Consider the following 144,179-nt stretch of genomic DNA (forward strand, 5'->3'; position numbering starts at 1 on the left):
GCAAGTTTTGATTCCCTGGAAGATAAACTGCCCATGGGATTATTTGATTGCTGATGCACCAATTCATAGACTGACCATTTCTGCACATGGGAAAGGGGGGATCAATGTCACTCACCCTCTTTGTTGACGTAAAAGACAGTCATCATATTGTCTGACATTATGAGGATATGGAGACCTTGAATTAATGGGAACAAGACTTTTGAAAGCATCTGAGTGCTTACAGTACCAAAATATTGATGTACATCCTGAACTCTCTGGATGTTCAAGTGCCCTACACTGTTAGGTTGAGTAGCTCACATAGACAACCACAAAGAGAGGCATCTTTAATGATCATCCTGTCTGGTGACAGGGAAAACAAATAAAACACCCATGGCTACCTGGTGGGAATTCTCCCACCAAAGCAGAAATTATGTTACTTTGGTGGGAACAGATACCATAGTCGTGTTCATGGACTGTTGGCTTGGTGAGTACACTGTTTGAATCCATGCTTGCAGGGAACAAAGATAGAGTCTGGCAAACAGTATGACATATGCATGAGGCCATATGTCCCAGGAGGGAAAGATTCTGATTGGTGCTCTAGAGTTCCTCATGACTTGATCTATGAGGCTGTTCTCTTCTGTCCTCTCCTGTCCTGGCAACGTGGTGCCAAGATTTCCAAGGTAGGTGCTGATGTAGATGCTGGTTCCAAACTGGTCCAAGTCCTTTGTCTGGGAAGCCAGGCTAGGAGGTTCATAGGGTGGTTCAGAGTCTCATAATGAAGAAAAAGCAGATTCTGGATCCATCGGCAGCACTAACAGTTCCACTGAATTTCCCAAGATCCATGAGTTCTTATGGTGGATCCTGTTTCTTCTATGGAGTTTTGATTTCATGAGGGGAAATTCCCAGTTTTCTATCCTGTTGCTCCTCTTCCTGAGTTTTCTGGTTTTCTTTGTTTAATGCTAGCCCACTCCATATTCACACAACTATGTATTTAATGTTTAAATTCAACTTCATATATTTTGAGATCTTTCTGGATTTCTCAGGAGGAATTTAGCACTTCACAGGTTGAAGCCCCTATGCAGTGGAATAATTACACCAAGAACAACATGGGTGAAATTGAGTCCCCATTAATGTCAATTGCAAAAGTCCCATTCACTTCAGTGCAGCTGGGATTTCACCCCATACATTTTAGAGGTACACTCAGTGGCAATAAAGGTGAGAATATATTGTTTGTCCCCCACATTAAATATCGTATCAGGTTACTGTTTGTTTCCTTCTCTTTATCTCCCATGATCACCTGAACTTTTCAACTGTTGATGATCTTTCCATTTCATTTCATTTATATTACATGGAGCATTTAATCTGTTCTGATCTTCAAAATAACTCCCAGGAGCTTTGAGACCCATAATAGGTATTTTGCTGTGAGTCTAATTCTATTTCATATAGCTGTTTCAGTTGCATTGTATTTTTTTCCCCAGGAAGTGAATGAATAGTTCAATTTATACAATCTGAATTCAAGAGAAATATGTTTTAAATATTCACAAGTTTCTGGCTTAAGAAAATTCAGGTCCTCAACCTTTTTTAAAAAGAACTCTTTGTCATTTATAATTATTAGTAAGCTATGAAATTGAAATTTTCTGCTTTGCTTCTCATGTAGAAAATACTAAGATTAAGAGAACATGAATGATTTTCCACAGAAAAGTCTGTTGCTTTTCTTATATTTTATACAATTAGTTAATTTTATTGCTTTAATTTCAACTTTCCCTTCCCCCCTCATTTGCATATGTGTGTTTCTTAGGAATGGTCCAGCCTCCTGATGAACATGTATCAGAGTCTCATATCAAGTCTCCCAAAATCCTGGTGGAAAGAGGATTCAGTGGATAGGGGTCAAGACGAGGTCTCAGAAGATCTGCATTCAATTCTAGTTGAGACACAAACTTCCCATGGGTCCTTGAACAAGCCACTTGATCTACTCCAGGGGTCTCAAACTCAAATGACCATGAGGGCCATATGAGGACTAGTATATTGGCCCGAGGGCTGCACCACTGACCACCCCCCGACCTGCTGTCCCAGCCCCGCCCCCCACTCCACCCATTTCATGAGGCCCCGCCCCTGCCCCACCTCTTCCCACCCCTTCCCTGCCCCCATTCCAACCTCTTCCCCAAAATCTCCACCCCAACTCTGCCCCCTCCCTGCCCTTGGAGGTGCAGGAGGGGTGCAGAGTGCAGCAGGGGGCTCAGGGCATGGGGTTCAGGGTGCAGGGTGCAGCAGGGGGTCAGGGTGCGGGGTGCAGCAGCAGGATCAGGGCAGGGGGTCAGGGTGCGGGGTGCAGCAGGGGGATCAGGGCAGGGGGTCAGGGTGCGGGGTGCAGCAGGGGGTCAGGGTGCGGGGTGCAGCAGGGGGATCAGGGCAGGGGGTCAGGGTGCGGGGTGCAGCAGGGGGATCAGGGCAGGGGGTCAGGGTGCGGGGTGCAGCAGGGGGTCAGGGTGCGGGGTGCAGCAGGGGGATCAGGGCAGGGGGTCAGGGTGCAGGAGAGGTGTGGGGTGCGGCAGGGGGCTCAGGGCAGGTGGTCAGGGTGCTGGGTGCAGCAGGGGGATCAAGGCAGGGGGTCGGGGTGCTCCGGGAAGCAGCTGGGACCTGAGGGGAGGAGGCACAGGGGTCTGTGTTGCCCTGGCCGCGCCTCCAGGTACCTCCCCCGAAGCCCCATTGGCTGGGAATGAGGAACTGCGGCCAATGGGAGCTTTGGGGGAGGTACCTAGAGGAGTGGCCGGGGCAACACACAGACCCCTGTGCCCCCCACCCCAGGTCCCGGCCGCTTCCCGGAGTGGCGCTGAGGCAGGGCAGGCAGGCAGGGAGGGAGCCTGCCCTGCCCCCAGTGCATGCCGGGCCAGAGCCACTCAAGGTAAACACTGCGGGAGCGGGAGGGAGGGCACGGGGAGCTGGTGGGCTGCAGAAAATAACTCTGTGGGCCACATGCAGCCCTCAGGCTGCGTGTTTGAGATCCCTGATCTACTCTGTGCCTCATTTCCCCATCTATAAAATGGGGATAATATTTCCTGATATCACAGCTGTGTTGTGGGGTATAAAATCAATTAATGATGTCTTCAGATACTATGGTGATAAGGACCATAAAGTTCCCAGACACAGCACTCCCAACAGTCTCAGGTTTCACAGGATTTCCCCACTTTGCCCTTCAAAATCCCTGTCCCAGCTAAAGCATCTTCTGTACTGAGGGGCTGGCTCAGCTCAACTTCTGACATTGCAACCTGCTCCTCCTTTGTGGCCACTGCTCTCCAATTCACTCCTCTCTCTCAGCCCCGCCCCTTGCACCTCTGTAGGCCTTTCCCAGCCCCTCCCTGAGCCAGAACATTGGAGTTGAGCCCAGTCAGCTACATGGGACAGGAGCTGCCACTGTGAGGTGAGTGCTGGGCAGGGTCACTCTGCAATTCTTCCCATCACCCTGGCAGTCTCCCACCCATCAGGGCAGTACTTGACACCTACCCAGTCTGAGGCAGGACCAATCCGGCTTTAGCCACTAGGAATATTGTGACATATGCAAATAGATGGAAATGCTATATAAAAATCCATAAGATTTACTGAAGACATTGTGCATTTATAAATATGACTAGAAACTTATGCCCTGATCTTGCAGAGAATTATAGCAACAATTTAAGCTCGAGTGGACAGTCATTCCTGTGTAGATTCTCACTGACTGCAGCAAGACTGCATGTAGGAGTAATTGTATGTTCCAGCATAACCCTTTGTAGATCAGGACCTTAAGCTGTGGTAAATAGTGATGAGGACAGATCACTGATAATGGAGATATCTGGATTGCTTGGGAAGCAGGGCACAAACAAGGCTGCCCCTACTTAATGGGGCTAATGTAAATGTACACATCTAGGAACAAAGAATGTAGGTCATACTTACCAAGTGAGGGACTCTGTCCTGAGAATCAGTGATTCTGAAAAAAAGATTTGGGTCATGGATAAACAACTGAGCATGAGATCCCAATGTGACCCTGTGGCCAAAAGAGCTCATGAAATCCTTGGATGCATAAACAGAGAAATCTTGGGTAGGAGTTCAGAGGTTATTTTACTTCTGTATTTGGTACTGGTGTGAATGCTGCTAGAGAATTTTGTTCACTTCTGGTGTATACAGTTCAACAAGGAGGTTGATAAATTGGAGAGGGTTCCAAGAAGAGCCACAAGAGTAGTTAAAAGTTTAGAAAACATGCCTTATAGTGAAAGACACAAGGTCCTCAATCTGTTTACCTTCACAAAGAGAAGAGTAAGTGGTGACTTAATTACAGACTATAACAAAAAATCATTAACAAATGTTTAATAAATGGCTGTTCACTCTAGCAGTGAAAGGTATAACAGGAACCAATGGCTGGAAGTTGAAGCTAGACAAATTCAGACTGGAAATAAGGCCTGGATTTTTAACCGTGAGAGTAATTAACCATTGGAACAACTTAGCACTGGTTGCGGTAGATTCTCCTCCACTGACATTCTCCCCCCACCCCAGCAAAAAATGATACAAAGGGGAATTATTTTGGTGAAGTTCTATGGCCTGTGTTATACAGGAGGTCAAACTAGATTATCACAATTGTCCCTTTTGGCCTTGGAGTCTATGAAGCTGTGAAACTGAATTTCTCTATCATATATATTATATTGTATTAAAGTAGTTAATAATAATCCACAGTTCAACGATCACACCAAGGACCTGACCAAAAGACCACTGAAGTCAGTGGGTGTTTTGCCATTTATTTGAATGGGCTCTGGGTAGGAGGCTATCAGGGACAGAGAATGAAGTGGGGAAGGGAAGCATCCTTCTCTGACAAGGACAACCAATGATGGAGGAAGCAAAAGTATTGCACTATTTTGGCTATTTCTGTCAAATGTGATAAAGGCTTCAAGTTTGAGTTTTCCACCCACTGTTACTTTTTTATACTTATTCCCTAAGCTGATTCTATTAAACCACTAAATACATTTTAACTTTTTCCACCAGAAGTTACTATATTTGTGAATTTAGATATTTTATTCCCTTTCCCCACACCCTCCTCCCATTTGGCCATTTTAGAGTTATTTGACAGGAACATAAAGCAATAAACACTTGCAAGATTCTCCAGGGACACATTTTACCCAGCTTGAGTTTAGTCCAGTATCCAATCACTCACTCAATCAGCCTTTATTTTATGTACAGTAACACAGTTCATGGAGAATGAATCTTAAAGTGCCGTACTTAAAAGCTGTTAGTTAACAAGAGAAAGCTGATCTTGACTGACAAGTTTCCACCTTTGTTTTAACATCTACCTAAAAAGTTTCTAATATCCTCAGGGACTAAGTTTCATGGCTACAGGGCGTATGCTTGAAACCTTAGTCACTTTGTATTTTGTGCAGCTGCTTCCCTAATCATTAAGGAGTAAAGTGAACTTGGTGTTAAAATAAAATGATAGAATTAACAGCTGAATTTATAAGTTACATAATAGAATACCAACTAATTAATGTTTTGCTACCTAGAAATTGCCATAGTCTTTTCACCAACAAACCAAACTGTAACACAGTGCATCAGCACTGTATTACTGAAACAGTGCCCATAAGACCTAAATAATTACAACTATTTTATTTTGCTGATAACAGAGAGATGAAGGGGATATGCCAAGGAGAGAATAGGGTGTTCTTATGCAAAGCTCAAATTCCCTTTATCTCTTAACAGAATTACTATAGGGCAAATCTTGCCCCTGATTCTACTGTCATAAAGGGTCATTTGACAGAGCATCTCCTGGGGTCTGTCAACTTTGTATTTCCATTAATGTTAATGTGCCTTGTGGCCCTGTATGTGTTTGTGTGTCTATATTATCATCATCATCCTTAATATTAGTAATTTCCACAACATTCAATCTTTTTACAGAATAATGCAAAATTTCAAGGTATCAACCCCAAAAGAGCTTACAATCGTATGTTTCAGCATTCAAGGCCATAAGGGACCATTAGATCATCTAGTCTGACCTGTATATCAGAGGCCATTAAATTCCACCCAGCTACCCATTTATTGTGCTCAATAACTTCAGTTAGAATAAAGCTTTTCAGTACTCAGAAGACTACCCTGTTGTGTACCAAAGGCAGAGAATAGGGGAGATGAAGGTGCCACCCGAGGCCCTGCAATGTCACATATAATAGGGTCCACCACTCACCACTAGGGCACCTCCTCCTTGCTGATTAAGGGATTAGCTCTATCCAGTTCTGACACCCCCTTCCATCATTTTCACTTGTTGTAGCCCCTCTCTCTTTCTGTATGCTCTGTCTTTGTGACTTGGTTGCTACCTCTTCATGACTTGGCCCTCCGTCCAGGTCACTGTGTGTTTTCCCCCTTTCAGGGTATCAAAGTCCCACAGGACAAACCATCCTGGACCTAGACAAATTGGAGGATTGGGCCAAAAGAAATCTGATGAGGTTCAATAAGGATAAGTGCAGGGTCCTGCACTTAGGACGGAAGAACCCAATGCACAGCTACAGACTAGGGACCAAATGGCTAGGCAGCAGTTCTGCGGAAAAGGACCTAGGGGTGACAGTGGACGAGAAGCTGGATATGAGTCAGCAGTGTGCCCTTGTTGCCAAGAAGGCCAATGGCATTTTGGGATGTATAAGTAGGGGCATAGCGAGCAGATCGAGGGACGTGATCGTTCCCCTCTATTCGACATTGGTGAGGCCTCATCTGGAGTACTGTGTCCAGTTTTGGGCCCCACACTTCAAGAAGGATGTGGATAAATTGGAGAGAGTCCAGCGAAGGGCAACAAAAATGATTAGGGGACTGGAACGCATGACTTATGAGGAGAGGCTGAGGGAGCTGGGATTGTTTAGCCTGCAGAAGAGAAGAATGAGGGGGGATTTGATAGCTGCTTTCAACTACCTGAAAGGGGGTTCCAAGCAAAGAGGATGGCTCTAGACTGTTCTCAATGGTAGCAGATGACAGAACGAGGAGTAATGGTCTCAAGTTGCAGTGGGGGAGGTTTAGATTGGATATTAGGAAAAACTTTTTCACTAAGAGGGTGGTGAAACACTGGAATGCGTTACCTAGGGAGGTGGTAGAATCTCCTTCCTTAGAGGTTTTTAAGGTCAGGCTTGACAAAGTCCTGGCTGGGATGATTTAACTGGGAATTGGTCCTGCTTCGAGCAGGGGGTTGGACTAGATGACCTTCTGGGGTCCCTTCCAACCCTGATATTCTATGATTCTATGATCCCAGGCAGTCTTCAAATCTACTGCCCTGACTGTGATAATTCCCCAGTGGCCGCTAGGCGAAACCAGGCCCCTTAACTCCACACACCCCTACTCAGGAACTCTTTAATCAGCAGCCAAGGTCTGCAGTGTTCCACCTTGCTGCTGCTTCTCTGAACCTTTTCCTATTCTGCCTCTCTCAAGCTGCAGCTCCACCACCCTTCTGAGTAAACCCTTCCTCCAGGCCTGGATCCCCAGAGTTTCTACTCTTCCCCTGGGCTTCCCTAGTCCCTCACAGACACCCAGAGATTGATTGCAGCCCTTTTCTGCTGCCAACTTCTTAGTTTTATATTACCCTCGCCTATTATTTCTCAGCTGGGCTCCATCATCAATCTGGGGTAATTTAGGCCACCTGATTCCCCTCAGGTGTGGCCTATCCAGTTAATTGGCTCCTCCTCAGCCTCATTAAGTCTGTCCAGGCTAGTGTGGGGTGAATACCCCAACTCAGAAGATTAGCTATGCCCAGATCATGCTAGCAAATTATCCATTCTCCATGCAGCAAAGGAAGGGAAAAAAAACCCATAAGAACATAAGAATGGCCATACTGGGTCAGACCAAAGGTCCATCTAGCCCAGTATCCTGTCTTCTGACAATGGCCAATGGCAGGTGCCCCACAGGGAATGAACAGAACAGGTAATCATCAAATGATCCATCCCCTGTCACCCATTCCCAGCTTCTGGCAAACAGAGCTTAGGGACACAATCCCTGCACATCCTGGCTAATAGCCATTGATGGACATATCCTCCATGAATTTATCTAGTTTTTTTTTGGACCCTGTTATAGTCTTGGCATTCACAACATCCTCTGGCAAGGAGTTCCACAAGTTGACTGTGCGTTGTGTGCAAAAAAATACTTCCTGTTGTTTGTTTTAAGCTTGTTTCCTATTTCATTTGGTTACTCCTAGTTCTTGTATTGTGAGAAGGAGTAAGTAACACTTCCTTATTTACTTTCTCCACACCAGTCATGATTTTATAGACCTGTATCATATCCCGCTTCAGTCGTCTCTTTTTCAAACTGAAAAGTCCCAGTCTTATTAATCTCTCCTCATACGATAGCTGTTCCATACCCCTAATGATTTTTGTTGCCCTTTTCTGAACCTTTTCCAAGCGCAATATATTTTTTTGAGATGGGGCAACCACATCTGCGTGCAGTATTCAAGGTGAAGGCGTACCATGGATTTATATAGAGGTAATATGATATTTTCTGTCTTATTATCTATCTCTTTCTTAATGATTCCCAACATTCTGTTTGTTTTTTGACTGCCACTGCACATTGAGTGGATGTTTTCAGAGAACTATCCACAATGACTCCAAGATCTCTTTCTTGAGTAGTAACAGCTAATTTAGACCTCACACATTTTATATGTATAGTTGGGATTATGTTTTCTAATGTTCATTACTTTGCATTTGTCAACATTGAATTTCATCCTCCATTTTGTTGACAAGTCACCTAGTTTTGAGAGATCCTCTTGTAGCTCTTTGCTGTTTGCCTGGGACTTAACTATCTTGAGTAGTTTTGTGTCATCTGCAAATCTTGACACCTCACTGTTTACCTCTTTTTCCAGATCATTTATGAATATGTTAAATAGGAGTGTGCCCAGTACAGTACGTTATTTAGCTCTTTCCATTCTGAAAACTGACCAGTTATTCCTACCCTTTGTTTCCTATCTTGTACCCAGTTATCAATCCATGAGAGGACCTTTCCTCTTATCCCATGACAGCTTACTTTGCGTAAGAGCCTTTGGTGAGGGATCTTGTCAAAGGCTTTCTGAAAATCTAAATACACTATATCCACTGGATCCCCCTGTCAATCAGATAGTCCATTTAAGAAAAAGAATTCTCTGTACCAACCCAGAGTACTGGCCCACCCCATCTGATGTCCTAGCTACATCAGTGGCCAATCACTGGTGTTTCAGAGGAATGCAAAACACAAACAAAGAGAAAACCCCACACATTTGACCAAGGAGGAGTAGGGGTGAGAATGGGTATAATGAAAGCATTTCAATAGGGTCTGTTAAGATTTGGCAAGTGTCTCATACTTGCAGAAGGTTTCTTTTTTTTTAAGTATGTTATATTTATATATTTATATACACACACATACACACATGTGTGTGGTTGTGATGAATGGTTAACTGCTAATGGTTAACAATAGTTACCAGTCAATACAGGCATCAACTCTGAAATTGACAGCGTGTCTTTTTCAGTGTAAATGTGGCACATGATGTCTATCATTCCTTGGATGTATTTGAGCCAGTTGTGGCCTGGGTTGGTTTTCTGATATAAATCTGGTGACATGCTCATTAATATTGTCATTATTAATCATTAGGATGAAGTAAAAGCATTACTGCAGGTAGGTGTTCTATATTATTGTTCTACTACATTAATTTCAGTTTGCTTCCAGTGGTACTGCTATAAAAAATCCAAGAGCCAGATTGTATTCGCATAGTTTGCACATGAGCAGGCCCACACTGTATGAGAATGAGCCAGTGTTACAAACTGCACACATTGTCCCCAACAGTCCCAGTGCAAATTGCAGAATAGAAGGTAATGCAGACTTGGGCTATATTACTTTTAATATAAGGGCCCCTTCTGCAGTGCAGAACCTCTACTTTAAGGTAGAACTTAGTTGTCTGTGGCAGGCAGGGGTTGCCCTCGTAGTATTTCTCCATCACTTTCTCTGAGAGGGAGCAGGGGGCAGGACTTTTGGGAGTAATGGCTTAGTGCAGAGGCATACTGTTTGGATGATTCTGTTGGCCTTCAGCCCATAAAGGTTCCATGGGTTTTGTGGGCCATATGCCAGACCTGCACTTAGTCCACGGGAGAGGCAAACCCTGCCTCCATGACTTAAAAATCTGAGAAAATCTTTTCGAAGGTTCTATTCTAGGAGTGGCTGAGTTAGTTTCCATTGTTTATTGTTATGTTCAAGAGGCACTGGCAATATTTGTAGGGAGATCCTGGGAAAAGGGTTAATACTTCATCAAACCACTTGCAAAGAGGTGTTTTAAAGCTGGGTTGATGTTGTCCCCCAAGAGAAAATATTTATAATTAGATACCAAATTAATTCAAACATAACTAACAAAGCATATTTGGTTGAAGCAGGTAATTATTTGCAGAACTGCAGTTAAACACTTGGAAAGAGTAGGTATGTCAATCCTGATTCACCTCCTATTTTCTTAAAGTTATAATGAGTATTAGCACATGCCAATTAATGAACAGCACACTTAGTCCAATTGGCACTTAACTTTCAATTAGATTGTTCATTGTTAGTTAATGAAATGTAATGTGATTCTGCCTGTTAAAGCTATATAAAAAAGCATGCCATGGTCACCTTCCTTACCTCATTTGCTACCTATTACAGCAGGTTTGACAACTGTAAAAACAAATGATAATACTTCTTAGGTTGTTTCATGCACTTTGGACATTCAGCGGCATATGGCCCATTTTTACTCTTTGATAAAACTCATGCAGCTTTTATTTCTAATGTTAGCATCTGGCCATCCATTTTTTCTAGGCAAATGGTTTCTTTTCATTTGAATCTCTGCACAGTGACAGTCAACATACCATTTGCATCACGTTTGTTAAACAAATTAAATCTGGCCACAACATAAGTGAGCTTTAAATAGGGATCCCTGTCATTTCCGATACCAAAGTGGTACCAAACTTTTTACTGCTGTTGCCATTGCTGTTGTTAAGAACTTCTGAACTCTCTTCAGCTGTAATTAAACAATAGTCACAAATCTTGGAAGCACTGGGATCAGGGCTAGCTGATCTTTGCCAGTAATCACTATTTCTTGTGTGAGAAGTTCTAGTGCTCCGGGAAACAAACCTGCTCACATGAAGCACTGTGTCCAATCCCTAAGGCAGAACACATAATAAGATGAGTGCCCAGTAAATAATCCTAACAGCCAGCTGAGGCTTTGTGCCTGTCATTTTCTGCTGGGAATTAACTCACTTCAGTTTCACTGGAAAAATAAAATTAATAAAATGCTCTGTGTTTCCAGCTGTATAGACGCACTATATTTTGTGATACTACATTGAGCAATAGCAGTGCTCCATTGCAAGGCAGTCCTAATTAAAGCCTGAGTCACTCTCTCTGCCGTTGCTGGCAGCGAGCTTTAAAATATGTTTGGTCCCCTAGTCTGATGACAGTGAAAGAAATGGCTTCTAAGGAATCTATTATTTTTTCATTCTGATTGTACTGAAGCAGTGGTCTGAAAGAATTGTAGCTACTGGTAGGCACTAACAGTCCAAATATGAAAAGAATGATCTGAATGACTACACCTAGTGTCTAGACGGGAATCAAATTACCTTTGAGGAGATAACATCGAAGTTTTATAAATCAAGACAAAATACCAATTTTCTGATTAAAGCAGTGTAATGACTGCACAATACCAGTATAGTTAAAAAAAAAGCAGGGGGAGGGGAGTACTTAAGGTAATTTCTTTTGAAATAACATGAAGAAGGTTTAATAGACTCTTAATACAACCCAGGATGGGTGGACCATGTGTATAGCTCATATTTAGAATTGCCTTCTGCCAAGAAATGGAGATAAAAGCACCTCCATTTCTCACAAGGACCAGTAAGGTTATCCTCACCCTCTATATCAAACATGATTCTCATCATGGAAGATACTTGACGTATACTTGTTGTATTGTATAGAGATGACATATAGGAATGGGTTGAATGATATATTGATATATCAGTAGACACACTGTTCTACATTTTTTGGTAGATTGGGCAAACAGAACACTACAGTGACAATTGAATGAACAGATTTGGAAAATTTAAAATTCCTTCTACAATCATTATGTTCATTTGGCAGAATGAGTGCTTTGCTGCCTGCCAACCTTTCCGATAGTGCAGCTACTACCACAGTACTCAGACATACTGCCATGGTAAAAGTATGCCATTCCCAAGATAACTGCTGACAAGAGTGGTACTTCCTGGAATATCATTCAAGCATCAGAAAACGTGCTTCCAAGCTCAGTCCTAGAAAACACTGAGCATATTTAATTCCCATTGAGGTCCACGGGAGATGAGGGTGTTCAACTTCTTGCAGGATTGAACCCTCTGTGATTCCATAAAAAGGAAACCACTTGGAAAAGCCATGGTTTATGGCTGCATGAGTTATATTCATTAAGAGTCCAATCCCAAGGGACAGATAAACACCTCTTAGAATCATAGAATCAGAGAATCAGAGAATATCAGGGTTGGAAGGGACCCCAGAAGGTCATCTAGTTCAACCCTCTGCTCGAAGCAGGACTAATTCCCAGTTAATTCATCACAGCCAGGGCTTTGTCAAGCCTGACCTTAAAAACCTCTAAGGAAGGAGATTCTACCACCTCCCTAGGTAACACATTCCAGTGTTTCACCACCCTCATAGTGAAAAAGTTTTTCCTAATATCCAATCTAAACCTCCCCCACTGCAACTTGAGACCATTACTCCTCATTCTGTCATCTGCTACCATTGAGAACAGTCTAGAGCTATCCTCTTTGGAACCCCCTTTCAGGTAGTTGAAAGCAGCTATCAAATCCGCCCTCATTCTTCTCTTCTGCAGACTAAACAATCCCAGCTCCCTCAGCCTCTCCTCATAAGTCATGTGTTCTAGACCCCTAATCATTTTTGTTGCCCTTCACTGGACTCTCTCCAATTTATCCACATCCTTCTTGTAGTGTGGGGCCCAAAACTGGACACAGTACTCCAGATGAGGCCTCACCAATGTTGAATAGAGGGGGACGATCACGTCCCTCGATCTGCTCGCTATGCACCTACTTATACTCTTCAAAGGAGTCCTCATAGTTTACAATAAAACTTGGGCCCTAACTGCCTTTAAGCCCCCAGAGGATGTAGATGCCTGAGCCACATGTGTAACAGACTGTTTTGCAACTTGAACTATATTAGTCACGAGTAAGTTTCCCCCAGTACTAAGAAAAATAATAATATAAATAGAAAAAGTATAAAAAGGAATAATACTGGAAAAGAGCCATGTAAGATACCTGTAGTTTTGAACTGCATGATCATATAATCTCCTTTTAATTATAGAGTTAGAGGTTTTTCCCCAGTTAGTCAATATAAGATATATTTTTGTGTGAATGACTCTTGATGGGAGAGAAGAAGAGGTTTCTCATCCTGTGCAGTAACTGTATTTCTTTGAGATGTGCCCCCCATTGGGTGCTCCACTTCAGGTGCATAGGTGCCAATGTGCTTTTGACTAGAAATTTTTGTTAGCAATGTCCATTTTGCCCACACATGCACCCGCTACATATCTCTGTGCCCCGCATCAAGGCTATATAAGGTTGCACAGGTAAACCACCCTCAGTTACTTCTCTACCGCTAAGTCCACCAAGGAAACTCCCAATCAGAGGGGAAGGAGGGTGAGTAGTGGAGCATCCGTAGAGACACACATCTCAACAAACTAAAGTTACTGCACAGGGGTGAGTAGCCTCTTCTTCTTCAAGTAGTATCCCCCTGGGTGTTCCACTACAGGTGGCTTCCAAGCCATATTCCCAGAAGGAGGAGCTTCGAAATAAAGTCCAGTACTGAGGAAAGAACTGCACTACCAACTGCTGCATCAGATCTAGAAGCATGGACCAAGGCATAGTGTTTGGTGAAAGCAGGTATTGAAGACCACATTGCAGCTCTGTAGATTTCAGTTACTGGAATGTCCTTAAGTAGGACCACAGACTTTGAGCGTGATCTTCTAAAATGGAACAATACCCTAACAGGAGGTTGGGTATACTAAGCATTATAGAAAGTGATAATACACCCCAAAATCCATTTTGGTAGTCTCTGGATAGAAATAGTGGATACCTTAGATCTTTCTGAATTGGAGATAAATATCTAGGAAACTTCCAAAGGGGTTTGGCCCTATCTAGATAGAAGGCCAATGCTCTTCTGATATCAAAGGCATGGAAAGAAACCTCCTGTCCTAAACTATGTGGTTTCAGGGTGGGGGTGGGAGGAATGATAAATGGATAGTCTTTTTCAGATGAAATCTGTATGATGCCCTAGGTAGAAATTTATGGTGTGATTGTAGGGATACCAAGTACTTGAAGAATACCATAAAGGGAGGATCTGCCACCAACGGCCTGATTTCTCTAACTCTTCAAGTTGATGTAATGTCTATTAAAAAGGTCATCTTCATGGACAGGTTCAGTAAGGAATAGGCTGCCATAGGTTCAAATGGGGTTCTAAGAGACCTCTGAGAACTAGATTAAGATCCCAAATCAGGGTGAGGGTTTTTAAGAGGTTCCCCAATGAACCTTACCATTATAGGGTGAAAAAACACTGCCCTTCCACTGAAGAATTAAAGACTGTTGTTGCAGCCAAATGAACCTTGATCGAGCTACTTGATAAACCCATTTTATTCAATTGAAGCAGTGAAGGTGAAGAAGATTCAGGTGTAAGTTGCTGATGTTCATACCAATAGCCAAATCATTTCCATTTCTTCAGGTAAGTATTATGGGTAGATACTTTCCTGCTGTTTAATAATACCTGCTATACCTTCTCAGAAAAAGGTAGATTCTATCCCTGCAGACCATCAAGGAGGCATGCCTTGAGTATAGGTCTTCCAGATTGGGATGAAGTACTCAGTCCACATATGGTGCAAGGAAATGAGGAATGCAAAGAAGGTTGACTGCTTGACCATGAGACAATCAAAATAAGTAAGAGAACCATGCTTGTCTTAGCTGCTCTGATTTTGTTCATCACCCTGAGAATTAGAGGTGTTGTCTGTAATACAGGCCTTTCATCCAAAATGAGAGGATGGTAACTCCTAGGGAATGTAGGCTTAACCCCCTCATAAGCAGAACAAACCACACCTCTTGTTTGTGACAGTGTTGAAGCCCACTTCCAGGCAGCCCCACATTCAAAATGTACTGTCTAAGATTTGTGGATCCAATTCCCATTTGTAGTCCTAGAATAAATGCCTACTGAGTACATCGGCCATTGTGTTTTACATGATAAGCACATACACTGCTGAAATATGAATGCAGTGAACTATGCACCAATTCCATAACTTTATTGCTGCAGCACACAGTGAGGGGGAATCTCACTTTGCTTTGCCAGTTGGTAGAAAACATTCAGGCTACATTGTTCATCATGACCTTGATGGATTTTCCTCTGATATGAGGCAAAAAATGGAGATAGGCATTCCCAGCTGCCCTTAATTCCAACAGGTTCATGTGGAGACTGGCCTTTTGAGGCAGCCATCTGTCCTGGATTGAATGAGCATCAAGATGTGCCCCCCATACCCAGCAGTGGTGCATCCACCATTACAGTGACTGTTGGTGCCAACTGGAGAAATGGAATGTCAGCACTAATGTTGTGGTGATATTTCCCACTAGGGAATCTTTCACTTGGCGGGAAAAAGGAATTTGTTTGTCTAAGTTGTGTCTGTTTGGTGAGTAGATTGTGCGTAGTCACTTTTGAAAACAGTGAAGGCATAACCATACATGAAATAAGTGCAAGTCACCAGGTGACACAGGCACTGGAGGTAGTTCTCACTGAGGTTTGAGAGCTCACTTAAATAGTTCTGATTAAATTTGATAGGGTAAAATATCTGTCCACAGGAAGACAGGCCCTGACAGCCAGTGAATACAGAGAGGCCCCTATGATGTGTATTTTCTGTATGGATGTCGGCGTGGACTTCTCAAAATTGAACTGGAGGCTTAACTGTAGAAACAAAGATAGGGCCTACTGCATGGCTTACATCACTTCTTAAGACAGTCCTTTGAACAGTCAATTATTGAGGTACACGACTATCACAAATGCCTCCTGACAAAGTGGTCACCACTGCTAGAACTTTTGAGAACACTCTCGGAGCAGAGTAGCATCTGAAGGGAAGCACATATACTGGAAGTGATCCTGGCCTATCATAAAAGGCAAATATCTTCTGTGAGGTATGTGTATTTCAATATGGAAATATGTGTCTTGTAGGTTGAGGGCTGAAGAGCAATCCCCTGGGTCTAATGAAGTAATTCATGCTGCCAGAGTCACCATCCTGAATCTTAGATACATTACAAATTTGCTTAGGAGCCTTAGGTCTAAAACTGGTCTCCACCATCCATTTTTCTTTGGTATGAGGAACTATCTAAAATAGAAATGCTTCCCATTCTGCTGAGCAGTGACATGCTCTATTGCTTCTAGATGATGAAGGGAGTCTCAGTAGGAGATTGTGAGAGAGATTCCTGAAGAGAAAGGGATGTGGGGAGGAGGATGGAGTGTAGAGTGGATAGGGGTAATCCAATATAACAATCTCCAAAACCATCTTCTGAAGTAATTTGGTCTCATGCTGATTGAAAGTGTGTCGGTTTCCAAATGGGGGAGGTTGACAAAGGGCTGCAGCTGGTAGGCTAAAGAGTGGGGAGGATTTGAACCCTTGATCATCACAACAAAATGTGATCCCACGATACAATCATAGAATCATAGACTATAAGGGTTGGAAAGGACCTTAGGAGGTCATCTAGTCCAACCCCCTGCTCAAAGCAGGACCAATCCCCAACTAAATCATCCCAGTCAGGGCTTTGTCAAGCCTGACCTTAAAAACTTCTAAGGAAGGAGATTCCACCACCTCCCTAGGTAACGCATTCCAGTGTTTCACCACCCTCCTAGTGAAAAAGTTTTTTTCTAATATCCAACCTAAACCTTCCCCACTGCAACTTGAGACCATTACTCCTCGTTCTGTCATCCGCTACCACTGAGAACAGTCTAGATCCATCCTCTTTGGAACCCACTTTCAGGTAGTTGAAAGCAGATATCAAATCCCTCACTCATTCTTGTCTTCCGCAGACTAAATAATCCCAGTTCCCTCAGCCTCTCCTCATAAGTCATGTGTTCCCGTCCCCTAATCATTTTTGTTGCCCTCTGCTGGACTTTTTCCAATTTTTTCACATCCTTCTTGTAGTGTGGGGCCCAAAACTGGACACAGTACTCCAGATGAGGCCTCACCAATCTCGACTAGAGAGGAACGATCACGTCCCTCAATCTGCTGGCAATGCCCCTACTTATACATCCCAAAATGCCATTGGCCTTCTTGGCAACAAGGGCACACTGTTGACTCATATCCAGCTTCTCATCCACTGTACCCCTAGGTCCTTTTCTGTAGAACTGCTGCTGAGCCATTCAGTCCCTAGTCTGTAGCGGTCCATGGGATTCTTCTGTCCTAAGTGCAGGACTCTGCACTTCTCCTTGTTGAACCTCATCAGATTTCTTTTGGCCCCATCCTCTAATTTGTCTAGGGCCCTCTGTATCCTATCCCTACCCTCCAGTGTATCTATCTCTCCTCCCAGTTTAGTGTCAGCTGCAAACTTGCTGAGGGTGCAATCCACACCATCCTTCAGATCATTTATGAAAATATTGAACAAAACCGGCCCGAGGACCGACCCTTGGGGCACTCCACTTGATACCAGCTGCCAACTATACATGGAGCCATTGATCACTACCCGTTGAGCCCGACAATCTAGCCAACTTTCTATCCACCTTATAGTCCATTCATCCAGCCCATACTTCTTTAATTTACTGGCAAGAATACTGTGGGAGACCGTGTCAAAAGCTTTGCTAAAGTCAAGGAACAACACGTCCACTGCTTCCCCCTCATCCACAGAACCAGTTATCTTGTCATAGAAGGCAATTAGATTAGTCAGGCATGAATTAGATTAGTCAGGACTAAGGGTCAGAGCAGGGACAAGCCTGAGGCTGGGAACAGCAGATGATTTCATATTCAGGTTCAGGCCAGGGTCGATACCAAGGATCAGAGTCTAAGTCAGGTTTCAAGGCCCAAGTCACAAGATCAAGTCCAAATCAAGCCAGGGTCAAGCCAGGAATTCAAAAGGAAGGAGCAGGGATGGTCTTGGCAACTACAGAAGATCCATGTTGTTGCCTGGACACTTCCTGGAATGTCTCTTGAGTTTATAGAGGGCAGGGAGGTAATCAGGAGCCATAGGGCTGCTATCTGTCAAACACCTGAGGTGGAACTTCCCATGGTCGGTGACCACAGAGGGTCATAGGAAGTGGAGTGCAAGTTGGTTACAGCTGCCACTGGGTGGCATCCTGGAGCTGGCAACTGCTTAGTAGTTCTATTGGCCTGGGTTCTAGACCCATTGAGCTTTAGAGGGGGCTTCTCTTCCTGGGAACTCTGTAGGTCTCTGAAGCCTTCCCTTTTCTCAGGGAATGCTGAGCTGATGTCAACAGGGTACTGGATGTGCCTAGAGATGGATGTACAGGGGCCTTCTCCTCACCTGGCTCTGAAGCAGAACTAAAGAGAGCTCCATCATAAGAAGCCTCCACTTGATCTCATGGTTCTTCCTCATCCTGGATTTCAGGGTTAAACAGAAGTTATACTTCTGTGGGTTGTGTGACTATCCCAGGCAGCAAACACAGTTGGAGTGTCTGTTGCTAATCAGGATGGTGTCCCAGCAAGTGAGGCAGCATTTGAAGCTCAGAAAGCTGGGCATGCCCTCCCAAGGAAGACAAGCCTCCCCAAAGGGAGGAGGGAGGGAAAAAGTGTAAAACTAAATTAATTAGCAACTATACAAAGAATAAAATTTTAATAGACAAGGCATGTTCAAGGCAGACATACTAGAGCTCCGTCTCAGGCCGTGGTGGTTGAGAAGGAGCTGAGGGCAGTTTATCTGCTTAGACCTATACAGCCTCGGTGTGGTGTATAAGGATGTGTAGGATATGTGGGTGACAAAGATTCTGCTAACAAAAATATCCTATTGAAGGTGCATGGGGAACATGCACATCTGAAGTGGAGCACCCATAGGGGCACTGATCAAAGAAGAATCTAATTTGTTAACAGATAGAATTACCTCCACCTCAGGACAATGAAATTTGGTTAGGAGTTAGGACAACAGAGGAGAAACAGCAAGGCTATTGAAATGAGAGAAACTATTTGTGGACTTGACTTGAGAATAATAGGACACCATGCTACAAAGAGTAATTGACACATAATGAAGATGGATAGGCCTTCAAGGATACTGCATTTTACCAATTATGCCAAAGAGAGGGAACAAACAGAGATTAGAAAAGAAATAGAACAAAGAAGTGTGTCCACAAACTTGACTAGCTGAAGAGTACACTGCTGACTTAAAGTGAAGCAATTTGTATTTTGGAGATAGGATGCACAGTAGTGAGGAGCACATTCCTCTGAGCCTGGCTGGGGCCAGCCTGGGCCCAGGGATACTCACAGCACCAGCGTCTCCCCAAAGCTTGTGGACACCTCAGCAGGGGAGGTGTGGGATGTGAGCAATGCCCTTACCTCCAGCTGAACAGAGGCTAGAGAACCTGCTCCCAGTGCCTTCCCCAGTGACACCCCACATAGCACCCAGCCCAGGGTTGCCACACTTTCCCCGCACCACCACAGTTATCGGCACATGGCTCTGTCCTTCTCCCAGTGCACCTCCTCCCCTGCATGCGTGGCCACTCTCCCTGGAATGCAGACCCAGGTGGAGAGCGGGAGGGAGCCGCTTCTCATGCCGGCTGAAAGTGGTCACTCCAGGTCACTGACTTTGTGCAGTGTGGCAGCTGTCTCAGAGAGATCCTGGCTAGGGAGGCATTGGTGGCCCACACCCTGTGCTCCCCATCCCGGTCCAGCTGCCGGGGATAGGGGCCGAGTGAGCTGGAAATGTGCCAGGAGGGGAGTGGGGCTCCAGCTAGCTTGGCCCATGTTCCCAGCAACTGGGCCCAGACAGGGAGTGGAGTGGGTGGGCCATCGCTGCATCCCCAGTCAGGTTGTCGCAGGCAGCTGCCACGCTGCACAGAGCAGTGACTTGGAGTGGAAGGGGTGGGTCTGGGCCTGGTTGCCATGGACAGGGGCCAAACGTTCCAGGGAGCAGGTGTGGCGGGAGAAGGACAGAGCCTCTCACTGCCCCCTGCAGGCTGAGCAGATATCTGGGAGGGGGAGGGGCACTTGACACCCGCATGCCCTTTTTACACATTGCCTATGCCAAGAAGTCTTTCTTTCCTTTGTGTATCCTTGGAAGGGGCAAGCAAAAATTGCATTTGCAACTATCACTTCCTGGGGCACAAAACATCCTGAAAGTAGTGGGATGGCCCATGTCTCCACCTCCACCCCACAATGGGCCAAGTTAGCCATCCAGATGCAGAAGGGAACACACACTGTATACTATGAGGCAGGTGCAATGGGTATTCTCCCCTTGCACACCTGGAATCTCTCAGATTTTGTTCCTCTAAAGATTGAATGCCTCCTGTAATCACCATGGAGTGGTGCCTCTTAATAACGCCCCTCACACATATTTGTGCCATAATGGAACAAAACTATGCAGGAGCACAGCACACAATCAACAGTAAGATGTGTAGTTCTTATAATTGTAACACAACAGTGTCTCCAAGTGGGAAGGACCTTGGTGGAGTACCTAGTGTTCTTTCATCCCTATAATTCTCTGTGTTTCCTGGGAACATCTTTCATGTTTCCTTTGATATCCACAGAACTGCATGCTTTTGGATATCACGAAGTCTCTAATTGCAAACAAACTCAGTGTCCTGTTATATGAAATATAATGCAAAATAGTAGATAGTATATTATTGTGCAATTATGGAGAGGATTCAAACAAAATGATAAAGTATATCTTTACAGTTAATCCATGAAATAAATAAGAATAAAACTTGAACACACAGAGAGATGAGTCTGATCCATTTATTCAGGTTGATTAGCATCGTATTTCATGACTAGCCTAAGGACTTCAGTTGGACTACTGTGCATGGTAAGATATGATTCTGCATGAGAGTGTCAGTATCTGGCCCACAGATAGAAGGAGATTCTTTGAAAGATGGAGAGGGAGGATGTAATGTAATGCAAAGATGCTGGAGTGAAATTCTGACCCCATTAAAGCAAATAGAAAAACTCCCAATAACTTCAGTGGGCTCAGTATTTCATCACAGGTCATTAAAAAATTAGGAGTTCTAATCAAAAGATCCCCCAAATATCCTTGCTAAATATTTAGGGCTAAATGTAGGCATCTAAATGCCCAAAGTGATTTGCAATATGTGGTAAATGTACACGCACATTTTTCATGATGTGGATACTATTTTTTTTTTTGCATGCAAGGAGTCCCTTATTAAAAACTGGAATAAGAATGTCAAAAGAGCAAATGAATAATAAATTACCTGCTTATGTTTAGTTTAAATATAAGAAACACCATTTGGAAATCAAGATATACGTACAGTGCACCAACCACAGCACAAAACAAAATGTGATAATCAGTTTTAGCTTAAACAAAAACATGGGGTAATTTTTTAAAAAGCACCTAAGTCTCATTAAATGGAACGTAAGTGCCTATATCACTTTTGAGTATTAGATGTAGGCTCTAAGTCACTTAGCCGCTTTGTAAAATGTCATGCACTAGCGGTCACTTTCTGGACATATAGAGGTGGTGATAAAGCAAGCAATAGAAGAGCTGCCTAGAGATCTTCAAAGTAACTAAATCTGCTTGAAGTAATAGCAGAATAGATCTAAAATATATCAGACAAAGAAAATATGATTTCCCCTAAATATTTTTAAAATTTAATACAACTCTTAAGGTAATAGAAATGCTATCTTGTCTGAACACGTGACATTGTGAGCCAGACTAAGAAAATTATCCCAGGGTTCCTTCAAAATATAATCAGAATTCAAAAGATCTATCTCACTGAACTGCAGCCAAAGAAACTCAGACGTCTACAGTAGCACTTTGTATAAACAGAAAACAATTTAGGTTAGCTCCGCTTAAAACAAAGTTTATTTTCGCCTAGCCTATATTTTAAATTTATTCTGACAATTAAAGAACATGGAAACATGCCTTGATCTGGGGGAAAAGATAAATAACTAAGAAACAAGAAACGCTTCTAAAAGATACATGTGTCCACTGCCATGAATACAGCGAAAAGAGACCAGGACACCCTTCTAAGAAAATTGGTATTGAAGTGTATAGGAATTGATTAATATATTTTTAATTGATTGGGAGCCCTAGAGTGGGCCTTCCTGTCTTCTCTTGCAGAAGCCACTAGAACCCTGCCTGAGCAGCAGTGTATATAGGTAGCTAGTCCTTGTATATTTATATAGAGTTAATAAACAGGGTTATTTGGAATCCACCTATGGCAATGTGGTTTCTCCATATTCATAATGTTGTGGGGACAGCAAGGGCACAACAGGTACAAAGACAACAACCTTATTAAAACAAGTCAGGTAACACAACAATGAATATGAATAGTCCTCATGGAACCCACTACTGAGTTTGTGTCTTATAGCTCCCCTCTGTGCCTGATCCACAGGGTGTATGAGTCTGAGCTTTGGCCATTTAGCTCTTATAGAAGCTCATACTTGTAGCGCTGGAGAGCTCCAATTCATTTTCCGGTGTGTAGGCCAAGATGATAGTTGTTCAACTTTCAGAACACAGAAGGAGTGACTGCTCAACCAATCAAGGGGAATCTTCTGAAATGTATCAGGCAGGAATCTGGTCTACAAGGTAACCTGTATGGACCCAGGATCATTTGGCCATCATCACTCAGGTCTGGCAATCTAACCTGACTATGAGATAATGCTCTGCTCCTGTAGAAACAGTCATAGCTCCAGTCATGACAACTCATGGTATTGCTTATCTGTTCCTTGGCATAATAATACCCTATCTCCTAATGAACCAGTTTTGAAGGCATAGATTACCTTCCCTCTCCTCAATTTTGCTCTAATTTTGTTTAATAATTTGACTTTCTTCCGTCACTAGATCCTCTTAGCAACTGCTTGGTTAGCACCTCACTAACCACATAACAGCTACCTATCCCTTGAGCCAGGCTGACAATGTCCCAAATGAGGTAAAAATATGCAGCACCCTCTGTAAAACCAATGCACAAAATAAAACAATTGTTTTCTGACTTCTCTGAACTATCAGCCAAAGAAAGAGTCACTTTCTGCAAAGGGATCACTTATGGGAATTTGAAGAAATCTAGGCTCCATTTTTAGAAATATGTGTTTAGGGAATGCTCAAGGGCCCAAGGGTCAGTCCAGACCTCTTTCTCCCTTCCCCAACCTCTCCCTCTTGACTCTTCCTCCACCTTCTTTTTCCTCTGCTTTCGTACTTTTGCTCCCAGCCTTATCTGTGTTGTTCCCCCATTAGTCCATAGTATTGATTTATTTGATTTTATAGCTTAAGATTAAGATTGCTATAATGCTTTTTGCATATGTATGTTAACATTATGCTATATGTCACAGATGGTAATTCTAAGTTTATAATGTTCAATTTATTTGTTTTCTTTTCATATTATGATGTTTGTGTGTGATGTTGAAAAGTGAAAAATGAGTGCAAACTTTAATATAGATAAAAAAGTGCTACATCTGGAGAAAAGGACTGTGGGCAAAAAGAATACCTTTATGAAGCTTTTTTCAGAAATTACTAATATTTCATACTATCTGCATTTCATTTCTGGGCATCTTAACTTTCAGGAACTTAAATTATGGCCCTCTTGTCCATCTGTTAAACATCCTTTATAGTAATTATTTCTCTGTTTAGCTATATCTCTCTTTCCTGGGTGTGAACTGTTTGTGATCACCCTGAACATTGGACAGTTTTCTGACCAGCAGTTCATTTCTGCTTTAGGTGGCAAAGGGTTTGGGCTCAGTTCAGTATAGTAATTCTGATTGAAGTATAGTAATTCTGCTGCAAAGTTGGTTAAAGATATCTCCTGGAAGCAACATAACAATAAAAGGAATAAAATATTATTTAATTTGGAATTCAATAATGTACTGCTCTTTGGGACTGATCGGCCACTCAGTAAAGTCAGTGAAAGATTCCTATTGACTTCACTGGAACTGAATCATGCTCTTTAACAAGGCGATGGCCTTCACTCAGAGAATGTAAGAACAACTCTATTACAGTGACCTTATATGCTTAAGTTGTGGCACAGGTCATATTCAACTTTCAAGATATATGTTGAATTAAGCAATATTGTTTATTCCTATCCATATTTTGGGAGATTTTATTCTTACAGTACTAAATTAGACACCAATGATAGGTAGCATCCTAATGAATAAAAATTGAATGATAACATATCTGAGAATGAGGTAAATATGAAGTAACAGAAATTAATTATAACAGCCACCTCCCTCAAAGTCAGTCAAAAAGTTTGAGAACTTTTATTGGGCCTATACTCTTCTCCTCTTACTACTTTAGTCCTCAGGGTCCTATCACTAAGGATTTTAGTACAAAGTCTCTTATAGTTCTTTTTCTCTTAGCAGTTCCCAGTAGATTCTGTCACTCTTATCTATATTTCTCAGTTGCGCCTTCCTCTTTGCTATTTCATATTTGTTCTTTAACTTCGAGGGTCTTTCATCATCATATGAAAATATTATTCTGAATGACTGTTCTCCAGTCACTCTGCCAAATGCACTCAGTTCACCCACAGTATTGTTCTTAAACTCCCCTCTCCACCTCTTTATATATGATATCCGCTTTTGGCAATACCTTTGTCCTCTCTACTATTCCAGGAAAAAGCAACAAGCTCAAAAACTTCCAAAGCCAAATAAGGATAGTCTAGATTTTAAAGCTAGATTTAAACAGCACTGGTGGCAGCAGTCTGGTGTGGAACACAACACTAAATATTAAATTAAATAAACTCAAGGCTCAAAACCAAAACTGAATTAAAAATAAATTGACTAGGAGTTTAAAATAAATTGGATAAACTAGATAAAACCTTGGCTAAAACCAGAACTAATCATGATACAGCTACAGATCAGTCACAACAAAGGAAGACAGACTGTCACAGTATTGGTCATAGTATCTAATGAAAAGCCCAATGAAGGAAATGAAAATCAATCTTCACTAAAAGATATATAGCTAAATAAAATGGTGCAATAAGCTATTTGACAATTTTTGTTCATGCATTTTGCGCTAACAAAACTTTCTGTTTTTTTCTAGACATGTATGATATAATTCTTGGATTGTTTTGAAAAGCTGTGCATTAGTTCATTCAGAGAAGAAAATATTTTCAAAGGAACGTGTAATGATGACATTCTGCCTAATTTTTTTTTTGAAGGTTTGCTCAGACCAACAAAACATAGCAGTGTTGGTACATAGCACAGATGTACAATGATTTTATTCTAAAATTCAGACAGTAACTTGGAAGTGCACTTGCTTTCTAAGGTACTCTTAATTATGTGCATTGCATCTAACTAATCTTATTTAAGTCCATGTGACTCTTACCTTGCTTTCTTCTATTTCCAATATTATCCCTCCTCCACCCCCCACATTCAGCTACCACCATCACGTTATCAAACATCCTGACAGTGTAATTGAACAGGAGTATCTGGAAAGACAGGGAGTGTATAGGGGAAAGCTGTATGTCATTTGAGTCTTTCTTCACAACTTCTCTGTTCAAAGGTCATACTTGTACAATCAGACTGAACAAGCATGTTCATCTGTTTCAACAACTCTGTCAGATGTTTTGCCAGTTTCTTTTCTTGAAAACTGGATCTATTCCCTTGCCTAATATCACCTTGAGTGATTTGTTTCTCTTTTGAAACAGTAGAAGATTCATATTTTAATTTAAAATGTCTTCTTGTGACCAGATGACATACAAAGATTACCACTGACTATCAGCTGATCAGTAAAAATCTATGCAGCAAACTGTCATGAGCGTAAGTGTTCCACAGATCATGTTTATACTTGATTCATTTCCAAGTCACTTGGAACAATTAAGCCATGCCTTACAGTGCAGCACTGAAGAATCTGAGCGGGGGAGAGTTCTTTTGCTGTTTATTCTTTCATCTTTCAATTTTAGCAGTGCCACGGTGCACGAAATCAGCTTTCTGGTCTACGCACATTTTTATTTCCAAAATGGACTTACAATATTTACATCTTATTTTAGCATTTGTGTTTGTCTCCGTTTTAACTGCAGTTTTCATTTAATTTTAATTTTTGTACATATTTTTTTCTTTTTTCCCCACACAGACTTGGGGTTTTTTGTCCTGTAATTACACTCACTTTTTTTTCTTTTTGTATCTGAGTTCAAGCATTTGTCTTGTTTAAATGTTAGTGTTATTATCCTGTTGTAATTTTTGAGTGTCAGATGAGCAAATGGTATCTCAACACAAAACTTAAAAGTTATTTACACCGAAGTGAGCCCATATACTGTGCCATCTGGAGTCAGTGTCATGAGTAAAGAAAATATGTTTAAAGACACTAAAGTATTGTCATCAAATAAACCGAGCCCCAACCATTATTGTCATACCCAATGAAAAATGCCTAGAGTAATCCACTGTATTTAGAAATAAATACATCCAGCTCGGAGATTTAATTTAAATAGGGATTGTACAACAGTTTCTGTAGTGTCGAAAAATCCTTCCCAAAAACTTTCCCAGGTGAATGTGACCAAAGCCATCAACTCCTGCAGGTTTTTTTTTATTATTATTATTTGTGTAAGTAAATTTCTAACCCTAATGCTTTTGATGAAAACCTTCAGAAAATGCACTAAGTAGTAGTGATCTTTTCCAGGCCATGCATGATCAACGGCTGTTGTTTGTTATATAGATAGGCCTATAGAGGGAGTTCCACACACTCTGCCTCAGTTCACCCAGGCAGAGTCTATGCAGGAGCAGATGAAACACCCTTCGTTAGCATTAGTAGTTTCCCAGGGCTTCCTCTCCCTTGAACCTGCCCTTCCCTCCTGACTAAATTGGCCTGATTTATTAAAATGAAGAAACAGGGCACCCGTGACTCCTTACACAGCAGACAGCCCTTCCCCTGCAGTCATCCACTGTCCTCACCTCCTGGCTGATCCTATTGCTGTTTGGGCCCCACTGCTGGTGGCCTGGATGATGCTGGTGCTGCCATTCCTGCCAGTCAAGTTCCACATCAACTAGCCTAGTGGTGCTATTCTACCCACTGAGCCTTGGTGATGGTGCAGCCTTGGTATAGTAACTACCCTCTGCCTGGAAGCTCTGTGTTTCCTGGGGGGTTGGGGAAATGGCTTCCCAGAGCCCACAGCAGAAACTTGTGCTAGGTAAGAAGAAAGAGGGTAGGTGCTGAGCATAAAATGGGACACCAAGGTGTCTGACTGGGTTTTAATACTCAAAATGTCTGGGTCTGAACATTGAAAAATAGGACTCTCTTGGGAAAAAAACAAAAACCAAAACAATAAAATCTGGATAAACAGTCACTTTGCTCCTGACCCCATGGCTGGCTGAGTCCTGACCCATAGCATCCTGCAACCTCCTCCCATGGCCAGCTTCAGCTTCTCCTGTGGTCAGCTGTGGGGGTGCCCTAGGCCTAGGGAAGAAGAACAAAAGATATCCAGCCCCTTTTCCTTTACTCCTCCAGGGAGGGGCCACAGCTTCAGCAGGTCCAGTGGCCCTTTCTATGGACAAGCTGGAGTAGAACCCTTATCTCCTTGAGGACCAGGAATGGAATATGGAGCTGAAAGTCAAGCAACCCAGAGATGTGTGGTGTCAATCATGTTTTTTTAACATTATAGAGCCCTTCTGGTGGGACCCGTTGGCAGCAAAAAAGAGCCAGGTCCAATTTTCTAGGAGTTCCTTCTAAAAATGCAAATAACACTGGATTGAGCCACCACCCAGAAACCTGGGGAATATACATACCACCCTGGGCATGCTTGATGGGCAATACTTCCACACCTGCAAAGACTGAGTCCAGGGATTTAAAATAGACAATGTTATTAAGGGGGGGAGGGGCAAAAATGAGCTTGGGACAGCCAGCAATTAATAAATTAATATTGTTAATTTATCTATTAGGTAAGATTCCCCAGGATGTCTTTAACAACACCCAGTCCTCCTCTGGCAGTTGAGAGTGGCTGATGCATTCTAGCCACTGTCCGCCTGGCCAACTCCCTACTCACAGTAATCTGTCCTGGGTTGGCTGAGTTCTCAGATAGTCTACTCGTCTATGCAGCTTCTGCCCAGATTGCCTTAGCTCTGCACTCTCACCTCAATGCAACCTCAGCTCTTTAGGGAGGAATCATTGGTATGAAGAATCATTATCAAAGTCCTTACTACCAAATGAGCACTCCCACAAACAGACAAAAACCCTCTCATCTCTTTCTTCCCATTAGCCCTGGCCAGGCTCCCATACCCAAAAGTATCTGATTCTGGTCATGGTCATGGTAACCCAGTATCCCAGGGATATTTGATGTTGATCGCTTCTCCCTTCATGTCCCAACAGGGTCAGAAGCATTTTATTGCCCCCAAACACAAAACGTAGCTATATTTGAAATAAAATGCCCTAAACTGCTACATAACTGAAATGCAAACGAGGCCCGTCCCCTTCAAACATTACCCCTTGGTCAAATAACAAATGCCAGCAGAGAACTCCTTTTTCTGTGGAGCCTCTGTCCTCTGGAGTTCTCATCCAATTCTGAGCCACTCTTTTTTCTGCTTCACCAACAGGTGTCAAGAGTGAGTTCCCTACTTTCTGGTTTCTGGGCCACTGTGGTTGCAATTAAAAACAATTATATTGACATGATCAGAATTTTGAATGTGTTTTTATAACTACATAGCAGTTGGATTTCACAATGGGGAAAGGCATTATTGTATATTTATAACTATCAATATTAATACAAGTTTTAGTTATAATCTGGTTCGATTAACTAACACAAATGGACTCAGATTAATAGTGTTCTCTTCCACTTAAAAAATAAAGAATTAGCCACAGTCAAAAATCTTATAAATTGATTTAAAGATATGAGTCAGTGCTACGAACCTTTAAATTAAACACGTTGCAAGAAACACAAAAGAATTACAATGGATTGAAAACATCTATTGAATTTAAAGGTGGCTGCATGCCCTGCTGGTTCGCTTTGTAACAGTTTATCCGAGTTAACTGCATAAACTCTCCTTTGGTAGAGCATAGTATTGTAAAATGTATAATATATTGAACACTACACAAATCTGAATGGAAAAAATACTTTGCACAGAGAATGAATAATCATTCTCTTTAAAGGGGAAAATTGTTAATAATTCCCTACTGGATGACAGTACAAAAACAACAAGACCTTAGCAGAGAGTGTCAGAATAAAGTATTGTGCTATCATCCTGGATATGGTAGGTAGTGTGGCCTAGTAGATAAAGCACTAGATGGGGACTCAGGAGACCTGGGTTTAATTCTTGGCTCTGCCACTGGTTTGTTGGGTGAACTTGGGTAAGTTATGGCCCCTCTGTGTGCCTCAGTTTCTCTAGCTGAAAGCAGGTACCGACCTCCTTTGTAAACTGCTTTGAGGTCTACAAATAAAAAGTGCTATACTAATAACAATTAATAATGAATAGTAACAATAATAATAATTAATTGATACTTAGCTCTTATAGAGAGCTTTTCATAAATAGATATCAAATAACTTTACAAAGGTGGTCAGTATCATTATCCACATTTTACAGATGAGAAAACTGAGGCACAGAGGGGAGAAATGACTTGCCCAAGCTTATCCAGCAGGCCCGTGGCTGAGCTGAAAATAGCACCCGGGTCTCCTGATTCCCAGACCATTGCTCCATCCACTTAGCCAAACTTTTCTGAAGAGAAATCAGCCTATACAAGAGCTAGTTATTATTAGTAGTATCCTCTATATTGGTATCTTGTAATAATGAACCAATCACAGGACACATTTTTGGAGGCTAAAGATCAAATTCTGTTCTATTACACCAGTGCACCCTGTTGAACTGATAGACCCATGAACAAAATTTGCCTCTTCAAATTATTATTATATTGCAATTAGTTGCCTATATTTAAGGTTTCTATTTGAATATGATAGCTGTCATCCTCCAGTATATGTTACTTTATTTATCTGAGCAAAAACAAAGGAGGAACAATTCACTAAAAGTATGTTCTCACTGCAATTAAAAACCCGTGGCTGGCCTTTGCCAACTGACTCAGGTTCAGGGGCTCAGACTAATGATTTGTTTAATTGCCTTGTAGACTTTTGGACTTGGGCTGGATCCCGGGCTCTAGGACCCTGTGACGTGGGAATGTCCCAGAGCTCAGGCTGCAGCACAAGCCTGAACATCTGCACTCAAATTAAACAGCCCCACAGCCAAAGCTCCATGAGCCTGAGTCAGCTGGCCTGGGCCAGTGTGAGTGTCTAATTGTAGTTTAGACAGGCCCTAATTGAACCTGATCCTCCAGCTTATCTTCATGATTTCACTGTCACAAAAGCAGCAGGACAATCCTGAGTCCTTTCTTGGATTCTTGAGAATTCACTAGAGGTCAGTAGTGGAATTTATTCATTCGCCAGCATTAACTTTCTTTTGTCTTTCTTAGATTTAAAAATGAGTAAGGAGTTAGGGCAAGTTTCTTAATAAGCATAATCTTACAAATATGTAACACTTTTATAAAGGTTTAACATTTGGTACAGGGTACAAGCTATCAGCTGGGATAACTTCCATCGTCCAGTACGATGTTCAGCAGTGTAGCCATTTCTAAGGTGAAACTTGGCAATTGGTTAATACACTATGTGAATGTTTAGGATAGAAAATGAAAAAGAATAATTCACCCATCTGCAGGAAAAATGTAGGGATAGAAAATGTAATTGCAGAAGTTTGAGTTTAGACAGCTTGTTGCTTAACTGGCTCTCCTTTATGATGCTAGAATAGTAGCCCCAGAGTCCACCTGTCAGTTCCTAATTTCCCTTCTCTCACATCTACATGTCTCTTTCAATTATGCAGATCCTCAATGAACCTGGATCTAACTTGGCTACCCAGAGAAGGTCCCATCTGGACTTTTTTGGATTCCCTACCAGTTAGATTTTTTTTAATTCCTTTCTTCCTCTACCTATTCCTCTCCCATTCTGACCCATCCATTATACTTTCCACAATTCGTGGGGGGTGGGGGGAGCAGAGGGGAGCATTCTAATAGATGGCATCTTTCCAGAACAAAGATCCAAAATTTCTGTCATTAAGCTTCATCTTCATTTGCAAATGATACCCTAACCCTGTACTTCTAATGCCTTATATTAAGAATCTGATCATATCCCTGAGCTCTACAGAAGTATATTTTACTGCTACCATTGTTTTGCCTCTATCGGTATTCATTTGCTTGCCCATATTCTGCACTGAACTGCACTGAGTCCACTTTTTAACATAGTCATTCCTTCCTACAGTCACTTTGTCCCATCTACACTGCAACTGGAAACATGCTTCCCAATTCAGGGAGAGAGACCCATGCTAGCTTTGCTCATGCTAGAGCACGAAAAATAGCAGTGTAGTCAGGGCTAGCAACCTGAGTATGTACCCCTAGAGTCTGGGTGGGTTTGAAGGGAAGCACTCCACACTGAAGATAGCAAGGTCAGCACCGTATCACATTGGAGCTAGTAAACTTGTAAGTTGTAGGAAGATGGTAGAAATTTCCAACTTCTTTTTAAAATTGTTTCTCACAAGACATGGTGGTGTGTGTGGGGGAATGAAAGAGAAGAGGGGAATCTATCAGGACTCATGAGGGAGCCACCAGAGAGCTCATGGAGAAACAGGGATCATGAGGATACTGGGAGTTCAGCAATCAGGGGATCAAGAATTAGTATAGACTATAACTCAGACTCTACAATGAGTTGCATGCAGACAGACCCTTCTGCCTCTGAGGAACCATATCAAAGTATTTGGGGTTCCATATTGCTGCAGGGATCCACCTGAATAGAGCGCACTGCAGGAATTCCAAGTAGACAGCAGCAGATAAGGGTGAGAGGGAGGAGAGATTTATATTTTGAATCTAGTGAGTGGCAGCAACAGAAGACTAAGGATTAAATTATCACATGTCCACATATAAAAGATATGGATGATAACATGCAGACGATGAGTAGCCTATGCTATTAATTGAATTGTTTAATAAAAAAGTGTACCCCATGAGCTTTATACAACAGCATTTGAATTTGTGTAGCCCAAAGAAAGGGAGGGAAGCAGGAGGGAGGAGACACACGTTTTATGTGGAATGCTCTGTGTCTCTGTACACATGCAGAGAGCAGGGCAGGGCAGCTCAGCAAGAAGGACTCAGAAACATCCAGAACAGGCAATTACTAAACATATTCAGTAGCCTTTTTCTGAAGCTGTTCAGGAAATTTTCATTGCAGGTAATCAGTGCTATGATACCAGCTTTAGTTTTCATAGGGAAGTGTTGGAAGCTCCATTAGTTGAAACTATGAAATCTTGATTAGACAAAACACTAGAAAATTTACTGCAGGGAACAATCCTATCCTAGTAGGGAGATGGATTGCATGATTAATTAGTCACCATCTCCGCTGTCAATGATTCTCCATATTCTGATATAACTCTGTCTGTGTTTTCTGTATAGCCTGTCAAAGATGACAATTCAGGTGAGAGGAAAAAATAGCTCAAACTCCAAATTGTGATTTTCTGAGGATATTATTTGGGTTTGGAATTCACATTTGTTTTGAATGATGTACCTGTTAAGTGTTAAAAAGCAGAGGGAGACTTCTTTCTCACTTGGTGGGTTTTTTTTTTCTCTCTTGCTCCACTCTTTAATTTGTCTAGAGAATTCAAAATCTCCACTCTTTAATGAGGAAAATGATATGTTACTAGGAAGATCTAGAATAAGTTAAAAGGACAAGACAGAAATTAAACTTTTTTATGGTAAAGACATAAAATAGATCCTCTTGAGAGATGTCACTTAGGGGTGTGGGTGTGGATTTTTCACACCCCGAGTAATGTAGTTATACGAATCTAATTTTCTAGAGTAGACCAGGCCTTAAATTTTGTCTCTCTTTCACCAACAGAAATGATCCCAATAAAATATATTACCTCATCCACCTTGTCTCTCAAATATCCTGGGATCAGCACAGCTGCAACTACACTGCATATAGCTCTTTAATAGTGCTTTTCATCAGGAGATCTCAAAGCACTTCATAATCTTTTAATATATTTAACATCACAACTCTCCTGTGAAGTACAGAAGTATTATCGTGCCATTTCACATATGCGGAGTTGTGGCACAGAGAGGCTAACTTGCTGAAGGTCACATACGTAGTCTTCGGGTGAGCAGAACATTGAATCCACATCTCCCAAGGTTAGGCTAGGGTGTTAACCACTAAACCATCCTTCCTCTATGTGATGAGGCTCCACTCACCACACTAGCCTCCTGCTAGTCGTCTTGCAGATCGACTTCACAGGTCTGTACACAGGTTCCTGGTGGTGTCTCACCCACCATCACTTCTGCTCCAGGGAGTAACTGACCTTGCTCTGCCCTGCAGCTCTTCTTATATAGACCTGCCAGGCCCTGATTGGCTGCTTCTCTCAGCCCCTCTCCTATAAGCTGCTTTCTGTACAGCATCCCTACAGCTCCATTAACCTCTTACGGAGGCCCCATGTCAAGGTTCCTTCCCCACTCTGAACTCTAGGGTACAGATGTGGGACCTGCATGAAAGACCCCCTCAGCTTATTCTTACCAGCTTAGGATAACAACTTCCTCAAGGTACAAACTTTGCCTGTCCTTGAACCTTATGCTGCCACCACCAAGCGTGTTAAACAAAGAACAGGGAAAGAGCCAACTTGGAGATGTCTTTCCCCCAAAATATCCCCCCAAGCCCTACACCCCCTTTCCTGGGGAAGGCTTGATAAAAATCCTCACCAATTTGCATAGGTGAACACAGACCCAAACCCTTGGATCTTAAGAACAATGAAAAAGCAATCAGGATCTTAAAAGAAGAATTTTAAAGAAAAAGTAAAAGAATCACCTCTGTAAAATCAGGATGGTAAATACCTTACAGGGTAATCAGATTCAAAACATAGAGAATCCCTCTAGGCAAAACCTTAAGTTACAAAAAGACACAAAAAAAGGAATATACATTCCATTCAGCACAACCTATTTTACCAGCCATTAACAAAAGGAAATCTAACGCATTTCTAGCTAGATTACTTACTAACTTAACAGAAGTTCTGAAGAGCATTCCTGACCTTGTCCCGGCAAAAACATCACACAGACAGACAGACCCTTTGTTCCCACCCCCCGCTCCAGCTTTGAAAGTAACTTATCTCCTCATTGGTCATTTTGTTCAGGTGTCAGAGAGGTTATCTTAGCTTCGCATAGGGTTCAAGGACAAGGCAAAATTTGTACCTTGAGGAAGTTTTTAATCTAAGCTGGTAAGAATAAACTTAGAGGGTCTTTCATGCAGGTCCCAACATCTGTACCCTAGAGCTCAGAGTGGGGAAAGAACCTTGACATGGTGGTAGTGGTAGGATAATTTTAAGATTTTTTTTTGATCATTTTGAGATCATTTTGAAGCAGAAGCACAGTAGGATTTTAAAAGGACTTTTTTTTCCCTTTGGTTTGCTTGGAAACAGGTTTTAAACTGAAAGCAATTAGAGTTTTTCTGTCTCTGCCTGGGGGCCAAAGCAGCAAGCATAAAAAAGGGATTTGTATTTTCTGAGCTGGAGTTTTCTTTACCTCAAGGCAGGGTAGTTAACCTGCTGCAGGGAAATTCACAAGTTTTTCACAGACTTGAAGAGTTTTGGTTTTGGGGTTTTTTTTTAGCTAAGAGCAACTGGGCGGGAGGGAGGTTCTGTCTATTTGCCTGGAGACAAAGGATTTTTCTGTAGGCTGAGAATAGCTATCAGAGAACATAGGTATCACGTTACAGCACAAAAAATTTACAAGCCAGTTTTTTGGGTTTTTTTTAACTCTCGGGTGTAAAGTTTGTTAAAAACAGAGAAGCTAAGATGACAGAACTCAAAGCAGAAAAAGCCAAAGAGAGTGCTCACAGGAGAGAAATTGAGGTAAAGGAAAAAGAATGGAAGCATGCTGAGGAGGAAAAACAGGCTGCCCACAGGAAAGAAATGGAGGCAAAAGAAAAAGAAATGGAGGCAAAGGAAAAAGAGTGGAAGCATGCACTGGAGATGGAGAAGGCAAAGGCTCAGCAGAATAGCAATCCTTCTCCAGGTACCGCTTCACATCCCAGGAAGTTCCCTACCTACAAGGCAGATGATGATACTGAGGCCTTCTTAGAAAACTTTGAAAGGGCCTGCCTTGGGTACAGCATCTCTACAGACCAGTACGTGGTAGAGCTGAGGCTGCAGCTTAGTGGACCCTTAGCTGAGGTGGCAGCTGAAATGCCTAAGGAACACATGAACAAGTATGAACTGTTTAAAACCAAGGCGAGAGTCAGAATGAGGCTAACACCCAAGCATTTCCATCTGCAGTTCAGAGCCCTAAGGTGGAAACCAGATGTGTCATTTACACAACATGCCTACCACATTGTGTAACATCGGGATGCCTGGATATCAGGAGCAAGTGTTAAATCTCCAGAAGAGTTGCCCTTCCTAATGCAAATGGAGCAGTTCTTAGAGGGTGTTCCTGAGGAAATAGAAAGATAATCCTAGATGGGAAGCCCACATCTGTAATCAAGGTGGGGGAGATTGGAGCCAAATGGGTGGAGGTGGCAGAAAAGAAAAAAACTAGTAGCAGTTGGGGCAAATATCAGAAGGCGCAAACCAGAACAAAATGGGTGGAAGGAGGAAAGAGGAACAATCCTGGTCGCAGTTGGAGCGGAGACCAGAAGGGACAACCTCCGACCTCACCCTACTCCTGTTGACAACCCAAGGCCCCAATTACACACCAAGGAACACTCCAGACACCTTATTGTCCTGCCACAACATTCTCCAGCAACCCACCTCTCCCCAGTGACCTGACAGCTGGAAGATGTTTTAAATGTAATGAGCCGGGGCATGTAAAGGCCAACTACCCCCAAGACCCCCAACAGATTACAGTTCATTGCACCGGAATCACACCAGAGGTCCTCAGGCCCAGATGCCTCCCAGATACCCTCGGAGTGAAGAGAAACTGTGAGTGTGGGTGGGAAGAAGGTCACCACATGGAGGGACACCGGAGCGCAAGTGTCAGCTATCCATGCTTCCTTAGTGAACCCCATTTTAATCAACCCAGAGATCCAAGTAACAATTCAACCCTTCAAGTCCAACTCTTTCAATTTGCCTACAGCCAAGTTGCCTGTCCAGTACAAGAGCTGGTCAGGAACATGGACTTTTGCAGTCTATGATGATTATCCCATCCCTATGCTGTTGGGGGAAGACTTGGCCAATCATGTGAAGCTAGTCAAGAGGGTGGGAATGGTCACCCGCAGCCAGACTAAGCAAGCTGTCATGCCTAGCTCTGTTCTGGAAACTTTTACCAGGACCCGGTCAGAGGTAATGGAACCGGACCTCATGCCAATGTCTGCAACAGCAATAGTAGATCCAGTCCCAGAGACCCAGACAGAGCCAGTCTCAGAACCGGAACTGGCGGAACAACCAGCACCAGAACCATTGCCAGCACTGAATCCAGTACTTGCAACCCCAAAACCAGTGGGCCCAACGGAACCTGCACTGGCAGCAGCAGATAACCCTACACAAGAGGCTCAGCCAGAGCATGAACCCTAACAGTGCACCAGCGGAAAGCGGTTCACAGTCAATTAAAACAGCCCCATCACCTGCATCGCTTCCAGAGGGACCAAGTCCAGATCCACAATCCAATGAGGAACTGATGTCTCCAGCCTCAAGGGAACAGTTCCAGACCAAACAGGAAGCAGATGAAAGCCTCCAAAGAAATTGGACGGCAGCAGAGAGCAACCCACCGTCTCTCAGCTCTTCGAATCTATCCAGGTTTGTTGTAGAAAGAGGACTTTTATACAAGGAAACTCTTTCTGGTGGACACCAGGAAGACTGGCATCTTCAGAGACAGTTGGTAGTTCCAACTAAGTACCGGGTAAAGGTCTTGAGCTTAGCCCACGATCATCCGAGTGGCCATGCTGGGGTGAACAGGACCAAAGACCATTTGGGGAGGTCATTCCACTGGGAGGGAATGGGCAAGGATGTTTCTACCTATGTCCAGTCTTGTGAGGTATGCCAAAGAGTGGGAAAACCCCAAGACCAGGTCAAAGCCCCTCTCCAGCCACTCCCCATCATTGAGGTTCCATTTCAGCGAGTAGCTGTGGATATTCTGGGTCTTTTTCCAAAAAAGACACCCAGGGGAAAGCAGTAGATACTGACTTCCATGGATTTTGCCACCCAATGACCGGAAGCAGTAGCTCTAAGCAACACCAGGGCTAAAAGTGTGTGCCAGGCACTAGCAGGCATTTTTGCCAGGGTAGGTGGGCCCTCCGACATCCTCAAAGATGCAGGAACTAATTTCCTGGCAGGAACTATGGAAAGCCTTTGGGAAGCTCATGGGGTGAATCACTTGGTTGCCACTCCTTACCACCATCAAACAAATGGCATGGTGGAGAAGTTTAATGGAACTTTGGGGACCACAATATGAAAATTCGTAAATGAACACTCCAATGATTGGGACCTAGTGTTGCAGCAGTTGCTCTTTGCCTATAGAGCTGTACCACATCCCAGTTTAGGGTTTTCACCTTTTGAACTTGTATATGGCTGTGAGTTTAAGGGGCCATTACGGTTGGTGAAGCAGCAATGGGAGGGGTTTACACCTTCTCCAGAAACTAACATTCTGGACTTTGTAACCAACTAGAGAAGACCCTCCAAAACTCTTTAGCCCCTGCGAAAGAAAACCTACAGTATGCTCAAAAAGAGCAAAAAGCCTGGTATGAATAACATGCCAGAGAGCGTTTCTTCAAAGTAGGGGACCAGGTCATGGTCTTAAAGGCGCTCCAGGCCCATAAAATGGAAGTGTCATGGGAAGGGCCATTTACGGTACAAGAGTGCCTGGGAGTTGTTAATTATCTCATAGCCTTCCCCACCTCCAACCGAAAGCCTAAGGTGTACCATATGTGACAAAGTTCCTGCTCTACCTTGGTGGGTCTTGTGCTTATTGGCAGATTTGCTCGCCTTGGAGCTTCACGCAGCCCTCAGCTGGCCATTTTTCTGAACCCACAGTCCAGGTTGACTCCTCCTCTGTCTGACCAGGAGTTGGGAGGATTTGGGGGGAACCCGGGCCTGCCCTCTACTCTGGGTTCCAGCCCAAGGCCCTGTGGAATGCAGCTGTCTAGAGTGCCTCCTGGAACAGCTGTGCGACAGCTACAACTCCCTGGGCTACTTCCCCATAGCCTCCTCCCAACACCTTCTTTATCCTCACCATAGGACTTTCCTCCTGGTGTCTGTTAATGCTTGTACACCTCAGTCCTCCAACAGTCCGCGTTCTCACTCTCAGCTCCCAGTGCCTCTTGCTCCCAGCTCCTCACATACACACCACAAACTGAAGTGAGCTCCTTTTTAAAACCCAGGGGCCCTGATTAGCCTGCCTTAATTGATTCTAGCAGCTTCTTGATTGGCTGCAGGTGTTCTAATGAGCCTGTCTTAATTGTCTTCAGAAGGTTCCTGATTGTTCTGGAACCTTCCCTGTTACCTTACCCAGGGAAAAGGGACCTACTTAGTCTGGGGCTAATATATGTACCTTCTATTACTCTCTTATGGCCATCTGGCCCGACCCTGTCACACTAGCTACCGCCTGTCCTGGGTGTGGACTACCTACACTGAGGGAGAACTCCTCCCATTGGTATAAGTAGTATCTTTACTGAAGTACTACAGCAGCACAGATGCAGTAGTTTAGGTGTAGACAGGCCCTTACACATTGATATGGTGAACTGGCCTGTTGACCCCTCTCCAGTCATAGGGGGGAAAGGAAAAAAAAACATGAAGGGGTGTTTAAGTGGGTTATAGATCATTGTAGTAAGCCAGAAGCCCAGTGTCTCTGTTCAGTCCAGGATTTTTAGTATCTAGCAAACTTATGAATTTACACTGCCTGGCTTGTCTTTTGAAGGTGTTGTTCAGGTTTCCTTTAAGGATGTGGACAGTCATAGAATGATCACCTTCTGAAAAGTGTTCACCCACAGATGATGTGGTGTTTTTGTCTTTTATCATTTTTCTGTGTGAGTTCATTTAGGAGCATAATTATTGTCTCATTTCACCCACATAGAATCATAGAATCATAGAATATCAGGGTTGGAAGGGACCCCAGAAGGTCATCTAGTCCAACCCCCTGCTCGAAGCAGGACCAATTCCCAGTTAAATCATCCCAGCCAGGGCTTTGTCAAGCCTGACCTTAAAAACCTCTAAGGAAGGAGATTCTACCACCTCCCTAGGTAACGCATTCCAGTGTTTCACCACCCTCTTAGTGAAAAAGTTTTTCCTAATATCCAATCTAAACCTCCCCCACTGCAACTTGAGACCATTACTCCTCGTTCTGTCATCTGCTACCATTGAGAACAGTCTAGAGCCATCCTCTTTGGAACCCCCTTTCAGGTAGTTGAAAGCAGCTATCAAATCCCCCCTCATTTTTCTTTTCTGCAGGCTAAACAATCCCAGCTCCCTCAGCCTCTCCTCATAAGTCATGTGTTCTAGACCCCTAATCATTTTTGTTGCCCTTCGCTGGACTCTCTCCAATTTATCCACATCCTTCTTGAAGTGTGGGGCCCAAAACTGGACACAGTACTCCAGATGAGGCCTCACTAATGTCGAATAGAGGGGAACGATCACGTCCCTCGATCTGCTCGCTATGCCCCTACTTATACATCCCAAAATGCCATTGGCCTTCTTGGCAACAAGGGCACACTGCTGACTCATATCCAGCTTCTCGTCCACTGTCACCCCTAGGTCCTTTTCCACAGAATGGCTGCCTAGCCATTCGGTCCCTAGTCTGTAGCGGTGCATTGGATTCTTCCATCCTAAGTGCAGGACCCTGCACTTATCCTTATTGAACCTCATCAGATTTCTTTTGGCCCAATCCTCCAATTTGTCTAGGTCCTTCTGTATCCTATCCCTCCCCTCCAGCGTATCTACCACTCCTCCCAGTTTAGTATCATCCGCAAATTTGCTGAGAGTGCAATCCACACCATCCTCCAGATCATTTATGAAGATATTGAACAAAACCGGCCCCAGGACCGACCCTTGGGGCACTCCACTTGATACCAGCTGCCAACTAGACATGGAGCCATTGATCACTACCCGTTGAGCCCGACAATCTAGCCAGCTTTCTACCCACCTTATAGTGCATTCATCAAGCCCATACTTCCTTAACTTGCTGACAAGAATACTGTGGGAGACCGTGTCAAAAGCTTTGCTAAAGTCAAGAAACAATACATCCACTGCTTTCCCTTCATCCACAGAACCAGTAATCTCATCATAAAAGGCGATTAGATTAGTCAGGCATGACCTTCCCTTGGTGAATCCATGCTGGCTGTTCCTGATCACTTGCAAGTGCTTCAGGATTGATTCTTTGAGGACCTGCTCCATGATTTTTCCAGGGACTGAGGTGAGGCTGACTGGCCTGTAGTTCCCAGGATCCTCCTTCTTCCCTTTTTTAAAGATTGGCACTACATTAGCCTTTTTCCAGTCATCCGGGACTTCCCCCGTTCGCCACGAGTTTTCAAAGATAATGGCCAATGGCTCTGCAATCACAGCCGCCAATTCCTTCAGCACTCTCGGATGCAACTCGTCCGGCCCCATGGACTTGTGCACGTCCAGCTTTTCTAAATAGTCCCTAACCACCTCTATCTCCACAGAGGGCTGGCCATCTCTTCCCCATTTTGTGATGCCCAGCGTAGCAGTCTGGGAGCTGACCTTGTTAGTGAAGACTGAGGCAAAAAAAGCATTGAGTACATTAGCTTTTTCCACATCCTCTGTCACTAGGTTGCCTCCCTCATTCAGTAAGGGGCCCACACTTTCCTTGGCTTTCTTCTTGTTGCCAACATACCTGAAGAAACCCTTCTTGTTACTCTTGACATCTCTTGCTAGCTGCAGCCCCAGGTGCGATTTGGCCCTCCTGATATCATTCCTACATGCCCGAGCAATATTTTTATACTCTTCCCTGGTCATATGTCCAACCTTCCACTTCTTGTAAGCTTCTTTTTTATGTTTAAGATCCGCTAGGATTTTACCATTAAGCCAAGCTGGTCGCCTGCCATATTTACTATTCTTTCGACTCATCGGGATGGTTTGTCCCTGTAACCTCAACAGGGATTCCTTGAAATACAGCCAGCTCTCCTGGACTCCTTTCCCTTTCAAGTTAGTCCCCCAGGGGATCCTGGCCATCCGTTCCCTGAGGGAGTCGAAGTCTGCTTTCCTGAAGTCCAGGGTCCGTATCCTGCTGCTTACCTTTCTTCCCTGCGTCAGGATCCTGAACTCAACCAACTCATGGTCACTGCCTCCCAGATTCCCATCCACTTTTGCTTCCCCCACTAATTCTACCCGGTTTGTGAGCAGCAGGTCAAGAAAAGAAAAAACATAGTTGTTATTGGAGCATTTAGTGCACTAGACAAGGTATACCATATGCTGTGATAGGCATATTGGTATTCCATGATCTGCACTTCTATACTGCTGATGTTGGCTGCAGAGAGAACACTGATGTTAGTACATCAGTCTTCCCAGCTGATCCTGAGAATCCTCCTGAGGCAGCGCTGCTGGAACCACTTCAGCTGCTTGAGATGTCATCTGTAGGTTACCCAGGTCTCACACCCATAAAGAAGGGGGGGGTGACAATTGCCTTGTAAACCAGGATCTTGGTTCCTGTTTTTAGATCCCTATAATTGAAGACTCATTTGAGTAATCTTCCAAAAGATGTACTGCCACAGCGGATCATGTATTCAATTTCTCTGTCAATGCTGGCTGTTTGGGAGAGGTGGCTGCAAAGGTACAGAAAATGGTCCAAATTTTCCAGGGGCTCTCCACTGATGGTGATTTGTAGAGTATGAAGAGTAATTTGTGCTGGTGAGGGCTGGTAGGATACCTTAGTTTTCCTAATGTTGAGAGAGAAACCCAGGCTGTGATAGGCAGCTGCAAAAAGATTTAGGGTGCTTTGTAGGTCAGCCTCTGTGTGTGCAAGAATGACAGACATCTGCATACTGAATGTCAGTGATGCCAATTTTCGTGATCTTAGATTTTTTTTTTTGAGATGTCAAAGATTAAGGAGTTGGCCTCCATAAGATACTCAGTCCCGATTCCATCAGGTAAGCAGTCACGAATGAGAATCAGGATCACGGCAAGGTAAATGGAGAAGAGTGTTGGAGTAATGACACAGCCCTGCTTGACACCAGTGCAAATGGTGAATGGTTCGGTCTCTGAGCCATTGCACAAAATGGTGGCAGCCGTCCTATCTTAGAGTACTCTGATGATAGAAATTAATTTCTGTGGACAGCCAAACCTGTACATTACCTTGCATAGGGCATCACAACTGATAGTGTCAAAGGCCTTGGTTAGGTCAATGAATGACATGAACAGTTCCTGGTGTTGCTCTCTGCATTTCTCCTGAATCTGCCGTACCGCAAAGATCATGCCAGTTGTGCCTCAGGATGGCCTGAAGCCACACTGTAATTTGGGGAGGAGTTCCATAGCAAGAGGGAGGAGGCGGTTTAGTAGGATCTGGGCAAGAATCTTCCCTTTGATGAGAGGGGAGCAATACCTCTGTAGTTCCTGCACAAAGATTTTTCCCCTTTCTTGAATATTGAAACAATGTTGGCATTCTTAAAGTCAGGTGAAATTTCTTCGCAGGTCCATATTTTGTCGAGGAGTTTGCAAATTTTGTGAGGGAGCATTGTTCCACCAGCTTTAAAAACCTCCGCTGGGATGCCATCAGGGCCTGATTCCTTATGATTTTTTGTCTGAGTGATGGCATGCCGGACTGCCTCAGAAGATGGGGGATCAGCAAGGGGTTCCATTGCTGAGCGTTGTGAAATAAACTCGATGGTGTCTTCAGAGACCGTGGATTTGCGGTTTAATAGGCTCTTCCTTCCTGCGTTGTTTAATGGCCACATTGTCCTCCAGGAGGGTGGATCCATCCTGAGAACATAAGGGGTTGGGCCTCTGGAGCTTGGTCCATGTATAACTTTTGTTGCTTGAAAGAATCTTCTCATGTCATCCTGGTCTATGAAACTGTGGATCTCAGAGGCCTTCTCTTGCCACCACTTGTTGATGTCACATAGCCTCCTTTGAACTTTGGCTTTAAGCAGGTGATAGGCCTCATGTTATTGTTTGTTAGAGAAATCATTTTGCCAGTTACAAAATGCATTTATTTTCTGTTGAATTAATGCTAGGTTTTCCTTGTTGTTTTCGTCAAACCAGTCTTGGTGCTGATGCGTGGAATATCCTATGGTTTCAGCACATGCACTGTGAATGGTGTTTTCAAGTTGATCCCAGTCTCTTTGAATGTCAATGATGTTGTCAGGCAGGTTAGAGAGTTTCTCAGACAGATGTTGCTGGAACATCTTGCAGCTGGCTTGGTCTTGAAGTGCTTTGTTGTTGTACCACTTTTGCTTAGTCTTTGGGTGTTTGCAGTGTGGTGGAGCGAGTTTCAGATATGTGACTGACCTTACTAATCTATGGTCTGTCCAACAGCGATCAGTACCTCTCATAGTTCACATTATATGGACATCGGTATAAACTTGGGATCTGACTATAACATAGTCAAGGAGGTGCCAGTGTTTGGTGATGTTTCCAGGTGGTCTTAAATTTGTTACTTTGCCTAAAGGTGGAGTTGGTGTGGAACAGAACACAGTGGTGACACACCACACACCAAGCCACAGCTCACTTTGAGGAGAACAGAAGTGCTCATGAGACAGAGAAGTGACAAAGGAGGAAAGAAAGGGCACAAAATTCCTGCCAACAACTATGTCTCCTCCAAGATTATACCTGTCACTTCTGTGGGAAAACCTTCAGGGCAAGGATTGGGTTCCTCAGCCACTTAAAAACTCACCAATGAACTCCCCTGGCAGACATCATCCTTGCATTGAGGGATAGCTGAAGAGGAAGCTAGGCATGTGTAAAACCCATGGATCTTGAAAAGTGTGTCGCAGTGGGTGATGATAATCAAAGCAGTAGAGATATGTATGCCTGTTTTGCAACTGTTGTTCTTGCATCGTCTGGTGCCACTTGGAGGTGGTGTGTCTTGGTCTTTGGGGAGCTTGCTTCTGATGATGAGCATGGGGAGATTGGGGGGTTGTTTGAAGGCTGGAAGAGGGGATTCAGGAAAAAAAAATTGGGATATGGTCCCCATCGAGTTTGGGCTGTAATTGTTTAATGATACACCATATGGGTTCCAATGTGGGGTGGTAGGTGATAACTAGAGTGTGTGATAAGAGAAGATTTTACTTCCAGATTGAAGCAGATTATCTCTGGGTATTTGGATGGCCTGTTCCATGACACAATCTACTTCTCTGGACCTTGAAATATGTGTCATCTACTTATGTTAAACAATCATTCCACCTTGCATTTAGCTCTGACACTCTGACTCCCTTTCCCAGACCTGAAGAAGAGTTCTGTATAAGCTTGCAAGCTTTTCTCTCTCACCAACAGAAATTGGTACAAGAAAAGATATTATCTCACCTCCTTGTCTCTAATAAAAGAGCTAGATATTACTATTAAAAGGATGTTAATAAATTACAATGGGTCCAGAAAAGTGCTACATGATTTGAGGTCTGGAAACCTGCCTTTCAGTGAAAGATTAAAGAAACTCAATTGATTGCCTTTATCCAAAAAAGTTGAGATTATATGATCAGTCTATAAGTGCATTAATCGGGAGAAGTTCTTATAGTAAATTAATTTAAATTACAAAAGCACAAGAATATCCAGTCTCTGAAACTTGAAATTAGACACATTCAGACTTGAAATAAGGTGCACATTTTTAACAGAGAGGGTAATTGACCACTGGAACAATTTATCTAGGAATGGGTGGATTTTCCATCACTCAGTCTTTAAATCAAGAGAGGATTTCTTTCTGGAAGATATGTTGTAGCAAAAGTTTTGGGGTTGATGCAGGAATTACTGTGTGAAATTATATGGTCTGTGATATGCATGAGGTCATACTACACGATCTTCATAGTCCTTTTGGCTTTAAAACGTATTAATAGGAATAACTTTTTAATCATTGAAGTAGGGAATTCAGCTCTTTTCTAAGGGCCTCAGCCGGCAAGCTGCTAACTACACTTTTCTGAAGATATGCTGAGTGCTGCTGTTTCCATTGGGAACAGTTTCCCAGGTCTTAACAGACAGTCCTGAAACAAGAGTGACTGTTCAGAAATTATTGTAGTTTATATAGGTAATTTTAAGGTGCAGGTACATGATACTATGTTATCAACACTGACAGTCAGAGGAAAATGGTGCTGTTTAAGTTCCAACAAATAAGTATTTTAAAAGCAATCATATTCATGGTTTTAATGGGAATACATATAATGCAATTACCTGCATCTTAAATCAACAATTGGTATATGTTAATGTCAATAAACTGAATTTGAAGTTCATACTCTGTGCAGTATCAGAAAAAAAAAATCAATATTGCATAACCCAAAGACACTGATGAATACATTACATTTGCTAGAGGTAGGTAAAAACAGATTTTACAAGGCAACATCTGTGCTTATTAGTTTACCTGATTGAATTGCTGGGCCTGATAACTTGAGTCCATCCAGTACTGAGCTACCCAAAAACCCATGGGACAAAGCATGGAATGGATAAGAAAGTGAGCCAAAATACATTTTCAAAATTAAGATAATAAGGCACTCAAATCTCAGATGGCATAAAGGAAAACAGAAAGGTACTAAGACATCTTTCTCTTCATTCTAATATGCAATTATCTTGAATAGTGTTAGGCAGTAAGTATACAACTAACCACTTGGAACTCTTTAGCATTAACACACAACTGCTATGCCTAGGCAAATTTAGAATTGTAACACAATCCAGCAAAAGGAAAGCACTTCAAGGATGTGTCAGAATTAACTCTTAAATGAACCCATTGTGCACATGTGCATTTTGTGCATATTTTAACATGTGGCACATGAATCAAAAATGATAATGTTAAATATTAAAACAGGTTTGATGAGGATGCAGTTTTAATATGAACTTTGAAAAGCTTATATTTGTTTTGTTATAACACTTGCATTTCCCCCCTAATTATAGAACATTTTGTATGGGTTAATTATGTTAATTCTTTAGTACTCTTTGATCATTTTATGTTCAGCATTTCTAAAGTGTCTGACATTATAGTATTCATGCTTTTAATTTATCAAGAGCACACTGAAAAATATGGCCAAGCAACACTTGCTTGTAATCCGTTTATATTTAATAAATATGAACCTGGGGATGACCGAGGTTAATACTGTAATAAAACAGAGAATATCACTAGAGCATTTTTGGGGAATCACACATACAACATTCTATGTAAAAAGATATAAATCATTTGAAGTTTACACTGAGTAGGAGAAATATCAGCAATGGAGAAATTAAATCTGTCTGCAAGTGTAAATCCACAGAAAATTTAGTAACAATTTCTTGGATTAATGGAGACTTGGCTTGATTAGGCAGATTCTAAAACGATTCTGTTCTGCAAATGAAACTTGTCACTCTCTGGATGAGTGCATGAATGAAACTGTAGAAGCAAAAGACCTGAAATGAAGTGATTCATAGATTATAAAGGCAGAAGGGACCACTGTGATTAATCTAGTCTTCCTTCTGGTATGACACAAGCCATAGGATTTCCCTGAGTCAATTCCTATTTGAATGAGAGGATATCTTTCAGAAAAAACATCAAATCTTGGTATAAAAATGGCCAGTGATGGAGACTCAACCTTAACCCTTAGTAACTTGTTCCAGTGGTTAATCATACTTCCTCTTAATAAATATATATTTTTAAATTATTTTTATTTTTAGTCTGTATTTGTGTAGGTGCAACTTCAGGCCATTGGATCTTGGTTATACCTTTGTATGCTGCACTGAAGAGTCCTCTGTTATCAAATTACTGTTTCCCATGTAGATAACTCTAGACTGTGATCAAGTCACCCCTTAACCTGCTCTTTGTTAAACTACATGGACCTGAGCTCCTTGAGTCTATCACTATAAGGCAAGTTTTCCAATCATTTAATCATTCTCATGGCTGTTCTCTGAAAGCTTTCTCTCTAATTTATCAACAAACTTCTTAATTGTAGACACCAGAACTGGACATAGTATTACAGTTCCAAATACAAAGATAATATAATCTTCTTACTCCAGTTTGAGATTTCCCTTGTTAAATATTTCATGATCCCATTTGACCCCACTGTGGTACTAGGAGCCTCATGTTCAGCTGCTTATCCATCATGACCCCCAGGTTTTTTTTCAGGCTTAATGGAGAGGCCTCAAATCTGAGGCAAGAATATTCTTACTAAATCATCTCAGCATTTCTTTCTGAAGAAAGTTAACTGTACCCGGTGATCACTTTCCAATCTGGAATATTTGGGGGGTAAGTGAATCATTGGAGAAGAAAATTTAAAACTGGTTGTGCAATCATTGGGGAGATTCAGTACAATTTCATAGGGAAAATAAAAGCCTGGATGGAGTAAGTCCTCTTTTGCTGAGGATTTTTTTTTAATGTGGGGAGGAAGATGATCCACAGGAATTTTCCCTGGATTTTTAGTATTACATGTTCTATAAACAGGGAGCGGAGGGCAGCACAGCTTGTCAGACCACTAAAATATTAATGCTGGAATACTTTGATCCTAACATGAAGAAACTACTGAGCAAATACTAACTCAAGAAAATACTAACTAAAATTAAAGGTTTTAACAAAGGGAAAACTTCTGACAGTCAGTGTTCGTCACGTGGCTGTGCATAAGGTCAGTGGCAGAAGGCTTAGATTTCAAGAAACTCTCAGCTTACTGTCCACTTTGCAAATATGTAGGCAATAGAAAAAGAGATGGTCCTTGAAAATGTGGCTCCATCATTTTTTCCTCTTTCTCTTAGAACCCATAATCCGGGCCAGATTTGAGATGAATTCTGCCTTCAAAATGCTGAGCTCTTCTGAAAATCTGACCACTTCATTTGTTTTTTAAATAGCAGCTGAACATTTTTGAAAATCTGACACTAATTGTGGGTGCTGAGCCCTTATGGAAACACTAATAATTAGGATTGGTCGGGAAGTGGTTTTCCTGTCTTCCTCATAGAAGAAATGGTTGTAGGGGACAATCTTGGTTCAAGTGATCACGAGCTAATTCAATTCAAACTGAATGGAAGGATTAGCAAAAATAAAACTGCAACTCAGGTTTTTGATTTCAAAAGGGCTAATTTTCAAAAATCAAGGAAATTAGTTAGGAACATGGATTGGACTGAAGAATTTATGGATCTAAAGGCAGAAGAGGCCTGAGAGTACTTTAAGTCAAAGCTGCAGAAGCTATCGGAAGCCTGCATCCCAAGAAAGGGGAAAACATTCATCGGCAGGAGTTGTAGACCAAGCTGGATGAGCAAGCATCTCAGAGAGGTGATTAAGAAAAAGCAGAAAGCATACAGGGAGTGGAAGATGGGAGGGATTAGCAAGGAAAACTACCTTACTGAGGTCAGAACATGTAGGGATAAAGTGAGAGAGGCTAAAAGCCAAGTAGAGTTGGACCTTGCAAAGGGAATTAAAACCAATAGTAAAAGGTTCTGTAGCCATATAAATAAGAAGAAAACAAAGAAAGAAGAAGTAGGACCGCTAAACACTGAGGATGGAGTGGAGGTCAAGGATAATCTAGGCATGGCCCAATATCTAAATAAATACTTTGCCTCAGTCTTTAATAAGGGTAATGAGGATCTTAGGGATAATGGTAGCACGACAAATGGGAATGAGGAGATGGAGGTAGATATTACCATATCTGAGGTAGAAGCGAAACTCAAACAACTTAATGGGACTAAATCTGAGGGCCCAGATACTCTTCATCCAAGAATATTAAAGGAATTGGCACATGAAATTGCAAGCCCATTAGCAAGAATTTTTAATAAATCTGTAAACTCAGGGGTTGTACCGTATGATTGGAGAATTGCTAACATAGTTCCTATTTTTAAGAAAGGGAAAAAAAAGTGATCTGGGTAACTACAGGCCTGTTAGTTTGACATCTGTAGTATGCAAGGTCTTGGAAAATATTTTGAAGGAGAAAGTAGTTAAGGACATTGAAGTCAATGGTAAATGGGACAAAATACAACATGGTTTTACAAAAAGTAGATCATGCCAAACCAACCTGATCTCCTTCTTTGAGAAAGTAACAGATTTTTTAGACTAAGGAAACGCAGTGGATCTAATTTACCTAGATTTCAGTAAGGCGTTTGATATGGTGCTGCATGTGGAATTATTAGTTAAATTAAGATGGGGATCAATATGAAAATTGAAAGATGGATAAGGAATTGGTTAACAGGGAGACTACAGTGGGTCCTACTGAAAGGTGAACTGTCAGGCTGGAGGGAGGTTACCAGTGGAGTTCCTCAGGGATCAGTTTTGGGACCAATATTATTTAATCTAGCACAAAAAGTGGGAAAGTGCTGATAAAGTTTGCAGATGATACAAAGCTGGGAGGTATTGCCAATTTAGAGAGAGACTGGGATATCATACAGGAAGATTTGGATGACCTTGTAAACTGGAATAATAGTAATAGGATGAAATTTAATAGTGAGAACTGTAAGGTTATGCATTTAGGGATTAATAACAATAATTTTAGTTATAAGCTGGGGACACATCAATTAGAAATAACAGAGGAGGAGAAGGACCTTGGAGTATTGGTTGATCATAGGATGACTATGAGCTGCCAATGTGATATGGCCGTGAAAAAAGCTAATGCGGGCTTGGGATGCATCAGGAGAGGTATTTCCAGTAGCGATAAGGAGGTTTTAGTACCGTTATACAAGGCACTGGTGAGATCTCACCTGGAATACTGTGTGCAGTCCTGATCTCCCATGTTTAAGAAAGATGAATTCAAACTGGAACAGGTACAGAGAAGGGCTACTAGGATGATCGGAGGAATGAAAAACCTGTCCTATGAAAGGAGACTCAAGGAGCTTGGCTTGTTTAGCCTAACTAAAAGAAGGTTGAGGGGAGATATGATTGCTCTCTATAAATATATCAGAGGAATAAATACCGGAGAGGGAGAGGAATTATTTAAGCTCAGTACCAGTGTGGACACAAGAACAAATGGATATAAACTGGTCATTGGGAAGTTTAGACTTGAAATTAGATGAAGGTTTCTAACCATCAGAGGAGTGAAGTTTTGGAATAGCCTTCCAAGGGAAGCAGTGGAGGCAAAAGACCTATCTGGCTTTAAGATTAGACTCAATAAGTTTATGGAGGAGATGGTATGATGGGATAACATGATTTTGGCAATTAATTGATCTTTAACTATTTATGGTAAGTTTCAGAGTAACAGTCGTGTTAGTCTGTATTCGCAAAAAGAAAAGGAGTACTTGTGGCACCTTAGAGACTAACCAATTTATTTGAGCATGAGCTTTTGAGCTCATGCTCAAATAAATTGGTTAGTCTCTAAGGTGCCACAAGTACTCCTTTTCTATTCATGGTAAATAGGCCCAATGGCCTATGATGGGATGATAGATGGGGTGGGAATCTGAGTTACTACAGAGAATTCTTTCCTGGGTATCTGGCTGGTGAATCTTGCCCATATGCTCAGGGTTTAGCTGATCACCATATTTGGGGTCTGGAAGGAATTTTCCTCCAGGGCAGATTGGAAGAGGCCCTGGAGGTTTTTCACCTTCCTCTGTAGCATGGGGCACGGGTCACTTGCTGGAGGATTCTCTGCTCCTTGAAGTCTTTAAACTACGATTTGAGGACTTCAATTGTTCAGACATAGGTGAGAGGTTTTTCACAGGAGTTGGGGGGAGGAGGGGTGAGATTCTGAGGCCTGCCTTGTGCAGGAGGTCAGACTAGATGATCATAGTGTTCCCTTCTGACCTTGATATCTATGAATCTATATGTCTTGTGAACTGTTGCAAGATTTCAAACATTTTCCCATTCTGAGTTGGAATGAAGCAGAGACCTTTCAACCTTCATAATAAAGTTACTGGTATTCTGGGGTGAGTACAGCTGTTCCATTGTTTATAAATAATTAAATGGTCTCTCAGCCAGAAAGAAAATGCATTGATAGCTCAGTGGTTAGGGGATTCACACTGGATGTATGTTCAAAACCCTCCTGTAAATCAGGTAGAACAGGAATTCAGACCTGTGTTTCCCATAGCCCGGGTGAGTGCCCTAATCATCTGGCTATGGCAGTGTGAGTCTTCCTTAATATGACCAGAAAATTTATCCTGGACCTCAGAGAGATTCCCAATGAAAGTTTGTAGAATCTAATTATTTTATGTGAAAATACTCACTTCAGATGAATCAGTATTTTCTAACAAAAAAAAAAGTTTAGTTGAAAACTTCCTGACCAGATCTGTTGGTGATACTGTCACCCCCAGACACAAATCAAAATTGCCCAAGCAATAAAAAGAGCTAGAGTAAGCAAATTTGTAACTTTTATGAAATCACAGTAGCCAGAGTAATTATCAATCATGACAACACCAGCTATTTAATCACTTTTTATACAGTAACAAACATGAACAATGATTGCCTACTGTGACTGGGGTCCCAGTGGGGGCCAGCTGAGGTCACTCAATTAGGGTGAACTGCAAGGAATGGGGCAAATAATCCCCAAAACTGTTGGATATTTTCAATGTTTAGATTTACCAAGCCAGCATAAAACAGCTTCTTTATTACCTCACTGGTTGCCCAGAAATCAACAACACAGTTCCCTTAAAGTACCCAGCCTCAGGCCTTGATTCAGGTACCCAAGTAAAATATGAAGAAGATTTCTGAAAATCTTATTTCATCATATAAAAGAAAAGGTTCTTCCTATCCCAAAGGATCGGACACATTACCTCCCAGGTTAATGAATATTCCAGATCTTATCCAAATACATGCTATAGCCAATAATTAACTCAACTAAAATTTATTAAAAAAGAAAAGGGAGAGTGTATGGTTAAAAGATCAATATACATACAGACATGAGTTCCATTCTTGAGGTTCAGATACCTAGCAGAGATGGTGAGCTTGGTAGTTGCAAAGAGTTCCTTTAGATTTGAGTTCATATGTTAAAGTCCAATGTCCAATATTAGATCCACGGTGTACCAGCTTAACTGGGATCTCATCTTGTGACTCACACTTCCTCGGATGAAGCTTAAGCAGATTTGAGATCAAAAGGATCAGAACCCAAGGATTTTTTATACAATTTCAGGTCTTTGACAAGTTGGAGACCCTTGGGGAACACTAGGTAATCAGGGCATCTTTGAAGTGGATCCATCACCAGTACTTAGCTAAATGAATTAACATAAGACAATTGCATGTTGACCACTACCCATAATATGCAAATACACAAAACCACAAATGTTATCTCCCCACATGTCTTTAAGGGTTGAATTTGAGTAATTGATTCTGAAGGATGTTTAACCCTTTCTGGCCATGCATCACATCTACCATATACAACTAATATGCATATAAGACTACAACTTCTCAGAGTAACAATTTAAATCTCAACAAAGAGGTGTTGTTGTCACTGTTGAAACTCTGGATGTTGCTGGGTTATTGGTGATTGATTGGTGACATTCCTGATGATTGATGGAGCAGCTTGGCTGACTATGGGCACTCTCAGTCACCTGCAGCTTTTGCTTCCTTCTAATTCTCTAGCTTGTTATTAAGTTACTTTGAAAACTACTCTTCTGTCCCAAATCAAGGCATCTATCCTTGGAATTGAATACCAGTAGGCCATGCAAGGTCTTGATCACATTTCCATGAATTCAAGGGGAATATAGTCACTGATAAGAGAACCTCAAATTTGTATATTTACATGTCTAATAGCAATACTATAAAACAAAAGGAAAAATCCCCACAGCAAGATTTTGCCCTAATCTTCTCCAGAAAATGTGTCTAGCTGTAGAAAGTTTACCAATAAAATAAAATAATGTTCACTCATCTAAGAATTTACTCTCTTTCTTCCAACTGTTTATTCTCTTTCCATTTCATTCTTTAACATTTCCTTTTCTTGTAGCCTTTTCTAACATATTTTCTACTTTCTTTTACTGTTTGCTCTTTGCTCTTTACCGCTTTAAAAGGTATTGGAATTGCTCATTTATTAGCATACATTTGATCAAATTGGTATTAGTGAAACCTGGTGGGATGATTCACACAATTGAATATTAAAATCAATAGTTACAACCAATTAGAGAGGATCAAGTGGGAAAAGGAGGAGAAGGAGTGGCACTCTACATGAAAAATGGCATTACCTGTTTAAGAGTCACTGATAACTTGGAAGAAAATGATCTGGAATGCTTATGGATCAATATCCTAAAAGATACAGCATAAGATGGGGTATTACTTCGTGTCTGCTACAGACCACCAAAGCATGTTAAGGAACCGGATGACTGTCTTTTTTTGGACTAATCTATAATGTATAGGAAAAAAAGCTGTGTGATCATGGGGGGACTTCAGTTGAAGTGACATATGCTGGAGGTCTCACGCTTCCCATACTAAAACATCCTTAAAAAGAAAAGGAGTACTTGTGGCACCTTAGAGACTAACAAATTTATTTGAGCGTAAGCTTTCATGAGCTACAGCTCACTTCATTGGATGCATTCAGTGGAAAATACAGTGGGGAGATTTATATACACAGAGAACATGAAAAAATGGGTGTTATCATACACATTGTAAGGAGAGTGATCACTTAAGATGAGCTATTATCAGCGGTGGGGGGGGGAAGAAAACCTTTTGTAGTGATAATCAAGGTGGGCCATTGCCAGCAGTTGACAAGAACGTCTGAGGAACAGTGGGCAGTGGTGGGGGGAATAAACATGGGAAAATAGATTTACTTTGTGTAATGACCCATCCCCTCCCAGTCTCTATTCAAGCCTAAGTTAATTGTATCCAGTTTGCAAATTAATTCCAATTCAGCAGTCTCTCGTTGGAGTCTGTTTCTGAAGTTCTTTTGTTGAAGAATTGTCACTTTTAGGTCTCTAATCTAGTGACCAGAGAGATTGAAGTGTTCTCCGACTGGTTTTGAATGTTATAATTCTTGACGTCTGATTTGTGTCCATTTATTCTTTTACGTAGAGACTGTCCAGTTTGACCAATGTATATATCACATTGGTAGATGTGCAGGTGAACGAGCCTCTGATAGTGTGGCTGATGTGATTAGGCCCTGTGATGGTGTCCCCTGAATAGATATGTGGACACAGCTGGCAACGGGCTTTGATGCAAGGATAGGTTCCTGGGTTAGTAGTTCTGTTGTGTGATGTGTGGTTGCTGGTAAGTATTTGCTTCAGGTTGGGGGGCTGTCTGTAAGCAAGGACTGGCCTGTCTCCCAAGATTTGTGAGAGTGTTGGGTCATCCTTTAGGATAGGTTGTAGATCCTTGATGATGCGTTGGAGAGGTTTTAGTTGGGGGCTGAAGGTGACGGCTATTGGCGTTCTGTTATTTTCTTTGTTGGGCCTGTCCTGTAGCAGGTGACTTCTGGGAACTCTTCTGCTCTGTCAATCTGTTTCTTCACTTCAGCAGGTGGGTATTGTAGTTGTAAGAATGCTTGATAGAGATCTTGTAGGTGTTTGTCTCTGTCTGAGGGGTTGGAGCAAATGCGGTTGTATCTTAGAGCTTGGCTTTAGACAATGGATCGTGTGGTATGATCTGGGTGAAAGCTGGAAGCATGTAGGTAGGAATAGTGGTCAGTAGGTTTCTGGTATAGGGTGGTGTTTATGTGACCATCGCTTATTAGCACTGTAGTGTTCAGGAAGTGGATCTCTTCTGTGGACTAGTCCAGGCTGAGGTTGATGGTGGGATGGAAATTGTTGAAATCATGGTGGAATTCCTCAAGGGCTTCTTTTCCATGGGTCCAGATGATGATGTCAACAATGACAGGTTTCAGAGTAACAGCCGTGTTAGTCTGTATTCACAAAAAGAAAAGGAGTGCTTGTGGCACCTTAGAGACTAACCAATTTATTGGAGTATAAGCTTTCGTGAGCTACAGTTCACTTCATCAGATGCATACTGTGGAAACTGCAGAAGACATTATATACACAGAGACCATGAAACAATACCTCCTCCCACCCCACTCTCCTGCTGGTAATAGCTTATCTAAAGTGATCACTCTCCTTACAATGTGTATGATAATCAAGTTGGGCCATTTCCAGCACAAATCCAGGTTTTCTCACCCTCCGCCCCCTCACACACAAACTCACTGTCCTGCTTGTAATAGCCCATCCAAAGTGACCACTCTCTTTACAATGTGTATGATAATCAAGGTGGGCCATTTCCAGCACAAATCCAGGTTTTCTCACCCCTCCCCCACACACAAACTCACTCTCCTGCTGGTAATAGCTCATTCGAACTGACCACTCTCCTTACAATGTGTATGATAATCAAGGTGGGCCATTTCCAGCATAAATCCAAGTTTAACCAGAACGTCTGGGGGGGGGAGGGGTAGGAAAAAAGAAGGGGAAATAGGCTACCTTGCATAATGACTTAGCCACTCCCAGTCTCTATTTAAGCCTAAATTAATAGTATCCAATTTGCAAATGAATTCCAATTCAGCAGTTTCTCGCTGGAATCTGGATTTGAAGTTTTTTTGTTTTAAGATAGCGACCTTCATGTCTGTAATTGCGTGACCAGAGAGACTGAAGTGTTCTCCGACTGGTTTATGAATAAAACCACCATCTGAGGAGCTCACTAAATAACTAATGTTGATTTCCAATAAGTCTTGAAACACTGAGAAATCCTCAAAACCAATAAGCAAGCTAATATTGTGACAATATTTAAAAGGGGTAAATAGAATAACCTGACTAGCTATAGCCCCATCAGTCTAACATCAATCCTGGGAAAGATAGTTGAGCAGCTGAAACAAGATTTGATTTATGAAGAATTAAAGGAGGTTAATATAATTAATGCCAATCAACATATGTTTATGAAAATAGATCCTGTCAAACTAATTTTAGATCCTGTCTTGAGACGATTATAAGTGTGGTTGATAAAGTTACTAGTGTTTGATATATTAGACTTCTGTAAGGTTTTTGACTTGGGACTGCATGATATTTTGATTTAAAAAAAATAAAGATATAAAATTAACATGGCACACATTAAATGGGGTAAAAAAGACTAACTAATAGATGTCAAAATGTAATTGTAGACAGAGAATCCTCATCATATAGGTGTGTTTCTAGGGGATCCTGTATGGATCGGTTCTTGGCCCTACGCTGTTTAACATTTCCATTAATATCCTAGAAAAATATAAAATCATATTGATGAAGTTTGCAGATGACACAACAATTGAATAATGAAGAGGACAGGTAAATAATGGTACATTTGGAAAATAACAAAGAGGACAGGTGACTGATACAGAACCATCTGGATCATGTAGTATTCTGGGCGCAATCCAGTAAGTAAGCAGTTTAGTATAGCTAAATGTATACATCAAGGAACAAAGAATGAAGTTCATCTTACATGATGGTGGACTCTATCCTGGGAAGCAGTGACTCTGAAAAGGATTTGAGGTGTTGTGGTGGATAATCAGCAGAACATGAGCTCCCAGTCCAACACTCTGGTTAAAAGAGGTAATGCAATCCTTGAATGCATAAAAAAGGGAATCTCGAGTAGAAGTAAAGAGGTTATTTTACCAGTGCCATTTATCAAATGAGGAAGAGTTGTTGACCATCTTCTTATATGAATGGCATTTTTAGTGTGTGGCATGTTCAACAAGCAACTGCCATATTTGCCATAAGGATGTTATGGGATTATCAGTGGCGGGAATGGTATGAAATTATAAAGAGGTAGCCCATTGGGCAAAATTTCATAATGATAATCCTATATATTTCAAATAAAGTTTCCTTTAATCCTTTAAATAACTGTCTTATTTTTAATTTTGACTTTTGTCTATCTTATTTGTTTTCCAGTTTTTTTATCTCTAAGAAAGCATTCAAACCCCGCAAAGTATGCAGTCAGGTATGACCAAAGCCTATGGGCCTGATCCAAAGCCTACTGAAGTAAATGGACAGTATTCTATTAACTTCAAATCAGGTCCTTTTGTTCTAGCAATAAATGGAAAAGTCACAGCAGTAAACCAGCTCTGCTTTAACAAGGACTTTCTCAGACCAATATGTCTGAATTATTTTGTATTGTATTTTTTCTTCCTTTTTCTGAACTACAGGTTTGACTTTTTTATCATGCCTTCCCACTCCCACTGTCATGTTTATGTCTTGTTTCAAGAGATGAAAACAACGCTCAGTACTTATCATTAGTTACCAGTTAAATAACAATGACTTGACTTGATTTAATAAACCTTTGTCTTAGTCTTTAAATTCCATCAAAGCAGTAGATTGCTTACTCTAAATCCTATTGAAATACCTAATTCAAATAGTTACTGCTCTCAGTCCTATTCAAATAATGTACTTTAGAAGGGTCTGGAGCCATCTCCTGTTCTTAGACGCATCTGAAAATCTAATTCAAATCATTATCTCCAGACTTGCCTCAGGCTCCTCTTTAATGATTCATTCTTTACAAAGATCAGAGGCTTGATCCATCTTTTAAAGTTTTTAACCCAAATTCACAATTAAAAATTTGGTACAACTCTCAGAGCTCTTCCATAGTACTATAGTAGTCATTATGTGCCTGATTGTCCACTGTTATACTGGCATAAAAATAGTGTGACTCTATTTTCATCACCAAGGTAAAACTAGTGCAAGGGAGTGGAGGATAAAATTGTGCAGTTGAATATCTAGCGGTATTATGAGTAGGCCAGGCATGGCTAATGGATCTGTGCATTTTATGCTCTAGCCTAAAAACCTTGGTGTGAGATGTAGTAGGAGAGGGAAGACTAGAGTGGACTACATCAGTTCCTACATCAGTTGCTTCAACTCCCTGGGAAAACAAATTTTGGGGGGCGGGGAGGGTGAAAGTGTGAATGACCTCAGCTTTCCCTTCAAATGTTTCAACAAAGTGTTTTTGACTAGTTCTACTTTTGTTTTTCTGACCAGAGAGGATAACATGTTGGAGATGAACCAAGTTTGTTTTCACAATAATGTCTTCAATATAAGAAGATGGGAAACCAGTTGGCAGTGATTTTTAAAAAGAGAAAAGAAAAGATGAGCAAAGTATCATCATCCCAAGTGACTTTCAACGATGCACCTAGAAATGTGGAGTACTGCTGTTTTCTTTCTTGTGCAATTGCCTCTATTGTAAGAAACTATTTAAGAAATTATTCTTTTGAAATGCATGAACTGTACTGTAACAATTTAATTCTTTTAGTGAAAGCAAGTGCATCATTTTAAATCTTTATCTTAGTTTCTAATATCTTTAGAAGACATGATAGTCACTGCATATCTGTTTAAACTTAATTAATTCCTTGGTTGCAGTCAAGATATATGCATAAGATTCCTAAGTAAGTTCTTTGCCTTATTGTTCTTTCCTTCATCCTTCCCCTCTCCCAGCCCTTCTTGTGTTATCCTCTCTTCTTCTTGTTCTCATCTTAATGTAAGGGACCTTGTCTTACAAATGCTTACTGTTTGTCTTGGGCCAGTTATAACGGTTGTCCCAGAGAGAAATCCTGACTCCAATTAGTTCAGTAGGAGCTTTACCATTGACTTCAGTGGAACCAGGATTTCACGTAATAATGGGTGTGTGTAAAGTACAATAGTGCTATGTTGAAAAGAATATAAAGTTCTTTGGGGCAGGGGCCAGTGATACCTGATCCTGAAGGGGGATTTGGATGCTATTACAATACAAAGTATTTCTAACAGACAGTGTCTCTCTTGCCATTAGTTCCTTTGCAAATTATTCAAATTTACAGTAATCATTTTAGAGGGCATGTGGCATAAATATAAAGGGAAGGGTAAACCCCTTTAAAATCCCTAGTGGCCAGAAGAAAATTCCTCTCACCTGTAAAGGGTTAAAAAGCTAAAGGTAACCTCGCTGGCACCTGACCAAAATGACCAATGAGGAGACAAGATACTTTCAAAAGCTGGGAGGAGGGAGAGAAACAAAGGGTCTCTGTCTGTCTATATGCTGCTTTTGTCGGGGGTAGAACAGGAATGGAGTCTTAGAACTTTTAGTAAGTAATCTAGCTAGGTATGTGTTAGATTATGATTTCTTTAAATGGCTGAAAAAAGAATTGTGCTGAATAGAATAACTATTTCTGTCTGTGTATCTTTTTTGTAACTTAAGGTTTTGCCTAGAGGGATTCTCTATGTTTTGAATCTAATTACCCTGTAAGGTATCTACCATCCTGATTTTACAGAGGGGATTTCTTTACTTCTATTTACTCCTATTTCTATTAAAAGACTTCTTGTAAGAAAACTGAATGCTTTTTTTCATTGTTCTCAAGTCCAAGGGTTTGGGTCTGTGTTCACCTATGCAAATTGGTGAGGCTTTTTGTCCAACATTTCCCAGGAAAGGGGGGGTGCAAGTGTTGGGAGGATTGTTCATTTTCTTAAGATCCAAGGGTCTGGGTCTGTAGTCACCTAGGCAAATTGGTGAGGCTTTTTACCAAACCTTGTCCAGGAAGTGGGATGCAAGGTTTTGGGAAGTATTTTGGGGGGAAAGACGTTTCCAAAGAGCTCTTCCCCAGTAACCAGTATTTGTTTGGTGGTGGTAGCGGCCAATCCAAGGACAAAGGGTGGAATATTTTGTACCTTGCGGAAGTTTTTGACCTAAGCTGGTAAAGATAAGCTTAGGAGGTTTTCATGCAGGTCCCCACATCTGTACCCTAGCGTTCAGAGTGGGGGAGGAACCTTGAGAGCATGCTTTTAATCTTTCATTGGAAAATTAGAATTGTAAATACCATAATGTAACAGCAAAAAGTGATACTTTCAGCTTTCTTTGTTGCCAAAATTTCCGGAGGACAACCTTTGCTCTTTTAGACAGACTACCGACATATTGTACTAATGAAAGGAAATCAAAACCAATGACTGTTTCTTCTTGTTAAGATTGTGACACAGAAAGAAGGAAAGTCATATCCTAATGGAAAAAAATGGTACAGTTAAGGACAGTTTCAGTCTACATTTTGAATTTCATTTGTGTTTGTATCACACAAAGCTTAGGGCTTGATTCTCATCTTGCTTACAATGGCTTAAATCAAAAGAAACTAAAATGACATAGGTCTGAGATAAAACAGTGTGAGGTCAGAATTGGGTTAATAATGCTTTGTATGTATGATAATTGAATTTGCTGTTTGGAACTTTTTAAATTAAATCTGTAGACAGTAGATAAACATATCCATGAGGCCAAATTAGTTCCTTTAAGTCAGACTATCCAGGGACATGGGCAAAGGTGGGGGGGGCAAGCAGGGGCACGGGCCCCCCCAATAATCAGTGGGGGATGCAGAACTCCTTCCACCCTGGGGCTGCAGATGGCAGAATGAGAGAAAGCATCTCCCCTGGAGCTGTGGCAGGCAGAGTGGAACTCCTCCAGCCCTGGGGCTGCAGTGGGGATAGTGCATCCCCCACCAGGGCCGAAGTGCAGGGGGAGCTCACTCTCCCCGCTGCAGCCCCGGGGTGGGAGGAGTTCTGGGCCCCCTGCCTAGGCCCCAGGTCTGGAGGAGCTCTCTGTCTCCTCCTCTCCCCCCTCCCCCGACTTTTCTACTATGGTATTTCCTCCTAGCATGCAGTGCACAAATTCAGTGAGGTCATACACATATCCCCATAACCCAATGTTATGCATGCATGTGTGCTTACTTGGTTTGCACATGTTCCCCCCATTACGTTAAGGTGGATTAAAGTTACAGTTTTTTGTGATGCTGAGTGTACTGCTGTTTATTTCTTTGCATATGAAATATGTGCGTGTGTTGATATATTTTTAATGTGTACAATATATGTATGTTTAATGTGCCCCCCCCCCCCAAAAGCGGTAACCTTTAAATTCCTGCACATGCCCCTAAGACTATCCATAATGCCCCCAATCTCAAAAGATTCCCCCATAGATCCTGGCTCTGCTGGAGGCCCAAGGCTATCTGTGCAGATACTCTGTGACTCTCCACGTCTGTTCTAGGGCTTTCCCAAGCTCCTTGACAGCATGACTCCCCTTTGGCAGCTCCTAGGAACTCCCTTTAAGGGTGAATTACCCAACACGCAGGAACTTTCCTATGGAATTCTTACAGGTTGGCAGAAGGGTTGATGCACATTATCCTCAATCCATCCCTGTTCCTCCCTGGGACATGGGGCTAGCGAACTCCTCTTTTAACACACTTAGGTTCGGATCCACACGTGAAAAGTCTTACTCTATGCACAGATCTAGGGCGGCTCAATCTGGTCAAACATAACCATCATTATTGAAATGAGTAAAGCTATTCAAACGTACTGTATTGTTTGGTGTAGTTACTCCCTAATCTACTACAAAGTGCAGCCCTCCCGGGTCTCGGAGGGTGGATGGGTGGCAGGGAAAAGACAATCTCTGAGGTCCTAGGAGGAGGGGCAGACTTGAATGCTCTGGAACCTTTCTCCTGCCCAGACTGCATGTGGCAATTGTGCATGGGCATAGAGTGGGGCAGGGGAGTGGGGAGTTCTCTCCCTCTCCCTGATGCTGTTTGCAGGGGTGGGTGAGTTGACTGTCTCTTGCTCCCTCCCCTTCCTGTATGTGGAGCTCTCAGGGCATGCATACTGCTGGGGTTTCTGCCCTGCCTATGATGGATATATTGTTTGAACTGTCTCTGAGAGGCTGTGGGTCTGACTACCAGAGTTTGAGATCAGGAAGGAATTTTTCACTCAAGACAAGATTGACAAAGAATCCAGTGTTTTTTTTTTTTTTTTGCCATCTTGGAGGTCTGTTCTGAGAGCATGAAACAGCCAGCAAAGGGTTAAGGGTGACCTGCCTGTCACAGGTGACAATGAGGGATTTAAGGAAAGATGTGTCCTCTTTCTGCGGCTGAGAGCAGCCTGCTTGGAGCAGGGGAATCACTGGTGTTATTCTGTGAGCTTTTGTGCTTTGAAAAGTAAAGGAGGCACTGAAGCAAGGACAGAAACAGACACAGATGTAATCCTGGTTCTTTCCTGAGCTGGTGAGAAAGCCCTTCAGTCTACATCTGGTTTTAGGACAATAGGAGGCAGGACAAGTTTATAAGTGTTGGCTGGTAACTAGAATTTGGATTTTTTTGTCACCAAGTAGTGGCCAGTGCAGATGAGAGGCTAAAAGGGCCAGCTCTGGGGTTAAACATGAGACCTAGGTTGTAACTGGTGGATCTATTGCCTCAAAAGAGGGAGGGGACCTGAAATCTTCAGATGTTACCCTTGGTACCCTCAGACCCCCTCAGAGTGGGGACATAATTGGGCTGCATCCTAGGGGTTAGGCTGCAGAGGGCTGATCCCAAGTATTTGGTTGTATGGTTTGTGGCCATTAACCTGCACTGCACTCAATTAAGTGCCCTATATGTGAGAGGGGGTGAGCTGATAATGCCCCTCCTTGGTTAAGTTAATAACATTTGGTGTCTACTAGCGAAGGTGAGAGTCTCAGGGGGGTCAGGTTCCAACAGCAAATATATAATAGGGTGGTAACTTGTAGACCCCATTATCCTAGAACAAGATGGAGGCACCTTAAGACTATGCAGACTGCAGTACCCTTCCTGTGTGCATCCTCATCCCTCACTGAGGAAGGGCTAGAGGGTTAGAGCGAAGAAGCCAATGCAGACTATTGGTTTTGGCATGGAGACCATTTAACACCACAGTGGAGACCTCCCCTTTTCCCACTCCCACCCTCTCCTTAAAATTAATTAAGCTATATTCTGCGACATCAAAATCCATCTCTGTGTCAATATCTCATTCTTCTACATATCCTGGTCAATGACCATAAGGAAAAGTAGTAACACCATACTAAAAAAAAATGAAAATTAAAAAAAAAAACCTTAAGTGTCCTATTTTGATTTAGCTCAAGTCTTTCTTTTACCAAATTAAGCAAATTCAAATAGGACACTCCTTATTTTGGATTAAGAGTATCTATACAGACATGTAGAAATAACAAAAAGGTGTGAATTAAAACCAATGTAGTTGTTCTGGTGAAAGTTTGTGTCTGCACCAGCCCTAACATAATTCTCTAGAGGCTTTCTGCCCAGAACAGCTGAACGTAAGAACATGGATGTGCTTCCTTGTTCAGTGATCATTCTCAGACAAACACAACAACACTGGAGAAGGGCGGGAAAGGTGCTAAGTAGCTATTTGTGATTCTGATGAGGGTCTGGCACATTCAGAAGTGTATAAGCAAGTAAATGACTTTGTATTGTGTATTATAGCTTTTATTATCAGCATGCCAAAGAGACAGACAAATTGTCCAGCTGTCTCTGTCATATTCCCAAGTGTGCCTTCAGTAAAGGAAATTGTGTATGACTTTTTATTTGATTTGCTTCTAGCAGTCCTTAATTATACTCCCTATCATTTTCATTTAAAAATCCATGATCCAGAGCTTATGAATGAACTACTGAAAAGTTAAATTTAGTTGCAGAGGGTGTCAAATTAAAACAGACAAAGTTTTTCTAGCTGAAACTCATTTCCTTTACAATTCTGGTTTATATACTAATTTCATGATTATTGGTGTTATAAAGGGCATAGCTAGCCTGGCTCATAAATTGTTGATCAGATTCAAATGTGATCAATCAAAGTCACTAACCTGCAAATGCCCTCCTTTATTTCTGAAGAACACAGTATCAATGTTTAATTTTCTGTTGTTACATGCAATATACAGTAGCAGAGGAAATGAGCAGGAGGTTTGGAGGAAATTACTTTTTTTTCCATTGGAATTGTATCATTTGGTTTATCTTAAAATGTTAACACCATTTCACATAAGCTGGTGACCTTGAAACTACATTTTGGTATTTCTGCCCTAATAAGTAATGTGATCCTACAGCTTACTGGAAATAATGAGACACTTCAGTGAGAGACCCAACATGACACAAAGCTTGTACCCCATTTGACAGTTTGGGGACAGATTTCTCCTCTGTCAGGATGGCTTAAGCATCACACCTTGGTGCAAAACTGCCATAGAAACAGCTCAAGAAGCTACAGAAGAATGGCATCTCTATACACTGGTTCGCACTGGGAGACTGAACAGCCATAGAATTGCATAAGGATCTCGGTAGCACAAGAGTTACCTCTTTGCACCTTTCCTCACCCAAATTGCCCCAAACACTGCTTGGCTGCAGCCAAAGATATAGGTTAGTAAAATCTGTGTTAGTAAAATTTTTAATTAGAGCAGAGAGAATAAATTGCAACATGTAATTTACTTGACAAATGTAACCTTTTTTTCTCCTCACAGAACTCATGGATGTTAAGGCCACTATGATCATCCTGTCTGACTTCTGGCATAACAGGCCCTAGAATTTCACTTGGCAATTCTTGCATTATGTGCGTGAGTAGATAGATCATGATTGCCTCAGATTTACTAGTTAATCAAAATTCTCAGATTTCCTGTATTTTTTTAAATACAAGATGGATGGATCACAAAGGATGGATTGTACTTGAATGATATTTAAATTTTGAGCTATATTGGTGTCTTGTGACAAATCACAAGCCAAAAAGTATCTCATTTTTACTGGATGATCACTATCTAAATAGGAGTTGGGTTTGAGGAAGCTACTCAACTTTTGAATTACTTAGGACAGTGCTTCCCCAAATGTTGGGTGTACCACGCTGAGGGTACAAAATACTAACAAGGGAGGTTTGAATAGACCTCTCAGTTATCCACACCTTCAGCTTTCCTTATTTCTTTATATATTTATTTTTAAAATCTCTCGCTGTTATGATTGTGAATAAAACTGTTGAAACATGTAGCAAAAGTAGACACCAACCTGTGTTTGTGGAGAACCTGAAGCAATAGCTTTGAGGTGTGAACTTCTTCATTCACTTCAGCAGGTGCCAACTCAGATGCCAATGATGCTACAAACGTTAATCATTTCATCAGTCATCAAATTTGTACTAAAGGGGAAGAGGTACGTTTATGGAGAATTACAGCTGCATTTCCCAAAGGGTAGGTTGCACCATGAAGGATGAGCTTTGGGGATACAGATGTATACATTTAAGGTCTGGGGGCTTTTAACCCATGTTTGGGTTGTAGATTTTAGAGGGTACAACTAGTTTCATTTTCAAATGAACACATGCTTAGCTTTCAAAAGTTTGGGAAACAGTGACCTAAGGAAAGATTACAGTTATGGAGGTGAGAAACCTTTTCCTTCCTAGATCACTTATGTGCCAACACTGTGTACAGAACTATGCAAAATAGAGATCTTGTCTGCTGCAGAAAGCCTAATATCTAAGTTCCCAGTCCTGGAAGCTGCTTCACGTGGGTGGATTTCTGAGTCCACATGTATTCATGCTGACTTCACTATGGCTCGCACAGGCACAGGGGTCTGCTTACATGGAGCAGCATGCAGGATCTGGGGCTGAAAGGAAAAATATTGATGGGTTGGGAAGACCAAAGCAACAGTTAACTATAAACATTGAAGTATTCTAAATAAGCTAAACTTGTGAGCATCAGAAATTCAGTTTGCTTAAGCAGCAAAACACGCACTATACATGTGGAACTAACAAACTATCATTTATAGCAAATTGTTATATTTAGGCGACACCTGTGGAAAAAGTAGATATTTAAATCTTAGCACATTATATGGTCTTATTTGCATACCTTTCTGGTTTCAGGCTCCTCCCTGCTTGTTGCATACATTAAAATAAAGAGCAGTTGTGTTTAAAAACCCCATCCACAGGGGTGCAGTCCCTTAATAAAATCAATGCTAATACTGCAAGCTGTCAAAGTATGTAAAGTCCAGCACACAGAGGACATAAAATAGCCACATTAAAAGAATGACAGTCCAATAATAGTATGACAAAGGGGGTGACATTATTATTAACAGGAAAATAGGATCTGGGGAAGGAAGGGTTAAGCTTAACTAACATTAGTAAACATTAATCGATAAACCAATTTCCCAAACACCAGCTCCTTCCCTGACATCTTCCCGAGGGGGGGTGCTAGACTGAGGCTGAGTGTCCAGAGACAATGTTGCAGTGCTATAGCACGGGCAGGCTTAAATAAGACACGTGACTTTATCCTCACTCCTGTGTGGGGCAGCATTCACTCCTGATTCCAGTGAAGCTCAATGATTCCCTTGTCTGGAATCCTCCTATGGTCTTGGCTGGCTCTCAGTCACCCATGCAGGGTCAGATCTCCCTGTCTCTGCTGGATACTGGTCACTGCAGTGCTGGAACCCACCTGGCCCATGCAGCTATAGTTTCCGAGCAGCGCAAGAACATTTTTGGGAGGAGTGCGAGTTTAGCAGTGACTCCTGGGTATGTCTACACTGCAGTGTAAGCCCAGGCTCAGACTCAGGCTTGAGCCCAATTCCCCCCCCCCCCCCCCACGTTTGGTCTACACACAAATCTCTTGCTTAGGATCCTAAGATTCTGTGGGGCTGGAGCGTTCAAGCCTGAGTCAAGCCAGGACCTGGTGAACCCTATTCTCTGCAGCATAGACCCAACCCCTGCCCTGCCCTGAGTTCTGGGAGTCTGCCAAAATTATCGTACAGTCCCAGGGACCAACTTCCTTTGTCTTCTCTATCCCAAGACTCTCCAGTGAATTCCGCCCTTGGTATAGAGCTTCAGCTCAGTGAGTCGGTGTTTAACCCTTCCATTGTCTTCGGAATACCAACCTGCAAACTCACGATCAGAGAACCTTTTGTGTTTGTGATGGAGACTGAATGGAAGAAGTCTTTTACAAAGCATGCTGCTTCACAGTCACGGGAGCACATCCAGATTTCGGTAAATCTCTGGTGCAAGGCCAGCAAAACTGGACTTTAGTAAAAGTACCAGAAATGACTGCGCATACCAGTGGATAGAGAAGAAGCTGGCAACATTTCAAATTTATCAGACCAGTGGCCTGTGCAGGGAGCAGATTCATTGGCTCTAGACTAAGTACAGGAAAACCAGGGACCAGAATTGCACCTTGTGCAACTTGCTGATTTCATGCCTGTTTTATGATGAGTTTGACTAGTTGCTGGGCACTGCACCAGCAGTGAGCCAATGGTGTGTATGATGACCTAGTAAGCTGGTACAGTGGCCTGCTGGCCTCAGCATCCAGCATGGGGACTGATGGGAGCCAGCGGCAGGCATCTACTGAGGACAGTGAAGTGACAATATCATTTGAGCTACATTCAACTGGGGTTTGAAATTTTGTCCAGAAATGTAGCAATATGTGTGAGGAGTTGTAAGGAGGATGGCTATGGAGTTGTGTGTGTGTCAATGAAGCCATTTCAGGCAAAGCCATGTGGAAGCTAACACAACATCCTGTTGATTCCTTCATGAATTCTGACCCAATCCTGAGAGCTGAGAGCTGCAAACTTTTCCTGGAGTGGGAACTCCAGATAGGTAGTTACATTTCTGAGAAGGGTGAATTTTCCAGCGCCACTTGCCCACACCACTCATAGATGTGCTGCTTGGTCAGTATACATTTTAATATTTTATTTGCATATGTGCAGGTTTCCCACAGCTGCTTGGAAAAACATCTCTCTTTGCCAATCAGGCACCACAAGAACTGCTATGTCCTCCAAAAACATGGAAGGCTTGAAATGGTAGAAAAAAGTTTTTTGGTACGGCCAAGCCCAAGTAGTTCTGCAATTTTTAAAAAACAAAGAACAGCTTACAATTTTTAACTTTCTATTGTCTCTGCACATCTTTAACTGTGATTAACCAGGCTGTGTCTAGGGAGCTTCTGTGGTCTGAAGCATCCGTCTGACAATATATTGAGGTTTGGTTTGGGAAAGTAACGTTTTATGTCCTTGAAATTCCACAAATTCTGCACTGCGCAATTTGAGACAACAGCCCTCTATGTCTTGTCCTCTTCTAGGACCCTCAACCTCTACTAGCTGCAGTACCTTCACAGCTCACCCACACTGCAGCAGAAGCCTGGGCCAACGTACTTTCATTTCCATGATGAACATCTGTTTGAAATTCTGGACGGGTCCAGCAATCAGATCCAATGCAAAAAAGAGAGGGACTTTCAGCTAGAGGAAAGGCATGGCTAGAAGGAGGAGGAAAGGCTGAGGTTGTATGCACAGCTTGAGGACAGGGTTTCAGCTTGGGAGCAGGCACTTGCTTCACCATTCCTGGTGCCAAGTGCATGGCAAATGAGGAACGAAGGGAAAGGTGAATGGAGGGCCAGGAGACATGCAATGGTAGGGGGTTTCTGTCTTGTATATGGTTTCACTATTTGTACTTTTTTATACAATTTGTTTTGTTTTCAGAGTCTGTTGCTACTGGTGTAGTAATTGTGGCTGGCCTGCTGGGAAGTGGCTTAATGTTGTACTTTTCTAATACATATTTATAGCTAAAGCTTTTTTATTTTATCAAGAAAGTTTACTGCTTTCAGTGCATCACATCATACAATCTGTATTTAAAATAATAAAGGTAAACACATGATATGGGACAATTAGCAATTAGTAACAAACACTGTTCCTCAATACAGTTAGGTATATAAATCCACACTTCAAACACCTCTTTATATGAATCCATACTCTTAATCAACCCCCCCAGCCCTCCATTTGATAAGTGGTCATGTCATTCATAAGTACATTGCATGGCAATCTACTCCCCATCTCTCCCCAAGCATTGAAACCCCCCACAAGTACATTTATCAAGATACTATTTTCCCTCTCCCACTGGGCCATGCAAGTCCACAATGTGGAAGCACAAAGCATTCCTGACTTCTGCTGCCCAGGTTCCTCCATCTCCAGTCGTAGTAGGCACACTTTCTGGCTAAGTGTACTGATTTAGCGGCCCTTCCTGTCCTAGGTCCATTCAGGGGGAAATGGCTCACTTCAAGCTCCACAAAGAATTGTGAAGAGCACAGCAAGCCATAGTCATGTGGACAGCACTGATGACACTGGAATTTGAAGGGCTCTGTAGACATCTCCAATGGGATTTCAATCTGCCAAAAGCACATTCAACAACCATTCTACATCTGCTGAGAGTTTAATTAAACTCTCTTTTGCCAGGACTTCTAAAACCAGGGTATGGTTTCATATGTCAAGTCACAAGGAAGTATGCAGGATCTCCCAGAATAATGGTGGGGACAGTAATTCTGTCATCTGGTGGGAATAGTGTCCTAGCCTGTCCATGAATATAGACTACCAAATGACAAAGAACTGTTGCATCATGAACCTTTCCAGTACAATCCATGTTGACATTCATGCATTAACTTCTACAAGAACTTGAATAACAATGGAGTAGTACCTTTCTGGTTTATGTGCTCATGTGCTCCTTGAGGAGGGCAAACTATGGGCACATGAATCCCATCAATGGCCCTGGTGAAATTTGGAAACCCCAATTCTCAAAGCCAGCAGTTACTTCAGGAATATCTTTTTTGCCTGCCACCTTGAGGTAAACCACATGCCTGACTGTCTCAGAAACATCCATCACCATTTTACCCACTGTCAGTTTCCAACACCAAAGTCTTTGACAATGGACCCATTGCAGTTCAGGGTAGCCAGCTTCCACACAGTTATAGTAACCCACTTAAGGACCAGCAATGCCACTCTCATGCTTGTGTCTTTACTGAGGAATTGCAGCAAGCTGCTCACAAATGTCCAGAAATGTAGCTTTCTTCATGCAATGTTGTCGACCCCCAGCTGGTCATCCCATGACTGCATGATGAGGTGGTCCCCCTAGTCTGTGCTTGTGGCCTTGCTCCAGAAACACTGTTCTATGTAGTGGGCATCATCGCCTGTATCAAGTGTCATGAGCAGCATCAGCCAGTTCGAGTCTGCCATGGCTGTGTCCTCCTCCATCGTAAGCAATTCTGTTGCCTCTGGCAGATCAGAAAATGCTGCCAAAATGTCCACCAGCATCTCACAGAAGCTCTGCCCATTTCCTGACACAGGAGTGAAAGCACAATTAAGAAAATTCTTCAAAAGGCGCTAGTCTCTATGTTGCTGGCTCCAATAGATAGTAGTGCACCGACCAAAATGAGTGCTCAGCAGATGTGCTGTTCAAACTTCCTCTTATGTGCAGAGTGGACAGCCAAATTTTCCCACCGTGCCCCACAGTCAAAGGGCTAGGAGGCCAAAGAGTCAGGGATATGGTTGGTTTGACTTAGCTCTTGATGCAGCAGTGTGGACACGAGAGCAACAGGTTTGAGCCCAGGTTAGAGAATTTGCTACATAGCGATCACAATCAGTGTAGACACTCAAGTTCTGGGCTCTCTAACCCAGGGTCAACTAACTTGAGTTCCCCTAATCCTGGGTTTACATTGTAGTGTACACATAAACCTAAGTTTGCTGTCTCTCTCCCAATTTCCAAACGAAAAACGAAAAACTCAGTTTTTCTGTAAAATCAGGCTATCCCCTCTCTGGGCATGTGCAACCCTGGCGTTTCATTGGTCCAGTGGACTGCGCATCCAGATTACCCTATGCAGAAACCTCCCTGTTAGCCCAGAAGGGATTTCTAGGTCCTTCCCCACCGAGAATGCTGGGAAATGCAGTCAGGGAACCCTGGAAGCCATCATCCTTTGGGTAGGACCCCCTGAAGGTTCAGTTCAGAGCCCCAGGAACTGGCAACTTCCACTTGAGGGTTACAGAGGAAATAAACTTTCAAGGGAGGAGAGATTAAGGAGTCTGTGGTGCAGGTATAGGTTAGGGACTTCCAATCCTATAAATCCCAAGAAATGCGGGAAGGGGAACATCCAGTCTTACAGAGGTGTTGGTTCTCCATGCTGTTTCCTTAGGCCTCTCCTATGCTATCAGCCACCCTGGACCTGAGCAATATGCTGGATAGTAGAGGGTGTAGGCTCAGAGTCATAAGTAAATGTTATTTGAAGCAGAGCTCTGCTGGGACAATTCCTGCTTAGCTGAGACAACGGCTCCTGTCCCTCCTAAACCAGAGTTCCAGGAGAGAGGCTTGCATTTGTTTCCTAAGAGAGGGGATGAGGTCATTAAGGGGTCACTCCCCTTTCCATGCCCAACAGGAAAGATCCATTGGAGTCTCCTTCACTCACACTAGTGGTGGGGCATTTGGAGTCCTATTAAATCTAACGCTATTACCTCTGGGGAACGGAAGGCAATTCAGAAGAGAAAAAAGTGTACACTTTGGTAATATAACGGTTTGGTCTCTGCTTCATTAAAAATATGCTTTCACCTTCTTGGTTACAAAGATCACTGTTTGCACAAAGAGAAAAGAAGCTGTCTGAAGTTTCTTAATTAAAGGCAATTAGAGGACAAATGAGAAGGGATATGTAAGATGACAAGAAGGGAGGTGTTGATCATTGTGTGAATGTGAGGACAAAAGTTTCTCCCTGCATTTATTGATGGTCTGATATTAGATCTCATTTTCAGCTACGAGAGGACTGACTATGCACACAATGTTAGATGTGCAATCGGGCAGCACATCTTATTTTCACTTCTGAAATGAATTCTACTTCTTTGGGGTTTACATATCACTGACCCTAATTGTATGCTGAAAAACATACTGTAAAAATCTAGCCACATCACTGTAGCAAGACTTAATTCATTTTTAACTGGATTGCATTGCTGTGCAATGTATACTCCCAGCATGTGTTTGTGAATAAAATATACACTGTATACACATAAAGTGTAATGTAAGTATCTCTTTTAAATGAAATGGCACATAGTGTCCTACATGGGAAAAAGTGAAGGACTTTCCTTGAAGTCAGTTGCAAAACTCCCACTAACTTTAATGGTAGAAGGTCAAGCCGTTAGAGGAGAAGAAAAGTAAGCGTCAAGTATGTGTGCAGTAGAGTGTGAAATTGTTCCTCTGTTGTGACTCTTTTCTAATGTGCAATACCCGTTATTCTGTCAAGGGTTGACTTTGTTTTATCCTTAAACACAATGGGGATAAGTTATGACTTGGTTTATGGACCCCCCACAATAGAACAAGAAGATGTAAAAACCCCTCACACCTACTCCTATGCATGGGTTTCCTGGACCTTGGGTTTGGGTGTGGAAGAGGTAGGGGGACCATATGTCCCGTTTCAGCCGGGACAGTCCCTTTTTTAAGCCCTGTTCCAGCCATCCCGAGTTTTTTGGCAAAAGTGGGCATTTGTTCCTAATCAAGTTGGCAAGAGCAAATGTGCCAAATGCAGGGTGGGAGGCAAAGCTCGGGCAGGGGGCAGGCAGGGCTCAAGTGAGCAGTAATGCTGGCCCCGCGCGGGGAGGGGGGCTCGGGCAAATGGCTTGGGCCAGCCCGGCGTTGGGGAGGGGCTTGGGCCAGTCCCACACAGTGTCCCGTTTTCCCTTTGGGAAACATGGTCACCCAGGTAAGAGGGCTGTGCACTCCAGCTTGCCATCCCTAAATTCTATCCTTCACTACTGGGCAAAGATGGGCAGGAACTGGACAGAATTCTGGCAGAGCCCCTTTTCTCTTGTTTTCACAGCTGAGCTGCTGAAAGGGTGTCATAACTTGCTGCTGGTATAAGTCTGCAGCAAATGACTATACTCCAACACAAACCCACATAATAAGAGGGATGTTGGGAAGAATTGTGACTCAGGGATATGTATATCAGAGTCACCATGCCTCCCAGGGCTTTACCTGGAGTGATGCAGTTAGCAAACCACCCCTTTCTCAGAGCTACGCTTAAAGTGCATATAAGAACTAGACTGTGAATTTGTTGGTTGATAGTCTGAGTTTTTATTTAAGCTTTTTTTGACAAGTATGGAGCTGGGGCATTAAGACAAAAGTGCAATGGAGTCCAAGATTAATGTACAAGCTGAATGTATCTTGGAAATCTGTATTATTAGTCTGATTTGCTTGAGGTGTATTGATATGGCTCCAGTAAAATGCCACATTATGAAAAAGTGCCTTTTAGAAGAATAGGCATAGTTGCAGATATGAAATAAGTAAATCTCAGATTATAATAAAACCAATATATTGGTCGCAAGGGTATGTAATAAAAAATGATGGAATTTCTTTTTTTTTAATTTGACTATCAAATAGGAATATTAAGAGCTATAGTGAGCTTATTGCTGAGTTTCTGCTCACTGTATCATGGAAGGAGCATTGGATCACCTTTAGGATTCTCATGTGGCAGGATTGGTTAACTAATCCTGGACCCTTCATTCATATATAACTCAGATTGAAGTCAATGGAACTATCAGTATTAGTATTTTACTTTTTTATTATTTTATTTTGTGCAAGTGAAGGCTCACTTTGGTCTCAGAACAAATAATAAAATGGGAAGAACATATATTTTAAAGGGAAAGTTGCAAAAGGTTGCATATATCAGTATTTTTCACTGAAGTTTCAAATTCTTATTTGTTTTAGTGGGCTGTTCAGCATAGGGTGACCAGGCATCCCAATATTATTGGGACTGTCCCGATATTAGGGGCTTTGTCTTATATAGGCAACTATTACTATCACCTCCCACCCTGTGAAATAAAAAGTGTCCCAATTTTTCACACTGGCCACCCTACTTCAGCAGTGGATGAAAACCATCACTGTGCAGGGCGATAGCATGAGGCCTAGACATTACAAAGTCCCACTGAAGCCTTATGTATGTTAGCATAGGTGCCTCTAAGGGCACAGGCCTGAATTTCACCCTAATTTACTATTGATAAATGCATAGAATTGTTTATTATCTGTACTCCTTTATCAATAAGGTGCTAAAATGTGTTTATATAGTCTAGGGGGGCCGCTGCCCCACTCTGGCATGGAAGGGGTTAAAGAAAGCCAAAGAGTCTGCATAGAACCCCAGCCAATTATGGAAGGGCTTATTGGGAGCCAATCAAGTGTAGGCTTGAAAGCAGACAATCAGGCTAGGCCCTATAAGAAGGATGGAGGGCAGAGAGGAGTGCAGTGTCTCCCTGGAGGGCAAAGGGAGAAGAAATGGCTCTTAGAGAGAGAGAGAGGCACATAAGGCAAAGCAGGGTCAGGGTCAGGGTCAGTAGAGGCTAGGAGAGCTCTAGGCTGATGACTGCCAGACTGGGGCCCTGACACAAAAGAGTCAGAGAAGGTGCTGGGGCTGTGGGGAAGGGGCCCAGGGAAGCAGGCAGGAGAGGAGAGTTGGAGGAGGGCAGTAAGTGGCTACCGCTAGAGGATCTCTTGTTCAGGGCCCAGAGTAGTGGGAGCCCCTGCCCCATTTCCCCCCACACACTTGCCAGGGATGAGTGGTTAAGCCAGACTGCAGTTTTCCCTTGGAGGAAGGGGCTAGACTGAGGACTGCAGTGAGCCACTGAGATGAGTGATAGAACCAGAAGTTGCCAGCCCCCTGGAAGTGGGGGAGAGCCACCGGCGTGGGCACACCCGGAGGGCAGTGTCCAGAAGTGGACGCCGTGGTTCGGGAGTGACGTGGGTCCAACTGTGAGGACAGTGGAGGCTGAGAGACTAATGGGCGAGCCACCACGAGCGACGGTGCACTGCTGAAAGAGCTAATTCCCAATGAACCAGCAGGAGGCACCGCTGTGGTGCATCCAACACCATTACATTCCCATTAAAATTATCTTCCTGTTTCTGATACACTGTCGTTTGCAACAGAAATTATTGAAATAGAAATGTGTTTGCACCAATTTAGTTTTGAGATATTCATTTATCCAGCCAGGGCTTGAAATGGGATGTCTCTCAACAGTTTGCTAAGCCAGTACCTTTTCTGAAGCTGCCCTTATCTGTCCTTTAATTTTCCGTTTTCTTCTTTTTTTTTTAACAAACTAGTCTCTACCCTTTATGATTGAAGAAAACCTTAGAAAAGTCAACTGACCATAGCAATAATATCTGCTTCAGGGTTCAGAGAGCCTAAAACAGAAAAGCTGAGTGATGTGAATGGTCTATTAATCTCCATAGGGTGTTAAAGCTGATAAATTAAAATGGCAACATTGTTAACTGTTTCATTGCTGATCAAAACAGAAGAGTAGAGGGAGAAAAGTATAAAAATCTTCACTATTTATTGAATGATTTATGATTTTGGCATCAGAATGGCAGTTGGGAGATGATCAACTTTTCCCCTCTACTTGCTGCCCCACTTAACCTCCTCCCAATCTGACCTACTGAGCCAATCAGCCACAAAAGCAGAGTGGAGCAGAGCTTAAAGATATGTCTGAAATCCATTGAACCCAGGAGAGCATCCAAGCCCCCATCAGTGGGGAACTTAGCAGAGCCAGTTTGCAATTTGCAATTTTGATTTTGCAGGAAAATTTGAATTTTTGACACTTGTTTTAATTCCAGATGGAAAGAAATACATACTTTCAAATGTCCTGTGCATTTGGAAAACTCATTTTTTGGGAAAAAAATGTTTTGGAATGTTGAAAATGGTGTTTTCAACAGCTGCTACTTAGTACTGACTGAAACTTCTTGCTTCCGTTCTAAATCAGTGTCTCCTTTTTGCATTGTACATTAAACAGCCTTTGTATCTATTACCGACATGTCAGGAAATAATGTGAATAAAAACATAAAAAATTAAAAGAATAAAATATTTTTGAATTTATGAAACAAAATTTAAATTCTAAAACAAATTTTCCAAAAATGGAAGGGGAAAAAAAACCCAAAACAAAACAAAAGTGGGGAATGTATATGCTTCAGTTTCAGTTGAAACTACATATTCCATCAAAAAATGTTGAAACAAAAAGTTTGCATCCAGCTCTCGAATGGAGCCCAGCAGGGTACTGAAGTGTCAGTGAGGTGGAGTCAAGTACCATATTTGCAATGGTGCCAATGGCACCATAGAAGTGGGCCCACACTAAAAAAATGCCCTGCCCCCCACACTCAACCTGCACTCCACCCCAAGGCCCTGCCTGCCACTCACTTCTCTCCTCCCCCACACGTGCTTCTTTCTCCTTGCTGCCCCCCTCCTGCCCCCTGTGCGAGTGGCAGGCAGTGCCTCAGGGGAAAGAGGCCGAGCAGGGGTCAGGTCTCTGGGCAGAGTTGGGGGCAGGGCCATCGGCTGGGTGCCGGGCGCACAAAAGGTTAATCTGACCCTGGTGGAGTCTAGTTCCTACCTTTGAGTGCATGCAGGATTACATTTTGGAACTTCTGCACAATCTAGTAGGTGTTTCTCTTTGTCTCAAATGGATAGTAGATTACCATGGCTTTTTCTCTGCATGATTTAATTCCTGAACTTGGTATTCCTGACAGTCTTACCATTGTCTTCCTAAAAGTATAGTTTTAGGACATCTTAGCTAACACCCTGGAAGTAACCTGTTAAAACCACACATGTCTTATCTACAGTAGGATTGTAGCATTTTAACTAATGAGTTTAAAATACATCTTTTATTAGCTGTATAGGTGTGGTCTAAGTGAATTAAACATCATACACCAAGTTGGGCCAGTAAAGAAAACTTACTTGTTAATTGTCATCTTTACCTACAGCTGCTGCCACCTGCTTCTTCTTCTTCTTCTGCTTCATCAACTAACAAAAGCATTTAGTAGCTCAATTCACATTTTACCATTTTGAATTCACTTTCACATTTGACAAGTGTTCAGCAGGAGTGCCATATGTGGGAATGAGGTGGAAATCAGGAGAAGGAGACTAAAGCAAATGTCAAAGGTAATGTTTCAGTGCTTCATTTAAGAGGATAAGCCTTTCTCTGTGTCCTTCCCTAAAAATGGTCTTGCTGCAAAATTTGTGTTTATTTTAAACTTATAAATAACTGGGATGGCTTTATTTTCTTATGTGCATATCTATTACTGGCATATTATTTACACTCTCAGTGAATCACTAAGACTTTTATCCTTCTATCTGTGACTCTTCTGCCAGGCCGAGTTGATAGCAGCAAGGGCCAGGTTCAGTATACAGGGGTTCCCTCTCATCAAAGCAAATGCAAAACTGGCTTGAGCCCCCACCCAGTGACCTGGGAAAATCTTACACAAACCCCTGGGCGCCTCAAAGAGGCAATACTTCCCCTCTCGTAAGCACAGAGTATTGGTGTAGCAGAGAATCTTTAATAACGTGAGGTAAATGACATCAGCATTAAATTGGGAAAACACCACAACTAGGGTTCATCAACCAAACCATGAGTAAAGACCCACCCCAGCAAATTGGGCCACGTCCTTTCCCTCGGGTTCTTAAGTCCCACAACCCAAACGTCACTTGAGTCCAGCAATCCAAAAATCACCCAAAGTCTAAAAAGTCCAACAGCCCCAAAAGTCCAGCCCAAAAGTTCATCTGCAGAGTGTTACTCCCCAGTCTGGGTAAAAATGTGCATGTGTGTGTGGGGGGAAGAGGTAAGGGGCGCCTTATGTGACCTGAAGCTGACTGCCCCACAGTGCTTCACTCTGATCCGCTCCACAAGCCGCTGCGCTCCACCAGCCGTCCCACGAACGGCTCCGCTCCGCGTCACCCAACCAGCTCCCGCCATCCCATGAACTGCTCCACCAGCCCATCCACAAACAGCTCCGCTGTGCTCAGAGCTTCAGGGTCCCCACTACTTGACACAGTGCTCAGTGATTTCAGCTTGCAGTAGTGGGAGCCTTAGTGCTGGTGCACCATATGGCCAAAGTGAATTCAGCACAGTACCTGTAGCTGGACTCTTAATAGACCCAAAATTAGTTCTGATATTCGACAGTGGAGAGAGACAGAGGTGCAACTGATATTTCAGGCCCTCACAAAGGGGTCCACAGCACCAAGTACTAATACCTGTCTTAAGCCTCTCTCAATTGACAGAGTTTTGGAACCCATGTCCCTTGCCTAGCGAGTACTACTTAGTTGATGGCAAGTCCCTCCATCATAACAAAAGGCCAAGTACAGTTCCACTGTCCTTGATTCCCATAATCAGGGTAATAACAATTTATTCTTCCTGCCCTAATAACAGAGACACTGGGGATCCCACAGCAGCCAAAGTGACCATTTGGGCAGCTATGGCCTCATTCTAGGTGGGGTGGGTGTGCCTATGCAAATGAGATTGGCTCCTGAAGTTCTTTTCCACAACTTGCCACACCTCACCACCAGATCATAGAATCATAGAATCATAGAATCTCAGGGTTGGAAGGGACCCCAGAAGGTCATCTAGTCCAACCCCCTGCTCGAAGCAGGACCAATTCCCAGTTAAATCATCCCAGCCAGAGCTTTGTCAAGCCTGACCTTAAAAACCTCTAAGGAAGGAGATTCTACCACCTCCCTAGGTAACGCATTCCAGTGTTTCACCACCCTCTTAGTGAAAAAGTTTTTCCTAATATCCAATCTAAACCTCCCCCACTGCAACTTGAGACCATTACTCCTCGTTCTGTCATCTGCTACCATTGAGAACAGTCTAGAGCCATCCTCTTTGCTTGGAACCCCCTTTCAGGTAGTTGAAAGCAGCTATCAAATCCCCCCTCATTCTTCTCTTCTGCAGGCTAAACAATCCCAGCTCCCTCAGCCTCTCCTCATAACTCTTGTGTTCCAGTCCCCTAATCATTTTTGTTGCCCTTCGCTGGACTCTCTCCAATTTATCCACATCCTTTTTGAAGTGTGGGGCCCAAAACTGGACACAGTACTCCAGATGAGGCCTCACCAATGTTGAATAGAGGGGAGTGATCATGTCCCTCGATCTGCTCGCTATGCCCCTACTTATACATCCCAAAATGCCATTGGCCTTCTTGGCAACAAGGGCACACTGCTGACTCATATCCAGCTTCTCGTCCACTGTCACCCCTAGGTCCTTTTCCGCAGAACTTCTGTCTAGCCATTCGGTCCCTAGTCTGTAGCTGTGCATTGGGTTCTTCCGTCCTAAGTGCAGGACCCTGCACTTATCCTTATTGAACCTCATCAGATTTCTTTTGGCCCAATCCTCCAATTTGTCTAGGTCCTTCTGTATCCTATGAAGGATGTCAGGGTGGAGCTCATCCTGACTCTGCTTACATCTCCACAGAGCATGTTTATGAATAATAAAACTGGAATTGCATCGACTTTAAGTAGGAAGAGAAGTGTGTGTATATGTAAGTAAGCCTTTTCTCTCCTGCCTACCTAGTTGATGTGTCACAGGCAGAATGCTCATTTCAGGGTTCCCTCCCCTTTCATTTGTAAGGCCCGTAAGCTCTAGTTTGTTTTATGCTATATCACCATAGGGTTCACCTGAGAATTCTCAGTGAGTCAGATTTTCTTCCTGTTGTTGAATATTTGAGCCTCAGGTAAAACTCCTAAGTAGACTCACTTGGTGCTGAATTATCACAGCTGTAGAATGACAAGAAGCATGCCAATTTGTTACTAATGAGTAGAGCACTTTGTTGTGATACAATGTGTAATCCTTCTACCAGGTGGTGTCAGCAGAAAATAGAGTCTGGTCGAATCATAGAATCATAGAATACCAGGGTTGGAAGGGACCTCAGGAGGTCATCTAGTCCAAACCCCTGCTCAAAGCAGGACCAATCCTCAACTAAATCATCCCAGACAGGGCTTTATCAAGTCTGACCTTAAAAACCTCTAAGAAAGTATATTCCACCACCTCCCTAGGTAACACCACCCTCCTAGTGAAAAAGTTTTTTGAAATATCCAACCTAAACCTCCCCCACTGCAACTTGAGACCATCACTCCTTGTTCTGTCATCTGCTGCCAATGAGAATAGTCTAGATCCATCCTCTTTGGAACCCCCTTTCAGGTAGCTGAAAGCAGCTATTAAATCCCCCTCATTCTTCACTTCCGCAGACTAAACAATCCCAGTTCCCTCAGCCTCTCCTCAGAAGTCAGGTGTTCCATTTCCTTAATCATTTTTGTTGCCCTCCACTGGACATTTTCCAATTTTTCCACATCCTTCTTGGAGTGTGGGACCCAAAACTGGACACAGTACTCCAGATGAAGCATCACCAATGTTGAATAGAGGGGAACGAGCACGTCCCTCAATCTGCTGACAATGCCCCTACTTATACATCCCAAAATACCAGTGGCCTTCTTCGCAACAAGGGCACACTGTTGACTCATATCCAGCTTCTCGTCCACTGAAACCCCTAGGTCCTTTTCTGCAGAACTGCTGCCTAGCCATTCGGTCTCTAGTCTGTAGCAGTGCATGGGATTCTTCCTTCCTAAGTGCAGGACTCTGCACTTGTTATTGTTGAACCTCCTCAGATTTCTTTTGGCCCAATGCTCTAATTTATCTAGGGCCCTCTGTATCGTATCCCTATTCTCCAGCATATCTACCTCTCCTCCCAGTTTAGTGTCATCTGCAAACTTGCTGAGGGTGCAATCCACACCGTCCTCCAGATCATTTATGAAGATATTGAACAAAACCGGCCAGAGGACCGACCCTTGGGGCACTCCACTTGATACTGGCTGCCAACTAGACAGTTGGCCAGCCTCCCTCATTCAGTAAGGGGCCCACACTTTCCTTGACTTTCTTCTTGTTGCTAACAGACCTGAAGAAACACTTCTTGTGACTCTTAACATCTCTTCCGAGATGCAACTCCAGGTGTGATTTAGACTTCCTGATTTCACTCCTGCATGCACGAGCAATATTTTCGTACTCTTCCCTGTTCATTTGTCCAATCTTCCACTTCTTGAAGCTTCTTTTTTGTGTTTAAGATCAGCAAGGATTTCACTGTGAAGCCAAGATGGTCGCCTGCCATATTTCCTGTTCTTTCTACACATTGGGATGGTTTGTCCCTGTAACCTGAATAAGGATTCTTTAAAATACAGCCAGCTCTGATGGACTCCTTTCCCCCTCATTTTATTCTCCCAGGGATCCTGCCCATCAGTTCCCTGAGGGAGTCAAAGTCTGCTTTTCTGAAGTCCAGGGTCCGTATTCTGTGGCTCTCCTTTCTTCCTTTTGTTAGGATCCTGAACTCGACCATCTCATGGTCACTGCCTCCCAGATTCCCATACACTTTTGCTTCCCCTACTAATTCTTCCCAGTTTGTGAGCAGCGGGTCAAGAAGAGCTCTCTGCCCCTAGTTTGTTCCTCCAGCACTTGCATCAGAAAATTGTCCCCTACACTGTCCAAAAACTTCCTGGACTTTCTGTGCACCGCTGTATTGCTCTCCCAGCAGCTATCAGGGTGATTGAAGTCTCCCATGAGAACCAGGGCCTGCGATCTAGTAACTTCCATTACTTGCCGTAAGAAAGCATCATCCATCTCATCCCTCTGGTCCGGTGGTCTATAGCAGACTCCCACCCTGACATCATCCTTGTTGCTCACACTTCTAAAATTAATCCAGAGACACTCAGGTTTTTCTGCAGTTTCATACCAGAGCTCTGAGCAGTCATACTGCTCTCTTACATACAGTGCAACTCCCCCACCTTTTCTGCCTGTCCTGTCCTTCCTGAACAGTTTGTATCCATCCATGACAGTACTCCAGTCATGTGAGTTATCTCACCAAGTCTCTATTATTCCAATCACATCATAATTCCTTGACTGTGCCAGGACTTCCAGTTCTCCCTGCTTGTTTCCCAGGCTTCTTGCATTTGTGTATAGGCACTTGAGATAACTTGCTGTTTGACCTGCTTTCTTAGTGTGAGGCAGGAGCCCTCCCCTCTCGTGCTTTCCTGCTCATGCTTCCTCCCGGTATCCCACGTCCCCACTTACCTCATGGCTTTGATCTCCTTCCGCCGGTGAACCTAGTTTAAAGCCCTCCTCACTAGGTTAGCCAGCCTGCTTGCAAAGATGCTCTTCCCTCTCTTCTTTAGCCCAACTCTGCTTAGAACTCCTCCTTCTTGGAACACCATCCCATGGTCAAAGAATCCAAAGCCTTCTCTCCGACACCACCTGCGTAGCCATTCATTGACTTCTACAATTCGACAATGAATTGATCTTCTCATCAATTTTGGTTGTAGATCTGATCCATAAAGGAGGACAGGCATGATACTGATGTTAAACATTCAGTGCTAATCATACTATTTTTTTATATCTTTCAAGTTTATGAAAGTTTTCTGCTGCTTTTGATATTCATTGTTTGACACCTATCATTGTGTCACCATCATTGCACATCTCACTCACTAGAAAGGTAAAATGACTTACTTCTTCTAGTGTTTCTTCATCTGCTCTAGAGCTACCAATACATCTGGTTTACATCTTGCTCTCTCCTTCCATCAGGAAGCAACTAAGTATTTTTAAACTCTAGGGCTTGGGTACATTGACAAATACAATGTTCTTTTGTGAAAAAAACGTCAGGAAAATGTCCTATAATTTTTAGCCCTGCTTATCTCCTGCTCTTTCTCCATAAAATACTTCCCATTTTCTCCCAGAAAGATTCCACTCCCAATGATTTATTCAGACTCTGGACCTGTTAACGAAGGTTAAATACCAATCAGGAGCAGAAACATAGCTGACCAGCCAGACAGCTTGAATACAGCGTGATCCTCCTGCCAATACTTAAATCAATAGATTGAACAGGTCTGAGCACTCTATTTTTATTTAATGAAGCAATATGTTGCTAAAGAAGATTATTAAGACGAGGCCCAAGATGAGATTTACTTTAAGTGACATCAGGACTTCATGCATATTCTTTGAGATGTTTCCTGTTGTCCAGTGAACTTTCCACTTAATGCCACCTTTTGTTCTAGATCATTGCAATCACAAGAGATTTCTCTCTCCATAAATTCTTGATTCTTGAAGAAAGTAATTAAAATATAAATGTTTCAGAGTGTTTTATATCTCTTGTCTAATGCTCCTTTTGACCTTGATAATTTAAATTTGTTTAATTTCCATGAGGTCTTATTTGGTTTCTGTGAAATGCATAGGCTTTTTTCATGGAGAGATGCCAGAAACCAATTAATGCTATCAAACAGGCTGTTTCAAATGTGAAACTTTTGCTGCCCCTTTACAGTGAAATTTCTCATTAATATAGTTGTGTAGTTCATTCAAATCAGTGTAAAATACAACTCATTTTAAATTAAGGTGCTGGCAAAGAATTCATATTTTTCCCCATAAACAAGTTTGATTTGATGCCATCAATACTGTTGGAATTGAGCTGCCATTCATTTGTTAGTGCTATTTAGTTAAAAAATCTTCCAAAAAAGAGAGCATATTTCTTGCTTGTTTTTTTTAAATTGGATGAAATGTTAAAAAAAAAAATGAAACGATGCTGAAGTGTATTTTAGAATCTAATTAAAAGCTTTGATGTGGATTTGTTTGAAACATGAACTTACTTATACATTTGTTTAAGTATTATGCAAAGCTTTTGTTTTTCCTGGAGAGGGGGTTGAAAATGGCATATATTTTATTTAGGTTATAACATTTTTAATATCTTAGGCCATCATGATTTTTTGGTATGTTATTGGCAAGATTTTTGGTACCTCTTTAGATGTTTAAGGCAGGTCTAAATCCCTTTTTCTATGTACACGTGTTATATTATTGATCTTATGGCTTTATAATTCTAATGACAGATTTTAGAAGATTATGGATGTGACAGTGCCTAGCCAGCCTGAGATTAATTTTACCTACTGTGTAAATATTGTTTATTTCATATGCAGTATTTTGTATTTGTGCTGCTTTAAAATACTCTGATTCAGAAGTAGAAGTGTAAGCTAATTGAGACCTGAAAGCCAGTTCAGATTATATGAGTAAGTACTAGAATTCAGGATAAATCTCATTTTGCACATAGATGGTGTAGTCAGGTGCAGTGGGACTGGATTGTTCTTTGCTCTCTAACTACTTTACTGGTTATTTATACCTCCGTGATAGCTGCACAATACCAAAGTGAGACAGTGTCAATGGAAGACTTCAATGGTTGTTGGTTGCAAATCGTAACATACTCTAAAAATGTTGTAAATGCACCACAATCTGCCAGTGTTGTGGCCACTTTCATAAGAGGCACCCCACAGCTACAGCAAACTCATAGCACTTATGGAAAGGAGCTGTAATTTTGACAGACCACAGTGATACCATTGTGGGTTTGCTTGCCATTTGGGTTTGCTTGCCATTCAGACATTTATTTGTCTTTACGGGAGAAAACTACAACCTGAATTAATGGCTACTTAAGCAGACGTCCTAGTGATTCTTTAGTTAATTAAAATTTATTCAGCGCTTCCCTTCTGAGCTTACTACAAACCCACATAACTTTAAAAATACGAGAAAGATTAAATTAAAAAGAAAACAGGGGGATCTGTTTTCTGATAATGGTCAAAGCCAGAGGTGATACGTAGGGGGGACACTGGGGGTCAAGTGCTCTGCCTCCCAGCCAGGTTCTCTCCGGCAGAAGCGGCTCCACCCCACTCCCCACCCGGCCGGGAAAGCAGCCAAATGTGGGGGGAGGTGGGAGGCTCAGGGAGAGAAGGACAGAAAGCCCCTCACACCCTGCAGATAACGTGGGGTGGGGAAAGAACTGCAGCCCCAGGCTGGGCACAGGCAGGAGGGGTCACAGGGCAGGGGAGACATGTGGGGCGGTCCTTTAAAGCTCTCCTTTAGCTTGTGCTCCCTCCCCCCCAGCATGGGGAGGCACTACTCGTCTATGATCAAAGCTGTTTCAATATATCCCATTTTGGATATGTTTGGATTTGTTAACACAGCCAACTTACAGTATTGAAGCGTGCTTGCTGCCTCTTGGTCTTTTTGTAGCTCTGGTGAATGTCCATGGGTACTACTTTGGTGAAAAAATTTACTTTGCTGTCAGTGTAAAAAAGCCACTTGAGCTACGGAATATGAACACTACCAATAATGGGTCATGTAGGGCTGGGTAATATCATGAGAGAACTCCATTTTCATTAAACTAAAGTGGCTCATTATTAAAGCAACTATTTTAAGAACAATTACAAGTGTAAGCAGTTCCCAGCTATCTGCACACAGATTGACTCCCTGCTGCCTCCTCCAAATTCTTTTCCCGTGCAACCCAATCATCTCCCTCTATATTCCATGTGGGAGGCTACAAATAGCAGACCTGGCAGCTTGTTACTCCTTTCTCTTTATCCATGAGTTCTTCATTAAACAACCCAGAAGAGGTTTTCTAAAAATAAGGGGAATAATCCTCACCACATGGAACTCAGGGGCAAAACCATTGACTTCAGATGCGTCAAATTATAACTGAAGAATTCAAACTACTTGCAACTTGAATTACAGGGGAGATTATTGGTAGCAATCTAAGCATGTCTGTTATAACATGAATTCCTTGCATCTATTCTCTCTCACACACTCATGCACAAAATCTTGGTTAAGGCTAAGATATGTAAGTAACTTACATATCAGTAATTTACGGATAAAATTCCTTACAAGGACGTTAAAGTTGTTGTTCTTAATAACAAGACCATGAAGTACTCTAGAGCCAATAACTCTTGTTATTGCAAGACCTTGGAAGCGCTGGAACTGGTGATATTCATTTCTCAGTGAGAGTTGTGCAAAATCTGCTGGTAGACAAAAATGGCTAGGAGAGGGGATAGAGGGTTGAAGTGAAACACGTTGGCTGAAGCATTTTACACACACAAGGTGCTTAATACAAGAGATGGGTCAAAATCAAAACCTTGGATTCAAACAATTGCAAACACTGAATGCATCTGATGAAGTGAGCTGTAGCTCATGAAAGCTTATGCTCAGATAAATGTGTTAGTCTCTAAGGTGCAACAAGTCCTCCTTTTCTTTTCTGCAAACACTGGAGGGATTCAGAATCCAAACGTGGATCTGAATTTTATAGCTGTCCCCGATCTCTCTAATAGACTGAATCAAAAATCCTGATTTGAATACCCCTGAATATTGTATATAATTTATGGTGTTAGAGGAAAGTCAGGCATCAGAACTGAAGTGTGCAGTTTATTACAATCCCCATTTACAAATGTGGGAAAAATAAGCACTTAGGAACAGTTTCTGCCACTCTTACTCATGTTGAATAGCACCCTACTTCACCATTAGTCCCATTGATTCTGATGGTCCTGCATAAAAAGGTTCTCCTCATCATGAGGATCCGGCTGTAATCAGGAGTTATAGAATTACACTTACCGGAAAAATACTGCAGATAGTTTAAAAAACAAACAAAAACCCCACTTCAGAACAAAACTACTTGTAGATTTTAACAAGTGTATGTAACCCATGTGCCAAGTAGAGTCAGCAGCAACAAGGGCCAGTTTCAAGAGCTATGGGTCCCTCTTAACAGTACAAACCAGAACCATTTTAAGGCCTCATCCAGTAATCTGGGGAAATTAAACACTACCTCTGGGCACCTCTAAGAGGCAGTACTTTGCCCCTGAAAGCATTGAGTCTATGTATAAGAAAAGAGAATTTTTATTAAAAGGGAAAGGAAAGCCAACATTAACTTGGAAAAACACCATAACCACCATTCAAAAGCATGTAATCATAAGCAAACACCCACCCCAGAATGCACTGGGCAGTGTCCTTTGCCTCAGTTTCCCACCATAAGGCATAAAAGTCTGATGAAATAATGTCCTTTTAACATGCCACTCTCCTTTCCTTCCACTGCATCCCGTGCAATTGGTTGTCCTTGGTCAGAGAAGACCCAGAGTTCACAGGTGCATTCACCTGGGTTCACCTCCCACCCCTGAAAAGGGTGGGGGAGCAGTGCCTCTTCTGCTGCCACCGCCTCTGCAACTGGCTTGCTGCTGCTGTCTCTGCCACGGTATGCTGCCTCTGCCACGGGGATGACTGCTGTTGCTTGCAGCATTCTGAGGTTCCACCACCCAACCCAGCTCTTAGTGATCTAAGCAGGGAATCTCACGGCTAGTGCAGTTTCTGTATTGTCTTTCACCGCAACACAGTCCCCACAGCAAATCTAAGGCTTAGCCTCTTGACCTGCTCCCCAGTGGTTATAGCTCTAGTAATCACTGAACAGACACAAGGATTCTCAATTGAGTCTCAGCAGCTCTATCTCTAAACCCGGGGGTGCGGGCTGGAGAGGTGCAGGAAGCATCAAACAGTGTCTAGGGTGCTTTAAGAAGAGCCTACTCAAATCGATAGGAACACCCATCTCCACCTACTGTCTCTTTCAGTGGGACATGGCATCCTGAGCCCCTGCTTAGTAAATCAGGTACAGATTAGGTTGGCACCCTCAGTCAAGGCATGCTAAGTACAGTTCTGGTGCCCTTCATTCATACAATGAGGATAACCACATTTCATTACCCCTGCATTCAAAAAGTGAATTGTAACCCCAAAACAGCCGAAACTGGTTACTTTCTCAAAGCAGCTCTGTCCGTTGAACACCCCCAGAGTAGGTGTGACTATGCAAATATGGTTCCCCCCCCCCCGTTTGTCACTAGATGTCAGAGGAACGTTCATTCAGACCCTTGTCACATGTTCTATACTAGAGAGCATCTAGCATCATTTTTTTTTATATACCACATGAGAATTTTTGCTGTGCAGTCTTCTAATTGTATTGGAATGCACCAGCTTCCTAAAAAAAAAAAAAGGGAGGGGACTTAACTGATCTTCTAACCGATTTAAAACTATTGTTTTACTATCTTCACTAAATGACCTGTCTCAGCACACTCTCCACTGATAAAGTTCAATTCTGAAATTTGCTAGTCTGCAAAGCAGGGATGTCAGTCACCCATTATTCACTGTCTGCATTGAACTATCCAACACAAACAGCAGAGTGATAGCAATCCAGCTCATATCTTAGCTAGTGCAAAGCCCACTTACACGTTGTGTGAAGGACTGCAGATTGAAAAGAAGCAGTCTTCTCAAAGGACAGTATTGATGACTTAGCCAAAAAAATACACTTTTTTTTTTTACCACCCACTCAGTAATAAAGAAGAATTTGTAACACAGTGCAGGATTTAACTTCCCTTGCAGCTGGAGAAGCTTTTTGTGTCTATGCCAAATATTTTCCTGCATGTTCTTAAAGGAGTAATCTGCACCATTAGTATCTTCCTCTTGGAAAAGAAACATATATTCTGGATTATATAAGGTTGATTTAGACTAATTTATGGTTTATCCCAATCAAAGTAACTAGAGTTTAGGATTCATCCCTTCCTTTTTAATTTCACTGGGGATCTTATTTAATTGAACATATTAAATGTGCAATATTCTGCAGTCGGAAAATCAGTGGTGGTATGTTCAGGGCATGTGGGTGAGTAAAGGCTTCCTGTTTAAGCTCTGAGGAAAAAAAGAAGAGGAAAAACATCTAAAAGGATTTAGTTCCTTTTTTGCTGTCATAAGAGAGTCCCATAGTACCACAGGCAAACCTGCTCCAGCTACAATCTGTCGTTTCCTGCCCTTTCCACTCTTGCTACCTGTACCTTTAGTCAGACTCTTGTGATTGCTAGAAAGCTTCCTATTTCTAGGTCTCCAGGTGGTCTATATATGCCATGAGCTGATAGCAACATGAAGTTAGATCTCAGTTGTGACAGGCTGGGATAAGGACAGAATAGCAAATGTACAGGTCATCATAAGAGGATAGAAAAAACCTAATCTGAATTATGCTGCATGTGCCCATCTCCATATAACAGAGTGAAAACTAAGCATTTAAAGAATTGCATTCAATAGCAATATACTGCAGATGTTTAGAAATAAATTAACAAAAAGATTAAAATAGTTTATTAGAAAGCTATCATACTGGTTTTTCTCTTATTCATTCGGGAACTCAAATATTATGGTAATTGGTGGCAGCTCAGATATTATGGTAACTTATAATATAATATAATATAATATAACATAACATAATATAATATAATATAAGTAGATCAGATAATTAGATAAAGTTGTAAAAAGAGGATAGAAAACAGAAAAAGACCTGCTATTCTGAGTTGCGTAACCATTTTATACATCCAAAATATTATGTTATGTATTGCATATATGAAACTACAAACACTTGTAAGTAATAGTGTAATTAATTCTTTTTTTTTTTTGTTCTTGGCTGTGTAAGCCATTTATTAGAAGTATTACATTCTTTTATAGTAAGGTCAGTGGTTTTTTTTGTGTTTGGCAATGTATAAATGCTTCTTTGTGCCCTTAACTATTCAATCGCACACTCTGGAAGCAGAAAATTCAATTATTAGACAAAATCAGATTGAAGCTTTCTTTTGCATTTGCCCAATACATGGCAGAAACTACACCTGTTTGAAGATCTTGTAGAATAAAACATGAACTTACTTTTCAAGAGAAATTTTTTAACACTATTATCTCCTTATACTTTCATATAAAACACAGGTATAATTAATTCTCTAGAAGAGATTCTGAAATGTCCTTTAGTTCTAAGGGATTTTGTAATTTTGTTTCTGCTCCAATGTTATAAATATTTGTTTGACACTAAATAAAGGTTTTTTTTTTCCCCTTTCACTTACAACTAATTTTCTGTTTCAAAGAAATTTTTAGGTCATATCCTCCGCTCTGAATTCAGTTTTCTGTTTTCCTCTAAGCTAGAGGCTTTTTAATTTTTGGATTTTTTTCTTTTCTTTTCTTTTCTTTTCTTTTTCTGAAGGATAAAGTTGTCCCTCCCCTGCCTCCCCCACCTAGTATATTGCCTGAAATGGAAAAGAGTGCAAAAAATAAAAGCATAAATATAAAAAGTTCCCTAGCATCACAATTCCCTTCTTAAATCCCTGCCAGCAATATGGCAACTGATGGTCAAAGATGAAAATAGAGCTGGCCAAATTATCTTGGGTAAAATGAAATCTCCCTCATCTCCCCAAACCAAATATTTTTATCTGGGGAAAAGTTCAGTTCACATTCTTTTTCCTGCATTTCTTTTAATTTTTGCTCACATCTGTCTTTCCAGGTTATGATTGGACCAGAACTCGAGGTTCTGAAACAATGTAAGTTCTTGTAGTATTCCTGACCCTTCTGGAAGTAGAAATACTATATTTACTCAGAAAGGCTCTTCTGACAAGTCTCCCTGAATTTTCAAATAGAAGAGGCTGCATTATTTAGGCTTAACGTCCACATGTGGGAGCTTAGTTGAACTTAGCTTGAACTCTGAACCTAGAGCGTTTTGTCCATCACCAATACTAAACTTCCTTTTCTTCTCCAAATCTACATTAAAATACATGGAGAGTAAGACAGTCAGTGGTTAATAAGAGCTCAACAGCAGCCAAGGGATTTTAGTTCACTAATGTCTCGATGAAAAAAGCACTGTAGTCAGAATCTTTCCATTGATTCAGTGGGTTTGGGATTGGGCCCTAATTAGCTAGAACAGCCCTCAAGAACACCACTCGTGCCCCTGGCTCCTCCACTCACTCCCAGAGCTGTGTAGACACTACTGATTTGCTCACAGTCATACCTAGCAGCGTCATTAGTGCCCACGTGGATGAACAGCATGAGGTAGTGATCAGAGAGATGGAAGATCTTCAGCAACCTTTCCGTAATGTCTCAGGGGCAGATTCCAGGCAGGCAGCACACATTTGGGGACATTGTGTCAGGTTGGTGCATGGATGCCTCTGTCTCCTCAGAAGGGAGACCCTGACCATCAGCACCTCTTTGGTGCGGGGGGCCAGGAGCCTCCCAGCCTTGGGGCCAGCTGGCTCCTCCTTCTCAGCTATTAGGGTCTGCTCCTCACCTCTTGTTGCCAATACAGCATGCTAAATATTCACATGAATAAGGTGATAGATGTATCTGATTAAAAAGTATCAGATACATCTATCACCTTATTCATGTGAATATTCAGCATGCTGTATTAAAAAGTAAGCAGGTAAAAATTAAATCTACAGCAAATTGGCTTTTGTGAATGAGGTCAGGTGACTACGAGCATGCATCTCCTCCACAGTCCCAATGTGGAGGAAGGTGGTTCTTGCTAAGCTGGCTGAACATTTCTGTTTCAGAGCTCAGATAGGGGGATGAAGGAGCTGAAAAATAAGAGTGCTCAGGATGCAGGGGATCTCTCTTCATATTGTGCTGGAAATAAAAAAGTGTATTGTAAAGATTTAAACTTACACAATATCGTGAGGTATTTGGAAGCTATGTCAGGAACCAGTTTTTCCTTTACCCAGAATCACACTAGGATATTATTCCAACCTTGTAGGCTGTAGAAACTCTTGTGGTTGGGCAGTACAGTCAGAGATAGCTATGAAACTCAGTTGTTTTGTTCATAAGAACAAGAGATGATTTGCATGAACTCTCTTCTTTGGGAAGTGCTGCAATTCCTTACCACTTGCTTTGCCCTGCTGTTTTTTGCTTTCAGAATGCAGCACATAGTATGTATTTCTCTGTGGCTGTGTGTCTTCCGCTGCTAGAAGCAGAATGCTATTGTTAATGAACCAGAAGTTTGCTCCAGAATGGCAATCCCTGTATGAAATCCCTGTTATGAAACAATGAAAATTCTATATACACCAAACATAATACTAATCCACTGTAACCAAAAGCTAATACTAGAAAGTTCATGTTGAAAGATTTTTGAGTTCTTAGAGTTTTGGTAGACACATCAATCTTCTGAAGCTAGCACAAAAGTAGTTAAAATAAGCAGGAACTGCCATTTGTCTACTAAGTCTGTTTACGTTTGCTAGTAAACATCTTAAAGTTGTTTTGAAACCACAGAGTGTTTGCAGCCACTGTTGTAGAGAAGGTGAAACATTTGGAAGAGGAACTCTAGGGATCCTGCTTTAATTAAAACAACCATAATCATAACTGAACATGTTGAAAAATATATATTTCAGTTTCTAGAATAAACACATTCTTGTCTCGAAGAGCCTGTCAGAGGTCAATAATAATATCACATCTCATTTCAGTTTTGCTCCCCATATACTTTGCAACCTTTGATGTTCCTTTAACAAAATATTCCCTGCAGTGGAAATTTGTAAATTTAAATAGCAACGATGTACTTGCTAGCTTGTAGAATATTGGATTAAATTTAGATATTGCTAGTTTCACTTAATGGGAGCAAATGTGGTTTTTAAAATGTATCTGACTAATTTGCATGTTTTGAAATCAAAGTGTGATAGACTTTTTTTGTGGGTTTTTGTTGTTGTTGTTAAATTGCTTCCTCAAGTGCTAAACTGAACTAACTACACAATGAATAATTACTATCTATATGAATGTAAATTTGTTAACCAACCTAGAGGTCAAAGCCCAAGCTAGACAACCAGCCCAGAGTAACTACATTTACTTGCTACACTGTGTAACTGGCCCAGCAGTTTTCCATGGATGATGGTTATTGATGAGTCTTGTGGTATCAGCATGGATGTTGGTCCTTTGCCCATGACTACAAGGAAGTTGTGGGGGAGGAATAGATCAGTTATTTGAGCATTGGCCTGCTAAACCCAGGGTTGTGTGTTCAATCCTTGAGGGGGCCATTTAGGGATCTGGGGAAAAAATTGGGGATTGGTCCTGCTCTGAGCAGGGGGTTGGACTAGATGATCTCCTGAGGTCCCTTCTAACCCTGATGTTCTATGATTCTATGAAGCTGTCATTAGAATGATTAGTGCTCCCTGCTGTTTTTGGGTTTGAGCCAGGCAGACCTGTGACAGTTGTTGCCTTTATCATACATTAAACAGCCATGGCATGGTACATGTAAAAGGATTTGTACCTATTTTGGGGTTGGGGTAGGGGAGGAGGCAGAGGAGAGGGAACTGTTTATATGGACTAGGCTTCAATCAGATCACTATCCATTTGCCCAGGTTTAAATAAATTATTTTTATCAAGCCAGTGTATGGCAAAGGTGCTCAGGTTTAACTCAATTAGAAGCTGTATTGACAGAAGAATGTTTCTGTGATGAGAGGCCTATATGGGTGTCAAGCAGGCCTTGTAGTATATTAGGAACTGAATAGTCAGATGTGTCTAACTCTGGCATCACCTGTAATTTTCCATCCTATTGCTTTCCATCCAGCATGTATTTAAAGCACATTGTCAATGCTGCTGGTGACATTTGCTGGTCAATGCTGGTGACATTTTTGTAGAAAGAGGGCCTATGCGTTTTACAACAAATTTCGAAATGTATATTTCTCACTGACTAAGACAGCAATCTGTAAGATTTCCTGAAATATACATGCACCCCTCTAGCCAGGGAATACAACTAAATGTATTCCCAAGGGGTGTGATTCTCTCCCTCTCTCTCTGACTGAAACACTTTTAGGCAATCCCTCTGAAAACTTGGCTGCTGACTCGTTTGATATCAAATACAATCTGCCACATTATTGTGCTAGTTATGCACAGCTGTGTACGTAGGCTTCTGCAGAATTCCATGTGCTAATTGCTTGAATCAGAGTAGGCTGGATGGGAAGATGTAGTAGAGAAAGAAAGACAATAGAAGGGTATTTATGCAGCATTTTTCTTTCTTTTCTCTATTCACCCCTTGTTATCTTCTCTTGCATTTCTCTGAGTAGGATGCCTCATGACTACAAGATAAAATACGTGAAACTGGAAGCAGTAACCCCTTTGAAGCCAATCCCACTTCAGGGTGTCTCTGTGAGCACTATGGTACACCAGCTCCCTCTAGACGTCTGATACCATATTGGGTAGGTGCTCCAAATACTAGCATCTCCAGGCCCTAACCCTCAGTCGATGCGTCTACATTGGAACACAAGACCCATGGCATGACCGCAGCTGGCCTGGGTCAGCTGACTTGAGCTTGCGGGACTCAGGCTGTGGGGCTAAAAATTGCTGTGTAGACATTTGGGCTTGGCCAGGAACCCAGGCTCCGGTACCCTCTTTTCTCGCCAGGTCCCAGAGCTTGGGCTCCAGCCTGAGATGGAATGTCTAAACAGCAGTGTTACAGCCCTGCAGCCTGAGCCTTGAGACTCCAAGTCAGCTGACCCTGACCCTGCCATGGGTGTTTAATTGCTGTGTAGATGTATCTAGTGGGTCTCTATTAACACTCATATCCTGAGAAAGTAGCAGAGGGGTTTCTAAGGCTACCAGTAAATAAAAGTACAATTACCCTGTGCACAATTTCTTAGCAGTTACAATAAATCTCAGTCCACAGTTTATAATGCAGCTCCCCTAGGGGAAGACCAATATAAGGATAATTGTATCTGCATGGGACTGCTCCACACTAGAGGTAGGCAAATAATAGATTTTTCAGTTGGCAATTTTTAAAAGAGAGGGAAGAAATTGTTTGGGTTCAAACCAAAACTGATTTATTTCTAGTTGAAATGAAAACTGGACAAAAATTGTTTTGGGTTGAACAAAACATTTTGCTTGACCTGCAGTTTTTTTGTTTGTTTGGTTTTTGTTTTTCATTTTCATTTTCTGCTGTTTATACCCTTCCTTTGTGGGGTGGTGGAATGTGGAGGAGAATGTTAAAACAAATATGGCTACATTTTGAAATAAAATGTCAACACTTCATTTAGAAATGGTTGAAAAAATCATTTTGACTGTTTCAGAAAAAGTTTTCATTTTTTCCATCTGAAAGTATTTCATGAATTCAACATGAATTCACAAATAGTTTTGGTGCTTCCCAAAATACATTTTTGGGAAAATTTACTATTCACTAAAACAAACAAAAAAAATCATGATAATCTCTACTCCTACTCTGCCTGCTCAGAGTTTTCAGTCCCAGTTCTCCGCTACCAAGACTTTCCCTTGCAGCCAGCTACCAGCCTGTTGTCTCCAGTGGCCCATACAATGGGTAATTTCCCTGGGAAACAACCACCCAATCCAAACTCTTTAATTGATCGGTAGTATTGCATTACCTGGATATGTTTGATGCATTGATGAAAAGTTCCAGAAAAAGCGGGGGGATTGGGTGGGAGTGGGGAGAGACAGCACTTGAATGAGATAACATAACTGGACTGACAGAAACAGAGGAAAGAGAACTAACTGAGAAGAACACTGATGAAAGACTTGCAGAGCTGTCTGTAGCAAAATCAGTTAATGAAACATTGGAGATGGGCACCTTTGGAAAAGAGTTTCAGTTCAGAAGAAAATAGGCAGAAAAGACTGAACAGGTAAAGGAAGTTTTACGGGTCCAGATTCACCAATACAGGCTATGGTTTAGTGTGCTGTAATATTAGACTGTCTAATTCATATCCTATTTACAGCAGGACCTGTACAATGTGACACATATCAAAACCAGTAACGAGCTTATTACCATGACAGGCAGTGATCTTTTCCAATAGTCCCCTCGCACAATGGGGCCTTGTGGAAATATTAATATTTTTTAAAATGTGAATACATTCACAGTAAACTTCATTTACTACCACAGTAGGTACATTAACTATTATGCAAATAGGTAATGATGACATTTATCCAATTCTTTGTTCCTGTTCAATAATGCAATAATTCAAAAACCACACTCATTATAGAATCATTATAACTCATTACAGAAGCAGTTAACCAGTTATAAGTACAACAATATTAGAAAATGAAGGGACAAACAGGCAACTACTTTCATTATCTTTAGGACTATGTTTAAACCAGCAATATTTGGGTAAAGTAAACTTTTAAGGGACTCATTTTTAAATTAGCCTTTAACCTTTTGTACAGTGGTTCTCAAACTAGTGGCGCCGCTTGTTCAGGGAAAGCCCCTGGCGGGCCGGGCCGGTTTGTTTACCTGCCGCGTCTGCAGGTTCGGCCGATCGCGGCTCCCACTGGCCGCAGTTCACCGCTCCAGGCCAATGGGGCCTGCGGGAAGCGGCACGGGCAGAAACACTGAAAGAAAAGCACTGAAAGAAAATCGTTGTTGCATATTCAAACTGTCTTCCTCTGTTGGCATAGCACATCCATACTTAGGGCAGTAGCATCAGCAGTGAGAGCAATGCGCTGTGGGTAGCTATCCCACAATTCAGCTCTCCTCCTTCTGCCTCTAGATCATGTGGGAAGGCGGAGTGCATAGCAGCACATCATGGGTCTGGGCTTAATGTCCCATGATGCATTACTTTCCATCTCAGCATTCTATGTGCTTCCGTCTTCAGTTCATGGCATTATTCAACATCCCTTGTTTTCTGCTCACCCCGCCATCTGTATCTGAAAGAATGGATCCCGCACTACTCTCCAATGCTCTGATAGCTGTCAGTAGCACATCATGAATGGCAGTGTAGTTAATTGTGAAGTTCTGAACTCAACAGGATTCACAGTTGCCTGACGTACTGTCTGACATCAATCGGAGTAATTTAAGATTACTTTTGGCATTCACAGAAGAGCTTAACATGGTGGACTTTCACTTTTGGGCTAGGGAAACTAGCACTGAGTGGTGGGATTGCATCGTTATGCAAGTCTGTTATGATGAGGAGTGGCTGAAGAACTTTCGGATGAGGAAAGCCACCTTCCTAGAATGGTGTGCTGAGCTCACCCCAGTCCTGTGATGAAGGGACACCCTCTCAGTGGAGAAGGGCGTGGAAATCGCAGTGTGGAAGCTGGTGACTCCAGACTGCTAACAGGAAGGGAACCATTTGGGCTGCGTTAACACAAGTGTGCAGGGCCATTAATCACATCCTGCTACGAAGGACCATGACTCTTGGCAATGTGCATGAAATAGTGGATGGCTTTGTAGAAATTGGTATCCCTAACTGCAGAGGGGTGATAGATGGCACACATATTCCAATTTTGGCACTGGACCACCTTGTGATGCAGTACATCAATAGGAAGGGGTATTTTTCCATGGTGTTGCAGGAACTTCTAGATCACTGCGGGCATTTCACTGACATCAGTGTGGGGTGGTCTGGAAATGTGCATGATGCATGTATCTTTAGGAACACTGGCCTGTACAGAAAGCTACAAGACCAGAAGTTACAGTAGGGGATCTTGAAATGACCATAGTGATACTGGGAGACCCAGTGTACCCCTTAATGCCATGGCTCATGAAGCCTTGCATGGGAAACCTAGATAGCAGTAAAGAGTGGTTCAACAATAGGCTGAGTAGGCTGAGTAGGTGCAGGATGACCGTGCATTTGGCAGACTAAAGGTGGGCTGGTGATGCCTTTATGGCAGGTTAGACCTCAATGAGGATAATATTTCCATGATCATAGCTGCGTGTTGCACGTTGCACAATATTTGTGGAGGAAAGGGTGAAAAGTTTGCTCAGGGGTGGACTGCTAAGGCAGAATTCCTGCCTGCTGCTTTTGAGCAGCCAGATACCAGGTCTATTAGGGGGGCGCAATGGGGCAATTTGAATCAGGGAAGCTTTGAGGCAACACTTTGAAGAAGAGAACCAGTAATATATGTTGCTATGCTCTGGATTAGAATGCTTAATGAAATCAAGTTTTGCAAGTAAGCACTTGTAATTTTTGTGGCCCAGGAGTCAATGTAAGCAAGCGATTTAACTGCTTATTTGTTGCTGTCATCTGCTATCACAATTTTCAGGAAATAAATGAAGAGTTCTTATCATTCAACAAACTTTGCTTTTATTGCACAAAATCTACACCACCACATGCAGACAGAGATACACACACAATTGCTAGGGGTGAGAGGAAGTAACAGGGGCAGGCCAACTTTCAGAGCTGTGCATACGTACAGCTATAATTTGAAAAGGTGTCCATGTGGGGAGTGAACTGGAAACTGAGTCGTCTCAGACAGTGGAAAGAAATTCACAGGTGGAGTTTGGGGTGGGCATGGGAAAGCGTTCTGAATATGCCTGAAGGGGAGGGAGGGCATGCATATGTTCAGTCTGCAGGGTTATGAGGGACTGTAGCATCTCAGTTTGCTTCTCCATAACTTTAATCATTCTCTCCGTTACATCTTAGCATAGGCCTCATTTTCTTTTTTGTCCTGCCTTTCAGTTTTCCTCCACTGTCTGTGTTCCCTGTTTTCTGCATCTGAGCATTGCATCACTTCCCAGAACATGGCTTTCTTGCTTCGTATCAGGCACTTCCTTATCTGGCAGAGGTGCTCTGCCTATGTGTGGGGGTGCCTCTGAAGGTCACATCTTCAGAAGCACAAGGAACAATACACAGAAGCATGACTGTTGAGTATATGCACAGCAGTGAAACAGTATAGTAAAATACACCTCTAGTAACATATCAGTCACTGACTCTTGACAAGCATACATGCCAGCAAACACCCCAAGCATGGTGAGTTTACCCTGGGGTGCGGAAAATTGTACATGAGCGGGTGGGAAATCCATACGAAAGGGTCATGGTGCAGTTGAAAATAGGGACAATATTCTAAATTTTCCCACCCTTTTCTACAGACAAGTGTTATTATACCAGAATCTCACTCCTGAGAGTAAGCAGGGAAGAAAGGGAAGATCAACTACACGCTTTCAGCTTCCACCCCAGTCTCTGTCCTGCTCACCTGTGTGCTGCTTTGGTCCCTATGCAAGTGATTGCAGAATGGCACAGGAAAGTTTCCTTCAATGGGGGAAGGGGAAAAAGCAGCTCTGTCAAGGAACCTTTGGCAGAGGATTGCTGAGTAACTCCAAGAATGTTTCCTAGAGATGTCTCTGGAGGATTCCCATGAAATCTTGGTGTTCATTAACACCATGTTTCACCATACTGCTTGGCTGCACAGAGAAATATCCAGCACACAAAAACACAGCCAGCCTTGTACATTTCTATGCCCTCAACCCATCTCCGCACTTCACAAAGCAAAACCACTTATCAGGGATCTCCTCTCTGGCTTCTTGCCCACCAGAGTACAACTGCTGAGACTGGCTAGACACCTCCAGACTGGAGAAGAGCTCCTGCTTGGTCACACCATTGGACAACCCTGCTGTGGTCTCTACATAGTTGTCTGCCTCCACCTCTTTGTCAGTTACTTCATCCTCTGGGTTTCGTCCACTTTCCACTGGGTCCAGCCCCGCTAAAGTATCCACAGGCCTCTTTAAGGTGGTGGTGTGGTCACCACTGAGAATAGCATCCAAATCCTTATAAAAACAACAGGTCTGGGGTGCAGCACCAGACCTATGGTTTTTCTTCCTTGTCTTCTGGTACATGTGCCTCAGCTCCTTGAGCTCAGTGCCTCATGCTCTGCATTGCAGCATGTCCTGATCATAGCCATTTTTGCACAAGCTTCAAGAATTCTGCTTATAGGTATTGAAATTCCTATGGTTGGAGCGCAGCTGGGGCTGCACAGCCTCCTCTCCCCAAATACTCAGCAGATCCACATTGGTCCAAGTCGGAGAGCTTTGCCGTGTGGAGCTGCCATGGTCAACTGGGAAGATGCAATGTGAGCTCTCCACACTGGGCAAACAGGAAGTGGAATTTCAAAACATCCTGGGGCTTTAAAGGAGGAGGGGCCAACAGTTGTTTACCTGGCTGCAGGGCAGAGGAGTTTTAACTGCTGACCAGATTGGTCAGGATGGGCATTGTGGGACACCATCTGGAAGCCAATTACAGTGATAAAATCAAGCATGGTGCCTACACTGGCAGTTTGGTAACAGAACGTTTGCTATGACTCTCATTGAGGTGGTTTTATTTTGTTGCCAGAATTGAGGAGTGTGATGGGTTCCCCCTGGGGTGCTACCTGGAACTGGAGTACCACTGATCCACCGTGACCAACCACTCTGAGCTTCCTTTATACTGTATTGCTGTGACCAGCCTGCCAAGCTCTCTCCCAGGCTCCAGCCTGCACTTTTACCCACACACCTACAGGTAGGGACAAACCCAGCTGCAGTTACATACAGATGCTGTAATCAGCTCTGCATGGGGAGACTTCAGCTAAGGAACTTCCCAACTACTCAGGTACACCCTTTCTTCCCCCTTCTCCCCCCCCCCAGGTATAAACCCAAATTTTTACCATCTTGTGCTGCACAGAGAACTGTACAGCGAAAGCTCCTGAAGTTCACCCCCTCCCTCAATGTGGAGAGGAAATATACAACAGCTTTCTGCCCCAGGTTATGATTTCCACAAACACTGGTTTTAGACAAAGCAAAAACAAGTTCATTAACTACAAAAGTTAGTTTTTAAGTGATTATAATGGATAGCAAACAGATCGAAGCAGATTACTTAGTAAATACACAAAACATACAAACTAAGCTTAATATACTAAAGAGATTGGATATGAATAGCAAATTCCCACCCTAAATCATGATACAAGCAGACTCTTAAGGGGCAAGCTGCACTGGTTTACAGCTGAGAAACCCCAGTTGTTCTATTAACAGGCTAAAAATCCCTTTAGCCTGGGTCCAGCACTTTCCCCCAGTTCAGTCTTTGTTCTTCAGGAGTTTCCAGAAGTCATCTTGGGCAGGGAGTCAGTGAAGAACCACGATGATGTCACTCCTTTGCCTTAAATAGCTCTTGCATATGGTGGGAACCGTTTGTCTCAAAGCTTGGTTCCCATGCCAGTCAGTGAAAAAACACTGGTATCCCAATATGCAGTCCAGCACCAGGTGACCTGGTCACATTGTTGGGAACACTGGGGCATGGCCACTAGGTAACTCGAGGGGATGGAAGACCACGAGTGTCGATGAAGCCCCCTCGCACTAGGCCCCTGTGTCCTTGCCCCTCCCCCTCCTGCCTGGAGGCACTCGCAGCAGCTCTGTGTGCTAGGCCCAAGTGTCCTTGGCCCCCCCGCCTGGAGGCACACACAGCAGTTATGCTGAGAATCTGCAACAGTATGTTGCAGAGTCAGACTGCCTGAAACTAAGCAAGGCCAAACAGGGGAGATATGGAAGAACAATGCTGAATAAAGCAGCTTTATGTATAGTTTAACAAATGGTACAGAGAATCAGGGAACTAGCTGGGAACTGGATTGGCTGGCTATATGGATACTTGGAGCAGCTTGCTATTGGATAAGTATGCTGGAAAAAAGGATGTATAAAAGCCTGTGTAACTTCCTGCTCTGGTGTGCAGGATTTGAGATTTTATTCTCCCTGTACCTTTTTGCAGCTGCAAATAAACTTTTCTGCTTCTCCACCCCGTTGTGATTATTGGGTGTAGCACACCGGGTAACGAACCACTCAAGCTGTTGTTCAGCCTCTCGGCACTGGGTGCCGGCAACAGCTTTTGGCGTCCCTGGGTGGGCTCGAGGCTGCAATTTAGCCTTGCCCGGACCCCTCCTGAAGGTCAAGGATTGCGGCGAGAACCGACGCCCAGCGCGCACCGGTGAGTTCATCGGGGGCCTCGGAGGAGACGCAATTTGATCGACCCCAGAGGGCACAACGGTGCAACGCACTCATATAGTGGAGAAGCTGTTGTGGACCACGGTGAAGAACCGGTCCCTTGGACGTGGGGGAGGAGCAGCTGCAGGCCATGGTGAAGAACCGGTCCCTTGGATCAGGTAGGATCCTTTTAAAATCCGGATTATATGCTCTGTTGGAACCTGGGGACGCCCAGAGTTACCCTGTAGGTATGGGACAGGGACAGAGCTCAGAGGTTAGGGCACGGTGTACGCCCCTAGAGTGCATTCTAGCAAACTGGAAGGTATTTGGTGCGGATCCGATGACTAAGAGCCAATTAAAACGATTCTGTACAGTTGACTGGCCTCAATATCAACTAGAGGACCAGGAGTGGTGGCCACCAGGAGGGTCAATTAATTACAACACGATCCTCCAATTAGTTTTGTTTTGTTAGTGAATGGGTAAATGGAATGAACATATGTATGCGCATTTGTTTCTGACTTTATGTACTCGACCAGATATTTTACAGCGCTGTAATCTGACTCCGACTGGTTTGGTAGCAGCTAATGTTAGTCCCCAGACCCCCACCCCCACTGTAATGGCAGAGCCGGTGTCCCCTTCGTCCCCCACACTCCCACCTTATAAGGGTAGGATGCCTCGGGTTACAGAGATTGCCCCCTCAGTGGGACTCTATCCTTTGCTTACCGCGACTGTTGTGGCTTGCCCAGGGGCAGACGGACGTCAGGCTACCACTATGCAAGTTTAAACCCATGTGCCATTCAATCCAATAGACTTAGCAGCTTTTAAAACACAGGCTGGGGAATTCTCAACGAACGCAAGCAGGTTTATTTCAGTCTTTGAGGGGTGCCTCAATAGTCACAAGTCGATTGAGACGACTGTAATATCCTCCTGAGAACCCTGTTGTCTGAGGTGGAGAGGGATCAGGTTACAGCTAAGGCAAGGGGAGCGTCAGCGTTCAAGCGAAAAAAAAGAAAGGAATCTATCTGTCAAGTTCCTCTCCAAATAATTGTGAGCGGCTCAGGGCATTTCTGGGTATGGCAGGCTTTTGCAGGATATGGATCCCAGAGTTTGGACTGTGGGCTAAACTCCTGTACGACTGTGTAAAAGGAGCAGATCATGACCCCTTCTATTGGACCCCAGAGGCTGACAGGGCATTTAAAATCCTGAAAAGAAAATTGATGGAAGCCCCAGCTCTGGGCCTGCCAGATCTCTCTAAGCCGTTTCAGTTGTATGTACATGAATGAAGGGGGTGGCCCTAGGAGTGCTCACACAGCTGTTAGGAGCATGGAAGCGTCCTGTGGCTTATTTTTCTAAGCAATTGGATCAGGTTGCAAAGGGTTGGCCGGCATGTTTACGGGCGGTCGCAGCTACTGCCCTATTGCTTGAGGAAGCGAAGAAGCTAACATTGGGAGGGGTTATGCAAATCTATACTCCCCATATGGTCCGAGCCTTATTGGATGCAAAGGGAGGGCTTTGGCTCACCCAGGCTCGGATTGCTCGGTACCAGGCTAAGCTGTTAGAGAACTCTGAAGTCACCCTACAGCCTTGCCCCTCCCTTAACCCAGCCACTCTCTTGCCAGAAACAGAGGAACAGAAACATGACTGTTTAGAGATCATAGATGTCCAGTACTCCAGCCGTCCGGATTTAAAGGATGTACCTCTCCCAAATGCAGATTATGAGTGGTACACTGATGGTAGCAGTACTGTAATAGATGGGCAAAGGAGGGTGGGTTATGCTGTTGTGACCCTCCATGACACTGTGGAAGCTGAAGGTTTGCCTGCTGGGACCTCTGCCCAGCTTGCCTAACTAATAGCCCTGACCCGTGCACTTGAACTGTCAAAAGGAAAGCGGGTCAACATTTTTACTGATTCAAAGTATGCTTTTGGTGTGCTGCATGCTCATGCTGGCAGGGAAACACTTATCCAGCTAATGGGAACATACTTTATGACTTCCAGACTCCGACCCCTGGCTGCCCAGGTACAAGCGGACTGCTTAGTCTGCCAAAAGAATAACCCCCGACCGGGACATCCTGTGCCACCAGCTGCCCTAGAACCCACTCCGGGCCCCGGACAAGTGTGGCAAATAGACTTTACTGAGTTTCCCCGGACTCAAGGGTTCAAATATCTCCTTGTTATAGTGGATCGGTTCAGCGGATGGCCAGAAGCCTTCCCATGCCGTAACTGCACTGCCAGGACAGTGGCCCTCAAGTTTGTTAAGGAGCTCATTCCTCGCTTTGGACTCCCCCTGTGGATGGAATCTGACAACGGGACACACTTCACGACAAAAATCATTCAAAGCATCTCACATGCCTTACAAATCCCCTGGAAACTCCATACGCCCTGGAGACCGCAAGCCAGTGGGGTAGTGGAGCGGACCAATCAAACCCTTAAACGGCATCTCTCAAAAGTGTGCCAAAAAGCCTCACTGCGATGGCCTGATGCTTTGCCCCTCGTCCTACTCCGTATCCGCGTTCTCCCAAAGGGTAGATTAGGGCTCAGTCCCTTTGAAATTATGTTTGGAAGGGCATGGCCCATGAATGGCACCCCGGTTCTGTCAGGGGAATGGGAGTTGGGTAATGTTTTTTTGTCACAGTATATGTGTTCCCTGTCTGCTGTTCTCTTGTCTCTTCACAGGTATACCAAGGATTCCCAGCCTCTCCCCTTGGACTCTCCCGTTCACTCCTTACAGCCCGGTGACTCTGTGCTTGTTCGCACCTGGAAAGACGAGCCTCTCCAGAAAAAGTGAAAAGGACCCTATACCGTCCTGCTGATCTCCCATACAGCGGCAAAGGTCGAGGGACACAAGAACTGAGTCCATCACTCTCGTCTGAAGGCAGTACCTGCCCCCTCGTCAGCAGAACAGTGGACCGTCCAACCTGCTGACTCCTCATCTAGTGACGATCTCGGGCTAAAGCTACTGTTTAAAAGACACAAATAGCGGGCACCTTAATGCTAAAATGGGCCCACCCAGGTACTAAAGACCCTGGGTTGGGAAGACTCTGGTAATAATTAATTGGGTAACATTGTTATTCTTTGTATTGGTATTTCCAAATTGTGCATATTGGGAGCATAACTCCTTTGTTTTGCTTGCGCACCATGTTGCTACTTTAACAAACCAGACTGATTGCTGGGTGTGTGCTCCAACTCCACTATCCCCCAAAACGGGAATGCCCCTTGACATGCTGCCCTTGACCCTAGCAGAATTAGCCACCACCAAAGAGCAGAAAAGAACGGACTCACCATTCTGAAACAAGACCTCTTTACAGCAAGCCACCTATCAGGACCAGGAGTATTCAGTTGCAGTACTCACTAAGGGAGTGTTATGTTTTACCCGAAACCAATCTGATCCCTATGGGCATCCTGTGGGAAAGAGCTCCTGTGTTATTACACAGTGGGCTGATGGGTATTAAATAAAAACCAACAGGGGAGGCCAACAGTGTGGGTGTAATGGTTCCTCCCCTTTTAGGAAAACACTTGCAAATAATCTTACCACAAAAAAGGGGTTTGAAAATGTAACTTGCCGTCCAGTTAATATCTCCAATGTAGCAAGCCCAAGTGAGAAAACTCAGAGCCAAGGCTGTTGAGTGTTCTCAAAGGGGGGAGTTGTTGGGAACACTGGGGCATGGCCACTAGGTAACTCGAGGGGATGGAAGACCACGAGTGTCGATGAAGCCCCCTCGCACTAGGCCCCTGTGTCCTTGCCCCTCCCCCTCCTGCCTGGAGGCACTCGCAGCAGCTCTGTGTGCTAGGCCCAAGTGTCCTTGGCCCCCCCGCCTGGAGGCACACACAGCAGTTATGCTGAGAATCTGCAACAGTATGTTGCAGAATCAGACTGCCTGAAACTAAGCAAGGCCAAACAGGGGAGATATGGAAGAACAATGCTGAATAAAGCAGCTTTATGTATAGTTTAACAAATGATACAGAGAATCAGGGAACTAGCTGGGAACTGGATTGGCTGGCTATATGGATACTTGGGGCAGCTTGCTATTGGATAAGTATGCTGGAAAAAAGGATGTATAAAAGCCTGTGTAACTTCCTGCTCTGGTGTGCAGGATTTGAGATTTTATTCTCCCTGTACCTTTTTGCAGCTGCAAATAAACTTTTCTGCTTCTCCATCCCGTTGTGATTATTGGGTGTAGCACACCGGGTAACGAACCACTCAAGCTGTTGTTCAGCCTCCCGGCACTGGGTGCCGGCAACAACATGTCCCTGTAGTGTTATAGCAGCCATAACTTGGAGGCTGTTTGTAGTGTCCACAGGAAGGCCCGAGGTGGGAAATAAGCTTCTTCTAAGGCCCATTGTTCTCCCTAATGGTTCATTAACTTGAATGGCCCCTTCCCAGCCAACCATCTAAGCTGACAGCCTTTTGCCTAGCGGGCATTCCCCATGTGTAAACACATTTGTAACACAGATACAGAGTCTAACTTCAGAGACAAAAATGATACATGCATAGAAATAGCATAATCCTGTTCAGTAACTCATAACCTTTCCACTGATCTCACATGACTGATCGTCCATAAAATACATTATAATTATGCCATAATCATATCATAATAGCACTGTGAAGAATATGGGGTGCACTGTCACGTGGAGTTTCGCCACTGAAAGTGGCATTGCAGCGTGTACACCTCCACTGTTTTTCAGCCAAAAGCAGCCTTTTGGCAAAAAATCTCTGCAGTGTAGACAAGGACTTAATGCAGCAGCGTGTCTTTTTAGCTCAAACTGTAGCAGTTTATGCCTTGAGCTCTGCCTGTCTCTGGTGTGTTGGGTCAGAGAGCAGCCATTACTCATAGCCTTTCGCTTTTAAATGTACAAACAAGATTGTGTTGTGACTTCAAATCTGTGAAATGTTACTATTCCAGAAAATGTAGTCCCACAAATTACATCAGTCCTAGAAGTTTAGAGATTCAGACAGGATATTTTTGCTCTGTAGAATTAGGGGCTTGATTCTTCATTCATTAAAGTCCATTGACTTTAATAATGCAAAGTCAGGGCTTAGGACAATCTAGAGAATGAAAATAAAGACTGATCATAGATAGATGAGAAACTATTTATGAGAAAATAAGGAAAAATGTTTTTCGCAGCTGAGGTAGACACTAGAGATTCAAAATGGATAATGGTTAGATAGTATTTGTAAGATAAATATACAATGGTGCTGTATAAATAATTATCCTCTTCTGATATAACTAGGGGGAAATAATTAATAGCCTCTTTGTAATTTTTCAGTGTAAAATGTTTTTGTTTAGTGCATGTGTATTTTGCCTAATGGTAGATATCTAACAACATACAATTGTAACCCTTCTGCCCGTCAGAGTTGGCAGCAACAAGGGTCGGGTTCAATATCTAGGGGATCCATTCCAATAACACAATGCAAACCGGCTCGAGCCCCCACCCAGTGACCTGGGACTAATATATACCACTCCCACTGGGCGCCTCCAAGAGGCAATACTTCCCCTCTCGCAAGCACATAGTCTGAACGTAGCAAAAAGCCTTTTAATAACAGAGAGAAACAATGTGGCATTATGTTGGGGAAACACCACCAACAGGATTCATAACACAACCCATGAGCAAAAAAAAAACCCACCCCAAGCAAATTGGGGCATGCCCTTTTCCCTTTGGTTCTTGAGTCCAGCAACCCCAAATCACCCAAAGTCCCAAAAGTCCAATGACCCAAAAGTCTCTGTCCCTGGTCAGGGCAGCCCCAGAGTTCGAAAGTTTATCTGCAGAGCTTTACCTCCCAACCTGGGTGGAGATGGGACGGGGGTAAGAGGCACCTTACATGATCTGAAGCTGACCGTCCCATAGCTCCATAGCTTCGCTCCACTCCACCAGCCGCCCCACGAACTCCTTCGCTCAGCGGCCCACAAGCAGCTCCTGCCATCCACAAACTGCTCCGCATCGAACTGCTTCACCAGCCTGTCCACAAGGCACTCCAGCCGTCCTGCAAACTGCTCCACAATATATCTTCAGGCTCCCCCACTACTTAACACAACACTCAGTGATTTCAGCTCTTAGGTGGATTCAGCTTGTAGTAGGGGAGCCCCAGTGCTGGTGCACTGTTAGCCCAAAGTGAGCTCAGCAGCCTATAACTAGACTCCTTATAGAATCAAAATTAGCTCTGATATTCCACAGTGGAGAGAGGAGGAAGTGCAATTAGCATGTAAGGCCCTCACCAAGGGGCCCATGCCACCAAGTATTAATACTTGTCCCCAGCCTCTCTCAAATCACAGAGTTTTGGAACCCATGACCCTTGCCTAGCGAGTGCTACTTAGTTGATGGTGAATCCCTCCATCATAACAAAAGGCCACAGTTCCAAGCACAGTTCCCATAATCAGGGTAATAACAATTTATTCTTCCTGCCCCAATAACAGAGACACTGGGGATCCCACAGCAGCCAAAGTGACCATTTGGGCAGCTATGGTCTCATTCTAGGCGTGGTGGGTGTGCCTATGCAAATGAGATCGGCCACTGAAGTTCTTTTCCACAACTTGCCACACCTCACCACCAGATGTCAGGGTGGAGCTCATCCTGACACTGCTTACACAATAAAACAAATAATCAGTTGAAATATACAGCTAACCTGAACCAAAGGCCTTAGGGCACAGTATACCTCAGCTGGCAAACCCAATACTCCTCCAGGCATGTACTCCCACGGGGCTAGTTCCCACTTAGTACAAAAAAAAAAAAAAACAGGGATGAAAAGCAAAAGGAGGAATCTAGACTCCTGATTCAAAGCCCACTGAAGTCAATGGAAAATCCCCCATTGATTTAATAGCATTTGCATCAGGTTCTATGGAAAGAAGGTGCTACAGTTAGCTAAGTATGGTAATAGGATAGAACTACATTAAAAGTAAATGACTGTGTATCTGGGTTATTCCCACTCCCCCTATATTTGGTGGCTTACAAAGATGACATTGGCAGGATTATGCAGGGCAAGATTTTTATTTCACTCTATTAACTGCTAAATGGAAAAAAACCTCAAAACTGGGACTTCGGAGTTGGTTAGGCATCCAAAAGTTAGATGTGTCTTCTCCAAATCTTATCAATTATTCTGGGATCTGCAATCAAGGTTGGAAATCTTTCAAGAATGTATAATTTGCAGCTCTTCTACTTCTGGTAAAGGACAGATATAACAATAGAAGCTTTTCCAGTGTTTCTCTAGTTCTGGTACCACTTTGTTTGTAGATCATCGCTGATGACGATGATGATATTATTGCAGTTCTCATATAAGACTACACATATGACTCCGCAGTCCAAATCCTGACGCACAGAGTTGGCCGCACTGAGGGCATGGGAAGTCTGTATCTGCAGTGCTTGATGATACAGCTCTGTGGCGCCTTTCATGTGCAGCCTGGAGATAATTTTGTTGATTACGCTCAAACTTATCAGATGCTGATCTTGTCAGAGACCGCCAGTGAGTCCTGTTCTGAGCCATTTGCTCAAATTCTTTGGGATTGACGCCAGTCCACTGGAGACTGCTCTTCAGATTATCTTTGAAGTGCTTATACGGATGACTCTTCTTTCTTTTGCCCTGACTCAGCTCAGATAAAAGATCTGTTTTGTGAGATGGTGGTCTTCCATTCTGATGACATGCCAGTCCACCTAAGTTGTGCTCTCAATAACATTTCCTCAATGCTGGTTGTGTTTTCTCTCTGAAGGATCTTAATATTTATCACTCTGTCCTGCCAGCGAATGCTCATTATTGAGCAGAGGGAGCACATGTGAAATTGCTCAAGCTGTTTAATGTGACATCTATAGAGAGTCCACGTTTCAGACCCATACAGGAGAGATGTTAGAATCACTTCACTGTAGATCTTCAATTTGTTGGAGAGACGGATGTTGTGTTAAGAATTTTTGTTCAAAGTTGGCCCAGGGTCTGGCTGGCTTTACTAATTCTGGAGGAAATTTCCTTGTCAAGGGAACTGTCACTCGAGATGGTACTGCCCACATACTTGAACTGATCCACATTTTTCAACTGTGTGCCTTGGATGAAGATGGCTGGCACTGGGGCATTGGAATGAGGTGCTAGTTGGAACAAGACCTCTGTCTTCCCGAGACTGATGGTGAGGCCAAAAAGCAATAGAAGCTTCTCCAGTGTTTCTCTAGTTCTGATACCACTAGCCAAATGGGAAGGGGGGGCGGGGGGGAGGGAGGAAGCAGAGTTTAATTTGTGCCAGGGCTTGCTGGGACTCTGGCCTGGCACCTCTTTTGTGCCCCAACACACTTCTGTCACGGCATCTTCCATGCACTGTGCATATGAGATCCTGGAGGGTGGAGCAGCACAGTTCTGTAAAACGGCATCCTCCATGTGGTGCATGCTGTTGGAGCCTCCACATTTCTTTCTTTACAAAATAAGCACTGGATAAAAGGTGTCTATTTTCAGAGCCATTTATAAAACACATACTATTGGTTCTTCTTAAGTTCAGTATTTGAAATGGGAAAATGTGTGTGTAGGGGATTGGAATGGGAAGGAGTGTCTTTTTAATTCCAAGCCAGTTTGTCAATCCCTACCTCTGGTTTGCCTTTAAAAGTGATACTTAAGCTAAACATAGTCTCTTAAAAAAGAAAGTTTGGAAGTGACATTTTTCAGTGCTTGGCACATCTCTGGTTTTTTTTTAATGGATTTCTTATGTAAATGAGTGTCAGAGAGACTAGACCTTTGTTGTCCAAATCTCAAGAGAACTCATTAAACTGAGACTGTTTTTAATTTTGTCCTTGATGCTGATGCCCAAGTATCATTTTGTCAGTGTTCTATCACAGTATTCCTCTGTCACACTAAGCACGGGTGGCCAGACTGTAGAGAATGAATACAGCATTAGCCATAGTAAAAGAAAAGAAACATATGTTCTAGAATTAAAACCCAGGTTTTCGTCACAGCCAAAACGATGACACTGGTAGTACTAAAACTGAATTGGCTTTTCTGTTATTTGCAGTGTTTTTTAAGGTTTAATATTTTGGCTATATGAAAATGGCATAGAGACAAAGCCTGGAGCTAAGGCATGGATGGATAATTTGTAAAAATCAAAAAGTAGTCTCAATGAATTGAGCTATTTCTTTTTATCTTTCAAGCAAGCAACCTCCCCCTAAATCCCCAATTTTGACCCAGCTGTTGACATTTTGTTGCCAGGCTGTAGACCAACATCAGTTTGATTTAACTGTTGTCATAAAATTCTCAATGCTCTGTCATCTCAAATTGGTGGATGATGTTAAGATGTCAAGCTAGCCAAGTGGTATTCAAGCAAATCTATGACAACACTGATCTGATACCATGTGAAAATTGAAACAAATAATGTCATTGCATGTCAATGGAGAAGAAGTAATCATAAAGATGTTTGCTGCAAGAATTGTTTGTAACCCATATTTTACTTTAATTCCAATTGTTTCAGAAAATTGTGGTACACAGTTTGCTGGTGTCATTTGAGTGTTTTGCTCTTGTTCTGCAGCAATCAGTTCCCTTCTTAACTTTTCCCACCAACCTTCCAACTATTCTCAATGCCTCTTTTCCCTTTCTTTCTTTTAATCACTTCTTTGGTCCTGTTGTTTCATCTCCTCTGCTATCTAGCTTGCCACACTCCAGCTGTCCTAATACATTAAATAAACAAAACACTTAGAAACAGTGATTTTTGACAACCATCACTATAATGAGTTTGTTTGCATGTTGTATCCTTTTCCCTTCTGACATTTTCACCTTTTTTTTTCTTTTAGACTAAGGTTACACTGCCCCACAGTTTGGACTGTGGGGTGTGAATAGCAGTGGGCACCAAAGTGTTGTGCTGTAACTCCCCCATGTGGACTCTGTGGGTGCAAACTAAAAGGTTCCTAGTTTACATTAATGTATTCCTGTTTGAAGAGGACTATGTTAATGTGAACTAGAAACCTTGTAGTTCACACCCACAGGGTCCATATAAGGGAGTTACAGAGCAGCACTGTGGTGTACTATGCCGTTCACACCTCTGCACTCTGAACCACGGTCAGCATAGCCGTAGACAAACCCTGAGCAATTTGGGTCAGGGACTCTTGCTTTGCTATGTGAATGTACAGCACCTAGCACAACAGGGATTGTTGGAGCCTGGGAATTGCCATCCTGTATCAGACCCAAAACCTAGTTAGCACACAATCCTGTCTGTGACAGTGGCCAGTACCAGATGCTTCAGAGGAAGGTGTAAGAACTCCACATTAGGAAGATGGGGGAGGGGGTAATCTGCCCCCACAGTAGGTCTCATCCTGACCTCTAATAGTTAGAGATCAGTTTAAGTTCTGAAGCATTAGGTTTGATAGAACTTCTTCAAAAGTTTTGTTATTAATTACAATAGCTCTGAATATATAATATCCATATAAATATCAAATCACTTTTGAGTCTTGCTTAATACTTGTCCTCTGTGACTTCCTGTGGCAATGAGCTCCACAGTTTAATTCATATTATGTGAAAAAGTGTTTCCTTTTATTAGTTTTGAATTTCCCATTTTTTAATTTAACTGAATGTACCCTTGCTCTTGAGTGTATGAAACAGGGAAAACAGATGTTTCTGACTTACTTTCTCTAGAGTATTCATTATGTAACAGATTTATATCATGTTCCCTCTAATTTGTCACCTTTCTTCAGTAAACAACCCCAGTCTTTTCAATCTCTCTTCATATCAGTGTGTTTCCAGGCCCTTGATCATTCTTTTTGCCCTTCTATAAACCCTCTCCAGTTATGCAATATCTTTTCTGAGATGGAGTGACTCAGTATGCTGGAAGAGGCTGCACCATTGATTTATATGAAGGCATTATAATAGAGAATATATACACAGAATATCTCATTCCTCTATGTCATTCCTCTTCCTCACAACCTAACCACGGGCTTACTTTCCTGACCACAGGTACACATCCAGAAGAGATTTTCATTGAACTGTCTGCAACAGTGGTTCTCAAACTAGGGGCGCCGCTTGTTCAGGGAAAGCCCGTGGTGGACCGGGCTTGTTTGTTTACCTGCCGCATCTGCAGGTTCGGCTGATCGCGGCTTCCACTGCCTGTGGTTCACCACTCCAGGCCAATGGGGGATGCGGGAAGGGCGGCCAGCACATCCCTCAGCCCACGCAGCTTCCTGCAGCCTCCTTTCTTTAATTTATATGGTTAATTTAGAATCTTGTAAGGAGTACAATTCACTTATATTTTCCCTTCCAATGTGCATTACTTTGCATTTATGGACACTGAATTTCATCCACCATCTCTCTGAAGTTACTCATACTACGTTCTGCTCCTGATTAATTTAAACTTTGTGTCATCTACAAAATTTGCTTCAATACCCACTCTGCTTTCCAGGTCATTAATAAATATATTAAATAACACGTTTCCGAATATAGAATCTTAGTTATGAGTGGGTGACTCATTTCCATGATGAAAAATGGCCATTTAATATTAATCTTTGCTTTCAGTCTCCAAACCAGTTTTTGGTTCATTACAATATTTTGCCTCTCACCCTGTGACTACTTAAATTATTTAGTAGCCTCCTGTGGAGAATCTTGTTGAAGGCCTTTTAAGGTGTGTCTACACTGCAGTTAAAATCCCATAGCTGGCCCATGCAGCTGACTTGGTCTCATGGGGCTCAGAATCATGGGGCTGTTTAATTTCATTGCAGACATTCAGGCTTGGGATAGAGCCTGGGCTCTAGGACCCTGCAAGGTGGGAGGGTCCCAGAGCTCAGACTGCAGCCCAAGCTGGAATGGTTAACCCACAATTAAACAGCCCCCCAAGCCTGAGTCCTGTGAGCTCGAGTCAGCTGGCATGGGCCGGTTGTGGCCTTTTAATTACAGCACAGACAAACCTTTGGAAAGCTAAATAAATTGTCACAATCCTTCTTGATCCACTACTATGCTAGCATGTTAACATAGTTGTAAGATCAGTGAGACATGATTTTATTTTGCAGAAAATGTGCTGTTTCCACCCTATCATATCATGATCTTCCTGGAGCTTTCTTATTTTGTTGTTTTTTAAATGATCATTTCCAGCAATTCGGTCTATATTTCCAGAAATCATTTCTTATTTAAATATAGAGTCTTATTTAAACAGGTACAAAGTTTACTACTTTCTGATCCTCTGGAACAGTGGTTGTACTAGATCTGATCTTGATTAGTGTCAGTGGATACTACTGTAATATAAATAATTATATAGGGCCAGATTCTCCGCCATAGCAGGGAAGGAGCCTGTTACAGCTGAGCCCTTCCATGAGGAAGAACCCAAACTTGTAGAGCTTCTTGTCCCTTATGTGTAGTGGAGAATGGAGCCCTGGAAGATCTATAGTGTGTTGCATTCATCATGCAAGATGACAGCTCTGATTGCAAATGTGATAAATTCTAATGTCTCTGTTTTCTATCTTGACTCTGATAGGTATTGATTCTGAATGGCATTTTTGCTCAGAACATCTAAAAATGAATGCTTTTGTTTCCATACTTGTTCTATTACAGCTACAGCTACATTAGTGAAAATGCAAACGGAACAAATTGACAAAATTAGAGTCAGAGTGAAGAATTAGAAGAAAGTTAAAAAGGAGAAATGAAAATTGGCAGAAATATGGTTAGATAAACACAGGTATGGCTTTAAATGGCTTTAAAACAGTGGTTCCCAAACTTGTTCCGCCGCTTGTGCAGGAAAAGCCCCTGGCTGGCTGGGCCAGTTTGTTTACCTGCCGCATCTGCAGGTTCGGCTGATTGTGGCTCCCAGTGGCAGCGGTTCGCTTTAAACCACTGCTTTAAAATATAAATAAATAAAAAGGAAGAAAGACTTTCATCATTATTAAAGGAAGTATCACAAATCTCCCAATTAAACTGCACCTGGAGGAAACCTAGGGAGTGCAAAGGCCTAATTGCAGATGAAGTCCAGCTTTGGGGAGGAGCTGGGCAGGATCTATAAGGAAAGTAAGTTGCACTCTCTGATACAAGGAGGCAGAGCAGGAAGGAGAGAGTAGGAAACAGTCCAGGGAAGGAGCAGTGAGGACTGGAAGAGTAAAACCCAGAACTGCTGGGTTGAGGGTCTCTGGACTGGAACCCAGTGTAGCAGGCATGTCTTGGTGCCCCTACCAGCCACTGTGGGAGTGGCAGAGATCTGGCAGTGGGGAGAAGAGCACTGGGACAGTTTGCCTCAAAGGACTTGTAGTAGCCCAAAAGAGGGGAGAACTTTAATGTGACTTAGTTGGGGGATAAACTATGAAGAGAACAGTGTTGCCACTCCTGGCGCACGAGAGGCCATGGAGTAACTGAGGGGAATGACAGACTGAGTAACCCGCAGGAAGGGGTATCAGACCAAGTGCCAGAACTAATTCCCCAGATGAGCCACAAGGAGGTGCTGCCGAGTTGTGAGTAGAGCTCCCCCCCCACCCCCGCCCCCATCACTCTCCTTATTACCTAACACATTGTTTTAACTTATTGCTTTGGAAATTTGGCATATCCTTAGAAACTCACTATGGCAGTTGATAAAACATACTTAAAAACAAATATCTTTTAAAGTTGTTAGTTTTTAAAAAGGAACAGGGTTACTATGATGCACATGAGCTTTGTTTCATCAGAAATGAGCTTTGTTTCATCAGAATTGCTTCATATTACGCACCAACAACTGAGATGTGTTTTTCAGTTGGGGGCTTTGAAACTACTGTACAATAGCAGCTTGGGATCTGAATCTTCAGATCAAACCCTTAATACAGCAGGAAAACAAACACCAGAAAAACTGAAGACTTATGGCAATGTAATTTCTCCGAAAAGGTCTTCTGCTTAATACTACTTTTATGTCATCTTTGTGACACAAGTCACCTATGTCCGGCTTGTCCTCATCTGTTCCTCCATGAACTCAAGTCGATGCCACACCATTCTATTTTGTTGTGAGTACGTTCTTTCCATTTCTGGCCAAAGAGTTTTTTGTCATGGGATCTGCCCAAGTGTTTTCCATCTACGGTCACTTGTGGTCTCTGGGGATCCAGTCACTGATGCAGGTTGTCCACCACTTGTGTTGCCTCCGGACTAGATTACCTGCCCATCTTCGCTTTGCGTCATACATTGTCTGTACTACATCAGTCAGCTCTGTACGCCTTCTGATCTCCTCATTCAGTGTGTGATCATGGAGCGATGTCTTGTACATTCACCTTTCCATTGCTCTCTGGGAGACAGCAAATTTTTCTTCCTCCGCTCTCGTCATTGACCAGCTTTCTGCTTTGTATATCGCTGGCAGAACAGTGGAATTAAACAGTTCTTTCCTTTTCTTCATGGGTAGCTCATCATCCATAGAGACATCTTGATTTTGTTGAAACTTGCCCACCCTGCCTTTCACTTTTATGTGAACCCTTGAAAATCTGGAATTAGCCTATACTGGTCATATTTTGTTAATTTTTTTACTGTGTTTTGGTTTCTAGATATTCCTGAACAACCTGTCTTCGTGAGCCTTCTTATGATAGGCACATGCATCGGGAATAATATTAAAATTTCCAAACACCATGCTAGATAATCAGTATACCTTAAGTCAAATTTTTTAAAGGAAACACAGGAAAGAATTTCCAGTTTATGGTGGGTTAAAATGAGACTGCCTTTTGCTGGTACCAGTACTACTGTGAGAAAATTATTATCTGTAGTAATACATGTTAAATGGATGGGAAAATGTGTCATTTTTTAAAAAATAGATGTACTTAACATCAGGCTTTTAGGACTTGATTAGCACTATAGAAATTACAGTCTTACAGCAGGGCAGCAGATTTGCTATAGTTAAAGTTAAGACCAGCTTTCTGTTTAAAGGTCAACTGGTCGAAATGCTCTGCAATCTGTACAGTTACTTGGGTTGCCTTGAAATTTGCTGTGTCTCATGGCAATTTACTGTAGGGTCAGTAATCCAAATTTGGGGATATTTGGCCCAGGGGTTCCCAAGATATAGTCCCTGGACAATATAGCTTTTGTTAAAGTTGACCTATTCTTGCAACGCTTGTTTGCACAGAGATAATCTGAACCTTGGTTTGATATCTATCACACCAGGGTCTCCAACGTTCAAGAGTTATCCCAACAGTGTGCATGGCATCCACTAACCCTTTGGGGGAAATCAGATTAAAGTAGTATCCGAAAAAAGTTTGCTGCTCCAGTTATGTGTCTGCCAAGCAGTTCTAAGGATCATGTGCCGAATAAACAGGTATGGATAAAGGCATTAACAAGATTTCAAAGTTTCACACCAGCTGGATAGCTCAAGGGGTCAGCAGTAGTTTTTTAAACCTGACTGACTGACTGTTAGCTTGAGTCCATGTTGGGCAGGTAGCTCCTTTTTTTACAGTGAAAAGGCAAACTGCAAGGATGTGTGGTATGAGTGTTTTGGGGCATCACTCAAAGAGGGCAGGGTGGAAGTTACATGGGCATGTACCTTAACTCTGTGTTTCCTAGTTTCCCAGTGTTTGAGGTTTTCTGAACTCAGTGCTCTGGAAGGGCACGAGGTATCACAGGGAAACTTTAATTTCGCATTAAGGACATTTTTGCCTTTGAGTAATCATTTATATTGGTGAAGGATGAGTGGGAAAGTGGCTACAAATTACTACTATTCTACTATGGTGGAACTTTAGCCCCACTTTGTACACACTTTGCACTGGTGTAAATGAGTGGACAAAATGCAAGGCAGTGGAGAATCAAGGCCCTAAATCCTTATGTAGGTCTGTAAATAAATGCAGCTCATAGGTTGCTCTAAATTGTGCTGGTACAATTGAGTTGAGCCCCAAGTTGTGCTAAAGATCAGGGTCATGGATCAGCGAGTATAAGCCACCTTTTCCTCACAACCACCCCCATGTCCTTCACCAGGTACAGCTCCTACATCCAGAGATCTAATCCCTCATATCAACACACTAATTCTATCATGCAAGGACATTGTAAGGATTTGAGACACTTATTAGAAAGCTTTCGCAAAAAGAAAAGGAGTACTTGTGGCACCTTAGAGACTAACCAATTTATTTGAGCATGAGCTTTCGTGAGCTACAGCTCACTTCATCGGATGCATACCGTGGATACTGCAGCAGACTTTATATACACACAGAGATCATGAAACAATACCTCCTCCCACCCCACTCTCCTGCTGGTTACTGGTGGGAGGAGGTATTGTTTCATGATCTCTGTGTGTATATAAAGTCTGCTGCAGTATCCACGGTATGCATCCGATGAAGTGAGCTGTAGCTCACGAAAGCTCATGCTCAAATAAATTGGTTAGTCTCTAAGGTGCCACAAGTACTCCTTTTCTTTTTGTGAATACAGACTAACACGGCTGTTACTCTGAAACCTGTTATTAGAAAGCTTTGTACTTTTAAACTAGTGAATTAATTTTAGTAATGCACCTGTATAGTTGGCATTGTTAGGACAGATATAATATGAATAACCATTTTATATTTCATAATGTACTCTGTTACACCAAAAGTATATATTGCTAGACAATGGTGGTTAGGGCCCATCCTAAATGGTGCGTTGTCAGTGCTTGAGACCACCCTTCCATTTCCTTCCTTCTTGCAAATGCCTGCAAGCTCTAAACACAACCATTTCCTCACATTTTAAGAACAATGTATTTCTACTTTGAACACTTACTTGAAAAAAGAGAATTTAGGCCATTGTAATGCAAACAATGCATGTACTTGCATTGTGACAACCTTCTGCTGAGATTAGTTTGAAAAACTAGTAGCAAAAAGCAAGGAAACAATATTAATTACTAATAGTATCATAGTGTAACTTGATTGACAATCCAAGGCATATTAATTAATATTATACTGCAACTCATCATTCAAAAGACTGAAAAGTAAAGCAATCTCAGAACCACATTTTTGACATTTTAAAAAGAAGAGGTCAAAACATGTATCTGGAACATACCTGGATCAATATAGAAATTATACAGATTATACAAATCTACATTACATTTACTCTTACTGTACAAGTAAACATCCACATTACAATTACTCTTATTCTACAGATAAACACAACGATCTTGTAAACAAAAAAAAAAGTCTACTAACAATTAAGATTAAATTTTTTAGTCCATCTTTCTATAATCTTTCTAATTGTATATTCGGATCTGTCTAATTTACTGTAAAATACCCCATACACAACTGATAACTTTTTTTTTTCCTAGAAGCAAAGACAAGGTTAAGAAGTTAAAGGCAGAAGAAATTAACAAAGTCTAAATATATCAACAGAATTATATATAGCCAAAATGATTGTACACCTGCAGATGGTGCTGTTCTACAACATTTTCCTCATAAAATCAGATTAAAATGTACCCGTTGGTCTAATCTTTGAACTTCCATTATATATAGTCATAGGGTATATGCAAGCCTTTAAAAAGTATAATGTGAATGTGGGTTAAGCCCAAACTAAGTAAAAAAGATACACAAAAATGTTTTCATATTACAAATAAGAGATATTCTCCTCCTCTCCCCCCCCACCCCCCACCCCACCACCTCAGCACTGTACTAGCAACTAGAGAGACATTCGGTATTGTATTTCTTTTTGTATAAAAGAGCATGTTACACCACTGTCTGTGAAGTAAGAATTCCAGAACACAGAACCAGGTTACATTTTTATTGCTTTTGCATTTAGAACTTGCTACTGCATGTAACTGTTTGTTAAGAAATATCTGGTACTGGGAATTATTATGTATGAGCTTCTGATAAAGAATTATATCACACTGACTCTGACTCCGAGGGCAATAGGAATAAAATATTGCTCCATAGAGAGAAACTTCCAAAGACTGAAGACTGAGGGTAATATGCACTATCTAGGGAATTATTTCATCCCTTTAGGTTATAAATGTAGTACTATTATCCTTGGAACCAGTAGGTATTTGTTTTATTATCCCTCTAAGGGTTTTGTTTTATCATGAATGAACAAATCTTTTTTATTATGAATCAGTGTCCTGTATGCAATGTTTTATTTACTGAGGATTAAATTCTGTTCTCTCCTCAAAGGGTGAAATCCCCTGTAAATTAGTGAAACTGCATCTGTGGAAATGAGATGAGAAACTGGTTCCATTTTGTGAATGATGATAAATGAGTAGAATTCTTTTGTTTTTTGTACAAGTTTTGGATATTTTAGGGGGGGGAATAAAAGTTGGAGCATTTTTCTAAATTATAGAAAAGTAAAATTTCAGAAACGTGTTTTGAGAATATTAATACAGATTGCAGCATATTCTGTAATTATTTCTTCATTGATTTCTGTAATTTTTAGCAACTGCCACAGAAAATAAAAGCATGATAGTAATCTTTAAAGAAAAATTGTCAGTAGTTTTATATAAAACTGTACATATCCATTAACGATTTCTGCATTACAAAGATTAGTGAATATTATTTTTTTTACAACAGGAACATTTTTGCATAAATACTGACACATTTATAGTGAAGATTTCAACATCAAAAACTTATTTTTCTTAAAGCTATAAGATAGGGGAATAAGGGAAGTTTTTAAGGTTGAAATGTATGTTAACTCTATGCTCAGTGCTGTGGTTGACATCCTCAACCAGTGCAGTCAATGGGAATTTTGCCATGACTTCAATAGACTTCATGCATGGTATATTTCTAGCACAAACAAAACTCTCTTTGAAGTTAGTGGGAGTTTTGGATGTTGGTAAAATTATGATGATTTAGCTGTGTGTGTTATTTTTAGGGATAAAGTTTCACCTTCTTACAGAAAAACAAATACCTGTGTGAGAGGGCAGAGGGGGAGCTGTAATTAGATTGGCTTTGGGAGTAAGGCTGTCCCTTTCTTTCTGTCTGTGGATGGGGTTCTTCTGACATTGGGGCAGATTCTCAACAGATGTAAATGGGGAAAATTTACAGTGCTTGTCTCCAAGTGTTCTGGTGGGATGGGGGGAGCAAAAGGCAGAAAAGTTTTGTGTCCATATCTTGTTTGGTTTTGTTTTCAGAAGTTCATTGGTATTTAATGTGAATTCTTCCTATCTTCCGTTTGTGTTTGCATTGAGGGTTTGGCTTGTGTCTACCTGTGCTCCTCTGGGTTACTTCCTGGTTGCTTGAACTAGCAATGGTACCTGAGATAAAAGGATTCTCAGTCAGTGGCTGGCTGCCTTGGCAAGGTATGATGGCTTTATTAAAGCTGAGAGAAAGGTAAACATTTTGTGTGGGAGAGTTATGCTTTGTATTACCATAGCACCTAGGTGCCCTAGTTATGAAGCAGAACCCACTAGGTGCTTTACAAATACAGGACAAAAAAAAGTGTATAATCTCAATGGAGGACATGAAACAACAGATGGATATAGATAGACAGGGAGCCCAAGTAAACAATGAGAAAAATTAGTCAGCATCATTCAAAATAAATTAATCCATCATGTCTACATTGTGATCTTAGGTACTGCAGCTCTCAGGAGGCATCCTCACTGATAAACAAGATGTGTTCTTACCTCATGTTAGCAAACTGGAGGTAACTGACATGAGGTAAAATCCTAGTGAAGACAAGGCAGTTTGTAGTGTTCAAACATTAGCAGGCTGAGTTAAATATTAGGGGTTGAGGATGTGGCAACCTAGTGTTTCCTTGAAATGCTAACACTTGTTAATGCTACAACTTCCTTCTCTTCACTGAGTTTTTACCTCATGTTAATTACCACCTCTTAGCCAACATGAGGTAAGAACTTGCTTTTTTCCTGGTGAAGAGAATTCTGTAGTGGCTATTAGAAGGGTGGAAACTGATACAGACCTGATGACCTCAGATGTGCAACATACTTATTTGTCCCTAGTGCACAACATATTCTCTGAGGGGTCTGTTACAGGGGCTCTTAGTACATTTTACTTTTTGATCATGTGATCTGTTTTTAACCAGTCTCATTTCTTATAAAAAGTCAGATGATATATATAATTTTCTTCTTCAGGGGATGGGAGCAAGGGTGGAACAAAACAAGTTCTCATTTTATGTTTAAAACAGGGTACCAGAAAAGAAAATGAGATGACATTTGTAGAAAACGATGCCGTACATCAAACAACAATACATTTCAGTTCAGTTAGGTGAAATGCCAGAGCAGGTTTCTGTTTATGTTGTGCAAATGACAGCCTGCTCTGTCCTGACAAAATGCCACTCTGTCAGTGTGTTTATATATTAAATGTCCTGTACAGGTGACTTTTGATCACTTAAGACTGTATAAATAACATATATTTTCCTTGTTTTTAAATTCGGCTTTATTTTTAAAAGGCTCCATCTGTTTCGTCTGTTAACATTTTATGTGTATATTTAGAAATTATGTATTATGTTTATGTAAATATCAAAACAATTAATTACAACTATAGAAAAAACTAAATAAAATAATTAACTGAGTCACCACATATCACTGAATACAAGTTTCATGTTTAGTTATATGTCTTGAACCATTTCAAATATTCAGCACTGGTAAACATTTTTATAGACATTAAACCACACAGAAGAGGGAACTGTTGTCTTCTGGATGCATATATGACTTGCACTTCTATTCATGGGATTAGCAAGTACATGTAAACAAGAATAAACTCCAGTTTTTTAACTGTACACTATTCTACAGCAAAACCTCAGTTTTACTAACACAGTCTTGCAAACCACCAGTTACACAAACCATTTTTGCCCAATGGGAGGGGGGGAAGCATGTAATGAAAGTGATGTTGATGAAGAACAACTCAACGTTCCTTCATATTCCCATGCCTTCAATGCATTGGATATTGCATCAGTTTGAAGAACAAGAAGAAAGCTATACGGTGCACCCAACTGCAACTTGTGCACTGTACCTACTGTAATTTTGAGATTGTTCATTTATGATTTTTTCTTTTTATGAACTCCTCAATCCCCATTAGTTTGTCAAATAGGGGTTCTACTGTGCATAAAAAGAGAACCACCTATTTCACATACAATATCACTTAATTAAGTACAATCAAACATCATTTTCTGAAAAAAAATATATGGGTGGTTGTTAAATGAAATATTGAAATAATTATTTTTAAGGGTGCATTTTGTTCCATCTGTCAGAGGTAATGAATTCCATTGAATTGGGACACTAAGAATTGCCATAGTGATCAGACCACTGGTCTATGTAGTCCAATATTCTCTCTGACACCACTGTATTTTGGCAGGCTAACGTGATTGCTTGTAATCTGTATTGTTCTTTTTATAGATAGTGGTTTCTGGTTATTGCCACATCAATGTAAAATTGGCATGAAGTTGAAGATTAGAAAGTGAAGTGTTTCATCACTGTGACATTATTGACAACCAGACAGAACATTAAACTGTAAATAATTAATTTGAATATTTTCTCAGAGTCACAAAAAATAGCCAAAACATCACTTTTTGCTCTTGCAATTTCACAAATTTTCACCTTAAATCTAAAGAACAAAAAAGTGTTTGATAGAAGAGATTGCCATAGAAAGATAATAGGTTAGTCACCCCAGAGACCGTGTTTAATTTACATGCAACAATTCACAGGTAAATGCATATTGGTTACTTGATCTAATGTAAGTTTGACTGATAACCACCTCCCTAATACACACGATCAGAAAATACTGTATATAGCATAAAAGGGAAGACTGATTTATCCTTAAATAAATTCAGTCTTTCATATGCAGAAGTGTAACATAGCTCACATATTTTGAAGTCTGGGCCTGATTCTTATTTCCACCCATGGTGGGGCCACTTTATTTTGCTATGGCAGTATTAAGGATTCTTAGTGTAAAGGAATGGGAATCTGAATATCAAAAGTGTGTGGGCAGGTGTGTGTTTTAAATACTAATACTGTAGTTGGAGAAAGTGATGGTGATAAAGATATTTTAGTTCTTTATATAAATAAGCCTTATTTTATTTATTTATTTGAAGATGCCTCTGATTACACATCATTTATAAGCAGCCTAAAAGGAATTGCATGTAGCATAATAACAGAGCAAGCTCTAAAATACATGCTATTTAATGAGAATTCTATTTTCTATAAATGACCTTCCCCTGTGTTTTTGTTTTGTTAAGAGAGTTTTAATAACTGGTCAGACAAAATTGGATTAAGGGAAATAACAAAGTCCCTATCATCTGTCCTAGAGAATGTACAGCTAATAAGTATGGCCTGACACATTTGAATTCAAATCATAAACACAAACTCTGATATTAAAAAAAAAAAAAAAAAGCTTGGTGAAGACAGTTACAGTAATCCCACTTTCGCTTTCAAAAGAATATATTACTGCTCTGATATTTTATTTCCACCCCTCTGCTCTCACAACCACTATACTCTAAGGGGAAACAGATTTACTTGTGTGCCCAAGTTTATCCATATCTTTTCAATATGACAGGTTCAAAACAATCTGCCACTGTTTTATGTTCTGCTCAAGTTCCAGCATACGTGGGGTGGGTTGAGTGACCAAGGGGCTTCCACATACACATTTTCAGTTCTGTGAGGAAATGGTCTCCTCCAAGATTAAATGCCATCTGGTTCCAGAGACTTGTCTGCATTGCAGGAAGTATGCCAGGTATAAAGTGTACTCCTTGACATCTGTTTTAAATGTCTTTAATTTTACGTTTGTCCTCTTGCTTTCTCATTCTTACCGTGCTGAAAATAGGAAGTAATGTTGACACCATCAAAGTAAATTGATGCTTAGGTCTCTATTTTATCTAGCTATTTATGGATAGATATACAAATAAACATGCAAAAATGTTAAAAGTACATTATTAATATTGCAAAGTCAAGCACTCAAAGTTAGGAAATTCTAGAATTAGGGTTGCCTGTGCAACTTAATTCACCTCCCTTTGTGTGTATGCATTACGATACAGTTGTTACTTACACGATCACATATTATTATTTCCACAGAACCCCTCTCTCGTTCAGTGCAAAGAATCATAGAATATCAGGGTTGGAAGGGACCTCAGGAGGTCATCTAGTCCAACCCCCTGCTCAAAGCAGGACCAATCCCCAACTAAGTCATCCCAGCCAGGGCTTTGTCAAGCCTGACCTTAAAAACCTCAAAGAAAGGAGAGTCCACCACCTCCCTAGGTAACGCAGTCCAGTGTTTCACCACCCTCCTAGTGAAAAAGTTTGTCCTAAAATCCAACCTAAACCTCCCACACTGCAACTTATGGCCATTACTCCTCGTTCTGTCATCTGCTGCCACTGAGAACAGTCTAGCTCCATCCTCTTTGGAACCCCCTTTCAGGTAGTTGAAAGCTATTTGGTCCTTAGTCTGTAGCGGTGCATGGGATTATTCCGTCCTAAATGCAGGACTCTGCATTTGTCCTTGTTGAACTTCCTCAGATTTAATTTGGCCCAATCCTCTAATTTGTCTAGGTCCCTCTGTATCCTATTCCTACCCTCCCGCATATCTACCTCTACTCCCAGTTTAGTGTCATCTGCAAACTTGCGGAGGGTGCAATCCATGCCATCCTCCAGATCATTAATGAAGATATTAGACAAAACCGGCCCCAGAACCGACCCTTGGGGCACTCCACTTGATACCAGCTGCCAACTAGACATGGAGCCATTCATCACTACCCGTTGGATGAGGATGAGTAGTGCTCAGTTAAGGGGCCTTAAAATGGATGAAAATTATAAATACACCCACAGTATGGCCCCTTTATACTCCCAAAATAGTGGCCTTAGTGTAAATGGCTGCCTGAGACCTGTTAATTATTTGCCTTCCAAATAATAATAATAATTCAAATGTCAACCAGGAGAGTGGATATAAGACCAGATACTAAACCAGCGAAAATTGTACCAACACACTGGTTAAAATGCAAATAGCCTTTGCACAGTAGCACTCCCTTAGTGCTACCACCACTGAATTTGCACTGATGTTCACTTTAGACTCTGATCCTGCAAAGATTTATGCCAGTGAGTAACTTTATTCACACAAGTAGCCCGTCTGAAATGAGATTACAGATGTAAATTAAATTACTCACATGCATCAAATTTGTAGGAGCTGGGCCTGATCCAATGTCCATTGAAGTTAATGGAATGATTCCCATTGGCTTCCATGGGTAGTAGATTTGGGGGTTTTGGTGTATAAAAACTCTTTTGGTGGTGTATTTCTCTCTGCATATATTTGTACACTACTTGGTATGATCGATCCTGATTGAGCCCTTTAAGGAATGTCTACACTGCAAAGAAAAACCCACAGCACTGAGTCTCTCTGAGACCGGGTTAACTGACTCAGGCTGCAGGGCTAAATATAGACATTCGTGCCCAAGCTGGAGCCTAGGGTCTGTGACACTAACACCTCACAGGGTCCTAGAGCCCAGCTTGGGTCCAGAAGACTACACTGTAATTGAATAGCCCCACAGCCTGAGCCCTGTGAACCTGAGTCAGCTGATACAGGCCAGCGGTGAGGGTCTATGTCATAAATATAAAGGGAAGGGTAAACCCCTTTGAAATCCCTCCTGGCCAGGGGAAAGCTCCTCTCACCTGTAAAGGGTTAAGAAGCTAAAGGTAACCTCGCTGGCACCTGACCAAAATGACCAATGAGGAGACAAGATACTTTCAAAAGCTGGGAGGAGGGAGAGAAACAAAGGGTCTGGGTCTGTCTGTACGCTGGTTTCTGCCAGGGATAGACCAGGAATGGAGCCTTAGAACTTTTAGTAAGTAATCTAGCTAGGTATGTGTTAGATTATGATTTCTTTAAATGGCTGAGAAAAGAATTGTGCTGAATAGAATAACTATTTCTGTCTGTGTATCTTTTTTGTAACTTAAGGTTTTGCCTAGAGGGGTTCTCTATGTTTTTGAATCTAATTACCTTGTAAGATATCTACCATCCTGATTTTACAGGGGGGATTTCTTTATTTCTATTTACTTCTATTTTTTATTAAAAGTCTTCTTGTAAAACACTGAATGCTTTTTCATTGTTCTCAGATCCAAGGGTTTGGGTCTGTGGTCACCTATGCAAATTGGTGAGGCTTTTTATCCAACATTTCCCAGGAAAGGGGGGGTGCAAGTGTTGGGAGGATTGTTCATTGTTCTTAAGATCCAAGGGTCTGGGTCTGTAGTCACCTAGGCAAATTGGTGAGGCTTTTTACCAAACCTTTTCCAGGAAGTGGGGTGCAAGGTTTTGGGAAGTATTTTGGGGGGAAGGACGTGTCCAAACAGCTCTTCCCCAGTAACCAGTATTAGTTTGGTGGTGGTAGCGGCCAGTCCAAGGATAACGGGTGTAATATTTTGTACCTTGGGGAAGTTTTTGACCTAAGCTGGTAAATATAAGCTTAGGAGGTTTTTCATGCAGGTCCCCACATCTGTACCCTAGAGTTCAGAGTGGGGGAGGAACCTTGACAGTCTAATTGCAGGATAGATATACCCTCAGACTCAGTGCTGCAGGGTTTGGGGTTTTTGTTTGTTTGGGATTTTTTGCAGTGTAGACATACTTTAAAGTATGACTTTCTCTGTATTAAATGTATGGGAACATTTAAGGGTAATTAGTTTATAAAGGTTTAATGTTATAAGGGTGTTATTTACATGGCATGTGTGAGTTATAGATGGTTATAATCACATGAGGAGAAAGAGTTACAGATGGCTATAAGCCATATTTACAAGCCTATTGACTTGATTGATTCTATGCAAATCTATAACTATTTATTACAGATATAAATGAGCTGCTGTCCAATGTTTTGTCTATAAAAATATAACCTCTATAAGTGGAACCTTAATATAAAGTGTGATTGATAATAAACAATAAAAACAATTACAAAAATATCTTTCCTAAAAAGGTCAGTAAAAAATTCAGGTAGTGGGTATTTGGTACGCACATGTCTGTAAAAGCACAGAAGTCATTATTCATTGCCAGCATGCCTGATGTTTTATCTAGCTAGTCTTGTTTTGTTTTTTTTATTCTGGAATTCATTCTAATTCTTGGGAGTAAAGCAAATTTCTGAGTAAGTACTGCTTGACATTTACCTTTACATACATGATAGATATTTAAAAATGAGCATCTGTCAATGCTATAGCATTAAATTGAAGTGTATCTTATTAGCCATGCAAATAGATTGGTCCTTGACTGGAGTCTAAGCAGCATCTCTCTGGTACTCAAAAAACTCGTGATTAAAGAATTGTCACTTATCAATTTACTTAACTATTACCATAATTCAAAAGACATACAAAAAAGGGTGTTAAACATTCTGATTATATTAATTCACCTTTTACTCTAGTGAGTTTCAACTGATAGTGTAAGAACATCAATTTACAACAGTGGACAGAGAAATGATGTTAGCTGTTGAAGATGTAGCTTGATGAAAGTCCCATAATGCTGTTTAGACAATAGTGAATTAATCTTTAACCAACAGTTTTTAACATAGCATATTTTGTTTTACACTCTAAAGAAGTGCCTCAAAGAAAACATTCGGTCTGAAGAATTTTTTGCTATGTACAATTTTTTCCCCCATTTTTTTTAAAACTGAAGGGAGAAGAGGTGTCTTTCAGAAACCATTTGTTACTTTGGGAACAAATCAGAAATGTTCTGAAATGCTTTATTTTCCTCTTTATATGTTATGTTTGATACTTTTAAACTTTTTGAGCACTCATTTTTCAAATCTTTTCTGTAATGGGAAGACAAGCAGTACTATTCATAGAGACTTGGGGTCATTTTTATTAATGAGCAATAATTGAACAGCTATCTTCTTGAAACATCACCACAAGTAACTGGTATACATAACAAGGGTCTAATTCTCTGTTTCATTTCAGGGATTGGTGTCCTGTTCCAAGCACTTTAAGTCATCTTTGTTCTTCCCCATTTTCTCAGACTGTTTGGGAACCTACTTGGCTTCCAGAATAAGTTAGAACTGCTCAGAAACTGCTCTAACTTGCATTCTAGCTGCAGTGGCCTGAAGTAGCCAGAATTTAGTGAAATTTAATAGTACCACTTCCCTATTTTGACATTTTCCTTCCCTGCTCCTAGTGTACTCCCACATGCTGGTGTGGGTGTGATGAAGGGTTGCCCAGGGATTTTCTTTATCACATTACCTTTCCCCATAGGCTTTTCCCACATCTTTTCTGGGTCTTTTATAATGCCAGAAGAGCATCAAGAGGCCAGAGTGCAATGGAAAATCAGTCCTCCAATAGTTTTCGGAACACTTGTAGTTTATACAAAAAAGTCCAATTTGGTTTGTATGGGTTTTTTGTTTTGTTTGCTTGTTTCTCCCTGCAGGGTTGGGTAAGTCCAAGAGTTTCTTTATCCTGTGGAGGGAGAAGGGAGAACAAAATGAAGGATACAAGCCAGATGAATGAGTAGTCATCACCCCTGCCTCTAACCGTGGGTGTCCTTTACAATGCTTTGCTGTTGTAGCTTCCAGTCTGGACTGTTCACAAACAGTAAGTAAGTCACTCCTATTTATGTCTGTGTGTGCTGCAGCCAGCTAGCTATTCCTTGGCTCTTACCAGCCTTAGTTATACCACAAGGTGACCACAATACACCCTCAGTACTAGATTTCCCCCCAGAAATGTATGTTCTGTTCTGCCCAGCCATCTTCTGGACAATACAAAATTTGTATAGCAATTTAATAGAATTAAATAAATAAAGGAATTTAATAGAATAGAATAAAATTTAATAGAAATGCTATGCACACATCTTGTTACTCCAAAGGGAGCTTCCCAAACACTTCAATCCAAATACACTGGATTAGATAAAACACATTTATTAACTAGAAAGAGATTTTAAATGAGTACATGTAATGAGGCATAGAAGTCAAAAATGGTTACAAGAAAAATAAAGGTAAAACGTAACCAGTGCCTAACTTAACAAACTGTTAAACTCAAAGTAAGGTGTTCTCACTACATGCTTTCAGCAGTCTTATTGACCAAACTTCGGCCAGGACCCCTTCTCTATTTCAATTTCTGCTTCCTTTGTTCCTTCAGGTGCCAGGAATCGATGGGCAGAGAGAGGAGGAAGAGTTCCTTGGGGTGTTTTTCCCTCATTTTTATAGTGTCAGTCCCCTTCTTAGTAAACATTTCCAGCCAGGGCTGGTGCAACCACTAGGCGAACTAGGCAGTCTCCTAGGGTGCCAAGTGGTTGGGGGCGACCAAAAGCGCTCTCTGGGGAGGCAGTGGAGTGGAGGTGAGCTGGGGCAGGGGGCGCGGGGAGGGCCACCTCCAGCAAGTAACGGGGGGTGTGGGGGCGCACAGGAGAACCGCTCCCCGCCCCATCTCACCTCTGCTCTGCCCCCTCCCCTGAGCATGCCACCCCACTCTGCTTCTCTCCCTCCCAGGCTTGCATGCCAAACAGCTGATTGGCGCCACAAGCCTGGGAGGCAGGAGAAGCGGTGGCGTGCTTGGGGAGGAGGTGGAGCAGAGGTGAGCTGAGGTGAGGTGAGCCATATGCAGCTCCCCGGGCCAAGGGAGGGGGCAACGGGGAGTTGCTGCGGGGGGGGGGCACCTCAGGGCGAGTGGGGGCTGGGGAGCTGCAGCAGGGCTGGGGGGGGCGCAAGGTGGAAGTTTCACCTAGGGTTCGAAACATCCTTGCACCAGCCCTGTTTCCAGCTGAGATACAGGAGACAGCAAATCTATAGGCAAGGATGTTCCCTGCTGCTTTTCCTCACCCATTGGAGCTTCATTTTTGTTTCCATTCTTGCTTGATTACTCTGTTTACTGTTTAACTGCAAATTAAGCAGCACACACATTCCTTTGAGACAGACCTATTTGTCAACTTCAGTTCAGAACATGTGGAATCTTGTAACTTCACATAGAACGGTGTCACACATTTTTACCAGGACAATATTGACCAACAAATTATGAGTTTTCAGATGATAATTTACAAGGAATACTTTGAACAAGGATTATTACAACAGTGTGTAGAATGTGGACACAGGTGTATATTCTGTCAGAGGGCAAAAATGTTGCATCATGGGAGAAGTAGTCTGGTGAAGGAGCCTGATACATAGGAGAGAATGGGAACTTCAGGATTCCAAACTACAACTCCCATTAAGAAATTATGTCAGAATAGGGAGACAAAGTTCAATGCTGAACTGACCCAAAAACATGAAATATATCATTTTTCAGTTCCCTGTAAAAAAATTTAAAAATTCTGGTAAAATTGAAATTTCCCCCTGGAAAACTTCAAGTTGCCCAAACTCTGTTTTGAGTTGAAAAAAAATCATATTAATAGAAATTTACCAACCAGCTCTAGTTATTATTAATGTTATTATTTATTATGGTAGCATATAGAGTCTCACTTAGGAAAGGGGGCATGATAATACACAGACACAGGAAAAAGACAGTCCCTGCTCAAAAATGCTTAAAGTTTAAACAGAAGATGAGAGACAAACCATAAAATGGGTACAAACAGATGGGAGGAGCACAAGGTTACAATTAGGTGATTATGGCAGAGGCTTGGAGCACAAGGAGGAGGTATTATATTAACTTCAGGTGTGTGTGTAGAATCCTACATAGGAAGGTGGAGAGGGTTGTTCACAAATGGGGAACCCTGTCCAGAAAGGAAAAGTCCTGTTGTGTCATCTTTTCTTTTACACCACCTCCTCTTTAATCCTTCCCTTTGTGTGCTACCTCTACGTCTTTTGTTGTTTTTTCTTCCTCCTTGTTTTCTGCTCCTCTCGTCTCCTGCTTTATGTGTGTCTCTTTTGCTGTTCTGGAGTTGGCTTTCAGTAAAATGAAAGTGACAAAAATCCTGCTTTTTCTGCTATAAGAAAACACTGTGCTTCACACAACAGACAGAAGCAGGGGAGTAGAAAATGGGTGGAGGTGAAAAAGAGAACAAAGGAGGAAGAAATGCTTCAAACCACTTTTTACTTTAAGCTCCTCTGTGCTTATGATGCCCTCGCTCTTTTTGGTCATACATTCACCATGTCATACAGCTGTATTTCTGAAGTAAAAGCAACATTTTTAATGGATATATTTTAGCCTGTGGAAGTGCTTAGATGCATGCACTCTGGGGAGAAGGGTGGGGTTTTACTCTTTTCCTACCCTATGTAGGAGGCTTCTTTTGTTTCCTGAATACAAGTGGGAGAACCAGCTAGCAGTATTGGTAGAACTCCAGATCCCAAAGGGAGATGCTAGGGCCGTACTCTCTCTTTGCATCTGCTTGGACATGAAGGTTGGAACATGCTTCTCCTTTTGTACCACTATGATAACAACCATTGCTGTCACATTTCCCAGAGTTCTCTGGTAGACTTTATGCCTTACATAAGCACAATGCCTTTTTCCACTGCCAGCCCAGCAGTGCAGTTGCTAACCCACACCCTCAGCACTGCACACTGGTGCTCAGTGCTGTGATTTAGTCCTTTGTGTGGACATACAATGTTGATCTGGGGATTCCACTTTTTTGTGATCATGACTGCTCTTTATTCAATTGAGTAAGCAGCATTTGTATGCAGCCTTAATCATGAATGTTTTGGAGACTGACATCAGGCACTAAATACAGTCCTGTCAGATAGCTGGCAGTGGATTAACTCTGACACCTAATGGCATGCCAAAGTGTGACAGAATAAGAACTCACTGTATACCCAATGTCAATCATTCACCAAATGCCACTTCAAATGCTTATTCTGTTAGTGGTGACATCCATCTGCACTGGCATTCAAAATGCTGCGGAACTTTGAATCTAGAAGTGAAAGTAAATGTAGGATACTCCAGAATTTCTTTTTTTTCAAATGCATTCCAGAATGTGCTTCTTTCCTTAAAAAAAAAGAACAGGAGGACTTGTGGCACCTTAGAGACTAACAAATTTATTTGAGCATAAGCTTTCGTGAGAATTACAGGTCTTCTGTGATATAGAGATGCTGGCTTCACCCACTGATGGGCTGATTTATTTTGTACCAACAGTAGTTAGACATCTTTCTGCAGGATGAAGGAAAAAGAACAAATATCTTTATCAGATCGTTAGCCATACGCTACATAGACAGCCTCATGTGCATGCAACCCAAGCAGAGTTCCTTTCCTCCAAAACCACATACAGGAACAATAGATATTTGGTGCTAATTTTGCTCTCATGTCACTGTAAGAGGCTGAGTCAGCAACTTCTACTCATAGAATATCAGGGTTGGAAGGGACCTCAGGAGGTCATCTAGCCCAAGCCCCTGCTCAAAGCAGGACCAATCCCCAATTTTTGCCCCAGATCCTAAATGACCCCCTCAAGGATTGAACTCACTACCCTGGGTTTAGCAGGCCAATGCTCAAACCACTGAGCTATCCCTCCCCAAATGAATAACAGTTGTTCACCTGACTAAATGCTACTTACTGTGGACAAGGGTTGCTGAATCTGGCCCCATATTATGAGAAACCCTCCAGCAAAGTCAGTGGAATTATACCAGCATATGTGAGATTGTAAACTGATGTCTGAATGTACAATTACCAGTGTTAGAGCTTTCCTTGTTCATTTGGGATGAATGTATTACAGGGAAAAACAGAGCGAATAAAGGAAAGTTAAAATGTCATGACAGTAAAATAACAGATTTATGTAATTACTTGGAGCCATATGTTTTGTTTTGTATGCCCTTTTGTTTAAAAAAAATGGTTTCAAATACTTTCATCAGATCTTGTCACAATATAACAGCAGCAAAATGTTGAGGACATCACACCCTTCAAGGATGTCAGATTTGTGTTTGTAGATTTGGTGGTGAGAGATGGATGGATGGGCATCCTACAACGGCACCGCCACTAAGCAGGGCACCTAGCAAGTAATTTCTATGTCATGAGGAGTTAGACATTCTTGTTAAAAAATCATGCTTTGACTCCTGCAGGACTTCCCAGCATAACTCATTTCTTGCCTGCCAGCACTCTGGGCTGGAAGCTTGGCTATGCCAACAACTGAAAATTAGTCACAGCTTCAAAAACTGATATATGAGGAGGAGACTGATTATCTGCTGTTTTGAATGGTGCTGTTAATTCCCCACGCCTATAGGCGGTAGCTCTGTTCTTAGACCTTCCTTGGGCTATTGCTGATTTTGAGAATCGGGAGGAGAGCATTTCCCTTTTCTTCCATGCTTTTTTTCCTTTCCTACTCCTTGAGCTGGACTACACTTCCCTAGAAATACATTAGCCCTTGTTCCCTGGGAAGTCTTGAATATGGATGTAGTCACAGATAAGTTTGCAGTTATCTGGCTCTGGTGTAGCATAAGAAGGGGATGCTCATGGGAATGTATAGTACATTGTAACACAACAAGTACTACCAGCTTTCTGTGAATGCAATAGTTTGCTATACAGATAGTGTGTTTTTGTGTGTGTTTTTTGTTTGTTTTGTTTTTGTTAAATTGCTTGGGTGGACAGTATATGTTACACCCCCACATCTCCAAAGTGAATCACTTCTCTTTGGCATGCATATTTGCTAAGCAGGCCCAATCCTTTTAAGGACATTTCAACAAACCTAAATGAATGAGAAGAAATTGTTACATATATAATCTATTGGCCCCTCCACATTTACAGTGGAAGTAGATTGTAGAATGCGACCAGATCAGAATGGTATTGTTTTACACCTCCTTTCCATTGGTGCAAATGACTACATAAGAGACAGGCATGGAGAATCAGGCCCTTCCTCTTCATTTCTCAATGTGCTGTGTATAACGTGCTTCTTAATTGCCTGCATTGCTTTTTAAAAAGCCACGACCCTAACCAGACTCAATCTGCAAACATATAGGGCCAGATCCTCAGAACTCCTTGTCCTTTTTATGCTCCTGAATTTAAATGCTCTTATTTTTTTGTTTCACAATTTTTAAAATAAAATAAATATGTATAAACATTTATATCAAAATTAGAAATTAGGGAAAATTTCCAAATATGAGAGAACTGAGGTTCTGGAACAGCCTTTCAATAGGAGTAGTGCGGGGAGAAACAGCTGGTTTTAAGGATCTTAGTAATTGATTAATGGAATTATCTGATGGGGTTGCCTGAGATAGCAGGGGACTAGACTCCATTACTCAGAAGGTCTCTTCCAGTTCTATATCCCATGTTCTTATGAAAATATACAAAACCAGCAGTTTGTGGATAATGTCCATATTAACCCAAATACAACCCAAAGCTTCTATTATCAGGCTTTGAACAGAAAGTTCCTCTGGGATCTGGGGAAATGACAGAAGAAACTTTGTAGTCTCTGCTGCACCTCATGTGCTGCAATAGTCTTTATGGCTGCTGTGCCCCTCCGCCAGTTGATCCACATACTCGTTGACCAGCTGGACCCACCCACAATGCCCCCTCCACAGTGGTGCAGATGGAGGGCAGGGAGAAGTAGCCTTTGCATAGATAGGCCCTCCACATCCTGTTGCTATCCCTGTACTGGGGCCAAAACATCTAAGGTCAGAACATCTACTCCAACCTCATGTACAACACAGGTCATAGAACTTGCCCAGAATGATTCATGTCTGAATTGGAGCATATCTTTTAGGAAAACATCCAATCTGGATTTAAGAATCGCCACTGATGGTAAATCCACCACAGTCTTTGGTAAATTGTGCCAGTAGTTAATTAACTTCTGTACTAAAAATTTACACTTTATTTCCAATGTGAATTTGTCAAGGGGACTTTCACTGTCCTCCTTGGTCTGGATGATTTGGCTTATTGTACATTCATGTGACAATAGGTGAGGAATCATAGAGAGAGAAAGGGGAGATTATAGTGTTCGTCATTACAGACAGAGAATTTAATTTAATTTGATGATTGGATTAGAGATTAATTTAACCATCCTTCTTTTCCTGAAGTATTTATTCAGTGATGTTATTTTTTTAAAAAAATGGACACTTAATCCTTGATGTGCAGTTCTCTTCAATGGTCCTAAAAGTCATATTTCTACTAGTGTCATGTGGAGATCAGTGTTACCTGCTCTAGTAAACAGCTGTGATAAAAACCTGTAGTATTACTGGCTTGCTCAAAATTCATGCAGTGTTGGATAAATAAATAATCAGCCATTAGGGGGCCTTAAAAAACTGTAAAGGCTAACTATAAATTTGTTTTTAAAAAGAAATCAAACCCTTTCCTCCAGTTTAAGCTGCAAACCTGATAGCATCCGGCCTATTATCATTTGTACAAGGGCACGAGACACTTGACTGTAAAGAGTTTGACACTCCTAAAGTACAGATAACAGTTTTATTAAATGCAGATTATTTTAAAATGTTTCTTAAAGAGGGTTTTTAACACTGTATGCCCTATTTTGGGTGCTAGGTTTAGGCATTCAAATCCTGAATTTGGAGCCTGATCCAAAGTCTGGTAAAGATTTCCCATTGAGTTTGATGAGCTTTAGATCAGGCCCTAGATGGTCACTCTAAAATAAGAGGATGTCAAGGTTCCTTCCCTACTGTGAACTCTAGGGTACAGATGTGGGGACCTGCATGAAAGACCCCCTACGCTTATTTCTACCAGTTTAGGTTAAAACTTCCCCAAGCAACAAAGTCTTTGCCCTTGGATTAGGTAAAACGCTGCCACCACCAAGTGTTTTAGACAAAGAACAGAGAAAGGACCACTTGGAATTCCTATTTCCCCAAAATATCCCCCCAAGCCCTTACACCCCCTTTCCTAGGGAGAATAAACAAGATGAGCACAAACCCCTTGGATTTTTAAGACCCAAAAAACCCAATCAGATTCTTAAAAATCAGAACTTTATTAGAAGAGCAAAAAAGGATAAGAGAACAACTCTGTAAGATCAGAATGGAAGATAATCTTACATGCAATCAGATTCAAAACATAGAGAATCCCTCTAGGCAAAACCTTAAGTTACAAAAAGACACAAAAACAGGAATACACATTTCCTCCAGCAGAATGAATTTACAAGCCAAAAACCAAAGCAAACCTAACGCATTTTCTAGCTAGATTACTTACTAACTTTACAGGAGTTGGAGAGCTTGCATCCTTGATCTGTTCCCGGCAAAGGTATCACACAGACAGACAAAAAACATTTCCCGCCTCCAGATTTGAAAGTATCTTGTCCCTTCATTGGTCATTTTGAGTCAGGTGCCAGCCAGGTTATCCAAGCTGCTTAACCCTTTACAGGTAAAAGGACCTTGCCTCTGGCCAGGAGGGATTATATAGCACTGTATACAGAAAGATGGTTACCCTTCTCTTTTCCTTTGTCATAAATATAAAGGGAACATTTTATACAGCAAGAGATACATGCTATTTGTCTAGGATTCTTTTTGTATTTGCTATGCCCTTATGGAAATTTTTTCTTTTAAAATGAGGCCTTCACTTTCATAGACCAGATTGTCCTTCTGATAGAACCTGCAGGGAACAAATCATAACAACCTATTTCTTCTTATGGTAAAGATTGCACTGTCACAAATGGAGCACAATGGACCAAATTTACTACCCCATTTTAGGAAGTTAAATCAGTTTATGCTGCTGGTAAATTTTGCTCTGTCACCTCTGACAGTGCCTGAAGTGGCTCACAGCTAAGAGTGCCAAACTTAAATCAAGTATCAGAGGGGAGGCCGTGTTAGTCTGTATCCACAAAAACAGCGAGGAGTTCGGTAGCAACTTAAAGACTAACAGATTTATTTGGGCATAAGCTTTCATAGGTAAAAAGCTTCACTTACATCTGAAGAAGTGAGGTTTTTTTATCCACGAAAGCCTATGCCCAAATAAAACTGTTAGTCTTTAAGGTGCCACCAGAAACTTAGATCAGAGACTGTCAGAAACCATGGCAGACTGGTGTATATTCTATCATTAGATTTCACCAGGCCAGTAACAAAAGTGTACTCCTGGATTACTATATTAGTTTTATCATGGAGTCACAGACTCCTTATGCTTTCTAGCTTCTCTTTACCACCCAGACAAACTAGACTTTGTGATAAAAGGTTATTAAAACCAAAAATCACATGCATTAGGTTCTTACAAACCTGAAGGTTTGGTGACTCATCCCAAGTCATGGGATGCTTCTGGATCTCACACCAAAGACACGCCATAGCCAATTTCTCTGGTAAATTAAACTAAATATTTATTAGCTAAGAAATGAGAGCTATTAAAAGGTTAAAGCAAATAAAATATATAAAAGGGGAGTAAAAGTTTTGTAAGTCCAAAATTATAACAGAGATGTAGTAATCTGCCAGTCTTTTAAAGTTTCTTCGTAAGTTCCTCAGGGCTTCCAAAAATGGCTTTTGGTGACCTCAGTCTGGGATCTGCAATGCCTCCTGACAGCATTCAGATGAATCAGAGATGCAGAATTGCTCCCAGTGTGCCTTTTTATAGTTGAAAACAATGTAGCAAGTGTTTTCATCACCACTGGGTCTTGCTTTGTTGACTAAACCCAGATGAAGTTTGTGGATCTCACATTGACCTTCACATACTAACCCCAGCTTTGAAGCTAACAACTTCTCATTCAAAGTTTTAGGACTTCAATTCCAGTTGATGGGCCATTTAGAGATAATGTAAACACAATGTAATCGCCAGGAACAATCCTTCATTAGATTTAACACATCAAGTAACTTTACACCTAAAAATTTAAATACAGACCTTTTGACTTAATGTTAATTAAGTAGAATTGCATACATAATGTAAAGGTAATTACAGAGTTACAGAATATGAAAAAAGATATAGCAACAACAGGTAAATTGAGTTACACTAATATACATTAAATAGGATGTATGTAGATGAAGACAAATACAAATTAACATCTATGCTAACAAGTAAATTGTGTAGATATACATTAGTAGCTTTTAACATTCCCTCGAAGTTCACCCACCAGTGAACTGGTACATTTAACATTACTTTGAGGTCTTGACCTGAGCTAGCCAGCTGCCAGCCTCACAACTTCACTACAGGAGCAGGTGGGAGGCTCAGCTGAAGTTGTAAATAGCAAACATTTGCTTTAAATTTGAACACATATTGCTGATAGCAAACACAAGAGAAAGAAAGGTGAAATATATACGTAGGTCAAATGGATCTGCCTGATATATTTGAAAACTTTTCCCGGTCCAAAAGTCCCTTAAAGACTAATGTTGCAGTGCAATTTTATACTTGATCTTCCAAGAAAGTAGATTTCAGAGTAGCAGCCATGTTAGTCTATATCTGCAAAAAGAAAAGGAGGACTTGTGGCACCTTAGAGACTAACCAATTTATTTGAGCATAAGCTTTCGTGAGCTACAGCTCACTTCATCAGATGCTCTGATGAAGTGAGTTGTAGCTCACGAAAGCTTATGTTCATATAAATTGGTTAGTCTCTAAGGTGCCACAAGTCCTCCTTTTCTTTTTTCAAGAAAGTAGAACATCACCTAAATAATGATAACCTTTACTAATCTGGTTTTCAACATCATGGCTTTCCCCTCCTACCACCATCACTGCTTTTCCTCCAGTGAAAATGAAAAACTATTCAGGAACTTTGTATGTATTACAGTTATTTCTTTAGCATTTATCATGTCATATGAACAAACAACTTTACATGTAGCGGTAGCAATTTTCAATAATTATAGTGTCACAGGAGAGAAGCTATTGTTAAGGGTCTGTCAGTACTTCCATAATACCATAAACTGTTCTTTGTTCAAGGGCTGATGACTTCATGATAAAGAAAAATCTCCTCAGGGCTGACACTCTGCAGTATAAAGTCCTAGCCTGAGAAAGGGTATTTTTGTAAAACTTCAGAAAATACTTTTGATCACATTAAAAAAAAAAACAAAACCCAGCAACCAGGACCGGTTCTTGCAAAGCCTCACAGTTGTAATCAACGTAATGATTAATCACAGGCGTAAGAGTTTTCAGAATCCAGTTTGGATTAGGTGGTGGTTTCCCAGGTTGGGACTGAATGTACAAACCCCACACACATTGTTGTGTACTTATATGAGTATGGGACTTATCATGATGAAGGGCTCACCATAGTGATGAAGGGCTGTGTTGGAAGGTCCTTTATTATATCACCTATCAAAAAATCCCTACCATTTCACCTGCCCTTTCTGTTTTGATATCTCTCCTTCAAAACCCACTTGCTCCAGCTTTTCAGGACTAATCTCTTCTGACTATTGGCTTCAGTTCTCACATCTTTAATTGACAGGTTTTTTTAAAAAGTGTTTGACACGCATAGTTGGAGCCAAATTTTCAAAAGATCTGTGAGCAGGTTTGGTGATGAGGTCTTTCGACAATTTGGCCATAAGAGCTACTGGATACTGAGTGTGTTTGAAAATCTGGCCATATATCTCTGTACTGCATCTGTTCCAATTAACTTTAGGCATTTTAAAACAGGGATAATTTTTGCCCTGAATTTGTAAAGCCCCATCTACGCCAGTGGCATTGTATAAATGACAATAAATTACATGGTCATATAAAGGCCCCACATGGGACTCACAAGAGGAAAGGGAGACAAATAAGCCCAGCCTCGTTGAGGTCCGGGAAGTGCCAACCATTTGAAATATTTTTAGAGAAATATGAGCCCAATTTTGATCCCTCACCTGAAGCAAAGTTATGGGGAGAAACTCCCAAAGAGGAAATCAATGAAGAATAAAATCAGCCCTGTGTCCCCGCCTCGCCCACCTTCACTGAGTGCAGCAGAACTGAGATAGAAATTGACATCCAAGAATTTGCGTTTGTTATCACTAGGTGGAATTTATCATGTGCTGCAGTAGGAGAAATTGTTGCTTTTTACTCAGAGTATGTTTAATGCAATCTGTAATTGAGGAAAGTAGATTTGAATTATTCTGGTTGTGAAAGTTATCTCAATTAGAAGAAACTTCAGAAGATGGGGCACGATGGTGACTGACAGTTCTGGTTGTGTCCCAAGCTGCAAACAGGCTGAAATACTCATAGAAGATCTGTGGACCTTATTGCTCACAGAAAGGAAACTTTCAGGTTAGCATGGACAAATTGTTCCATGGGTGTAGTTATGGAGGCATAGGAGGATGTTCCCCCCACCCCAAACTGCAGGCCTCAGGCAGGCATGGAATTTGCCCCCATGCATGGCCCCATTGGCTTCATTCGTGCTCTCCCCATCCCTCACAAAATATAGAAGTCAAAATATGCCTCTATATTGTTCTATTCATCTTTTCATTGTTTCAGGGCTCAACATTGGAACCAGATTGCAGCTGAAACCGTATAGACATGCCAGGGGATGTGGGTACAAAAAGGCTTCCCCATGAAGAGATTACCAGTATCTTGGTCCTCTTGTTCCACTAAGTGCAATTACTGTTCCTAGCTGGCACCACTAGCAGAGCTATGCACTAGGAAGACATTTCTCAGTTGTGGTGAGGTCTGCAAATTGCACTCTATCAAAAGAGAGTACCAGTTGGCACACTTCCAAGCATGTCAGGGAGCTCTAGCAGGTGTTTCTCTCTGTGGCAGAATGCCTCCTGGAGCTCCCACAAGGGCTTTGAATTTCCACACTACGCCCACACAGGCTGGTGCTTCTAAAAATGCTGGAGACTTTCATTAGCATAACACAGCAAGGGCCAAAATAGATTAAGGACTTAACATTGCATCAGTCTAATTGTATTTGAGGGAGATCCTCAGAGGGGAAATATGTACTGTAGTTAGATGGAGCATCCTTAATTTGGGGTTCTGATAATTGTTTCTGTTGGTGTCCCTGTCAGGGTTCCCTCCCCACTCTGAAGTCTAGGGTACAGACATGGGGACCCTCATGAGAGACTCCCTATGCTTATTTCTACCAGCTTAGGTTAAAAACTCCCAAAGGCACAAATTCTCCCTTGTACCTTTGATTAGGTAACGCTGCCACCACCAAGTAATTTAGACAAACTCAGGGAAAGGACCACTTGGAGTTCCTACTCCCCGCTAGTATCCCCCCAAGCCCGCACACCCACTTTCCTGGGGAGGCTTGAGAATAAACAAGATGATCACAGACCAACCTTGGGTTTTTTTTAGGACACTAAAAAAAAAACAATCAGATTCTAAAAGAAACAGAACTTTATTATAAAGAAAAAAGGTAAAAGAAGCACCCCTGTAAAATTAGAATGGAAGATAATCTTACAGGGCAATCAGATTTAAAAACACAGAGGATTTCCCTCTGGGCCAAACGTTAAAGTTACAAAAAGAAAACCAGGAATACACCTTCCTCTCAGCACAGAAAAAAATCACAAGTCAAAACAAAACTAAGCTAATGCATTCCCTTGCTAGTACTTACTGATTCTAATGGAGTTGGATTGCTTGCTTCCTTGATCTGTGTCTGGCAAGCACACACAACAGACAGGCCAAAACCTTACCTTAACTTACCTTCCCCCCCTCCCCCATCTGAAAGTATCTTGTCCCCTTATAGGTCCTTTTGGTCAGGTGCCAGCCAGGTTACTTGAGCTTCTTAACCCTTTACAGGTAAAAGAATTTTGTGCCTCTGGCCAGGAGGGATTTTATAGTACTGTATAGAGGAAGGTTGTTACCCTTCCCTTTATATTTATGACAGTCCCTCACTGTTAATCCTTATCTTCCTTATGCTTCTTTAGGTAGAGAAATAACTTGAAACCAGTGCCATTTGGTGTTACCTGTCCTGATCTTTTTTACTCATGCTGGGCTATACATCTGAAGAACTCCTTGTTGAAATGGTGTTATTGGCACAGCTAGAGTTTATTGTATTTTCTTCTGAAACTTAGAGGCTCATGAAAAGCCTTTGTATTATTTTCACACCTTCCATTGTTTGATGTTAAAGTGTTATATTAATATTCTTCCTTCAATAAACAGCATGCAGGTTTTCTTATTAAGGAAACAATCTCTTTTGCCTTTCACAATCAGTAGCTGGAGTATTTGAGTACCACTATGGTATGACTGAAAACTACTTGTAAGGCTTTCATATAGTACGATTACAAGAACTACAATCATACGCATTTCAATTTAGTTCCAATTTTAAAGGTGTTAGGGGAACGGATGACATTTCCCTTGCTTGTATTTTCCTTGTGCCTTTATGTATGTTCCAGGCACACTAACTTTAAAGCCTGCCCTATCATAACACTCAGAACACAAATGCAGTGATTTATTCATATGCATCAGGAATAAGGTGTTTGTGGTTATACATTGGTGTTTGTTAATTAATATATGGCATAGTCCTAAGGGTTCCAACTAGAATATTAGCAATGCTAGCAAGTAATTCAAAGGGGAAGGATGATATTATGACTAAAGCCCAGGACTGATGTGAGCTTTATCCCCTGCCAAAGGTTTCCAGTGTGACCTTGGACAGTATACTGAATCATTCTGTGCCTCATTTTCTCCATTAGTAAAATGGGTCTAATGATATTTCCTTATCTACAGGGTTGTTATGAAGCCTAATTCATCAATGTTTTAAAGCAATTTTGAGATCCTCAGTACAACAGAAATGCAAAGTATTAACAATGAACAGCTTAGATCTTGAAGTTTCCATTTCTAATAATCAGCAACAACAATCAGCATGTGAATATTAGCCAGGGTTGGGGTTTGTAGGGAATATTAGCCAGGGTTGGGTTTTTTTGTCATCTTGTATGAGATGTAGTGGCACAAGTTGGTAACAGATTTATAGTTTGTCATAAAACTTGCATACAGCTAATACAATGCAGAGTGTAGCAAGATGTCTCTATGCACTTTTCAGCTCTTTGAATATTAGTTATTTCTGGAACTACTGGGTACTCTAATATTTTAATGGATTAGTGCTTTAAAATATATTTAGAATATTCTTCTTGACTTTAGTGTTAAAATTCCAATTTTGGTGATGATGTAATACAGTAAACCCCTTTTTAATTTCATAGTAGATAAGACCTAAAGAACATAGGCTTGTAAGGGACTTGCTAGGTCATTGAGTCCAGTTGCCTGACATCATAGGCAAACATTTCATGTAATTCCTTTCATAAATGTATCAAGATCTAGCTTAAAAGTACTTAAGATTCTTACCTCATGACTCTGACTGGGAGGCAGTTTCAGAATTTCACCCTTCTGATGGTAAGAAACCTTCTAATTTCCAACCTGAATTTACTCATGGCCATTTTATACACATTTGTTCTTGTGCCAACATTGTCCTTTTGCTTAAATAGGTCTTCTCTCTCCCTGGTGTTTACCTTCCTGATGTAGTTATAGATAGCAATCATATTCCCTTTCAGCCTTTGATTTGCTAGGCTAAATAAGCCATGTATTTTGTCTCCTCTCAGAAAATATCAGAGGGGTAGCCGTGTTAGTCTGGATCTGTACAAGTGGCAAAGAGTCCTGTAGCCTCTTATAGACTAACAGATGTATTGAAGCATAGGCTTTCATGGGTGAATACATCCGACGAAGTGGGTATTGTGACAGACCCAGATCAGTGGGATACAGGAGTCTGGTCCTATTGGGATCCAGGAAGTGGGCAGGCGGAGCTTGTCCACTACGAAGGATCCCCCCCAGCCTAAGGGGGAGATCCACAGGGCCTGGAGAGCCAAATGATTACGGGGGACAACTCATGAAAAACAGGGACGGGAGTGCGGTCAAAGGGTCAAACGAAGGAAACCGGATGGGGACACCGAGCAGAGAACCCCGGACAGCACCCACCACTCCTCAAAGGCGTCAAGGGAGTCAGTGGACGCCGCCCAGAGGAACTCCGCCCGGAGGCGTGAATGGACAGAGGATCGGAAATAGGCCCCGCAGTCGCAGAAGACTCCATCGGCCAACCTCCTCACCCTGGTTTTATAGATGGCCACTTTAGCCAGGACCAGGAGGAGGTTGACCAGGAGGTCCCGCAACTTAGTGGGGCCACGGACAGGGAGTGCGTAGATGAGAAGGTGAGGAGAAAAGTGCAACCAAAACCGTAACAAAAGATTGGTGAGGAGCCGGAATAGGGGCTGCAACCTGGCGCACTCCAGATAGATGTGCGCCAGGGTTTCCCTCACGCTGCAAAAGGGGCAGGTGTCCGGAATCGGGGTGAACTCCGCCAAATACACACCCGTGCTCACGGCCCCGTGAAGGAGCCGCCAACTGATATCCCTGGCGGGCCGGGAGTCTGGTCCTATTGGGATCCAGGACGTGGGTGGGCAGAGCTCGTCCACTACAAAGGATCCCCCCCCAGCCTAAGGGGGAGATCCACAGGGCCTGGAGAGCCAACTAGTTACGGGAGACAACTGATGAAAAACAGGGACGGGAGTGCAGTCAAAGGGTCAAACGAAGGGAACCGGACGGGGACACCGAGCAGAGAACTCCGGACAGCGCCCACCGCTCCTCAAAGGCATCAAGGGAGTCAGTGGACGCCGCCCAGAGGAACTCTGCTCGGAGGCGTGAACGGACAGAGGATCGGAAATAGGCCCCGCAGTCGCAGGAGACTCCATCGGCCAACCTCCTCACCCTGGTTTTATAGATGGCCGCTTTAGCCAGGGCCAGGAGGAGGTTGACCAGGAGGTCCCGCGACTTAGTGGGGCCACGGACAGGGAGTGCATAGATTAAAAAGGTGAGGAGAAAAGTGCAACCAAAACCGTAACAAAAGATTGGTGAGGAGCCGGAATAGGGGCTGCAACCTGGCGCACTCCAGATAGACGTGCGGCAGGGTTTTCCTCACGCTGCAAAAGGGGCAGGTGTCCGGAATCGGGGTGAACCGCGCCAAATACACGCCCGTGCTCACGGCCCCGTGAAGGAGCCGCCAACTGATATCCCCGGCGGGCCGGGAGTCTGGTAGAAGACAAATATATTGGCCACTGGATGAACAGTTTTCTGTTCCCTGAGTGACCAGAGCAGGGGCTGCCCTAGAACAATCAGGAACCTGCCAGAATCAATTAAGACAGGCAAGCTAATCAAGACACCTAGAGCCAATTAAGAACTTTCTCCATTCAATTATGGCAGGCAGGCTA

Source organism: Lepidochelys olivacea, assembly GCF_965140295.1.
Source record: "Lepidochelys olivacea isolate rLepOli2 genome assembly, chromosome: 1".
NCBI lineage: Eukaryota > Metazoa > Chordata > Testudines > Cheloniidae > Lepidochelys > Lepidochelys olivacea.